Source organism: Mustela putorius, unplaced genomic scaffold, assembly GCF_011764305.1.
Source record: "Mustela putorius furo isolate JIRA1106 unplaced genomic scaffold, ASM1176430v1.1 tig00003898_pilon_pilon_pilon, whole genome shotgun sequence".
NCBI lineage: Eukaryota > Metazoa > Chordata > Mammalia > Carnivora > Mustelidae > Mustela > Mustela putorius.
In genome coordinates this window covers 2,293,554-2,437,732 of record NW_025422047.1, presented here as the reverse complement: position 1 = coordinate 2,437,732, position 144,179 = coordinate 2,293,554, and the positions used below count along the sequence as shown (strand labels likewise).

The 144,179-nt window shown below is 36.9% G+C and overlaps 2 protein-coding genes across 3 annotated transcripts; both read left to right on the top strand.

Moving 5' to 3' along the window:
• The first annotated feature begins 36,602 nt into the window (after positions 1-36,602).
• ZNF770 (zinc finger protein 770) lies at positions 36,603-46,313 on the top strand. 2 transcript variants are annotated; one of them, XM_004751051.3, is made up of 2 exons: positions 36,603-36,709; positions 41,753-46,313. In XM_004751051.3, the coding sequence occupies exon 2, from the start codon at positions 41,806-41,808 to the stop codon at positions 43,876-43,878; it is 2,073 nt and encodes a 690-aa protein (XP_004751108.1). In that variant the 5' UTR covers positions 36,603-36,709; positions 41,753-41,805; the 3' UTR covers positions 43,879-46,313. The 2 variants fall into 2 exon arrangements, with proteins under 2 accessions (XP_004751108.1, XP_044923713.1); XM_045067778.1 differs by lacking the exon at positions 36,603-36,709 and adding an exon at positions 38,840-39,052.
• Positions 46,314-48,306: 1,993 nt separating this feature from the next.
• AQR (aquarius intron-binding spliceosomal factor) lies at positions 48,307-141,538 on the top strand. The gene is made up of 35 exons (XM_004751049.3): positions 48,307-48,590; positions 53,641-53,697; positions 54,203-54,243; positions 59,437-59,472; positions 62,301-62,421; positions 65,025-65,165; positions 67,116-67,184; positions 68,262-68,362; positions 71,522-71,598; positions 75,408-75,472; positions 76,657-76,773; positions 78,232-78,345; positions 78,886-78,989; positions 89,727-89,829; positions 92,894-93,014; positions 95,989-96,130; positions 99,214-99,392; positions 102,398-102,565; positions 104,397-104,566; positions 108,006-108,247; positions 109,870-110,016; positions 110,837-110,906; positions 113,274-113,384; positions 116,173-116,282; positions 119,192-119,327; positions 121,441-121,650; positions 123,250-123,387; positions 127,305-127,376; positions 128,427-128,614; positions 129,264-129,435; positions 131,611-131,781; positions 135,527-135,612; positions 136,932-137,106; positions 139,512-139,625; positions 140,810-141,538. Exons 1-35 carry the CDS (start codon positions 48,516-48,518, stop codon positions 141,140-141,142), a joined length of 4,476 nt encoding a protein of 1,491 aa, XP_004751106.2. The 5' UTR covers positions 48,307-48,515; the 3' UTR covers positions 141,143-141,538.
• The last annotated feature ends 2,641 nt before the right edge of the window (positions 141,539-144,179 follow it).

Genomic DNA, 144,179 nt, shown 5'->3' with positions numbered 1-144,179 from the left:
TCAATGCGAAATCAATTTAGGTTAGACTGATGTAAAAATTAAACTTCTGTAGTGTATCAGAATATGGTAAAGTGCCTTTAAATCTTAGCTACGGTAATTTATTGAAAAGAAGGAAGTGACTTATTGGAAAGGAGGAAGTAAAGACGAAGACAGTAGCAAGAGGAGTTAATGATAACGAAAGATGGAAGAAATGATCTCAAAACCAGTCAGTTCCTTCCATTTTTGCACCTGTGTTTTATTGCACTTAAAGGGAGACCACAAAAGCTGGGTTGATTTTGTCTTTTCTCTTTTTTAGGCATAGGGGAGAAAAATAAGGAAAAGAGTGATAGTAAAGTAAGATAGAAATCAGGGAGAGCTGTGAGTAAAAATAAAAGAATTAGTGAAGACGAGCAAAGGAAAGACACAGAAACCTGAGAACTTAGAAAAAAAAGGAGAATAGTGAGGAAACTGACCAGAAACCAGGCAGAACTGGTACCTTTGTGTAAAGTATTTTTGCCCCAAATCGAAGGACAAATATCTTGATAATGGTTTAATATTTTTGCTTTCCTTCTACTGAGTTATGCTCATCATTGAAAATGTTAAACACTAACCACCATCCTTTTCTCCTTCCTACTCTACCCTTTTCTGTTCTCACAGTTTTCTTTAGGCAAGAATTTCAAGATCCATACATCTTGAAGTGTGGAGCAACTGGGTTGGGATTATTTTTTTCCAGAACAAGAACAAGCAATTCTATGTGGGAAAAAAGAGGCATCAAAATTAAGAGTGGTCTACACTGATTTTAGAAATCAGTGACTTGTAGGCATCACCTCTAAAATTGGAATAAATGCATCTGCAGGTTATAGAGTCTTTGTAAAATGTAATGAGTTAAGGTTTATAAAGCCCCTAGGGCTCAGGCACACAACAAGACTTGTATTTTGAATGAAGATTTGTACTTGAACTGTTTTAATAACTGAAGCATTAAAAACTTAAATTTTCTGGGGCATCTGGCTGGCTCAGTCAGTAGAGCATACAAATCTTGATCTCAGGGTCATGAGTTTGAGCCCCATGTTTGGTGTACAGATTACAAATAAGCAAATTTTGGTTATAAATAAACAATCTTTTTAAAAAACTTAAATTTTGTTTAGTTTGGGGAAATGCTTACTCTTTCTTTTTTTACCTTCGTATTCTTCAAAGCCTTTGAGATGTAAAACTCACAAAATAAAAATAGAGATGTTCAAAAAAGGGCTGAGGACTCCCCACCTGATGAAAACCTGATCCAAGATTTCCTCCTTTTTCAAAGGAAAATCTGTCCCTGTACTCTTTTCCAGCATCATGATCTTTCATGTCAAGAAACGTAACATTCATTTAAATAGGACAAGGCTTGAAGGCATCTCTCCAACTTTCTCCCATCCCTCTGCCTTTCTCTTTCAGGTTTCCTATAAGCAGATAAAAAGGAGAGAGAGTAGGTACACGCTACTACATCTAGCTGTCTTGCTGGTGAAGTATTGTAGAAATAAATTCACAATGGCAATTTCCTCAAAGGAAAGGGTCAAAAATGAGCCACGTAATTTAATTTTAAAAGGGACTTTAAGACAGGAAATCAGGAGTTGGTTTGTGGGGAACTCAGGGAAGACTGAGGATTTCAGCGAAGGCACAGATCCTGCACCACCCCAAACTTAGTGAGGTCAAGCCTTGTAAAGGAAAGCTCGTAAGACCTTTGTAGAACAATATCTTACTTTCAGGCCCCTGCCTGTCAGTCCTCTGCTCTGGTTAATATCATCAAGGGAATCCTTGCCTGACAGAATGTAATTTAGGATCTATTAAATATGATTACTTGGCCTTGAAAATGATGGATATTGGACAGAATTATAGAATCACTTTACAAAAGAAAGGTCTCTTTTACATCCTTTCTTGTGGAGCCTAAAATGAAGCCTGGGGAAATCCCTCAGAGGGGCTGTGGCATTTATAGGTTGGGTTTATGAAAAAAGGGAATTGATATTCATATTAAAAGCTGTGAAAATTGAGCAAGGTGAAGATAGTGAACATGCAGACAGCTGTGACGTGTGTCTGAAGGGTGAGTGGCATGTTGCCCAACTGATTTACTTGCATTAATTATATTAGTAATGTGAAAGTCGACATGATTCGAAACAAGCTCTTTGGGTTTTTCATTCAAATACTAGCCCCCAGTGACCAATTTTTATGGTCCTCCCAATTTCCAATTACTTAAAACGTTCATAGCTGAAATACTTCAGAGTTCATCGCTAGGTTTGCTTTAGAGGTGGCCTAGGCCTGAGTTTTTATTTAATTACATTTTGTTCCTGGTTATAAAAGTAATATATAGTCATTGAAAACATCACAAAACATAAAAAATTGCAAAGAAGAAATTAAAATCACTAATAATTCTGTCACCCAGAGATTACCACTAACATTTTCTGTATACCTACTAGGACTTTCATACATATGTTTTTTATATATACATATATATATATATATATATATATATATAATTGATGTACTGTCATAATACTGTTTTCTAAATTTTTTTAACTTTATGCTATAGTATAACAATACCCCCATATTTTAAGCGTTATTTGATAATGAGATATTTAGGGGTTATATGGTATTCATTGCATGTATATGCCATCGATTTTTAAACTGATCTGCAACTGATGAGAATTTAGAAGATCTAGTTACATTTTTTACCCATTATCAGATAACTCTGTATATCTCCCCTGCTCTTTCCTTAGGATACATTTCCTGAAGAGTCATTATGCCCAGAAATTTGCAAAATACTAAAACTTTTTACATGTGGTAAATTTCTCCTATTATTCAAAGTCTACATTACAGTATTTCTTCACCACTTCTGACTATCTTACCAAGACCAAAACAATGAAGGTAATAGCTAAAGTTGAGATTATCATTATATTTTGGTTGACAATGAATTCTGTGTTAGGTGGGAGCAGCCTTAGAATTTTAAACCTCAAACAAACAAGGAAGTAGGAAGTGAGGAATGGGAAGTTATTGTTTAACTGGGTATAGAGTTTCAATTTTGCGAAATAAAAGAGTTCTAGTGATGGATGGTGGTGATGGTTGCATAATGTACTTAATACATTGTACTAATAATGTACTAATAATGTACTTAATACATTGAACTATACACTTAAAAAATGGTTAGGACAGTAAATTTTACATTATTTGTATTTTATCACCAAAAAAAGTGGAAGAAAAATGACTAAGCAAACAAAAAAGATCACCACTACTTGTGTTGCAGAGGAGCACATGTGAAACAAGGAAATAGGTTCTCCATATTCCAAGTGCTTCTGCACACATAATTTCATTGACACAAGAGCCTTGTGAAATAGTTGATTATCATCATTTTGTATATGGAACTTTGAGATGAAGTTCCAATAACTGCCCAAGGCGATATTAGAAGCAAGAAATCATCCCAGGGCCCCAACTCCTTGCCTAACCTGTCTTCTCTCTCCTGTAGAATATACCACCAAGATGGCAGCAAGGCCATTGCGCTAGCAAAACCATCAAGTCTTTTCATTTGGCAAGTCAGATGTTTCATCTATAAACTGAAAAGGGCAGATATTTAAATAGCACTTATAAGATTAAGCTTAGAAAAACTTTTTGTAATGCTTTAGATAAATAATTCAATAAAACAGTAATTGTACTAGTATCACTCACAAATAATACCCTCAATGTTTGAACTCTTATTTTGTGTTTCTGGCACTTTCACATGTCGAGTTATTTTTGAAATTTGCCCTCCATAACGTATTTTTCATCCTCAAGGGGAAAACATGTGACATGACCAGTGATCAGTGTGGCCAGGCAAGGATACAGGGAGAGGAACTGAGCACACTTAGAATAATTTAGAGTCAGTAGTCTCTCTTCAGTGTCTTGTCCTATTAAAATACAAAGAGAAAAGTTACATATTTCCAAATTAAATATTAACATAAATGTAGATTTTTTAATGCAGATTTTCCCTTGTTCCCTAAGTTTTCTTTGCCTATTTTTGGGTGTGGGATCTGATCAAAGATTAAAAAGTTGTTATTGGCTCTTTTATTCATTACCATCTTGAGTTTTGATAGATGAGTTCTCCAACTCTTCAAGATCACTTAGAGTTTTGTCTTTGATGATCCCTGAATAATTTAATCTGACAAGCAGGTATTTTTGGTAAATAGAAATCTGATTTGTGAAATTTGTTTTGCCTGTGAGCCTACTTATCTTAGGAATTTTAAAGTATCGATAGACACCATGAACATTACTTGTTATCATATAGTGACTAACCACATGCATTTAATACACATTATTATGAACCTGTTATGTGCCCAGTACTGCAAATCTAAATAAGACAAGGTCCTGTGGAACTCCCATTATATTAATAACTAGAAAAACTAAGAAGACAAAATGTATTTAAACAAAATAGAAGAAGTATAATACTAGAAGTACATGTACATACTCTGGGGTCACAGAAGTAGTATTTTTGCTCCTGTAAGTAAGAGAAAGCTTCAAAAAGGAAGAATCATCTGAGTTGGGACTAAAAGGATGAACAGTTTTTTATAAGGAAAAAGGTTGGGAAAGTTTCTATTACTTTATCCCTTGTTTTATGATTAGATATTTTTCTTCAATTAATAGCATGAAGCCACACAATATCATCAGCTCTGGCTATAACATGAAAAACATCTTTAGATTTCATAGCCGTTTCATCATCCTTTTGTAAAGTCTGTATTCTCTTAAAATTCACCAAACTATCATCTTCTGATACACCTGCCATTGAGTTGACTGATAACAATTCATTGTTGATCAATAAACATTAAGTTTAACTATGAACTCCTTGACTAATTTACCACTCTACTAGTAGTGTCAGGATACCCAGCTGCAGGGCCCACCATTTATATAAACACTTTCTACTCTGTACATAATCTATTTTAACACTGCATTTTCCTTTCCAGTGGAACCATACTTACAGTAGAATTTTAAGAAAAAAATTGCTTCCTAATATTTATGGTGGCCACTACTCCAGTTAATTTGGATAAATAGAATTTCTAGAACAGTAATAATGATTTTCTAAGATATTGCATCATTACCTGTCTTACTTTCTAACCGGTATTGATATAATATGGATCACTGAACAATGTAAATCCCCATTGTATGGTTGATATTAATGGTTTCTGGTCAATTGATGTATGCCACATTTTTTCAGAAATCATACTAGCTTTGAGATTCCTGATCAACTATGCTGTATATTCTTAACCATTAATTGAATTTTGAAAAGAAATTTAATATATTTCTAATTTCTTTTTTTTTTAAGATTTTATTTATTCATTTGACAGACAGAGATCACAGGTAGGCAGAGAGGCAGGCAGAGGGAGAGGAAGGGAAGCAGGCTCCCTGCTGAGCAGAGAGTCCAATGAGGGGCTCGATTCCAGGACCCTGGGGTCATGACCTGAGCCAAAGGCAGAGGCTTTAACCCACTGAGCCACCCAGGTGCCCCTCTAATTTCTTTCTTTTTTTTTTTTGATGATAAATCAGGGCATAAATGGTCTATTGTCTGGCATCTTGAAAGGCATCTACTGTGCTCATTCTTTGTTAATAAATAGTGCAGGTTATCTTGAATTGTGCATGGATATTTTTACATATCTGAAACAAATGGGGAATGGTTATTCTCTACAATATTCATATTTTCAAATTTTATGTTGGATCTCCTCTATACCAGTGGATTCCTTTGAGTTTGATGTGTCTGCCTGGCCAGCACTCTCAACAATAGCATTTTCCCTGATTTCGACTTTTGCCTATCAGAGGCTTTTGAAGAAAAGGAAATTCATTTACACAGAGTGGTTTGAACATTCAATATGCACTCAAGAGAATTAGTTCTGCAGGACTTTCCAGCTCTAGAATTCAGTGTGTATAATAGAGTGAAAACAACAGATTGTAATTGTATGAATGTCATCTGTGTTATGTCAAAGAGAAAAACAACTTCATCCTGAATCAGATCAAATAGAACAGTCCAAAAAATGTTAATAGAGGTGAAAATTTAGTCAATTAATTGAATTGGGAATTATAATTTTTGGTGTTTGGACATGACATATTGAAATGAAAATTCCTAAAAAATATTAATTAGATGCAACATGGGGGCTTAAGTGGGTAGGAGAAGAGGGAGACAAACCATAAGTGACTCTTAATCTCACAAAACAAACTGAGGGTTGCTGGGGGGAGGGGGTTTAGGAGAAGGGGGTGGGATTATGGACATTGGGGAGGGTATGTGCTTTGGTGAGTGCTGTGAAGTGTGTAAACCTGGTGATTCACAGACCTGTACCCCTGGGGATAAAAATATATGTTTATAAAAAATAAAATAATAATAATAATAAAAAATATTAATTAGATTCTTCCCAAGGGCTTTTGAATCCCATCAGATTTATTTAATTTTTTGGAATCTTTTGCAATATGGCACATCGGTACTGAGGTGTCTGCACAGAGTCATGTGTAATCACCCCACTCTAATGCCTCTGTGTGTGGTTTCTCACACAGTGACTTGTCCCCTGACAAAACAGGAGGTCATGACAACTAAGAAACCAGAGATTCTGCCCTAAATACAGACAGAGGAAAACAGATATTTCCATCAATGCATCAGCTTCTCTTCCATTTTTAGAAGAGAACTTCTCTGCAGGCTATTCAGGAACAAACTGAGCACTCGGTCAATGCAAATTCAAAAATATCAATGAATTATTTTTAAGACAGTAAAGGAGTGGATTTTTTTCCTGGATTCAGGAAAATATGTCTACCTTCTCATAACTGACATGCAACTGCAGGGAATTACCTAGAGTATTTCATTAGCAACACGTACAGCAATGTTTTAACACAGCAGGGCCAATAACCCACCAATACAATCTTGTTCTCTTCCTAAGCAATCTGGGATGAATTATAGAAAATAACTATTTTTATTTTCATCTTCAAGCTTTAGAAATCTTCTTTTCTTCCTACTTTGCTCCACTTCTCTGATGCCTATTCACAGCCAAGCACATGTAAAGTGTTCATTCTGACAGTAATTCTCAAAGAGTGGTCCTCAGGCTAGTAGGGGCAGCCTCCCCGGGAATTTGTTAGAAATGCAAATTTCCAGGCACTATGCTACACCTGCTGAGTGAGAAACTCGAGGTGCTTCTGGGTTTTACAAGTCCTCTAACTGATTTTGATAATCGTTTGATTCAGAACCATAATACATGCTCTAGAGTATTTTAATACTCCTTTATTTCCTATTCACTTTCTCCCCTGCCCCAATAGATCTTTCTAGCTTCATCTCTTCCTCAGAGCTGTTTCCTCAGTCCTGTTTCCTCTCATCCGCCCCACCTGCATTCTTCCCCAAGGAGATCTTACTCATTCCTTAGTGAGATCTCGCCCATGTCTAAAAGAAAAAAAAAAAAAAAAAAACACTTTATGGATAATAACGGGTAATAATTAGCTGATAGCAATAGCCTCTTCCAGACTTCTTACTAAATGTTAACTCTCAAGCCAATGGCCTGTTCTCTTCAGATGTTTCTCTAATGTTAAATGAACTCATATTAGATCTCCTATCTGATAGTAATAAAAGCTAACCCTTATTGAGCAATTAATATGTACTGTCCTAAACACGTGTGTATATTATCTCATTTAATTCTCACTATAACTCTATGAGGTAGGTAACATCAGTAATCCATTTTACAGATATGCAAATTGAGGCACAGAGTCGCTAAGTGATAGGACAAGGTCATACAAGCAAGAAGTAGTGGGGAGCATATTAAAAGCCAAAGTGTCTAAGATGATTGTTACTCAGCAAGGAAAAAAAACCTAGTCTTATATAAAGCAAACAGGAAATTAAGGACTTTCCCTTCTGCCACATGAAGACCATAATGGAATTTTTCCTAAAAGATTATTTTAGAAAGCAGGAGATGCACCATAAAATTATATATATACTAAGTTTGGGGGAAAAATTCTCCCAGGCAGTGACCTTTATTACTAAGATTTGATTTGGAAGCCAATTTTTATAGCTCAGTTAAAAACTGCTAAACCCAGTCACTTATATAATAGAAATGCTGACATGACCTTAATTCTAGAGGTGCAAAGGGTATAATTGAATTTAAGAACAATGTATCTCATCCATTAAGTCATTAAATAGATCGTAATAATCTGACACATTTGGTAAGTACTACATGAAAGTGGTTAACAATGGTATGCAAATAAAATGAGCTTACCCTATTAGCTACTGTATTTTAGGGTGTGTTTGCCAAATATAACATTAAATTACAATACAGTCATTTAGGAAATGTTATGGAAATATATTTTAAATGTTCCTGAACATGATGCCAACATTAAGAAAAGGAATGTTAGAATCTACAGGATATTGCCAAGTGCCTGTGTGTAATTCAGATAGTTTATATTTACAGTTTATGGAGTTAAACTTAATCAGAAATACATCCTTTTGACCCAAACTTCTGGAGTTGCTCTGGCGATATAGTGCATCTGATTGGAAAGCATATATAAAGATGCCAACTAAATGCCAAAGTCAGAACATTCCTCCCCACAGATGCATATTTGGCACTGCTGAAAGGAAAACATCCAGATGTTTGGCATCCTAAAACCAAATGCCCAAATCCAAGTGAAATCATGAGTTAAACACATATTTAGGGAATGTAACCAAAGTAGACATCCAGTCAGGCTCATTCTGGCTCAAACAAAACGAAGCAAAGCCAAAACAAAATTTCTTGAGGGCAGGGCTAGCGATCTAAATTCTCAACTTATATTGTCTCAATTCTTTCTTCATTTAATCGATTTACAGGCCCAGTAATGAAGCATACTAACCATTTCAGTGTAATAGAGAAGTCAGTAGTGCAAAACGTTATGGGCTTCAGAATTACAACAATTATTTTAATCAGATCTTCTGTTTGTTTTATTTCCTTATGCAAATGCTAACATGACAAATAAGATTAATAAAGGAGAATATATCTAATAAATTATCCAGGTTCTTACCTGTTGGTCACAATAATCACAAATGTATTCAAATGTCTTATGTTAAATGTATCTATGGGCAACAAACCATGGATATGGATATATGTGTTTATAGAAAAAATATGTAATATGGTGATATGAAAATTCAAAAGGTTAAAAAAAATGCTGTCCTAATAAGATAAATAAAAATAATTAAGAGTTTAAATTAAATAGAAGTGACTCAATTAGCGTGATAGAGCAATTATAAAAATGGCTCCAATTTTCTCCCTTCTTACAATATATCTATACAGCTCCTCCCATCATGTTATGGTATTTATTTGTCCCACCTCTTGAACTGAACTGTCCTGCAACTTGCTTTGGCCTCTAGAATGGTTGACATGATGGGGTGCCATGTAGCAGAGGCCTCAGAGGCATTATGCATTCTTACTCACTCTTTAGCTCCTGTTCCTTTGTCCTGAAAACAGTTCTGAGCTAGCCTACTAAAGAATAAGAGATCACGTGAAAGAGAGCCATAGCATGCCCGCTGGGGTCATCCTAATCCCCCAGTTTATCATAGATGCATAAGCAAGCCCAAGAAGAGCTGAGCCTGGCACAGGCCAGCACAATCCACACAGCTGATCTGTAGGTTTACGGCAAATACTAAATGGTTGTTTTAAGCCAATAGGTTTGAGGTAGTTTTTCTTATGCAGCAATAGACAACTGATACAATTGGTGTCAGACAATATTTCTATAGCAGAATAATGCAAATATTATGATTATCTCTAAATATTAGTGATCCTTCAATTTACGTATAGTTGATATTTTAAAAAACATTTATTTCTTTATTTGGGAGAGAGAGAGTGGGGGGTGCAGAGGGAGAGGGAAAGAGAATATTAAGCAGACTCCCTGCTGAGCATAGAGCTGGCTGTGGGCCTCAATCCCAGGACCCTGAGATCATGACCTGAGCCAAAACCAAGAGTCAGACAGCTCAACCAACTGAACCACCAAGGCGCCCCAACATACATTTGATCTTTTTTTTTTCAAAGATTTTATTAATTTATTTAACAGAGAGAGATCACAAGTAGACAGAGAGGCAGGCAGAGAGAGAGAGGGAAGCAGGCTCCCTGCTGAGCAGAGAGCCTGATGCAGGACTCGATCCCAGGACCCTGAGATCATGACCTGAGCCGAAGGCAGCGGCTTAACCCACTGAGCCACCCAGGCGCCCACATTTGATCATTTTTAATGTACTGTCACAGACGTGGCTTGCATGATAAAGAAGACAAATGTGATTATCCTAATTTTAAAGATAAGAAAATTGAGACAGGAAAGTTAAATCACACAGACAGGTATAATAACTAAGGTGAGGTAGGGGGATAAGGATAGATTAAAGTGTAGAATCCAGTTCTCCTCTTTCTAAGTCCACATCAATTTCCAATAATCCTTATGATCTTAACTGGCTTCACTCTGAATTTGACTTAAGGATTAAAAATATCAGCATCGTGGTACCCCAGCTAACATGACAAGCTCTATCTTCACCATTACAAAAACAAGGGTATCCCTGCCTCCAATAAATCCACTAAAACAGAAAATGAGAAGATCCCCAAAACCTACAAGAAATTTAATATTAATTGCTGTTTTTGTTATTGTTGCTGTTTTTGTTGAATGTCTCGGGCTTCCGTTTACCCTTCATGGAAATGAAAGGGGAGCAGGAGGAAAATCTACCTCTCCTACTTTGGTGTCAACCTTTGGACTACTTAATAAACCAATTAGATGAAAAAATCAGAAAGTACCAATCTTTACACTGAGATAACCACTGAGCAATCAATGATAATTAAAAAAATCAATTGGTCTTCTGTAGTAATTAAATTTGTCCACTTAGATATAATTGATATTGTTCACAACTAATTATCCAAGTAAAGGCTCTGAGGGACTTTTAGAGACTAAAGGATTGAGCCAAAGATTCTTCCTAATTTGAAATTGGACTGAATGCCATGTTTTCTCAAAAACTGATTAAGTCTTCCCTAGAAACATAATATTGAACAAACCCAAATACAGTCAGGAAATCAGTATTTCATTAGAGGCAGTTTAGCATACTATCTAGTACTCTCTGTGTGACAGTGAGCTAATCACTTAACCCCTGTGTTTCAGCTCCTTCATCCATAAAATGGAAATAATGCCAGTGTCTACCTCATGGCGTTGTTTTAAGCATAAATTATTATTAGTAAAGTGTTTAGAACAGTGTTGATACCATCATTAGTTGTCCCTTGAAACTCTTTAGGAAGAATGGTAAGATAGTCATCAATCGTTAAGTTTATTCTACTATTTTATTCTCAATGTATTCCTTTACATTCAAGAACTGCTACTGTCCTTTCCCATATTTGAGACTCAGTTGTTCCTGGGATAAAAGATGGCTAAAATAGGGCAAAAAGGAAGTTCACATTTGCTGTGTGCCATATCTGATTACAAGTTATTAAGCCAATCCTCCCTTCTCTCTCATAAGCAATTCATTTCTCAGCACCAGAGGGGAGGAATAATAATAAAACACAGAATGATCTTATCACTGATGCTTAGCATTTGTATATTCACTTAAAAAGGTGGCAGAGCAATTTACTACAGCCCTCAAGCGGCCTAAATGACATGTTAGCAAGTTATATAGATATGCTATTACCTATTTATTCTGATATTCAATGCAAAAGTGTCAAAGAGATCCCTACTTAAGTACACTAAATTACTGACTCCTGGGGCTAGAAAGTACTTGGAGAAGCTATTAGCTATTGAACCTATCCCCCGGATAAGAATCTATGGCCCGTATAGATGCGAACCTTCCCAAATTCTAGAGAAAGCTATTAAACTATCTTCTACATTAAGATCCTCACTCTTCCAGGAAATTCTTTTCAAGGTGTTCTGGCTTCAGCTGAAGTATATGTGCATTTGTCCTATCACTGGATAGAATGAAAACAGCTGGTCAGCCTTGTGACCCATGCAGCATTTCCGTGAATTCTCGCCTTCATCCCAGACCTCTATTTCTCAGTACCAGTACAACGGCTTCATCTGAATGACATCCACTTATCCCATAAGGATTACTGTCTTATATCCTATAAGGTTACCATCTTCTAATATGAGATTAAATTAAGAATATTTTATGCACTCTGATTCTGAAAATGCAGGAATCATCACTTGACATTTGCAGTCTGGCTTTGCCTTCTTCAACTTTCCGAAATACCCTTCAGTCAAATAATCATTAAGGGGGAAAAAAATGGCACTGAGGTCAGACACTTCTCTATTGTTACTTCTAATGGTGAGATAAGAAGCCTCCTCAGGAATCAGAAATTGAGCCAGAGGGCAGGAGGCACATCCTAAGAGCACAGTTTACAAAACACTGTAGTTCCTAAGTAAATACAGAATTAAATACAAGTAGATGCATGAATGGAATATCATAAAAAACAAATAGATTTCCTTTTTTTATTTATTTTTATTTTTTATTTTTAAGTGATCTCTACACCCAACATGGGGCTCAAACTCATAACCCTGAGGTCAAGAGTAGCACTTTCCAACAACTGAGCCAGCCCAGGGGGCCCAAACTGTCAGGTTTCTACATATATTTCCTTTTCCTTTTTTTTTTTTTTTTTTAGATTTTATTTATTTATTTGTCAGAGAGCGAGCACATAAGCAGGGAGAGCAGCAGGCAGAAAGAGAAGCAGGCTCCCCACTGCACAAAGAGCCCAATGTGGGACTCGATCCCAGGACTCTATGATCATGACCTGAATGAGAAGAAGGCAGATGCTTAACTGACTGAGACACCCAGGAGTCCCCAAATATTTCTTAATTAGGAATTCTGGCACTAAACAATTGGAAACAACCTGATGTATTATGCAAGCGAAACCAGACTTTGATATTTGGTGGTATTAAGAAGATGGTTTCAGAAATGCAAAATGAGCACATACTGTGGGGCATATCTGACTACAAGTTCCCAGTGTCATTAAAATTTATATTTATTAATATACATTAGCTAGAAAACAAGAAAAGGAGCCAGTATCAGACCAGAAAGTTGCAAGAACTATTAAAAGTAAGATAAAGACTAAGAGAAAAAAAGAACAGGGAAACCTATAGCCCACATCATCAAAAGGTAAGAAAAGTCCTTCCCTAGGAAGCCCTGAAGCACGCCTGATCTGGGAACCCAGGTTAAGTACTGAGTCACTAATCAAGGCCATTAATTTTAAAACTTTATTTGCAACAATAGCACAGGTTGCATTTCTCTTCCTCTTTCTCCATTTCTATGAAAGCAGAATATATGAAGCTGGTGTCCGGTTTTGTTCAAAAAGAAAACACCAAAACTTTTAAGAGCACTCTAGCATTCAAAAAGCAGAAAGGGTGAAGGGCAAGAGGCTCCCATTAGGCATTTTGGTTCAATTGTGCCTGCCTAGCAAGTCAGCATGGTAATGTATACATTGTATATTCAAAAAACTGCAGAAAATTGCCTGTAGAAAGAGATCTTAGTATTATAAAGAGCCAAAGGTAATTTCAGGACAACTCCAGGGGGCCGCTGAGAAGGTCCTCAGCTCCCAGCTGGCTCAAACTGACTCATGTAAGGAGATACCAGGCAAGACACCTAGTTGGCATCTCCTTGGCTGGAACCGTTCGTTCTGCAAAATGAAACACATTCCTTCCCTTCCTTCCTTCTGCTGTTAGGTGTTATAATGCCTTCTTATTCAAGTAACTTCCCATTGCTTCCTAGCTAACACAGGATTTTCCAGAGGAGAAAAGATACACTAACAAAAATCAAAGAAGTTTAGTAAACGCCTGTAATCCTAAATTCAAGCTAGAAATACCAGTGAAAAGTTGAGGACGCATTTCTCTTTTTAAAAAATTGTGTATTTCCTAGCTCTCTCTGTGTAAAGGCCAAGCAACAGCCAACCCAGGAATAGGGAGCGCCGCTGCTAAACTGGGTTGTGGCTGCTAAATACGACTTCTGCCTCGTAATTTACAGGTCCGGGACAGGAACTGTAGCACTTGAGCCTGAACATTCTGTCATCAAGAAAGTAAGGAAGCTATCAAAAACTACTGGGCGGAGGGGTTCATATCAAAGGTGCATAGGCCAACTTGAGGAAGTTTCTCTTGGCAAAAGACAGAAATCAATAGAAATAACTACTGCTGAGGATTGCAAACACATCAAATATGGTAACATCCATGAGTTTATGATACTTAAAAAAAATCTCATTGGTTACCTTTGGAATATGTTAAGGAATCAGCTCGTAATTCTTAAATCTGGTAAATACAGAGAAAGAATCAAGCATTTAACGTGCCTGTTTGTATGAAATACTTCAGTGCACTGCTCTGATCCCCCGCTCCAAGACTGAGACATTCATCCAACTGTCGGGAGCCTTTATGGCTAAAGGTTCCCGCCTGAGCCTTCCCCAGGAACTGCCTTTCGATAAAGGCTGTTGTCTTACACAAGAAAACATTCTCAATCCCGAGGCAGCCCACAAACTAGGATTTGTCATTGCAAAGGTAGAATGGGAATACAAAGGCACAGCCATGGTTCCGAAGAGTTTTCCCAGCTTCAAAGTTCCCTGTGGGATGGGCTGAGTCCTCCTTTGCAAGTCCTTCACCATTCAATCTCTCCCTCATCCAGTCCCTGCCTCCATCGCTCTCTTACAGGTGTTGGTGCCCAGAACTCTCCCCTGTAAGCCTCTGATAGGCAATCTCCACCTCAAAATCTGTTTCCCAGGGCACTGACCTATGACACTTACCCTTATAAAATACACCTTACGGTGACAAAATAATCGGTGGGGGAAAGTTTTCTCAATAATACATAGAAAAAGAATGATGCAGCCAAACAACATTTTGCTGATTTCTAGTTAAATAATGGATCTAGGCAATGATCGTCAGTGGTTTTTGATATCACAAAAAGAGAGATAATTGGATATTATATACCTCGTAATACACACCACCATTTACCAGGTACTCTTGCAGAAAAAAAAAAAAAAATTAACCTGAATTCAACCACATCTCCACAACCAACTACCAGTTTATAAGACATACAGAGACTGAGGGTCATAATCTGGAATGTAGGAGACTCGGGTGGATAACCAAGCTTCCTCGATAAATAGGGAGAAACATATCTACAAATTAAAAGAAAAGGACTTTGGTTTCTGGTCTCTGATTTAAAAAAATACACACATATTGAAAAATTGTGGAACAACCAGAGAAATTTGAACCCTAATTTAATATTTGATAATATAAAAAATATACATTGTTTTAGGTATGATTATTTTTATAGGTATATTTTTAAAATATCTTTCTCTTTTTACAGATATATACTGAAGTAATTATCACGGAAATGTTCTGATGTCTGAGATTTGTTCTAAAATAACTGAAGTGGTGGGAGGGAGGCAGAATGGGTAAAGTTATAGATAAAACAATGCTGGCCATGAGGTAGTAACTGTTGAAGCTGGCTGATGATACAGGAAGTTCATAAAAATACTCCTCCTTTTGTATACATTTGAAATTTTCAATAAAAACAAAAATAATATAGGAGTGCCTGGGTGGCTCAGTTGGTTAGATGTCTAACTCTTGATCTCAGCGTGCATCTTGCTCTCAGGGTTATGAGTTCAAGCTCCACGCTGGGCTCCACAATGGGCATGGCTCCACCCTGAGGTCATGACCTGAGCCAAAATCAAGGGTCCAATGCTTAACTGACTGAGCCACTCAGGTGCCTCAGGGTTATTTTGAAGTGAAATGTAATTGTAAAACACTAAATGATAACATTCAACTCATATAAGCAATGATACTACAGAATGAATATTTTTAAAAACATTTTATTGGGGTGCCTCGGTGGCTCAGTTGGGTAAGTATCTGCCTTCAGCTCAAGCCATGATCTCAGGGTCCTGGGATCGAGCCCCACATCGAGCTCCAAGCTCAGTGGGAGTCTGCTTCTCCCTCTCTTTCTGCTACTCCCCCATTTGTGCGCGCTCTCTCTCTCTCTCTGTAAAATAAACAAATAAAATCTTTAAAAAAAATAAAAACATTTTATTTTTCACTATGGAATAATTAGAACAGAACTAAGGGAAAAGGAGATGCTTTCCAATAAAATTTGCCTGGTAAAATATAGAACACCAAGTTAAATTTGGATTTCAGATAGAAATAACAAATAATTTCTTAATGTATGTCCCAAATATTTTTATTTGTTATACCAACTCTACTCCGAATTCTCTTTTTCAAGTTTTATTGAGGTATAATTGACATATAACTTTGAGTAAGTTTAAGGTGTACAATGTGATGACTTTGTATATGTATATATTGTGAAATGCTTTCACACTTGTTTTTTTAGTTGAATTTTTTTTTCTTCCACCATTTGATTACCTGTCCTAGAATATTATCCATATGGTGCTTCATTAAGGAAACTATTATTTAAAGCCTCTCATGTTAAGAAGCCAAGAGAGATTTCTAGCACTGTCACCTTGGAGATGGCAGTTCTGGTACAGGTATTTAATTTTGAGATCTCAAAATACCAGCAGAAAAATTATCCCCTAGAGAATGAGGAATCTGGAAAGTGTTTGTGACAGATCCACCACACTCTTACACCAGCAAGCGCAGCTACTTTGTTCTCTCTGCTCCTCCCCTTTCCCTTGCAATAACACACAAGCCGTATTAATCAACCAGATAATGGCAGTGGTGAGTGGGGGTTGATGAGGGCTCCACTGGACTGACTGTGCTGACTTGACCAGACGTATGGCTTGAGGTGGGAAAAATAGGAACCAGAATGTGGCCTCTTAGTCCCAACCACAGCCCTTAAGGGATGACTCCATTTCTTCTACGTCTCCACAACTGTGCACTCATATTTACGTTGTGTTTCGAGTACTTTCCTATACTTCCCTCTGCTACTCAGAAATCTGCTACTCAGATAAAGATGTTAAGCAACCGGTCAGAAGTCACACACCTTGTGCTCCTGATTCTCCTCTCGGGATTCTTGTCATAATCTGGATAACGTTGAGCTCTGGTAAAGTTAGGGATTCTGTTCGCTGGATTTCCGGCAACTGATCAGTTCCTGTCCCAGCCTTTGATCCTTCTAGGTGAGGGGCTCACTCTGCACACAGTCTCACATTCTCAGCTCATTCAGTCCTCAACACTGATTGGACAAACATTGGATTCACTGTGAGGAAACTGTGAGGGACAAGACAGAAAAGGTCCCTGCCTTCCTTGAGCTCACAGTGTAGGGGGAAATAGACAATTAGGTATGCGGTAACAATAAAACGTGATGAGTGCTATCGCAGAGTTGTCAGAACACAATTAAGTCGTTAACCTCTATGTTGGGGAGGCCTCCCAAGGAAGGAATGCTCAAGCTGAGACCTGAGAGACTAATAATAATAAAGGTGAAGGGAAAGAGGGTCAGAGAGAGCAGAGTAGTTTCCCTAGCATGGGATTAGATGTGCAAAGATTTGGAGGAGAGAAAAGGTGATATGGGCACGCTATCATAGGGAAGGCAAACCAAAACATGGGGATGCATGAGGAGGTCAATGATTTGTGCTTTTTCAAGTCAGTATATTTAATATATTTACTAAATATTTCCTTAGAAGAGAAGTTGATTAGCCTGGGAAAAAAATTAGCGGGGGGGGGGGGGACACTGGTGTCCCCTCAACTACTCCTCTATGGTCCTAAGCAGGGACACCCTTTGGCCCCCAAACTGCAATGTCTCAGCCTAATAAAAGATCTGCACCTAGCAGGACCTGCCCTTCTTAGAACGAGTTTAATGACTGTCTTTGTTACTGAACTAAACTCCTGGGGGAGCTCATGCATTCTTCCATTCACTACCTACCCCAAGAAGCTTCTTTTCAACCATAAACCCGGTTCAGTTCTTGCTGAAGATTCTTTTTTTTTTTTAATTTTTTATTTTTTATAAACATATATTTTTATCCCCAGGGGTACAGGTCTGTGAATCACCAGGTTTACACACTTCACAGCTGAAGATTCTACTAAAAACAATTTCCACTATCTTGGTACATTCAAATGTTTTGCTTTAGCACCCTTCTTAACTGGCCAGTTTTCTGACCATGTGAGAGAGACAGATGAGTATGAAGAATCAACAAGGACCAAGAGTGGGTAGTTTTGTGCAGAATTGGATGTCATAGGGGCACTTGGGTTGCTCAGTGGGTTAAGCCTCTGCCTTCGGCTCAGGTCATGATCTCAGAGTCCTAGGATCATGCCCCGTGTTGGGCTCTCTGCTCAGCGGGGAGCCTGCTTCCTCCTTCTCACTCTGCCTGTCTCTCTGCCTACTCACGATCTCTGTCTGTAAAATAAATAAAATCTTTAAAAAAACAACAACAAAAAAAAACTGGTCGTCATAGGTAGTTCCTCTGGCATCTCTCAGTCACGGGGCAGGGTGTTGAGGCCTGTGCACAAGAACACATCCTGCCTCCTGGCTGACTTAGGAGCAGCACTGAGGAATAAAGCTGGGGTCCTTGTCCTGACAGCAAATCAACAAGGCTTTGGGGTGCCTGGGTGGCTCAGTCAGTTAAGTATCTGCCTTTGGCTCAGGTCATGATCTCAGGGTCATGATATCAAGTCCTGCATCAGGCTCTCTGCTCAGCAGGGAGCCTGCTTCCTCCTCTCTCTGACTGCCTCTCTGCCTACTTGTAATCTCTGTCTGTCGGGTAAATAAATAAAATCTTAAAAAAAATGTCTTTTCCTGGTGGTAAAATTAATATACTATACAAACCAAGATACAGACTTTTAACTATAGAAAACAAACTGATGGTCACCAGGGGAGAGGGGAGATGGGTGAAATAGGTGAAGGGGATTAAGGAAGGCACTTGTCGCACTGAGTACTGGGTTATGTATGGCAGAGTTGAATCACTATATCGTACACCTGAAAATATTACGCAGTGTGTTAACTAACTGGAATTAAAATAAAAACTCTAAAAATTAGTATACCGCATGTTCATTAGACACAATTTGGGAAATAGTAAAAATACTATATAAAAAAGAAAATTAAAACCATCCCTATCGCCTAGAAATAATGAAATTAACATGTTGATGTGTTTGTTCCAAATATTTTATTTTTTTAAAGAGTAGAGTCAGAGAGTGAGCAGGAGGAGGGGCAGAGGGAGGGAATCTCAAGCAGACTTCCTGCTGAGTGTGGGGCTCAATCTCATAATCCTGAGATCATGACCTGAGCCAAAATCAAGAGACAGGTACTTAACCTACTGAGCCAACCAGGTGCCCCCTCAAGTCTGTTATGATCATGTATTTTAGAAAGTTGGCATAAGATATATATATATATATATATATATATATATATATATATATAGTTTCTGAATCATACTTTTCCCCTTAACCTTATATTGTAACTTTTTAATACATTGCTAAAAATTCTCAAAACTATAATTTTTAATGTTGGTAATATTATACTTTATAAATATATTCCATAATCTATTTCCTTGTTATTGGACACTTGGGCTTCCTCCCTCTATTTTTTACCATCATAAATAGTAAGAGCTAGCTTTGCTATTTTCAGTTTACCTTTGGGAAAATAGCACTACAGAGGTTAAATGGCTTGCTGCAGGACTAGGACTGGAACACAAATTCTGTACTCCAGCCTAATTCTCTTTTTCTAGACCAAACTTTAATTTGTTTTAAAACTATTAATCAGTGCTTAGACCATACTTGCCACTTCAATACATTTTTATTTCCTGGCCTTCATATTTAAAAATAAATATTACTGACAGGCGAGGAGGGTATGAATCAAGTTATATATAGTCCCAAAGTGGGGGTGAATAGGGTGAGGGGTAATTCAGAGTCCCTACAGCTCCGTTCTTTGTTTCTACCTTTTCTCATTGTACAGCTTCCCCAAATGAATCACCTGATAGTGATAACATCACTCTCTTTTGATTCATAAGAAGAGATAAAGTTTCTCTGGTGCTCAGCATCGACCCCTACATGATAGTGCTTCCCCTCTTTCTTCACCTGATGTCCCAGCTCCCTTGTTCACTCACTTACACTCTTTCTTTCTCTCTCTCTCTCAAAGTCTGACTGGTGTCTGCTTTTCTGTAAAAACCACTGGTATTTGCTCTTCTGCTATCACATCATTAAAAACATACTTAAGGTATAAGATACAACTGCCCTGTGTCTATTCTTCCATGCTGCTTAGAGTTATATTTCAAGGCGGTTCCACACCAGGCCATGGAAAAAACCCAGTCCTGAGAACCTGGAAGCCCACCCTACCAGTGTTCGGCTGAGCTCTATCACTGCTCAGAACGGCGGAGTCTGACGTTGGGCAAATTACTTGTTTGTATCTGTGGTCTCTATTCCATCTTCATTAGCCGACCCTGAAGATTCCTTCCAGTTTGACCTCATAGCTTTGAACAGTGTTGTTCTTTCAGATGCTCTTTTAGAACATCTCTTGAAACTTCCCTGTTTAAAAAATAACTTGTTTGAAATGCTTCTTTCTGGCCGTCAAACACCTTTGCTTCCATTTCTGTACAGGTCCTACACAAGAGACAATGCCTGTAGGAGGGTTCCACACCAGAGTTTTCTTGTCAGCAGTACTGCTCTTGATCCAATCAGCCTGGACTTCTTTCCTGGGTCTAATGCTTTAGGTCCTATTCTGGCCCTCCTTTCCCTCCACCTCCTCCTCCCCATAAGGTGACAGATCTGTCAGGATTTGCCCTCCTGGAACCTGCTCTCCTTCTTCTAAAGCAAGCTCTCTTTACCTAGGAAACCTAGAATTCCCTGCTTATGAAGCCCTGAGCCTCCTTGGGGTGGCTTGAGCTTCTGCTCCTCTCTGTTCTCTTAAGGGCAGAATATATTGCGCACAGTCAGGTCAAGGGGTGACTACTTGAGCAATTTGTGTGTGGACTTGTGGAGAGAGCTTGGATGTGTAGGATATGTAGGGTGAAGTCTATACATTTATACACAAGCTTCTCTGAAGTCAGTGTGGACAGAAGTATATATGGCCCATTGAGATGGGGGAAGGTTGGAGACAACCATTTGCACATTCATCTCAGGCTCACAAATATTAGGGATGGGCCCACTTGTGAGATAAACTGCTTTGCACAGAGTGTCATACAGCAGCAAAGAAGAGTGGCTCTTCAAAGACTCTATGAGTTATTTGTGGCCACATTGGAGAACCCGCTAATTGGAATGAGTGGTCAATGGAAAGAGCATGGGGAAGCCAGAGACTTTTCATCTTTGGCTCTAGCTAGATGCAAGTTCTGGACACAAAGATAACTTATAATTTCTTACAAACTCAAGTTGTGATCTTGTAGACACAAAGTGTGATATTTATTAACAGTAATGACAATTGATAATTGAGGCTAACCTAACACCCATTTCTCTCTATGTGTGTTGTTCCATTTTCCCTCAACTCCCTCCTCCACCAAAATAAGATCTTAGGTAAACCAAAGCAATCTTCTTGGACCTAGTCAACCCTCAGTTAACCACCACCTCTGAGACCATTGTTATGATAAATGTTCTATTAAAAAGCATGGTAGGGATGCCTGGGTGGCTCAGTCATTAAGCCTCTGCCTTCGGCTCAGGTCCTGATCCCAGGGACCTTGGATGGAGTCCTGCATTGGGCTCCTTGTTCAGCGGGGAGACTGCTTATCCCTCTGCCTGCTGCTCTGTCTACTTGTGCTCACTCTCTGTCTGTCAAATAAATAAATCTTAAAAAAAAAAAAAAAAAAAAAAGCATGGTAATTCCAAACCTCATTTAACTATTTCTCACATCACAGTGTTTTTTTAAGATTAGGAGTCATGATTTCATAAATTTGGTTCTTTAAGTTATATTCATATGACAGCTCAAAAGGATCAAGATGGAAAAGTTTGTGCCCTTTAAAATGGCTTTAGTTGTAGTTCTACCCAATTCAAAAAATTAGCTTCGGAAAAATTCTCAACAGCTTACAAATTAGCTGGATGACACTGAACAAGTTATTTACCCTCTTGGGACCTTGATTTCTTTAACTGTAAAATGAGGGGGCTGGATTAAATGATCTCTAAATTTCCTTAAAAAATCTAAGGTTTTATGATTGCCTATGATTTTCTAAGCAGTTATGCCTAGAGCCATTTAGCAGAGAAAATTGCGGAATGTGAAAGCCTTCAGGACTCAGTGAAAAAATGAAAAGCCCATTCATCAGGAAATGGGGTCAAGTTAGAGAGCAAAGAGTGTAGTTGCCTGAGCAACTAGACTTTGAAAAGAAATTATTACAGAGTTAAGCACAGGCCTGTGCAGGCCAAGGAGAAAGACAAGAAATGAGAGCTCCATCTTTTCCTGATGCTGTCCTGGAAGAGGAGTTGTATAACTGCTTGACTTTGCGGAACAAGGTGAGGTATAAAAAACCAAACACACAGAATACCCAATTATAGGTTGATTATAGCTGTATCTGCTACAGCTTCCTTCCAAGTGTTTTAATCAAAGTCTAAAAGCTCGAATGCCAACTCCCCATGGGTACTTCAGCAGCTATCCACAGCATGCAAATTTTCCCTCCCTCTTCCAGTATTAGAAATCCCACCCAAAGTTCTACAAGTATTATGCTATCCTGAAACTGGGGTTTAAAGCTGGTGTCAAGCCCCCAAATCCTGTTAGTGATAATATGATGAAGTAAGACATTCAACTTTGTTGGGAAACTAAGTCATATTACAGCAGACAACAAAATGAAATTACTCTGTCAGTGTGTTCAACCCAAAGCTACAAACTCCCCCAGAGAATATGGAGCCTCTCCAGAAGGGGAGGCTTTTTAGTCCTATAATTTCTTGCTAAAGAGAAAGTGAGGAGCTATATGGTCAGTGTTGGAAATCTAACCATATTACGAGAAACCAATTTCACACCTGACTTCACATGCTCTGTAATTGATCAAAATGCAGAAAATTGCAGGTTTAAGATAGGAAGGAAACAGGAACAAAAAACTTGTAAAATACCAGATCTGGCTAATCAGCCCTTGTTTAAATAAAAATTGGATGCATTTCTAATAGCTATAATATTAAAATTTGAAAATGTGAGGTATAAATATATATTGTCAATGAATTTTGTATCATTTTCTTGCATTCGGAAAGTCACAGATTTCCTATGAATCCAGACAATTTTTATTGTATTTATGTTTCTGAAATCTAACTCAATTTCTTCCGTGATGTGTTTTTGCAAAGCTCCTCTGCTTATGAGAATATTTTGTTGAACAAAAAGAATGTGTTAACAACTATCTAGAAAGCAGACACTCGATATCAGTCCATCTTCTATTTAACCTAAATAAGGTATCATTTCTCATTAGAAGCTTAGACATCCAGAGCCGGCCACTGGACATATATAGGACTTCTGGGAGCACTGAATAGAGACACCTCTACAGTGAAGCCACTGACAAACAGGAAAAGGAAGAGTTTTCACACCACGTTTTGGGCAACTTCAGCTGCATTTGAACTTTGGGAAGGTCTCATGAACAGCTGCTTCTTCAGGAAACTCAGAAAAACAGCCACAGTGCCCATACCATTGTGCCATTCTTATTTTTTTTTTAAGATCTTATTTCTTTATTTGATAGAGAGAGAGAGATCACAAGTAGACAGAGAGGCAGGCAGAGAGAGGGGGGAGGCAGGCTCCCTGCAGAGCATCGAGCCCGATGCGGGGCTCGATCCCAGGATGCTGAGATCACGACCTGAGCCAAAGGCAGAGGCTAAACCCATTGAGCCACCCAGGCACCCCTGTGCCATTCTTATTTAACAAACGCTTATATAGAGTTTATTATGTACCAGCCCCTGTAAATGCTTTACAAATACTACTCTTTGATTTTTTTCATAGCAATCCTATAGAGTAGACGATATCATCATCACCATCCCTGTCCCTGTCCCCATTTTAATAGATGAAGAAACTGAGTCACAAGGAGGTAAGTCATTTGTTCAAGCCCCAGAGCTAACAAGAGGCAGAACCTGGGGTGTCTGACTGCAGAGCCCATGCTCCTAACCAACACACTCCCCTCCTCTCAGAGTAGGTCACTATTTGACGCAGAGGTGGAGGGAAAGAATTAGAAAGCGGCTTCGTGCCAGAGCCCTTTAGTATGTCACTTCTCCAGTGTGGAAACACTGCTTTTAAATTCTAGCAAATTCCACCTCTTTAACCTGGAGATTCTTTCTCAGGTGTGTGCTTCTTAGATGTTTCTACAATGAAAGATATGATAACGCGAATGCTAAAGAATTTTAAGAGCAACCTCCAGAATGACCTTGCTTAAGAAGATGAGACTGGTGAGCTAAAGGAGTCAACAGCAAGACATTAATAATTTCTACCACATCAGAGCCCTCTCAGTTACCTTTATAGTTCTCATAAAAAAAATCAACAAATGCTTTTTGTTGCTGTATTTACAGGTTAACATGAATGACTTCTCTTCGACTTAAGAGAAAAGAAGGTACCAGTTCCTAGAAAATATACATTTTGGCTAAGGACCTTAGAGAGTGAGGTCTTTTAAGTATGACTAAGAGGTGGTACAGGGGTATAAATCTGAAGGAATAGTTGCCATCATAAAAACATAGAAAAACCCTATTTATCTGTCAGTAGGACAATGGGTAAATTAAAGACATCCATGCAATAGAACATGAAGCAATCATTAAAAAGAATCAGGTTGATCTATACATATTTCTTTGAAAAGATACATAGAACATACTAAGCGAAGTGGACAAGCTGCAGAACACCTTCATAGCATTACGCCACTTCCGTGAGAGAATGACACATTCTTGTGTCATTTGGTGTTTTTTTCTTTACATTCAATTACCCAACATATAGTACATCATTAATTGTGGATGCAGTGTTCAATAATTTATCAGTTGCATATCACACCCAGGGCTCATCGCATCCTGTGCCCTCCTTAATGCCCATCACCCAACATTTGTTTTTGTTTATCTATGACATAAGGCACGCTCACATACAAATTTTTTAAAAAGTCTGAAGGAATATATACACACCTCTTAAGAGTGGTTACCTCTGGACAATGTGCTGCAGGGGGAGGAGGATGTGGTGAAAAAGAGACAATTTTTTACTTTATAGACTTCCACTTGCTTGTGGTAGGTAGGAGTCACCAAATGCACACGAGTTAAAGCACAAGCAAGCATATAGAAACCATTAAACAACTGGAGAAAGATTAAGAAATCATCAATCATAAATGTGCAGGGTATAAATTTGACAAACTGATTCCTGAGATACATCATATAACCCCTTTATGCACGAGTTCTTCCATAATTATGTATACATTACTGTGCTGAATTCACTAGATTTCTATTTTGCTAATGCTATAGATTTTGAGGTTTCAATATTTTTTTTTTTTTTTGAGAGAGAGAGAAAGTGAAAGCACAAGTGGGAGGAGAGGCAGAGGGGGAGAGAGAGAATCTCAAGCAGGCCCTACACTCAGTGTAGAGGGGCTCTATGTAATATGGGGCTCTATCTCACAACCCTATCATTATGACCCGACCAAAATCAAGAGCTGGACGCTTAACTGACAGAGCCACCCAGGCACCCTGAAGTTTTATTTTCATTAAAACTTAAAGAGGAGGGGCACCTGGTGGCTCAGTCAGTTAAGGATCTGCCTTAGGCTCAGGTCATGACCCTGACTCCCAGGACAGAACCACAAGTTGATCTCTCTGCTCAGCGGGGAGTCTGCTTCTCCCTCTGACCCTCCACCACTCATGCTCCCTTCTCTCTCTCAAATACATAAATAAAATCTTTAAAAAAAACATAAAGAGGAAAAATAATACCTTCTATAAAACTGATAAGTAAATAGTTAATGTGCCAGTCTTTTATAATCATATACTCCTTTAGAACTCATATATACATTCTGTGGACCATAACCATACTTTAGACTGACTGGATATCAGTGTAGTATGATAGATATAATGTGAACTCATGTGATAAATGCAGCTCACCAATGAGTTCAGATGGAATCGGTTTTCTTGCCTCATGCTTTCAGCTTTCAGAACTTTTTTGGAATTCAGAATTACATCAAAGATATTGTGAAACCATATAGTCTACTGCTTCTCTCTTCCGTTTAACACATACTGCTCCTAGCTGGAATGCCCTTCTTTCCTTGCCCAACTGGCTAACTTAAATTTAGTCTTTAAACACCATCTGTCCAGTGAACTTCAAGGTTGAACTGTCCACAGACCAATCCCCTGTAGACAACCCCCATCCCACAGGCCTAAACAATTACAAAGTCCCTGGAACAGCCCTGGAAAACTTGTGTGAGAATTGGGCTTAAGGGAAACCCTATCCAGGGAAGCGATGAATGGGCAAGTACTGTTAATGTTACATATGTCAAATATCTGTTGAATGAAAGGTTTAAAATTTCATAACATTATAGCATGGTACAAGAGACAGTGGATGAGTGTATTCCTAAATTACTAAAATTTAGTGAGTTTTAAACTTCTTTTGATCACCCTCTTGCACCAAAGACTCACAAAAAATACATAAATAGAAATTTTTGAAAAATACTCATCTTCAGTATGTGAAATGCATACTGGCATTTTCTAGCCTATTATAATCAAAACCACTTTTTAAAAATACTGATCAAGGGTGCTTGGGTGGCTCAGTGGGTTAAGCTGCTGCCTTCAGCTCAGGTCATGATCTCAGGGTACTGGGATCGAGTCCCGCATCAGGCTCTCTGCTCAGCAGGGAGCCTGTTTCCTTCTCTCTCTCTCTCTGCCTGCCTCTCTGTCTACTTGTGATCTATGTCAAATAAATAAATAAAATCTTTTAAAAAAAAATACTGATCGAACCCTAGAAATGGATCATCCCCATCACAGTTTGAAAGATCCCAAACTAAACAATATGTGTTGACAAATGATTACAAACATTGTCAAACAAAGAACCAAAATGTAACTAAAATTGCAACCAGAGTTTAGTTCCTTTTTTGCCCTTTCCACTTTCATGTTGTTTCTCCCCATTTTTAGCAACATGTTCGCCCAAGTTGGGGGCAGGAATTCCTGTCCTAATGTTGGATGACATCTGGCCCAAACCATAGGACGTGTGCTGAGACAGAAACCAGAGCAGCCAGCAATCTCAGAGTTGGGAATGTCTTAGCCTATTTCGGATATTTGGTCACCTTATCTGAGATCACATGTAAACTCACCTGTTTCAGTTTCTCAGAAAGCAGTTTTTATAGTGTCATTTAAAAAGAATTTTTTTCTGTGTTGTTTAATGGTTTGGGTTAATTTTAAACAAGGGTTTATGAAATGTGAGCTGGTGCCAGAAAAATGTGGATCTATTGTTGCATCCCTAGAGAAAGTAGTGGTGCTTTTAATAATACAGATTCTAGTAAAGTGTCTATATTTCTTTTGAGGACCTAAAAGGCAAAGCAAAATATGGGTTGGGTAGGGGTGTTTTTAGTGTGTATGTAGAACAAATTTCACATGGCCTGAGTAAGAAAAACTGTCCTTATTAGAAACTTGTTTGTAACAAACAGATCATTATTTAGGTACCATGAGAAGAAAAGGAGTTAATTATATGAATATTGTATCATTTAGGATTAACACTGCATGTGACAGAACTCCAAAATAGTGGTGGATAACAGTCTTATCTTAAATAAGATAGTATTTAGCTCTCTTAGAAAAGCTAAGAGGTAGACAGTCCGAAACTGGCATTGCTCCATGGTGTCAAAGGACCAGGGTTCTTGCCTGTTGCTTACTACTGGTGTTTCTGTCAATGCATTCAAATTCTAGAATGCTGAAAGTAGAAGGGAGGAGAAATGGTATGCCCCCTCTCTTTAAGGCTATGACCAACAAATTGCACACACCATGTCCCCCTGTAGCCCATTAAATAGAATATAATCACATGCCTGTACTTAGCTCCAGGGAAGGTTGGGAAATGTAGTCTTTATACCAGTAGACCATATACCCAGCTAAACACTGGAAGATCTCTTACATAGAAAGACGGCAAGGATGGATACCAGGAAAATAAGCAGATTCTCCCACACATATCCATGGCTTGGGATTTTTTTTAAAAAGGGGGGGGCGCCTGGGTGGCTCAGTGGGTTAGGCCTCTGCCTTTGGCTCAGGTCATGATCTCCGGGCCCTTGGATCAAGCCCCGCATCGGGCTCTCTGCTCAGTGGGGAGCCTGCTTCCTCCTCTCTCTCTCTGCCTGCCTCTCTGCCTACTTGTGATCTCTCTCTGTCAAATAAATAAAATCTTAAAAAAAAAAAAACTTTAGGCTCCATTTCTGCAATCTTTGTCTCTCCTTCTCAAACAGTTTCTCTTTCTCCTTTTTTTCCCCAGTTGAAGGGCATTACAAAGAGCACTAGTCTGCTCGGCTTGGTTGATTATTTGTTATATGGCAGAACCTGCAATGACAGGACAGCATGTGAATGGCTAGAACTAGAGCCAATCAAACCCTAACCACAAAGCTGGGAAACGGTCTAGCCAGGCACCAGGAAGAGGGAAATGAATGTTGGGGAAGCAAGCAACAAATACCTTAACACAATGTCTAAAAGGCAGCTCTGAGTTAACACGTTCCAATCAAAATTCTTAATTTCTCCCCCAAATTCCGCCTCCAAATGCACTACTGTCCACACAGTTGTTTATGCCAACAACCTAAGCGTAATCCTTGAGCTTCTTTTCCTCTCACTCCTCATATCTAATCAGGACCTGCTACATATTATGTGGAGCCCAGTAAAAAATTAACATACAGGGCCCCTTGTTGAAAAATTACCAAGAATTTTAAGACTCCAACATCAGAGAATTAAACCAACTGTGGAGTCCTTCCAAGTGTGGGGTCTAGTGCAAGCACATATGAAGGCAGACATGCATCCAATATACATCTCATGAAATAATAGAAAATATATATTGGTCTCTGTCCCCAGTTCCTGGCACACAGCTCCTAAAATCCCTATCAATTCCTAAGTGATAAGAGCAGTACAAGCATCCTCTGTTCTAATGAGGTGACTTTGGGTGGGTTCCTGGATGGCTCCTGGATAAGGGCTGGTCACTGGAAAGAGGGAGTCATGATTAGTAGCTTGGGGTTTTTAGCCACAACCCCATTCTCCTGAGAGGGGCAAAGGCTGAAAATGGAATTAATGATGATCAATCATGGCAACATAATAAAACCTCCATAAAATCCCAAAAGTATGGAGTTCAAAGAGCTTCCAAGTGGGTGTACACATCTATACCAAGAGGGTGATGCACTCCAGATCCATGGGGACAGAACCTCCCAGACCTTGCTCTAGGTATCTCTTCATCTGGCTGTACCCCTGTCTCATCTATCATGAGATACATAGAGATCATGAGATTCATATCCCTGAATGAACCGGTAAAGGTATGTAGGCATTTCCCTGAGTTCTGAGAGTCCCTCTAGCAAATTAATTGTGCTTGTAAAAGGATTTGCTCTAAATCCAGTTGGTCAGAGCCATGGACAATAAGAAGCTTGCAACTGGGGTCTGAAGTGGGGAGAGGCAGACTTATGGGAGTGAGCCCTTAACCCATGAGATCTGAGGCTACCTCAAGGTAGACAGTGTCAGAATTGAGTTGAATGGTAGGACACCCAGCTGACATCAGAGGCTGGCTTGTTGTTGTGAAGAAAACCCCCCACATATCTGGTGACTAGAAATGTCAGAAGTGGTTTGTGTTAATAGGAAATTCACAGGGAAGAAACTCAAAGTAGAGGAGAACTGGGTTTTTCTCTATCCAGGAAGGGGAAAAACCTGAGTTTTTCCTTTATATCTATGTGAAAGTTACTTTTATGTGTCAACTCAACTGGGCAACAGAGTGCACAGACATTTGGTTAAGCATTTTTCTGGGTTTGTCTCTGAGAATGTTTCTGGATGAGATTAACACAGGAATCAGTAGACGGAAAAAAGCAGATTGCTCTCTCTAATGTGGGTGGGCTTTATACAACAAGTTGAGGGCCTGACTAGAGCAAAAACAACAAAAAATATGAGGGACCACCTTCTGCCTAGACATAAGTCTTTTCCTGCCCTTAAACTCGAACTGAAACTTCAACTATTCTTGGGTCTCGAGCCTGCCAGCTTCCACCATCAGCCCCCCCGAGTCTGGAGCTTACCAACCGCCAATCTTGGGACTTCACAGCCTCCATACTTATATGAGCCAATTCCTTATGAGAAATCACTTTCTTTTCTTCCTCTCTTTCTATCCTACTGGTTTCTCTGGAGAACCATAATACGACCTCCAAAACATTTCTTAAATTGGTAAACATGTCTCCATCTCCATGATGACATTTTGGATCTTTGGTCCTAGACTAAATGGTGTTGGCCTCTTAACAAAAATGTACCAGCTTTCACTTTTGCCCCTGCTTCAGTGGTGTTCAATCAGAGAAGCAGAACCGCAAGAAAGGACACACTCACACATAATACATATATAACAAATGTATAAATATAAAATATACATATTATATATGGTGAGTGTTTACATAAAATATCACATATTTCAAATACAAAATGTATTTATTTATTTATTAAGATTTTATTAATCTACTTGACAGAGGGAGAGACAGTGAGAGAGGGAACACAAGCAGGAGGAGTGGGAGAGGGAGAAGCAGGCTTCCTGCTGAGCAAGGAGCCCTATGTGAGGCTCGATCCCAGGACCCTAGGATCATGACCTGAACTGAAGGCAGACACTTAACAAGCCACCCAGGCACCCCATAAATAATATTTAAATATGTATTATTTTTATATATGTATTTTAAATAATATTTAAAATGTACAAAATACATATCACGTGTTTGTATATGAAATATATTTAGATAAATATATTAAAATATAAAACATTTGACTCTGAGTGAAAAAAATAAGAATAAAAAGTACAATATATTGAGCACTAAATATGCTGTAAGCATTGTACTACATATTTTATATTATGGTGCAGTAGAAAGAATATAGGTTTTGGAGTCAAGACAAAACTGGGTTTGAAACTAACTACTCAGGATACCTGGGTAGCTCATACAGTTAAGCATCTGCTTTCAGCTAAGGTAATGATCCCAGGGTCCTGGGATTGAGTCCAGCATCAGGCTCCTTGCTCATGGAGGAGCAAGGAGCCTGCTTGCTCCCCCTGCTTGTGGTCTCTCTCTCTCTCTCTCTCTGATATATAAATAAGTAAAATCTTAAAAAAAAAAAAAAAAAAGAAAGAAACATACTCTTGTACTCACTAGCTGCATGACTTTGACAAGTCAACTAAACTCTAGGTCTTTATGTTTCCTAATTCATAAATAGAGACAAAAATATTTCCTTTTGAAGTTCTTGAGAAGATGAAGAAATTAGAAAGCAATCATAAGGATACTTACTGACCCTGAGAAAAGAATAGAAGCCATAAGGCGGCAAACCCTTACTACAGAGATAAAACAGTTAAAAAAAAAAATCAGAGATTAAGAGTGCAATAAAGGAGATTGGAAACAGGCTTGATGCAATGAACAGCGGGCTGGAAGAACAGGAGGAAGGAATTTGTGACCTAGAAGACAAAACAATGGAAAATAATGAAGCTGAACAACAGAAATAAAGAATTATGCGATGGGAGAATGGACTTAGGGAACTGAGTGAATCCATCAAACAGTAACGTCCATATTATAGGAGTCCCAAAAGAAGAGAGAAAACAGGGGGCAGAAAATCTATTTGAAGAAATAATAGCTGAAAACTTCTCTAAACTGGGAAAGGAAACAGATGTAAGAGGCACAGAGAACTCTCATCAAAATCAACATACAGGGAAAATGGCAAGACATCGCAATTAAATTTGCAAAATACACTGATAAAGAAAAGATATTAAAAGCAGCAAGACAAAAGAAGTCCTTAACCTACAACTCTGTACAGAGCTGATGAAAGATTCTTTTGATGATTGCTTCTTCTTCTTCTTCTCCTGATTGAGTCAGGGTCCCTCAAAGATCTGAACTGGGGACTCTCTGTTAGGACCCCTAGAGAATGTTACATGACGGAAAAAATAAAGACATTTTTTGGTAATGCAGGAAAAGGATTTTCACATTCCCTGAAATATTAGAGGAGTAACAGTTGGAATGTAGACAATGATTCATTAAAAGTTTTCAGGATCCAGATTAGGAATCGATGTGATTCCAAAGTTGCCAGTGCATCCCTAGGGTACACTGAATCCCTAGGGTAGCTGAATGCTTATCAAGGGCATTGTTAATGGCAATCATGCTTGGCAATGTGGTAAATGTCTGGATTTATAAATCAGAATTTAGGCAGCATAACAACTGGAAGGAGAAGTGACCTTTGCATTTGTGTTAACACTTAAGAGGTTTTTGCCATAAAGCATCACCATGTCACCTTTGGAAAGTAGTGTGGAAAAATCAGGCTTGTTGGGGTTAAGTTGTTGTAGGAGGAATTTAAAGCAAAACATTACAGGGGAAGCTTAGAACCTCTTGTGAAAATCTTGATTATCCTCCTACTCCTTGCTTTTAAAGAAGTCATTTAAAGGGAGAAAGAGAGAAGACTGAGTATTGGGGTCAGAAATTAAGGTACCCGTGTAACTGAGTGGAGTGTGCAGAACTCAGCCACCCAAGTTCAGAGAATTAGTTCACATGGGTCGTTCACCCAACTACCAAAGCCCCCAGGCTATGGGGTAAGTGAGTTACTGACTCTGGGTCAGAGAACACACTGGAAAAAGCCCTAGGCCTAAACACAAACCATGACTGTTGAGCTTTTATCTAGTTGGGAAGCGGGGTCCTAAACAAAAGATCAGTAATACCTCAAACATTTGCCCCCACCATCGAGCAGCCACCAGAGACAGTTTTAATACCATAGCACTACATGGGTTTGGGGGATGAGAAAGAAAATGCTTCCATCTGTTCTGGCTCTTGTGAGGATAGGTATTTTTTAGAGGGATCAAAAGAACTCAAGAAACTAAGATCCAGAAACAAAAGAGAGGTCACAGAGTCAATCTCTCCTGACCCCATAAACAAAAACGCTTGGTAGATACCATAGCTCTCCCCCCTTTCCTTGATTGGCCTACAGCCCAGTATTAAAGTAGTATGTGGGGTTTCTGTAATCAATGTGGTTCCAAAGGTCAGTCCCAACTCTAAGTGTGAACAAATGTGGTCAAAACCCTATGTTGAGAATGCCCCCCGCTTTCAGGGTAACTATGGAACTCCAGGGCTTTTGAATTTGAACCAACACAAATTGGGTAGGATAGGATGGACTGGACTGGGTAGAGTAGGATGCTACTGCCTAATGAGTCCCAGAAATCCTATAGGCATTAGCAGCAGCTTTAGAGAAAATTTCTAGCAACCCTTCAAGAGACTGGACTAGCCTGGAAGTTGGATGTGGTCCAACTGCCTTAATGAAATATAGCGGTACCACTTTTTATCTTCTGATTCCAACTCACCACCCCTTACCTCCAGCCCCTGCCACCCACTCAGAAGTCCTGTACTAAAACACACAAGAGTCTGGAAATATTTTTCTTGAGAAAATGTATGATGGGAAAGAGAGAGTTTTATTCACCAAAAATCCTCTTAGAAAGGTAGTACTGTCTTTGTTGGAAAAATCCTTTGATAATTGCTTGGGGGTAGAAACTGACATTTGAAGGCACCTGGGAGGCTCAGTGGGTTAAAGCCTCTGCCTTTGGCTCAGGTCATGATCTCAGGGTCCTGGGATCGAGCCCCACATCCGGCTCTCTGCTCAGCAGGGAGCCTGCTTCCCTCTCTCTCTCTCTCTGCCTGCCTCTCTGCCTACTTGTGATCTCTGTCAAATAAATAAATAAAATCTTTTTTTTTTTTAAAGAAACTGACATTTGAGGGATATTGATTTGGTGGCTTATCTGCAGAAGGCAAGGGGATGGTTTTATTGATTGATCCCTGAGAGAAGGGGGAAAAGTGAGAGGAAAATAAGAAGGAGCTGAAAATAGGAGATGTGAACTCCCTGCGAGATCAATCATTTGGGGGCAGGAAGAGCTTTAGCAAGCATTAAAACTCAATTTCATAGTTTCTTTCCTAAAAATATTCCAAAGACATATGAAAGATGCTAAAAGTGTGGACTCCTTTCAAGTGCAATTATCTTGGATGCACTTGGTACTAGCTGAGTTGCTAGAAACTGACAAGGAAGCTAAGTTCTACATTCAACGTGTTGTTGCTAACAAGGAGATAGATAGCTCTAAAGGTTAAGAACTACCAAGGAGGACACACACACACACACACTAGGAGCAAACTGTGGGAACAGGTATCATGAAGACGGTCACAGGCCACAGAACTGGGTTTTCATTCAAGTTAACCAGATATTCAAGGAGTAGGAAACCCCTAGCTGACAACGTGGCTATTCTAATTTTGCCGCCGCTGTGCTGTCATCCATCTTACTTCTGAGTGAGTTTTCTATGACACAAACGGAAGCGTGCCACACCTGTAATCAAAATTCTTCAATAATCCCCCATTGCCTACAGGATTAAAATAAAGAAGAAAAAAGAAAACCTCTGCAAGGTATTTAAGGTTCTTCTCAGCTTCTTGCAAACTGCCTGGTGAGCCGTAGGCACTCTAAACACTGATGTATAAATAAGTAGGACTGGCTGTCTCATTTTTATCAGGCTTCACACAAAAATCACAGGACTAATCAGTAAAGTCATCCCTGGCCATCTGTTGAAATCCCAACAAGCCCTCACACCCAAATCTCCATAGCCTCCTTCTCTGCTTATTTCTCCCCTCAATTCTCATCAATACTTTACATATTAGATATGATATATTTTCCTTATTTAGTTTATTGTGTATCCCTCTGTAGGCATATAAATATATAAAAAATAAACTACACACGAAAAATCTATGGAGACAGGAATTGTTAACTTTTTAATTTCTTCACTACTCTACCTTCAGTAACTTAGAACAGGACTTGGCACATAGCAAGGGCTTAAAATATATGTAGGTCGGATGGATGGGTCGATGGATAATGAAAGCCTCAGCTCAAAAACAATCTCCACCTGAAGTCGCCAGCAGATTTAGACATTTCTCCTCCCACTGCTGTCCCGTACATATCTTATCTTACCATATTGTACTTCTTTGCATGTTGCTCTGAGTTGAAAACTACAGCGAAGTTAGGGCCCTCACCATTTCATCTTCATATGCTTACAAGTGAATTTTTTGTATTTTGTACATGACAGGTCACTGAGTGAATGATTAATTATATCCCCATTTTAAAGATGCAGAAGCTGAGATTCAGAAAGGTTAAATAACTTTTAAGGACACACACTAGTAAGTAGCAGAGGTTGAGATTTATCATAAACATATGCCACACCATTCCTTTACTTTTCCTTGTCACTACTACCATCTCTCCCTACAATGTTCTAGCCTGCCTCCCACATTTTCTGTTTATCCATATTGAACCCACTGCTAAGTCCCTGCTCAAATCTCACCTATTTAGTGAAATCTTCCTGATGACTTATTCATGGTAATTTCTCCCTTTTTTTCTCCAGAAAACTCCTGAGATGACATTCAGGGTGAATGGGGCATGGGCCTTGGAGAATAGTTTATCCATGTCTCATCTGTGTTCCACACTCCAAATTCAGACTCTTGGTGCAAGGGCCTACTTATTTTGCAGGTAATGCACTCTCCATTGGTTCCAACTTCAGGAAATGTTCTCTTATGGTCTACCTATCTTTCCTGATGATTTATGTGGTCGATGATGGAAGCGATTATTTGCATGATTTGGTTGAGCAGAGCTCCCAGAAGAAGCTGCAAAATGCAGCAAAGTACCTAAGGTTATCTGAACACACAGCGTCCTTACCCTGAGGTTAGTGTTTAGGACACCAAAAATTTTCCCCTCCTTTCTCTGTCTCTGCTTCTCTTGGAAGTAAGGGCTTCAACCTTCCCCAGATGTGACTCCTCCAAGCTTCCTACATAAAAAGCCAAAGCTTACGTCCTATTAGCCATTTCCTCATGTTGCCATATGGGAAGTAGAGACTGACTTTTCATTGGCCCAACTTTTTCCTTTTTAAATAGAGGAATATATACCAACATTAGAAATAACAATTTTTGTTGTCAGGGGTCCTTAACAAGTAATGCAAAAAGTTACTTACAGTCGAAAGAAAATGTGCTTGTTTCCTGCCCTCATGTCCTCAGCGCTCAAGCTGAGACACTTAAAGTCGGAACCTGCAAAAATTCGCAGTAATTTCCCACTGTCTTTTGTACTTAAAATCTTCGGTAGATATCGAAACATCCTATCCCTACTAATGTGCCTTCCAAGTCTGTAAAAGGACTGCAACGTTGAACCCTTCATTGTGTCCACATCAAATACTGAGGTTAATTTGGGAAGAAGTGAATTAAAAGTGCAGGTTTGGGCTACACAGCGGTGTTCGAATCCCATCTCCATCGTCTACCAGCCACGCAACCCCGAATAAGTTTCTTAACGCCTCGATCTCATTTCCCTCATTTTAAATGAGATCCCGGACCTTCATAAAGTTGTATGTAATATAAAAAGAGTAATAAGTGATAAAGCTATTTGGGGGCTTACTATGCTCTAGGCACTATGTTGAGCACTGTACGCCCATCTCATCTCATCGTCGCCAATCAGACGAACCGGCCTTCTTGACGCCGCTATTCTCTTTCCCGCGAAACTGCAGCGCCGGGCGAGCGGCCGCAGGGGCGGGGATCAACCTCTGGAACCCCGTTTCACGCCCGACTCGCAGACCGCGCCGAAACGACGGCGGCCCTGGGGTGGGGGGGAGCCTGTTTCCAGCCGGACCGCGTCCCTGGGCGCTCCGGAGCGCTGCGCCTGCGCGCTCAGCCCGTCGCCGCGCCAGCCCTACGGACGTGCGCTCGCTGCCTTCGCGGCGCCTGGGCCCTGGGATGCGCGTCTGCCCGGTCCGTGCCAGCTCCAGGTGCGTGAGGAGGACTCGAGGAGTCCGTGTGTGAGGTGGAGCGATCCCCGGGAAGGGTCGGCCCTGCCTCGATCCCTCCAAGGTGCCCGGGGACCCGTCGCGGGGACGCCACGACCTCCGCTCCCATTCCTTTTCCAGTCCCCCGCCTCCCGACTGCGTCTCTGGGGGAGCCGCAGTCCTTTAGAGGAAGGCGCAGAAAGGATGCTTCTCCCCCACCCCTGCTGGGGGTCGAGTCGCAGGAGGCATTTCCCCCGGACTGCGGCCAAAGCCGTTTTCACGCTTGCCCTTCCTTTCCTGGTGTGGGATTTTGCAGTCTCTGGGCTCGACTCGACTCCTTAGATGCTTCTGGGTTGTGGGTGATTTGGGCGACGGCCGGACGTCAGGGTCCTCTGTCCTTTGCAGCCCGTCTGGGACGAGAGGTGAGGGTTTAAGAGCGTGGGCCAGGGGAAGTGGGGCAGAAGCAGCCACCACGAAGGAAAGGCTGTGATAAATGTCGCCAGAGATGATTCCCCAGCTGGAAGTGGCCCACGTTTCTCTCAGGGCTTTCGTCTCTTGTTCATTGGCTTTTGTGATGTCCCCACTATGCTTTATTATGTTAGTTTAAAAGAAAGAAAGAAAACACAACAAACAAACAAAAAAACACCAAAAAGCTTTCAGCCTTGAAGCGTCATTGAAATTCTTTTAAATCGGTATTTACAGTCTTCCAACAGAGCCTGTCGTGCCGTTGTCGAATAGTCTTCAGGTTGAACCCCTGAGATTTACTATTTTACTTTTTATTTTCAGTTTAACAGGAAAAAGTACACAGAGTTAGTTGGCTTTGGTTTGGTTTGGTTTGGTTTTAATAATTACCACCAACGATAAAATCGATTGAGAGCACAGAGAATCAGTTGAAATGGGATTTGCAGCTCTATCAGATTAATGTGCACCCTGTAGAAGTACTTATGGGACTGCCCTGGGAGCCCTGGACATCCCTGAGCTATCACTTATAAATAGCAGATGAGATCACTTGTTGCCACCCATGGTTCAAGCAAAGTAAAGTGCTTTCCCACGTGGTATAAAGGCAAATGACAATAGTATCCAGTCTTAACTGTTAGTGGTTAGTTGATCAGCCATAGACACCTTGGCACAGGAACTGTAGGTAGTCAGTTCCTGTTATAATCAGAGATGGTTGTGTGGTGTGGTTCTAGTCTGGGACTTCTTTCAAGAGTATTCCATAGACACTATTAAAGAAAAAAAGTTGTACGGTAGGAATAGAGGAGATTGGCTCATCCTGGACAAAAGCCTTTGTGTGATCTTTCAGGCCTGAAGGTAGACAATTGCATGTCTTTGGCTGGCCAGTCTTAGTAGGGGGGGAAACTGCCCTCTCCACACCAGACTTGTGCATGGCCAGTGCATTGCAGTTTTCTGGAGAGAGTTGCAATCAAGGACTCACCCCGTGTTTATTCTAGCTTGGGTTGTTGGCTCAGTTACCTGCATTCAGAAGGTCTTGGCGGGTGCTTCCCAGGCCCCTCCATCTCTGCCAAGACCCCTTGGATGGGTGAGGGGAGGGGCTTGCTTGAGGTACTTTGCTCTGTTTTAACTCAGGACTGTTCTACTCCTAGCCCTTCCTTCCTCTTCCTCTGGCCCACAGGCCCATGATGAGGTTGAGCCTTTTGTTCTGGCCCCCTCTGCAGGGAGATGCGGTGTCTGCTGCATCCATCTGATCCTCACCTAGTGTAGTTCTGTCTAATGGACCCTGGGAACCAGTACTTGTTTTGCCTCATCCTTGCACTGTGGCAGTAAGTGAATAAAGGCTTGATTATTATTTTCATCTTGGCTCTTTGTCCTGATTGACCAACCTGACACCTGATAGCTTGACAGGAATTCATAACTTAATTCTCGTAACTGTTGGTGTGTTAGCATGTTTAGGGATTTAGAGAGTGTTCACAAGTATTTTCTCTAACCCAGTGTAGTGAAAATGAATATGAATAGCACCCACAGTTGATTGTTGCTAACATGGATATCTGGGTCATATGGTATATTTGTGAATTAACATAATAGCTTGCAGTCAGAGTCTTTTATTTGCATAGACTTGTATGGCATATCCATTAGGCCTCTAATTACATTTTTTTGGTAAATATTTCAGGGTTATATGGCCCAAGTGAAAAAAATTAGATACTGCTGCTTTCCTTAGTAATCCTGCCTCATCCTGTGGGCCCCAGTCTTACCTAATGGATTACTTGGTTACTTTGAACAAAGTGACTGATTTGTTGTGGTTTCCTCTGACTAGGGTTGTGTGAAGAGATATACGAGGAACAGCTTTCACAACATTCTTACCTCTTTCAACAGAAGTTTCACAAAACAGTATTCATCTTTATGTTATGCAGTCTCATATTATCTACTCTTTATTAAACAAGACTTCCGATCGTGACCCACTGAATTGATTTCACGGTGCATTAATGGTAGCAACATGCAGTTGTGTTTTTCAAACACGAAAACACTATAATAAAGCCCCTAGTAGAAGAAACTTGTTCAATAAACGAATGTTTTTGTTTCTAATTCACATTGCTGAAAAGAACCACAGTGGATATGTTTGTGATTTTGTGTTTAGGGTATCTTGTAGGAGAAAACAGTACACATATATACAAATAGCATATATGTTGGATGTTTGCTAAGTTAACTGACAAAAGAACACTGCGTTTCTTGATTTAATAACTTTGTGATTTCAACTAGAAGATACAACATTAGAGAGGTAGAGCAGCTTCTTTTTTTTTTTAAATCTCTGACTCCTTTATTTAAAGTAAATGCAATAGTAGAAGAATGAGAAGATTGTTTTCTCTGATAAAAGAAGATAGGGTATACAGTTTTTGTGAAAATACCTAGTAATCTTTTGCATGTATCCTACAGAGTTATATTAATGAAAGCATATTTGTCCTTATACTAACTCCAAAACCAAAATGATCCTTTTATTATATTGTCTGAAAAGTGAACCACACTTAACTTTCAGTTACTTAGCCATTGATAAGAATATAAGTAGCCAATTTGCCTCATCGACTCTTTTAGGAATTCCACAACAAATGCAAAGAAGAAATACAAAGAACTATAAATTTAGTTAGTTTGTTTATTTCTTTTTTCTTTTGGTATGTTTATTTCTTAGTTAGAAACCCTAAAAATACATAATATGTAGACAAGGATAAAGTTTTAAAATTTGATTAGTGTTGAGCTAAGTAATACCTCCCTTTTGTATATCACTTCATAGTTTTCCAATATATTTAGATGGATTATTTCCATTGATTCTCACAACTTGATGTGGTATGCAGCCAGGAGACATTTTCCCTGTTTTAGTGATGAATTTATTTCCTTTTTTTGCTACTGAGATTATACAGTAACAAATCAGGACTAGAACCCAAGTTATCTGGGGCATTTTCTCCCAGTTGTCCATGTTGTCTTTGTTGGTCCAAAGAGGTAATTAAAAGTAAATACTGTTAGTGATGTGGCTAAGTAATCCAACCTTGGTAACTGAAACATACTCTCAGATCTTACCCATGGTATGCTATAATTATATGCAAATAATCTTATTTTTAGTTTTATATTTTAATTCTTAAATATGTTTTAATTATCTTATATTTTAATTCTTATACTTTAATTCTTTATATATTTAATTCTTACTTTAATTTTATTTTATATTTTAATTCTTTACCTTCTAGCTTAATTTTTAAAAAATGACAAAACGGGACACCTGGGTGGCTTAGTCATTTGAGCATCCAACTTGATTTGGGCTCAGGTCATGATTTCATGGTCGTGAGGTGGAGCCCCACATTGGGCTCTGTGCTGAGGGTGGAGCCTGCTAAGATTCTTTTCTCTCACTGCCCCTCCTCACCCTGATTCATACACAGGTTCTCTCTCTCTTTCTCTTAAAAATGAATAAATAATAAATAATGACAAAGCAACTAAATAATGATGATGCTACTTAATAGAGAACTAGGAAACTTGGAATTAAAGAGTCTATTTATAATGTTAAGAAATTTGACTCCTCCCCTTTTTAATGTATTGTCTCAATTAGTTAGAAATATAGCTTAAAATTATGTTTATTTAAAGGTTTTTTACAATTTTATTTACTTATTTATTGATTTATTTTTTAAGATTTTATTTATTTATTTGACAGAGAAAGATCACAGGCAGGCAGAGAGGCAAGCAGAGAGAAAGGGGGAAGCAGGCTCCCTGCTGAGCAGAGAACCCATTTCAGGGCTCGATCCCAGAACCCTGGGATCATGACCTGAGCTGAAGGCAGAGGCTTTAACCCACTGAGCCACCCAGGTGCCCCAATTTATTTATTTATTTTTAAGTATGTTCTACACCCAGGGGCTTGAACTCATGATCCTGAGATCAAGAGTCCTATACTGTACTGACTGAGCCAGCCAGGTACTCCTAGAAATTTATTTTAAAGACTCATCATTTCTTTTCTTTTTTTTTTTAAGATTTTATTTATTTGTCAGAGAGAGTGAACAGGCAGGCAGAGTGGCAGGCAGGGGCAGAGAGAGAAGCAGGCTCCCTGCCAAGCAAGGAGCCTGATGTGGGACTCGATCCCAGGACACTGGGATCATGACCTGAGCTGAAAGCAGATGCTTTTTTTTTTTTTTTTAAGATTTTATTTATTTATTTGACAGAGATCACAAGTAGGCAGAGAGGAGGCAGAGAGAGAAGGGAAAGCAGGCTCCCTGCTGAGCAGAGAGCCCAATGTGGGACTTGATCCCAGGACCCTGGGATCATGACCTGAGCTGATGGCAGAGGCTTTAACCCACTGAGCCACCCAGGCACCCCTGAAAGCAGATGCTTAACGAACTGAGCCACCTAGGCATCCCAAGACCAATCATTTCTGTATGTGAATTTAGTTCTATAAATCTAAACTATTCATCTAAAATGGTTATTAACTTACTTTTTAAACAAAGAAAAAGGCCAGGTTCTCCTGTACCCTTAATATCTTTAACCAAAGGACAACTTAAATTATTTTTTTATTTGAATAAATAATTTTTAAATTAATACATTTTTATTTTTGATTTTTAGACATCTGTGGAGTTTAAGAACATGGAGTTCATCAGAGTATATCACTGAAGAATATGATGGCTGAAAACAATTTAAAAATGCTAAAGATTCAACAGTGTGTAGTAGCCAACAAACTACCTAGAAACAGGCCATATATTTGCAATATTTGCTTCAAGCACTTTGAAACACCATCAAAATTAGCTAGGCATTATCTCATTCATACTGGTCAAAAGCCATTTGAATGTGATGTGTGTCATAAAACCTTTAGGCAACTGGTTCATCTGGAGAGACATCAACTAACTCATAATCTGCCTTTTAAATGTAGCATTTGTCAACGCCACTTTAAAAATCTGAAGACATTTGTGAAGCACCAACAACTTCACAATGAAACGTACCAGAATGATGTTAAACAGGTCAGAAGACTGTTGGAGGCCAAGCAAGAAAAGCCAGTATATGGGATGTATCATACTTTTACCACAGAGGAAAGATGGGCATTACACTCACGCTCTAAGTCCGATCCTACATACAGCCCTACAAAGAAAAGAAAGAATATTCACGCGTGTACAATCTGTGGCAAGATGTTTCCATCACAGTCAAAACTTGATAGGCATGCACTTATTCATACTGGCCAGAGGCCTTTTAAGTGTGTCTTGTGCAGTAAATCTTTCCGACAGTCAACTCATTTAAAAATTCATCAACTCACACATTCAGAAGAAAGACCTTTTCAATGTTGTTTTTGTCAAAAAGGATTTAAGATTCAGAGCAAACTTATGAAGCATAAACAAATCCATACCAGGAATAAGACTTTTCAGACACTTTCACTAAAGGTAAAGAGTCCAGAATCCTGCCCCCTGCCTAATAAATTAAATGCAAAGCAGGATGGTTTTGAAAATGGTGATATAGGTGAATCTGAGGAGAATAATCAACTTGACGTCCACTCTATTTATATCGTCCCTTTTCAGTGTCCAGAGTGTGAAGAGTGTTTTGAATCAGAGCAGATTCTCAATGGACATAAGTGTTTTCCTGCCAGAGGTGGCAAAATTCCAAGCCGGCTCAAAAGAAACTACAACTATAAAACCATTGTGAAAAAAATCTTGGCTAAACTTAAACGTGCTGGGGGTAAGAAATTAGATAATTTTCGATCTGAGAAAAAAGTATACAAAAACAGTTTCTTGAAAAATTACGATCTTATTTCTGGTGAGCAGAGCCCTGAACAAACCCCGAAAACATTTATGGGTTCTCTTGGCAAACATGGAACATATAAGCCAGTTGGCAATAAAAAGAAGAAAACATTGACTTTGCCATTTTCTTGGCAAAAGCACTTTCAGAGCCAAAATATGGGTAAAAACTTGAAAGGTATCCTTACAACAGAAAACATGTTAGATAACTCCGTGAATAATAAAGATGTATCTATCTATGGTTCATCAGGAGAGGAATTCTTTGATAACTGTGAAGTGCTTCAGTGTGGTTTTTCAGTTCCTAGTGAAAACATCCATACTGGACATAAGATGTGTCCTTGTGACAAATGTGAGAAAGTGTTTCCTTCTATATCCAAACTACAAAGACACTATTTAATTCATACTGGACAGAGACCTTTTGGCTGTAATGTTTGTGGGAAATCTTTTAGGCAGTCAGCTCACTTAAAAAGACACAAGTTAACTCATATTGATAAGATTCCTTATAGAAGATCTCTTTGCCAAGAATTTGAAAATTTGAACCAACTTCTTATTCATCCAGGCGATAATGTTAACTATAATGCTTCCCAACAATGTCAGACTCTTGGTTTCCAAAAATACGAGGTCTCAGAGTCAGATCAGATACCAGAAATAAAAGTTAAGGCTGAATCAGAGGATTTCATTCTTAGTACCCCCTATAGGAACAGGCAGCCTTATCTCTCTAGTGCACTACTGCAATCAGAGCAGAGCCAACACGGTCATTGTTGTAGTTATTCAGGGCGTGCAGAGAGGAATGATGGCCTTCTTTACCAATGTAGCGTTTGTTCCAAAAGTTTTAGATCTCCATCTAAACTTGAAAGACACTATCTAATTCATGCAGGGCAGAAGCCATTTGAATGCTCGGTTTGTGGCAAAACATTCAGACAGGCTCCTCACTGGAAAAGACATCAACTTACTCACTTTAAGGAATGACCAACCACAAGATAAAGTTCTCAGATTCAGTTATGTAACTGACAGAACCAGGAACACATCTGTGGTCTCTCTGGTGATCTCATTCTTAAAGCCTATATCATTTAAAATGTGTTTTCATTAGAAGACCTTTGTTAGGTTGAGTGATGTCATAGGCAGTTGCTTGTCCTGAAAGTAAGAGCCAAGATACATAGAAAATTAATACGATGTTTTAGGAACAGCCAACTTAATTTTTAGGGGGAAGAGCATGGTTTGATGCCATATAGAAGACATTTATTTATTTTAATATATACTTTGTATTGAAAATGTAAATCCATGATGCGGTACAATAACTCAGTTCATCATTTTTTAAAGGAATTATTTCTTACTGTATGCCATCTCCTTTTAGATATACTCAAAAGACAGAGGTAAAAGTTGGGTTTTGGCTGCAGCAAATAGCCCCACTACATTTTATTTATTTTGTTTCATATGAAAGCATAATTTTGTCCACCTATGGCTCAAATTCCATTGCAGATTTTTTTTCTTCTAAGTTTAAAAACTGAAGGCAGTAAAAGTGAAGATGGATGAAAAAATCATGGCATTATTTTCATTGGTCTTTTGCAAACCATTTATTCTTAGGACCCCTGGTAGCTTTACCTCCTTTTCCAGAGGGGATTCGAAGTTGGCCTTTTGTGCAGCTTGTTGTCTTTCCCAAAAGATCTGAAAGTCGGAGAGAGACTAGAATGCACCTGTATACATTTATCATGTTTACTAATCGGGAATATTTTCCAAGTGCCATAATCTTTTTGAGGATATGTATGCAGTATTATCTTTTCAGAGGAATAAATGAAATTCATCTGTTTACTAAATAATTGACAACAGTAGTTGTATAGACTTAAGACTCACCCATAGATCTACATCTCCACATGATTTCTGTTTTACTTCAGTAAAACTTTGTTTTAATGCCTCTTGAATTGAGTGGTCCTGTACTTAACTAAATCTGTTAAGTTGGATCAAATGGCAAAGAGTAGGTCTAATTCTAGTTTTTAATTCTGTTGTTTCTCGCAAGACGCTAATGCTAAAGAATGTTATTTTGATCCTTAGCAAATTGTTTTGATTAGTAAGGTAATTATTCCCAATAGTAATAAAGTGCTTATGGAATTGAGGGTATCATTCTTCGAAACAGCACTGTCATGATTGGGAAATACTGAATCTTAAGCTATAAAAGACATAATCACAAATTGTCCTTTGTATTTGCCATTTTTTAATAAAATCTTTAAGAATGACATTTCTTAGTAATAAAGTAACCATTATCTTTGAAGAGAAGAACTGGTGGGTGTTTTTCCTGGTATACTTAAATATAGTGACAAGCCCTCTGTTAAGAATGGATAATAAACATTCTTTGCATTGTAAGCTCTTTGTCATACTCTAAGAATTGTCTTTGTATAGGAGGAAGGGGGAAGAGAGGTTGGTATCTTCTTTTTCCAGTGCATTTTGAGAAACTTGGGTTTAATATACAGAGATAAAATGTAACAGTATAGTAACAGATAACAGTAACAGTAACCGATAAAATGCCCAATGTGTATTAATATGCAGGAGAATCATGTTTTAAAGAAGAATTTCTCTTAGGTTTCCTCCAGATATGTTCCTCCAATGCAAGCAGAATTTGCTTTACACAAAACTTTTCAAGAACATACCTATTACATAAAAACAAGGAAAAATTAGTTCATATTTTCCAAGAATATAGGTAGGTTCAAGGATTTTTTGTTTGTAATTATGTATTGGGGGATTTTCCAAAGCTATTTATTTAATTTTATTTGAAGCAAATGTCTCATTTAGCCATTTCCCAGCTCAAACAGGGAGAGTTCTAACAGTGTTGTGCTTGTATGATTATTAGACTTTATTTGCTTAAGTGATACTACTATACTTTTTTTTTTTGGCCCATGACTTTTTAAGCTGTTTCATATTGAAAGTTGGAATATTGTAAAAAATTTTGTCAAAGATGTACTGTAGTGCTATTGGAAGTACCTGTAACAATCCTTATTTACCTTTATCACTGCAAGCTTCTTGTGGAAACTTTTTATAGGAATGAAAATAAACTGTATACCTCCATGATACAAAAATTAAACATTAGATGTTAAATGATGATTTGCTGCATGCTAGAACTGTTAGTATTGTTGAATCAATTACTTTGGTTTTCTGAAAAAATAAACTTTATAAATACCTTTAAAGAGATTTATTAAAAATTTTTGTTTGGTTGATTCCAGGTTGTAGCATGATTACTTACTGAAGTAGTTCCATTGGCTGAGTTAGTGGAATTATTGTTTCTTGTTTTGTACTGCAGTAGGGCCAACAATTTTAAGACAAAATATGTGTGTGTTGAAAGAAAGTGGGTGGTGGTTAAGAGTCCTGAAGAATTTAAATTTCAGAGTATTTTAAAAATAAACTTTCAAATTATAGAGTTTGGACTTTTTTTTTTTTTTTTAAATAGAAGGCAAAAGCTCATAATACTAGAATAAGGTACTGATGGCCAAACACTTTTCCTGGGCCCACTCCTTCTACACTGAATTTCCTAACATGGATATTTAATCATCTCCCTTTTACTTATTTATTTATTTTTTTACTTTTCCTTCTTAGTACATTTCTTTGATATTTTATTACCACCTACAAAAGGATGTTAACTGCATTACATGTCACATGATCTACCCGTTTACCCATTTATCTTCCTCTTTGGCTTGCTCCAGATTTGTGCTAAAGAAAGTTCCTCCCATGCATATTCTTGCTATTCTTGTCTCCATTTTGTCTACCCACTATTATTCCCACTATTATTTTAAATTAGATACAGACTTCACACTGTTCAAAGAAGAAATTCAGTTCAGCCAGATTTTATTTGACTTTACATGATTATGGGAAAAAAACTAAAGTGTTTAAAACTGGCTTGCAGAAAACATTTTTTAAATGATGAATTGACTTCTACTTATTTTTTAACATAATCTCTATCCCAACATGGGGCTTCAACTCACAACCCTGGGATCAAGAGTCGCATATTCTTTTTTTTTTTTTTAAGAGTCACATATTCTATTGACTGAGCCAGCCAGGAGCCCCCAAAACATTTCTATTTACATATTATGTTAAATAACCTTTATTTGGGTTTTCTGTTGTTTTTTAGTAATCTCTACACTATACGTGGGGGGCTTGAACTCATGGCTCTGGGATCAAGAGTCCAGGCCACCTACTGAGCCAGCCAGATGCCTCAAGGACTTTTTGATGAAACAGACTATCTGCTTTTTAGAAGCAGGAAAGAACATTTAATTCCTATCTTGAACTTTCTATTGCTGATTAGAAGGACTTAAATTTCAGGGCTAACTGCTGGGGTTCAGTTAGCACCAAGAGGGGAAAAAAAAAAAAAAAAACGAAAAGTGACACAATGGTATTATTAAAGGGATATGGAACTTGTAATATTTTACATCTACACTGGCAAATTTCTATTCATTCTTTGAGTTTGAACTTAAATACTACTTCCTCTGGAAGCCTTTCTGATTTACCCAAACAATCTATCCCCTGTGCTCCTCTGCTTTTTGTTCATAACTCCATTAATTGCAACTGTTGATCAGTGGTTTTCAAACTTTAGTGTGCATTGGAATCATATAGAGAGTTTGTTAAAAGCATGGATAGCTAAGCCACATCTTCAGAGTTTCTCTCATGTCACGTGTTAGGCCCAATAATTTGCATTTATTTGCATTTATGCAGGTTAGCTATTAGGTCAAATTTGAAGTTGTGTTTGGAAAGCAGGGAGGATAGGCCAAAAAATAAAAAAATAAAAATCCACTGCACCTTGCGTAAAAACAGATAACAGTTGGAACAAAAAACTTGAGTTTTACCTGTCATTTTGGTTACTGTTGTATCTTTCTGTTTTTTATATTGAAAATCCATTTTACACCTCCTTTCTCCATTGCCTCTTCACTCACTAAACTGTCAGCCCCTTTTAACCTAGTGCCCTTTTCCCCTAGTTTGGCAATAGGGATGGATTGCAAAAAGCATGAGGAAACTTTTCGGGGTGTTGAATATGCTTAACATCCTGATTTGGGTGATGGTTTCACCGATGTAGGACTGAAAACAGATCAAATTTTACACTCCAAATATGTGCATGCAGTTCATTGTATGTCAACCTATACCTTCATGAATCTTTTAAAAACATTTAAAACCAAGCCCTTCATACCCAGCCTATATTTTTTTCACTACCGCTTTTTTTAGGTTTGAGAGAACTGCCAAGTCTCCCCGACGCCGGCAACTCTACCAGGAGAACCGTCGCCCGACACCACCTACCTACCTGCCCAGACATTGAGACTCTATCCGCACTACCGGGTGCGTTCTCCCATCTTCCCGCTAGGGGGCGCACGAGGAGGAGGCCGAAGCCCTTGCATTCTCTAGCTGAGACCCAACACCTGCACGAACTTCCGGCCCTATTCCGTTCCGCTTCCGGGGAAGTGCAGGGGCTGCGGTACGCGCTCCTCTGAGACTGTGAACAGTGAGGATATTTTGGCCCGCGGGCTCCTGGTTCGCGGAGTTGGGCCGCCACAGCTACCTGTTAAGGGAAGTACATCGGGTTCCCCACTGCTCCGAGGGGACCTTTCCTTTCCACTGGAGCGGAGAGTGCTGCCATGGCGGCCCCTGCTCAGCCCAAGAAAATCGTGGCTCCTACGGTGTCCCAGATCAACGCGGAGTTCGTAACCCAGGTGCGCTTGGCCGAGTCTGGTGGGTGTGAAAGGGGGAGATGTCAAGGCTCCCGAGGCCTGGGTCTGGGATTTTCCGTGGGACTGGGAGCACCCAGGAAGCATTCGTTCGTCAATTCATTCACTCAAGTGTTCGAACTGAGTATCTGCTCTGAGTCGGCCACTGTGTTGGGCGCTGGGGATAGCACAGGGGAAGAGCCGCCTTGCCCTGCGGAGAACAGGTTCCAGGGAAGATAGAGAAATAAAGAGAAACATACTGAGCGAGCTTTTCTGTCCCGGAGTCTGTCGCAGAAGCGGTGGATTCACGGTAGAAAGCACCCCAGTCTATCTGACACTGGCAGGGCTTCGTAGCCGAGATGGTGCCTAACAGAGAGGAAGGAGTAGAGTTTTCCTTAGCCTTAGAGTAACTAGGCTTTTGAGTGGAGCGACGAGAGTCTTCCAAGACACCCCAAGAGGGCAGAGGCGTCATCCGAAAGCATTCATGTAGAACCCGTTTACTGTGCTGCATTGCGAACCGCGGTGGGCTGTGAAAAAGGAAACAGCCCTAGCCCTCAACAACATTCCTAATCCTTATTTCGCTGCTTTGGGTGTTGGTTAAGAGTGCAAGTAGTTCCCTGCCCAAGTTAGCCCATCTTCGTCTTTCTTCTCTGGTCTGTCTCAGATGTGCCAACGCAGAAGCCTCAGGGTCATTTTGAACCGCCCTTCCCCTTAACCACCATGTGTTTACATTCTCAATAGCTTTCAAGTTTGTCTGCGTCTCTGTACCCTTGTTTATTCTGTGGGCCTACGCACCCTAACCTGTGGTTCGTGGCTTTCCCCCAGCCCATTCTTCATATTGCTGCCAGTGATTTTATACAAATGCAAATCCAGTCATATCACTTGCCTTCTTAAAATCTGTAGAGTTCTAATTTCTCTTAGGGTAATGACCAGGATCTTTCAAAATACTATGTAATCTGGCTTGTGTTTATATCCACTTTCCTCTCTCTTTCTTACTCTGCTTTAGCCATACTGACCCGCATTTACTTAAATTCGACATGCTTTCTTTAATCTCCTGTTCTTTCAACATTGTTCCTTCTGCTCAGAATCCTTATTTTCTCCCACTTTATGCGGTTAATTCATTGTCATCCATCTACATTACTTGGGAGAAGCTTTCTTTACAACTTAAACTATATTAGATCTCCCTTTTCCCATGTACCTTTTTTTTTTTTTTTAAGATTTTATTTATTTATTTGACAGACGGAGATCACAAGTAGGCAGAGAGAGAGAGGAGGAAGCAGGCTCCCTGCTGAGCAGAGAGCCCGATGCGGGACTTGATCCCAGGATCCTGAGATCATGACCTGAGCCGAAGGCAGAGGCTTAACCCACTGAGCCACCCAGGTGCTCCTGTACCTGTATTTTTATGGTTAAAGCCATTTATTAATTTCCTTCGCTCAAGGAGCTTAGATTTTAGAGATGAGTCAGACAAATTAACAGTACAGTTTCAAATAGGGATAAGTGGTATCAGAAAAATGAAGCAGGGTGTTTTGACACTGACTAGGGTGGGGTGTATGAAAGGCAGTCAGCAAAGTTCTCTCTGAGGTGACATTTGAACTAAGACCTGAATGCGAAGAAATGCCAGTTTGGGGGAGAGCGGGGAAACAGTGCAGGGAATAGCAAGTGCAAATGCTTTATGGTATGAATATAGAAAACGCCGGGATAGAAACATAAGAGGAGAGATAGTATGTAGACATCATATCGTATATAGTTTTGGAGGGTGAGATAAGAAGTTTGGATTTCATTCTCAGTACAGTAGATTTTAATTGCAATCCAGGGAATATTTTAGAAAGGATCTTCTGGCTAATGGGTGGAAACTGGGTGGGAGTGAAAGAGCAAAAGTAGCAGTAGGGTCACCAGTGACTCCAGGTAAGAGATGATGGTGGTCTCTACTGTTAAAGATTAGGATAGGGCACCTCGGTGGCTCAGTTGGTTAAACAACTGCCTTCAGCTCAGGTCGTGATCCTGGAGTCCTGGGATCGAGTCCCACATTGGGCTCCCTGCTCGGCAGGGAGTCTGCTTCTCTCTCCCACCCTTCCCCTTCTCATGTTCTCTCTCTCTCTCTCTGAAATAAATAAAGACTTAAACATATATTAAAAAATAATAAAAAAATAAAGATTAGGGTAACTGATACATACTGAGGCTAGAGGCAGCAGGACCTGATGATGATTGTGGAAGGATGGAGGAAAAGACGAATTGGTCATAGCTTGAACAACTAGGTGAATGGTATGGACATTTACTGAGATAGGAAAGGAGAGGGTTTAGTGGGGGAATATCAAGAGCTCTCTTTGGGACTTGTTAAATGTGAGATGCCTAGTAAACATTCAGTTGAAAATACTGAGAAGGCAGTTGAATATGTGCGTTGAGAGTACCTGAGCAAGCTGTGGGCTTGAATATAAATTTTGTATTTTTTCACCCAAGATGGTATTTAAAACTGATATGTCCCAGGGAATGTTATTTGTGAACACGTAACTTTTACTGTATCCTACATTAGATTGAGAGAGCTGAGGCTAGGAACCGTGTCTGATTTATTCCCCATGTACCCCCAGTGCCTAGCGTTGTACTAGGTGCACATTGTGTGATGAGTATGTGTTAAAAGAGTGAGTGAATTAATGGGTAATCATAACAGAGCATTAATAATATAGAAGTAGGGATGAACATTCTCAGCAATATTGGGCCATGGAGAGCAAACATGAATGCCTAATTTCTGCTAGATACCGTTTTGGGCTCTTACAGGCTGCAAAGATAAATAAAATGTGATCCTTGTATTTAGGGAGTTCAGTTTCTGGGAGACTTTAAGAGACTCATCATAGTTCAGTCAATAAATGCCAGAATAGAGATGTGAGGGAAATGCTTTGAGAACACAGTTTTAAATGGAAAGTTTTGTCTAAGAAGACTGTCAAGAAAGAATCTTCTCCCCATTGAGAAAGTGCCATTTTAGATGGACTTAAAACATAAATAGTGACATGAGGAAATGGGTTTTCTAGCTGGAGGGGGTATCTTGGATTTAGGTGGTGGTTTATTCTTTTTCTTCTTCTCTTTCTCCTCCCATTTCTCCTTCCTCCTTCTTCATTTCTGAGTACCTGACCAGAGAAGGTATTTTTAAATTATTATTAAATGAGTAAGTTGCAGAGCTTAAAATTTAGTTTTAAAGAGATCAGAAATCTGAACTTTGTGAATTTAGTTTTTTATGCTACTGTATTTTATGTCCTTTTTGTCTTACAGTAAAATTTATTTTGAACAATCTATGCTGTCATAGCTATGTTAAGTGGGAAATGGAAAGAGTTTCTGTTTTGCATGAGACTGGAGAGTATGGGGGAAGGCTGTGTCTGAGAGGTCACAGGTTCGACCCCAAGGAAAAGCTGGCTGAGATATTTACAGTAAGCAGTTTTGATCAGAAGATAGGATTTACATATGTGTTTGGAAGACCCTAAATCCATGAAAACTGATCGGATTCAGTTCTCTTAATGGTATGAGGTGACTAAAAGTAGTTTGTGTGATGCCCATAGACAGTGGAATGAGGAATCAGAATACCATAAGATAATTGGGGGTAGAAGTGTTTTCTGTTGGGTTGGAGGCTAATTGATAGTTCGGGAAGGTGTCACGTAAGTGGGCCGTTGATATATGGGTTGGAGAGACTTCCTCAGGGTCAGTGTCCTCACTGCTCGTGAGGCCCTTTGGGTGTGCTTACTGGGATAGGTACTTAGCTATAGAAGCAAAGAAGAAATGAGTCCCATCTCTTTAGTGTTCCACTTAGGCAGACAGGAAGATAGACAAGCAATCAAATGATTGATAATACAGAAAGATAAGACTATAGTAGAGTGCTTTATGAAATGAAGAGAAGGAAGAAACAATTATCACCCTCAGGTAGGGTTGAGGAAAACCTCATAGAAGAGGTAACATTTCAGATTTTACTTTATTTGTTCATTCAGCCTTGCACCTGTGCGTATATACCTACATACGTCAATCCATTGGCTATTATTTGAGTTCCTCCAGTATACCAGACACTGTGCAGATAACACTTTCTTATAAATGTGTTGAATCTTTGTGCTTACCAGAGTTTTCTGTTTTTCAAGAGATTGCAGTTTAGTTTCTTTTTTAAAAAATGCATATTGGGGCGCCTGGGTGGCTCAGTGGGTTAAGCCGCTGCCTTCGGCTCAGGTCATGATCTCAGGGTCCTGGGATCGAGTCCCGCATCGGGCTCTCTGCTCAGCAGGGAGCCTGCTTCCCTCTCTCTCTCTGCCTGCCTCTCCACCTACTTGTGATTTCTCTCTGTCAAATAAATAAATAAAATCTTAAAAAAAAATGCATATTAATAAGACAAGTTTTTTCTTGATATTATATAATAATATACAACCCATCTAAAGATCTGGAAATATTGTGTGTGTGTGTGTGTGTGTGTGTGTGTGTGTGTATATATATGTATATATATATATATATATTCTGCTGAAGTATATCAGTTCTTTTGTTCTCTGTAATAACCTGCTTATAGATTAGAAACTTTTTAGATTTCGTTATGTGTGTCTGGGTGTCCACTAATCACTTAAAGTTATTGTTTTACAAGTAAACATTCCTGAAGATTTTGAATCTGATTTTCAATACTTGCTCAATTCTTAACTAATTGTAATTTTTGGAGAGCTCACTTAACTCTAGGTTCTAGGGTGTTCTTTCTAGGCAGTTTCTGGGTTTCATTGTCTCTATGCTGAAGATGTTTGACTGTGGTTATTAAGTTCCTCTGTTCCTACTGTTCCTCTTGGTGTGGTTAGAAAAGTTTGTTTTGTTTTTGTAAATCACAAGAGCAGGGTGCAGTGCAGGGCATTACTGGCATTTAGTGGATTGGGGCCAAGGATGCTGACTGGCCTGCATGCCTGTATAGTCCTCCTAGGAGGTGGGATTACTCTGTCCTCCCAATGCCTGTAGTGCCCTATTAAGAAATAGCTTGTTACTGTATGAATCCAATCTTCTAGCTCAACAATGGTATGAACCTGTGACTTATTATTTATACTATTTATTTTTGCAGTTAGCATGTAAATACTGGGCTCCTCATATCAAGAAAAAATCACCTTTTGATATAAAGGTAAGTATTTTGGGGTTACAACATTCTTTTTGTATAGGTATGTTCTTTTCATCTCATTTTTAAGGACTAATTCAACAAAAGCATTTCCTGCTCTGAGGGGAGCCTGCTTCCCCTTCTCTCTGACTGCCTCTCTGCCTGCTTATGATCTCTGTCAAATAAATAAATAAAATCTTAAAAAAAAAAAAAAAAGTCCAGTGCTCTATCCTCTACATGACAGAGCCACCTTGAATACATGATTTTAGTGGTTGTTTCTAGGACTCTTTTCATATATATATATATATATATATTTTATTATTTATCTTCTACTACTTTGCTTTCTATTATTTTACATTTTGAGGACTATGATGAGGTTATAAAAAAATCTTTTAAGTAATTATTTCAGTAATATTTTATAAGTATCCTAAGCCAGCTTATTTTATATAAACTGAGTAACTGGAAACTACCAACTTGGGATCTGAAAAAATGCTGTTTGAGATATTAAATATTTTTATATTTTTGATAACAGGTCATTGAAGATATATATGAAAAAGAGATTGTCAAATCGAGGTAAGAATGAGTTTAATTTTCATATATAGAGGTTAGGTGGGACCAAGTTGGATCTCTTTTGCACTTCTAAACTAAATGTGATCGTAACTAGGAACTTTTTTCTTTCTTTTTGATTTGGTCATTGGGGAGATGGTGGCCAGAAAAACTTTTATATCTAGCTGCTGCAATGTATAGAATATATGTAAAATAATAAAAATAAATAATAGAAAAGAAGGGGGTAAGTTTCGAGAAATCTTCGGTGTCCCTTAACCCTTGATTTATTTATCTACATATTTTTTTTAATACAGAAAGCTTATACTGTACACATCATTCCATCTCATCTTTTTTTTTTTTTTTAATGTATTTTGGGTATGTTTCTGTATCTGCAGCTGTAGACATACATGCCTACATGTGAGTGCTTTAGAAGAATAATTGATTAAGTGTTTTCATATAAAATGGAAACATTTAGGTTATGACTAAAAAAACTTAAAAATCTCAGATTTGTTATTTTTCATGTGTTTGAGTCCTAGAAGGTTAATTTTACTAAATATTATGAAGGCAAATCCATGGTAGCATCAAAATGAGAAGCTAGTTGTTTTTGCTTTAATGATTGATTTGTGAGCATATAAAAGGAAGCAGGACCAAAGGTCATGTTAAGGATTTTGTTTCTTATCTGAAGAATAATGAGAAGTTAAGCATGTAAGCTTAACTTGGTTAAGATGGTGATATTTTAAAAAAATAATTTGAGGGTATAAGAAGCAAGAAATTAGGTGAGTATTGTAGTAATTACATTCCAGATAATGGTGGCTTGAATTAGCTTGGAAGATTGAGATACAGAGGTGTGCCAACTTGAGATAGAAGTGGCAAGATGGTTGGTGGTTGAATGTGGTAGATGAGGGAAAGGGGAGAATCAAAGGTGACTTCTCTAAGTTTTTGGCTTAGGTTAATTAGTGGATTCCATTACTGATTTCTCCGTTGTTGTTAGAGATGGAGTTGGACATAGATCATTAGTCCACTTTTAGAAAGGTTGAATTCTAAGTAGTAAAGAGCCATGCAGATGGAGATGTAGAGTAAACAGTTGGGTATCTCAGTACAGAGCTCACAAAAGATGACAGAGTTGAGCTGCTTTGTATCAACCACTATGTCAGTGCTAAAGGAACAACAGTGAACATGGCAGATAAAATCTCTACTCACTGAGCTTGTGTTCTAGTTCTAGTCCAGACAGGAAATATATAGCTATATAATGTTTCAGGTAGTATTATAAATTTAAGTGTGTTTAGGGTAGTTACAAGGACCATTTTAGATTGAATGATCAGGGAAATCCTCTAAAGATACAACATTTGAGCAGATACATAACTTATGACTTGGTCTGGGAATGGGTATGGATGAGATTACCTAATAAAACTTAAATAAATGGGTAGATAAATTCTAGGATTCTTTTTTCTTACATATTAAGGATATACCAATCTGAAAATCATCTTGAACCTTCTCAATTAGTTTTCTGTCTCTTCAGAGTGGCTTTACTTCAGTGGAAAGTAATTGCTTGTGATTTTGTTTGCTTGTTTGTTTCATTCAAAACCTTAGTGATTAATATTTCTTCTTAAAGATAATTTTTATGTGACTAATAATCAAAAGCTGCCAGTGTTTTTAAATTATATACTTGGCTACATTATTTTTAGTTGTAAAAGAAGTAACTGTTGTTGGCCAGGCTCACGAAGATTTATCATGGCTCTCTTACCAGTCATTTTCTCACCTTGTATACATTTGAATACTTAAAGTAAACATTACATTTTGCCCTCGATCTCAAAGTTCAGAAAGTGAAGTGTACTTCTATAATACATAGACTGTCATGTGTATATATGTTTTCATCATAAGTGCACTCTTGAATTCCCATTCCCTGAGGTAAATAATATATATTTACATTTTTAAATGACCGTGTTTTAGCCTAGTGTCTGAGGAAGCTGTTTTGCTGAGTTATGTGCTGGTAATATCTTCATTATTGGAGAATGACAATATAAGATTTATTAACTTGTTTGTAGGCTATCAAAATAGACAGTTTAAAGCTGTAAGGTACTCTTCATATTACACATTAATGTTCTTATAATACGCATTTTTTGCATATCAACCCTATTTCTGTAGGAGGAATCTGGGAAATAAATCAATCAGTTCTTAATATTCTTATGGTAAGAATAACTTCTAGGATCTCAAAAGTGGTGAAATACCATCTCGCTCAGTCACCCATGAATGTGTGGTCTATTACACAATTGATTTGAAATACGAAATATGAAATACGAAAAGGATATTTCGTATCCTTACATTTTCAGATTTGGCAAACATATCTTAATATTTTTTTCTGTTTAATTTTAATGTATTAAAAATAATCATAATTGTTATTTGTTAAGTGCTTACTGTGTACCAGATTCTGTTCTAAGCACCTTGCATGTATAGTAGCTCATTTTTCCTCACAACAACATGTGATAGTCACAGAATTATTCTTGTTTTATTGATGAGGAAACTGCAGTACAGAGGGGTTAAATAGTAGTTAACCCAAAATGTTTCCCAGTAGTTAGAGGAAGAGCTAGGTATTAAATCCTCATTCTTTGACTCTTATCCAATACTCCATTCTTTTTTTTTTTTTTAAGGATTTTATTTATCCATTTGACAGAGACAGAGAGAGAGAAGACAAGCCGGGGGTAGTGAGAGAAAGAGAAGCAGGCCTCCCACCGAGCAGGGAGCCTGATGTGGGGCTCGATCTCAGGACCCTGGGATCATGACCCGAGCCGAAGGCAGAGGCTTTAACCCACTGGGCCACCCAGGCACACCCTCCAATACTCCATTCTTAAGTAGTGCAGGGAACATTGCCTTTTAGAATCCCTTAAACAGCACACTTTGGTATGAAAATTCTGTTATGAATCCATCTAAGTGGCTTTTATGCAGAAAAAAAAGTGAGTTGTACTATAGTTTACTTTTGTAAATGTTCATATTTGTTTTGATTTAAAATGTTTAAACCCCAGGGTGCCTGGCCGGCTTACCCAGAAGAGCATGTAACTCTTGACCTCATGGTCATAAGTTTGAGACCCACATGGCATGTAGAAGTTACTTAAATAAATTTTAAAAACTTAAAAAGTGTTTGAACCCCTTTGCTATGAAACATAATACAGAAAAGGGCATAAAACAGAAATGTTTAGCCTTCTAGATTATTACCATTCATAACCACCACCAAGATAATAAAAGCCGGTATTTGTTAGCATCCCAGAAGCCCTTGCATGGCCTTTTGCTTTAACTAATTTTGAGTTGTAAGTATGGAAACATGAACACTATAGTTTTGCTTGTTTTTAAACTTTAAATAGAATCATGTGATATACTCTTTTGTGGCTGGCTTCTTTTGTTCACTATTCTTATTTGTTTTTTTAATCATCTACTTTACAACAAATCTGGATATGGGTAGTTCAGAAGTTAATGTGAGAGCCTTTGTCAACCTTTTCACAATTTGGGGGGGAGGTGCTTTCCGTATGTGGTTGCAAGAGCGCTGCCACAGCTCCAGACCTCACGTGTTCACACAGTTATTTCCCAAGAGAACCAGCAGTGGCAATTAGAGCAGCAAGGCTTATTGGCAGAATAAAACTCCAAATTTAATGAATACCACCAAGAATGCTAGAGTTAAAATTAAAATTGAGTGTTTTTGCTTTATTTTGACCTATCATGACTTGTTTTTCTCTTGTCCAGTCATTCGGAAGTAAATTGTCTACTTTGCCACTTTTGAATATGAGGAAACTGGGTCCCAGAATGTTTAAAAGATGTTGTGAAGGTAGTTTTGAGTCATGACCAAAATATGATCTTCTTCTCTTCTTTTTTAAAAATTAATTAATTAATAATAATAATACTTTTTTTTTTAGGGAGAGAGAAGGCAAGGGGGCAGGGGTAGGGCAGAGGGAGATGGAGAAAGATCTTAAGCAGGCTCCACATATAAAGTGCAGAGGCTTGATCCCACGACCCCAAGATCATGACCTGAGCCTAAACCAAGAGTCAGAGGCTCAACCAACTGACAACCCAAGGCACCCTTAGAATATGGTCTTCTATATTATGAGCTGGTATTTTTTCTTTCTTTCACCAAGAGGTCCTTTCTGTGACTGAAGAAATTAAGCATGCAGTTGTGCATAGTGGACACTGAGTGAATTCTGTTCACCGTCATGTCTGCAGCTGGAGACCTAGTGTGTCTGACACACAAGATGTTATATCCACTCCATGGTCTGGCTGGCTGTAGAAGCCAGTACTTTCTCAGTGTTCTATCTTTGTGCTTTTGCACAGTAAAAACTTTCATTTTATTCTCAGTAAAGTTCTGTGACATTGTTTGCTTAGTGAAACTATGTAAGAGATTGGAAATCAGGGGAGTAGTATTTTAACAGGATAATCGTCTCTTGGGGTATTATAGATTCATAATGTCTACACATTTAATTTTCAAAGCTGGAGGCTGTTATCTAGTGGCAGTGTTCTACTCTGACTACTGTATTTCCAATATGCAAAATGGTAAAACCGAATTAGTGGACATTTGAACCTGCCTTTGGAGAGATACCTGGTAACTACAGCATTATTTATTCTTATGAAACAAAGTATTTTTATTTTAAAAAGACAGTCCAGTAAATAAAGATATCTAATACTCCTTTCACAATTTTGTCATATTGTAGACTTAAGGTCAAGACTTATAAAAGCTGTGAAAAGTCTGATTCCTGTGATGGAGATACATGTGTCCCATGTACTTTCAGGAGGGCATGACTTCAGAATGTTTCCTTTTGAATATTGATAAAAGGATGTTTGTCATTGCTTAAGAAGTTAATATAGGCTACCTATTGGCAATTGTGATCCAATAATATGGATAGTGATGAACATTTGTGTTTTCATTAAAATTATTTGCCTTATTAACCTATGTGTTATATCTCAGTATGTCATGGTTCTAATTATGTTTGTTAATACAGGTAAGGTAAGGTTTCATCTCTCCTATTAAGTAACTTTTCTTAGTTTTTAAAAAATAAACTACCCTGACAAAATACAAAGAAAAAGTATAAAAGCAAAATTAACTTTCTTCATTGCATATTAAAATATGATTCTGATATGTGGGTCAGTATTAAAACAAGATTCTGAAATGCATCTGTATTAATGACTGAAATATTTATATTTTCTGTTTAAACATTTTTATTATTTATTTTTGTACTTTAGGTTTGCCATCAGAAAGATAATGCTCTTGGAATTTAGGTGAGTTAAAAGACTTCACTTTGATGAAGTTAAAGATGGTGTCAGATCTATATTGTCTGTATACCATAGGGATACCTGTATCATGTTTTTTTAATTCTAGTGTAGTTAACATACAGCATTATGTTAGGTTCAGATGCAATATAGTGATTTAACAATTCCATACATCAGTAGGTGCTCATCTTGACAAGGGCACTTCTAAATCCCTGCCACCTATTTCACCCATCTCCCCACCCATCTACCCATATCATCTTGAGCAGATCATCTACTTTCATAGCCTCAGTTCCTTATCTGAAAATGTTAAGAATGGATTTGGAGTTTACTGTGTAGTCAGATAACCCCCAAGATAAAACATCAGTATTAGTATTACTATCAAAATGTGACAGACACAAGCCAGTGATAAACCTCTGAGGCATCCAGCAGAAACAAATGTAAGGGTACTCTGGAAGGATATGTATCCCAATTGCATTGCAGAAAAATTCCTATAGAACCCTAGTAAAATTGAGTTCTTAGTCACTGATTATAAAGCATGTTAGGATAATATTCAACTGTAAGCTGAAATAACAGTTGAAATAACAGGAGAATTATATCCCCATCCTACCCACGCAGGACCTTAGATAATAATTGATATACACTGTCAAATCATTATGTTAAAACTGAATATAAAAGAAGAAATTGTGCATACATGCAATAGGATACTAAAAATGGATAGATTTGGGGAAAACAGAAATAAAAACTATTGAAATTTTAAAACTCAGTGGACAAATTAGATACAGGCACATTGGAGATATTGCAAGTTCAGTTTGAGACCACCGCAATAAAGCAAGTCAAATGTATTTTCTGGTTTCCTAGTGCATATAAAAGTGTTATGTTTATACTATATTATAGTCTATTAAGTGTGCAACAGAATTATGTCTAAAAAACATTCTATATACCTTAATTTAAAAATACCTACTTGCTAAAAAGTGCTAACCGTCATTTGAGCTTTCAATAAGCATAATCACAAATCATGGATTACCATAACAAATATAATAATCAGAAAGTTTGAAATATTCTTATTGCCAAATTCTTTGATAATTCTTACTATCAAAATGTGACAGACACACAGTTAGCAAATACTGTTAGGAAAAAATGGTGCTGTTAGACTTGGTCAATGCAACATTGCCACAAACCCTTCAATTTGTGAAAAATGCAACGTCTGCAAAACTGAATAAAGCAAAGCACAATAAAAGAGCATAGGCCTGTGGTGGATTAGACACAGCCAAAGAGGGGATTAGAGGATTGGAATATAGAAAATTAATTAATAATAGCAAAGAGAAATAGAGATGAATAATATAAAAGGAAATTCAGAGATACAGAGGTGAAAATCCGAAAGTCCAATAAGAATTTCAGAAGAGATTTAGGGAGAATGGAGAAGTAGCCATTTAGAAGAGATGGTGGTTAAGAATTTTCTACAGTTGAAACATGAGTTTTAGATTCAGGAAGTACAGTAATACTCAATAGAACAACTGAAGACTGACAGAGACGGAATGAAGACCTCATCTGCTAGAGGAAAAAAAGACATTACTCAAACAAGGATGCAGAGGTTAATTGTAGATTTCTCTGCTGTAGTAATAGAGAATGTAATAGAATACAACAAAAAAATTACTCAAACAAGGATGCAGAGGTTAATTGTAGATTTCTCTGCTGTAGTAATAGAGAATGTAATAGAATACAACAAAAAAATTACAACCCAGAAAGAATTATATAACCAGCTAAATTGTCATGAAATAAATTTCAAATAGATTAATACTAACAGATTTGCTGAGAGAAGTTCTAAAGGATATAATTTGGGAAAAAGGAATTTAAACTTTTAAGAAAGGAATGAAAAAAGCTTTGTGCATTTTATTTATTAAAGAGCATTCAAGTGCTTTACTTGGAGCCTTTTGACCATCATTTTAAGTAAAATTCCACTTGTCCGGTTTCTTGGGTTCTTATAAATAAAGTAAGTATTGCTAAAGATTGAAGTACTGATGTGAGCATAAGAGGAAGTAGAAAAATCACAGTGTTACAGCAGAATCTAAAGCACCTAACTGTGTGGGTTTGTTCATAGGCCTGCACACATGTGTGTGAATGCAACATACATGTGGCGTGATTTAAAAGTGGGAACAAAACACCTTGCTTTTTTAAAATTGGCGCTCAAGAGTATTTTAACCCCAGTGTGGTAAATGATGTTTATAAGTACCCTGAATGGTAGCTAAGTTCTCTTGTAGAAATCAGAAATACTAAAATTTATATATAATAATTGTAGCTTTGGAGAATAAGAGTTTATGCTTTCAAGGCAGGAAGACAGCAAAGATTACTAACATGTAATTATTACCATCAGAACACTGGATATTCTTATCTAAAACTCTTCATGAAATAAAAAACCAGAATGATATTATGGGCAATTTCAGCAGATAAATGTATCTGAGACATTAATATTACCTCATATGAGGGCCAAATAACTTCCAGAAACTAAGAAAGAAACTTAATAAAAAGAAGCATTTTAATACCTGATTTACTAGGTATTCAACATAAGTCAGTTTTCAAGTTAACTGGCATTTTCCCTCCAAGATACCAAAATTCTTATTTTGAGACTGTGGTGAACAATACTCCTTAATAAATTTTAAAAATTGGTAGCAGATAGCAATGACCTAGATTATAGGTAAGTTTGTAAAGGATTTCCAAGTCATGTAGTTTTTAAAAAGTTTTCAGAAAGTTGTAGATAATCATGATTTTCCAGGTGAGTGACATATTATGGTGAGTGGTGTTAACTAATGAAGTATTCTGTGCTTTTTCACTCTTCACAGCCAGTATCTTGAAAATTACCTCTGGATGAATTATTCTCCAGAGGTGTCCAGCAAGGCCTATTTAATGTCAATCTGCTGTATGGTGAATGAGAAATTCAGAGAAAATGTCCCTGCATGGGAGGTAACAGATTTAAATTACTTCAGAGCTTTCATACTCTGTTTAAGCCATTAAAAAGTAGAACTTTTGACTGATAATAAATAATGCTTTTAGAATGGAACTTTCCCCCAAAATTAAGTGTTGAGAAAAAAGTGGATATATGAAGAATACTATTCTTTTTTGGTTTCAATACTTTGTTCAAACTAATTTACTATGAACCAAAACATTATGAAAGTGAAATTATTTTTCTATTTTGGGCTTGAATGAAGAATGGCATGGATTATAAAGACTTTTCTTTAGATCAAAATGAAGTTTATATTAATTAGCACAAATCGTGCTCAAATGAGATATTTTTCAGTGTCCTTTTTCACAACAGGGAGTATATATTTGTTTTCTATACATTTCCAAAGTTAAGACATATGTTCATATTATAATTTCACTTTTCTCTTTATCCCCAATTTAGAATCTGCTTCCCCCCCCCCTTTTTTAAAAGATTTTATTTATTTATTTGTCAGAGAGAGAGCGAGTGAGAGCGAGCACAGGCAGGCAGAGTGGAAGGCAGAGTCAGAGGGAGAAGCAGGCTCCCTGTGGAGCAAGGAGCCCGATGTTGGACTCCATCCCAGGACGCTGGGATCATGACCTGAGCCGAAGGCAGCTGCTTAACCAACTGAGCCACCCAGGCGTCCTTGCTTTCCCTTTTTGAAATTTCTAGTAGACTGACATTTTCTCTTTGTGCTAGTGTTAATAGAGGCTTGGTCAGTAGAGGTCCAAAATCTAGGTTCTGTTTGGCTGCCATAGAATGATCAGGTCATCAACTTTTTTAAATGAAGAAAAGGCATGGGTGCGTGTCATCTTTTTGTGGCAATGGTCTCTAAATTAAGGAAGTATTAAACTCCTTAATACTTCTCTTGGATAGGATATTCCTTAAGAAGAGCCATCTTTGGGGAGATTAGAGCCCAGAATAAACTATGGGCCTGCTGTATTATTGAAAGATCCTGCAGATTTCTTGAAGTTTCTTCAAGCTATTACAGGAAGGGAGAGGCAAGATTTTTTTGAGCTAAAAAATGACCTGATCAGTTTGCATGTTGGTGATTAGGACTTGAAGTAGAGGAATACAGATGAAGAGAGGAGGATATACTAAGATTTAGAAAGTAGAATTGAGGGCACCTGGGTGGCTCATTTGGTTAAGCGACTGCCTTTGGCCCAGGTCATGATCCCAGAGTTCCAGGATGGAGTCCCGTATCAGGCTCCCAGCTCCATGGGGAGTCTGCTTCTCCCTCTGACCTTCTCCCCTCTCATCTTCTCTCTCACTCTCTCTCTCTCAAATAAATAAAATCTTTTTTTTTTTTTAAGTAGAATTGACAGGATTTCATAACTGAATAATTAATATTCGGGAAGGGTGTTATTTCCAGTAAGTTTCCAGTCTTGGGCAACTGAGTGTAATAGATGATACTGCCATTTACTGTGATAGGTAATAATAATAGAGGGTTGAGAAGTACCAAGGAGGGTACAAAAACTGTTGAATTGATTTTTGGACTTACTGAGTTTAAATTGCCTTTTGAATATCTAGATGAAATTGTCTAGTAGACAGAGGAATCCTGGAATGTAGAGTTAATAATGAGAGTAATCTACTGAGGATATGTATTTGGAATCATTAGCATATGTTTTTGAATTCAAGGGATGGGAAAAGAAGAATGAGGTTAGAACCGTAAAATATCAACATCTATACAACAGAAGAAGAGGAGCCCTCAGCATTTGAAAAGGAGTGTGGGGTTGAGTCCCCTGGACTTGATAACCCTAATAGCCTCAGGGACATCCTTGAGGTGGGAGCCTATTTTAGAGAAGTAAATGAAAACAACTAATGTAGACCACACATTTGGAGCACTTACCTGAAAGAAGAGATGTGGAAGTAACTTGATGGGGAGGTAGATCAGTGGGAAGCTTGAATATATTTACATTGTCTACTTTTTGTATATTGCATGTTAAGACAAAAGAGCTAATACGACGCAGACATGGGAGAGGCTGTCTTTGAGATTAGAGATTAGTTAGTGGGAAACTAATTTTTGCTAAACATTTTTTTTTTGCTTATGTTAGAAGAATTAAAATGTTTATTAAGATCCTTAGAAAACAAACACTAGGCTAAGTGTGAGCATAATCCACAAAAGAAAAAAATAAAGGAAGTAAGCCATTATTTTAGGGACACCTGACTGGCTAAGTCAGTAGAGCATGAAGCTAGATCTTGGGGTCATGAGCTCAAGACCCATGTTTGGCGTAGGGATTACTTAAAATATCTCTCTATATGTATATACATATATAAACATATACATTGTATATATAATGCATATACATGTATGTACATACATACATACATACATGTATATATATATATTTTTTAAACACGCATAAAACATTATTTTATTAGGTAAAGGTTGCTGCAACTCTTTCATGATCTTGCCAGAAACCTATATTTGATTTGTTACCATTAATTATAATTAAGCAAATAATCTTTTTGTAATTTTTTGGTGTTGTTACTAGACTCCTAAAAAGAGTCTACTGATGTTTGTTTAAGGGAGAAAAAGTGGAGAGCAAGCCATATCAAAATAAATTTTTATTCTTTCTCTTTTCAGACTTTTAAGAAGAAGCCAGACTACTTCCCATTTTTTTTTAAGTGTATCTTGAAAGCAGCATTAGCTGAAACTGATGGTGAATTTTCACTCCATGAACAGACGGTCTTACTGCTTTTTCTTGACCATTGCTTCAATAGTTTGGTAATTCTACTTTATCTTTTGGGAGAACTTTCACATTCTCTTGTATTTTAAGTGGAACATAAATGAAATTACTTGTATAGCCAACTCTTCATCCGTGGTAGCAGGGATGGAGGATAATGCCAAAGCTTCATTTTGGCCACTTCTCAGTAAAAACAGTTTAGAAGAGCCATTCACTTTTAAAATAGATTTGGGCTGGATCTCCTTTTTTCTGTCTTGACTCTTAAGGAAAGTGGTAATTAGAACTGAAATTCTCCAAAGGTAGAACAGCAAAGAATCTAGCCAGTATGAACTTTGAGTAATGAGATCTGTACCACAGTTGCCCACAGAAACTAGCTTTATTACTTTTCAGACATCCTTCATGCACAAGCTCCCAGGTCAGCAGGAGAGTTTTGTTTTGAGTTGACTAGTTAGGGGCAGTTGTGGATGATCTCTGAAAATCTCTTGGGTGTGTATGACATATTTTCATCCCTCATAAGAGTATCTTCAAAAGAATTAAATATTTACAGTAATTAATATTTCTTTTGCACTTCTCTACTGTGGTTAAGTGAAGGTCTGTACCTATTTATTTAAAAATATGTGCTTCTGAAATGATTGTGCTTTCAACCCATGCAGGACCCCAAAGCTGGGGGTTCTTTCTTAAGACTGGATGTTGATAGATGGATGGTTATTACTTGTTGCAGGTACTACCTCACATGAATCTTGTAAAGGCATTTTTTAAAAAATGCCTTTACAAAAAATAATCTTAAAAAAAAAAAAAATGATTTGTGAAGCCCCCAGTAGATGCCACTATTACCACCTTAACATTTACTGAACTACACGATGCAAATGTAAATATAGACAGGACACTTTATCAGAAATTGAATTAAAAAAAAAGATTTTTATTTTTAGAAAAACTTTTAAAAAAAGATTTTTATTTAGAATTAGTAGTTTGGTGCTAGGTTTGGTTAACTTAGAAGCTAGTTTATTATTAAAATACTTCATTTTGGGGCATTCGGGTGGCTCAGTGGGTTAAGCCTCTGCCTTTGGCTCAGGTCATGGTCTCAGAGTCCTGGGATCGAGCCCCACATTGGGCTCTCCGCTCAGCCGGGAGTCTGCTTCCCTCTCTCTCTCTCTGCCTTGCCTCTCTGCTTACTTGTGATCTCTCTCTCTCTTTGTGTCAAATAAACAAAATCTTTAAAAAAAAAAAAAAAAACTTCACTTTTTTTCAGTATGCCATCAGTTTATTCCTTGAGGTAGTTAGGTCTGTGAAGTAGCTAAAAACACTGAATTGGCTGAAACTGAATCATTGTTCCTAGGGAAAATACAGGGTTAGGTCCCTATGAGCCTATGATCACAGCATTTTCATCAGTTGATCAATACATAAACTTGTTTTATGTGTTTCTGTTTAAAGACATTTTATGTAATAATATATTTTTGATTTATTAACCTTGAAGTCATGGCCAACAGCACTATAACTGAAGTCTAAACAAACCTTATTTACCACAGGTATTTTCTCCACAAGATACAACACAGCCTTCTTGGAACTGTGGAACACTAACCAGCACTTTGAGCCCTTAATATGAAATATTAAAATATCATTAATTTGAAAGTATTGGTGGTATATTTTCACCCCAGGACTTAAAAAGGTGTAGTTATTCCTTATGTAAATATTTATTTATTTTATTAATTAATCGATTTTTTTTTTTCAAAGATTTTATTTATTTGACAGACAGAGATCACAAGTAGGCAGACAGGCAGGCAGAGAGAGAGAGAGAGAGAGAGAGAGAGACAGAGAAGCAGGCTTCCTGCTGAGCAGAGAGCCCGATGCGGGGCTCGATCCCAGGACCCCGAGTCATGACCCTAGCCGAAGGCAGCGGCCCAACCCCCTGAGCCACCCAGGCTCCCTCCTTATGTAAATATTTAAATTAAAATACTGGTGTGCTTATAAATTTTTCTTTGTGCCTTAAACAGGAAGTAGACTTGATAAGGAGTCAAGTACAGCAGCTTATCTCCCTCCCAATGTGGATGGGCTTACAGCCTGTAAGTACCTAATTTCATTCAGAAACTTATGGGTATATGTATTATGTAAGTGGAAAATGCAGTTTAAGACAATGTAGCTTTAATATGGATATAAAATGGTAACTAAAAATCCCCTTTCCTGCTTAGAAAATATGTTTAATTTACTATGCATTAACTTATCATACATGTAGTTTTTTTAAATTTTAGTTTTTATGTATAAGCTAGGAGATCTTTCACCTAATGTCATTATTATGAGGTAAAATAAGGTAGTATCTGTTGAGCTCCTAAAAAAGGGTTAATTTAGCAAAATGTGGTTGTTATTCATGTGTGTCTTTGGGTGAGACTAAATACAGACTTGAATTTTTTATTTCCTTAGATTAGAATGTACACACAATTAAAGGAGGTCTAGATCATATTTGATATTAATGACTTCCTTTTTTCTTACCTCAAATCCTTATTGGATCGTCTGTGTCACTATGGAAACCAAATTAATTGTGATCTTGGGGAATAAAGTTATAACTATCAAATTTCAGGATAAATAATAAATTTACTGAAAATTCCACTTCTTGCATATGGGGTTTTTGCGCATACCCAGATATGCAGGCTTATTCACAAGTACCAGTTGATGTTGATAAAAACAGACATAAATAATGCTAAGTTAAAACTGATAAGTGCCATTAGAAAGAATATAGTTGTGTGGACATTTCTTTGTTTACATGTGACTGCTGTTTCAATGTTCAGTGTTTCAGACTCATTTTTCAGATTTCAGTGATTATACTAATTAGTGTTAATGCTTTAATTTTTCAAACTTAAATCCTTAATTTTAGAAATAGGAAAGAAATTTAATTGATTATTGAGCTTAAGACCTTGACAAGAAAAGGCAGTTTTTATTATTTTTTTGTGTTATTAGCAATTATTAAAATTGAATGGTTTTTAAAAATAGAGTTATTAGTTTCATAGTTTTCAGATTTTATCATGTTGCTTTCAGGTTTAATCCCGTAGTATCCACATCTTAGAAAATTAGCTAATAGTGGATCTAATTTTTATCCTTGTAAACTTTAAAGTTACTGGTGATTTAATATCACATTATTCTTTCAGGCACGATTGGAATTAGAATTAAAAAAGACACCTAAGCTAAGAAAATTCTGGAACTTGATTAAAAAGAACGATGAAAAGATGGATCCAGAAGCAAGAGAACAGTATGTTCCCAAAGCTTATTCCTTGTTGGTTTGTTACGCTGTTTTGAGTCTTAGATGATATTGACTGATTTGTTGTTTCCTTTATATAAGGCTGAACCAAATAATTAAGAAGTGCTTTTACTGTCATATTTTTCATAAAGATGTGAAGGGAAAACCAGAACATCAGCATGTTATTCTTCTTTCTCCTCTGTCTGCCCCAGTGATAAGTATATCACTGATCTTCTGTCTGTCTGTTGACCATAGTTTGTCTCTCATGGATGGCTCTCGATTTTCTCCACAATCTTCAGGCTGTCAATCCAACCTTTCTTTGTTTTTCTTACTCTCACACACTTAACAATGACTTTTATACACTCTAACCATCATGCTTTCATTCAACAAATAGTGAATATTTATATTTTTCCAGGTACTATTCTAGATATAGGGCATATAGCAGAGAACAAAGTGGAAGTAATTCTTGCTCTATGGAACTTACATTCTATTTGGGAAGGACAGCAGCAAACAGATCAATTATGTAGTGTTTTAGATGGTGATACATGCTGCGGAGAAAAATAAATCAGGTATAAGGATTAAAGAAGCAAGTGAGTGTTATGGGTTCTTTTAATAGTAATATTTATAATCATTTGGGTAAATCTGGCAGCAAGTATTTATTTCAACAAAGTGCTGTTAGTAGGACACGGGGAACTGCATGCTTTAAGAGCTCTCTCTCTCTCCTCTCTTTCTCTCTCTCAGGCTAACTGGCTAACTGTGACCTTGCCTTTCTACGTGATGGCTGCAGCTGCACTCCGTATTCTGTTTCCATCTTTCATTCTTTTCCACTCACTCCACTCCTTTTTCTCTGCTTATGTAAATATGCCAGATTCCCTTCCCTTGGACCTAGGATAACTTTCTAGCCCTAGCTTATTTTTTCTTCCACTTAGGAGAGTGCTCTGTACATGTGTAGCTAACTAATAATGAAAGCCGTGAGTATGGGTGAGATGATTTAGTCAGATACATAAACCCTGAAAAGAGGGTTGAGGACAAAAAGAAGTGAAACCTGGAGTTACGCTGGTGGCTACTGAAAATGGGAAGAACTGTAAAAAGCTGCGTGCCAGAGAAATGAGTTTGGGTGAAAGGGAGTGAGAGCTATACGGACAGGATATTGTTAGGGTCAGAGTAGGAAAATTCCTTCTTTAATTTCCAACTCTAGCCTCATCTCTCACAGTGCCTTTCCACCTAACAGCCTCTTGATTGAACTGATCACATGGCATCTGTATTGACTACTCTATTTTTTTTTTTAACCCGCTCTTACCATTACCTCAATATGATTTAACCATAAATCTCTGTGGCCCTGTCTTCTCTGCTTCCAGTCTTCATGTAACTCTTTGCTGTGTACACTTGGCCCTTGAACAGCACGGAGGTTGGGGTACCAATATCCCCCACCATACAGTCAGAAGTCCACATATAGTTTGTGACTTCCCAAAAACCTAACTGCTAATTCCCCGCTGTTGACCAGAAGGTTTACTAATAACTGTCAGTGAACACATATTTTGTATACTTTATTTATTACATACTGTACTCTTAAAGGAAGATAGAGAATAGAAAATGTTAAGAAAATCCTAAGGAAGAGAAAATGTATTCACAGTCCTATAGTGTATTAATTGAAAAAAAAATCTGCATGTAAGTAGACCTATACAGTTCAAACCCCTGCTATTGAAGGATCTGTTCTGTTTGCCATGAACTCCATTTCGGCTTAAGTAATCATTGTTCTTCCGCCTAACCTTGCCCTTCTAGCCAATTTCTCTTAATTCCTCCAGACAGTAGGGCTTGGAATATTCCAGTCCTTTGACTAGCAATTTATATCCCATCCATCAGTCCTATTGGATCATCTTTTGTCCTCTTTCTTCTTTCTTGCTTTTCACACTGCTGTTGTCTTAATTCAGGCCTTCATAGCTTCTGATTAAAGCACTACAATAAATTCCTATTTGGTGTTTCTTCCAGCTTTCCCACAACAATGAGCCTAACAAGCCATCTCCATAGAAAATTTTGTTTTGCTTGCCATATTCCTATTCACAAGTTTTCAATGGTTTCCTGGTTCCCTAGGATAAACTCTGAAGTCCTTGCAGTGACATTCAGAAACCCCCAACTATTTTTTGCGACTCCCCCAAATCCTTGTCCCTGTCTGTTCTTTGTTTGTTAAACTTTGCTTCCCTAAGTACCTTTTCCCCTCCATTCCACTTAATTGTAGGCTAACCTAAGCACTTCTAGATGGACTACTTTAGGCCGCAGTGCTTTCTTCTTCTGAATTCCAAAAACATGCTGTGTGTTCTTTGATTGCAATGCTAGCTATTCGTTTAATGGTTAGAATATGTGTAGTTATTTAGAAAAAAGATTCTGCAGTCACACTTTAGGCTCCACACTCACTTGCTGTGTAACTTTGGGCAAGGTAACCTCACCTCTTTCAGCACCAGTGTGAAATTGGGACAGTTAGTAGTACCTATCTCAAGGACCATTGTCAGCATTACATGAGATCATTCATATGAAGTACTAAATGCAGCTCAGATCCTGACACACTAAGTGCTCAATTAATGTCTGCCAGTCTTATTAATTACGTGCTGGTCTGTGTTACTGATTATCTTTAAATTATAATACTTGTCATTTCAAATACATTTTAGTCATTCCTCCTTTATATTTCCAGTAGGACTGGCATAATCATTTGCAGCTGCCCAGTACGTGATGAATATTTGCTGATTGATTGGTATATAGTGCATCTTAAATTAGTAATGAGTAGAATATTGTTTTTTAAACCAACATTTAATTTTTAGACATTGTAATATTCTATGTGATACTTCAAACATATTAAAGTATAAAACTGCTTATTTTATTTTAACTATATACTTAAACATTAAATTTTGAACCTTAAGGGCAGACTATAAATGAAATTTTGGAAACTCCTTTCTTGTTCTGACCTTTAAATCACAAGTGAGAACTTTGACAGAAAGAGAAAGGGGTGTTTCTTAGCTGGCTTATTACACCAGTAATAAAGAAGCAGCTGTGTGTTCAAATTATGGTCCCAATTTTAGAGAAAAATGGAACATTTGAACAGTGTTAGAAAGGCTCCTTTGACATTTGAAATAATTATTTTTCAAAAATAATTTGGTCAATGTTACTCTCTGATTTTAGAGCCTATCAAGAAAGAAGATTTCTTTCACAACTCATACAGAAGTTTATCTCTGTGCTGAAATCAGTGCCTCTTTCTGGTAACTATCTTTTCTTACTTCATTTGTAAAGTTGTCATTTAGGTATCCCGACAGTATTTCCTGGTCTGCAGTCTAAAACCTGCTCTTAGAATAGTTTTAAATCATAATGACAACATATCTGTCCTCCCCTTTTCGTGAATATTACCAGTCTGAGTATTGTGACTGCCTTAGGAGTTCACATATTTTTAAAGGTACCTGCATGATTATTGAAATAATTATTTAGCAAATATTTTTTGAGTTTGCTTGCTAGACCTAGGTCCTGAGCAAGGTGCTAGAATACAGTGGTGAACAAGACAGTAACAGAGCCACGTGGCATTTACAATATGGTCCTAAATAGTGTTTTTAAACAACATCAAATACTGTTTCAAGGGGAAAGAATTATTTTTGAGGTATGAGGTACAAGACAAAATGGGAAAGATTTCCTTCCAGCATGGCCTCCATTTATGGATGAAACAAATATATGTTGTATAGACTGTATACTTAAAAATATACCATGGTTATACTATATTTGTGTGTGTGTGTGTGTGTGTGTGAGAGAGATAATGCCTGTATACTCGGGGTGGGGGGTGGGATATTACATTATCCTGAGTTTGCAAGATCTTTATAAGCATTAAGTGAATGTACATAGAATATTTTTTCTTAATAAAGGTGTATATATGCTATGTAAGATATGTCATTGGTTAATAAAGTTTTATTTTCTAAGTGGGATATAATCTAAGAGCAGCTCTGTAGGTGTATCATATGTATATTTTTGCATCAGAGATTGTAGGTTTTTTAAAACTAAAATACAACAGGATTACTTACAAATATTGACCTTCCAAGTAGTATTTTACAACTGAAAATCATATCTATAATTCAGCGAGTAGTAGATACTAATGCTGTTCATCAGCTATACCTGATTTGAGACATAAGATTACTCCCACCATCGGTGTAAAGAAAAAATTATCATATGCTAATAATCTAAGTCACTTAATATTAGTTTTTTTTTTTTAAAGATTTTATTTATTTATTAGAGAGAGAGAGAGCACAAGTAAGCAGAGCAGCAGGCAGAAGGGGAGAGAGAAGCAGGCTCTCTGCTGAGCAGGGAGCCTGATACAGGCCTTGATCCCAGGACCCTGGAATCATGACCAGGGCCGAAAGCAACCACTTAACCAACTGAGCCACCCAGGCACCCCAATATTAGTATTTTTAAGTGTTTCAGTTAAGTGGCTTAAATCTAGAAGGAAAACTTAGATATATTTTTTGGAGCACAAAAGGTATTAATGAGTACTTGGAGCTACTAATGCCTGTAATAATTAAAGTCATAAAAATTGACATCTCTATAGAATATTAATTTTGGGGCATCAGCAAGGTTTGAAAATCAAGTAACAACAGCAACATGGGACCTGCAGTAATTTTAACAATCTGCAAACCAGCTATTACCATTGCTTATTGGCAGAAAAGAAAATTTCTTAGATTGACCTTGAGTTTTAATCAAAATTTGTTAACTCTTTGGCAGCTGAACCAACAAGATAATTAAAGAAGTGTGCCCGTTCAGAGAGTAAAGGTGGATAGATTATATAGTTAAAAAACAGAAAACTGGCTTTTAAAAAATAAGGATTATAGCTTCATTTCACAGGCTCATGAAAAACAGCATATCCATATTAGTTATTATTAAGGAAGTCTTTGTAGTTGAGCTGTCAGGACTGCTGTCAGAAGAAAGGGGGAAAAACCCCCACAGTGTACGTAAGAAGCAAATGATAAGGATATCTCGGTGTCTGAAATTGGAATGACAAGGTTTCTGCTGTAAACAGCATGCCTAGTAGGGCCTGCATACATAAAAATATGCAGCTTTATTCATCAGAGCTCAGAAGTTGAGTGGCAAGTATCATGTTCTAATTTTAATTTTAAATAGGACGTTGCCGGTAATTTTCTCAAAACTGAAAATAAAAATACAGAGTACAGAGTTTGCTCACTTTTTCAATTTTGGACAAAAATATTTTTCTTTGACAGTAACAAGAAAAAGGAGCAGAGGACTAAATTGAATGAATTTAATTTTTAAGTTGCTTCTTTAAATTCTTTAGTTTCAACAGCTATATGACTAGACTGTGTCTCAGAAAACCTGAGTTTCAGTTCTAACGAGTCATTATTTTGTTCTACACTTTTACGAGGTCATTTTCTCTGGTTTTCACTTTCTTACCTGAAAAATGAAGAGCTAGAATAGGCATTCTCTATGGTCTTTTCCAGGTGTGAAACTTTATGGTTATGTTATTTCATAGTCTGGATTTGGAGCATATGTTAGCGAGAAAAGTGCTACTTAATATTTCCATATATTAGTCACAAAAATATTCGCATTTCTTTCCTTAGATGAAGCCTTCCAATTTTCTGTATAGTACAAATAAATTAAATACATGGATTTATTTAAGCATTCATAAGTTAAATCTAGGCACTGGGGTTAGTCGCTGCTGGGAGTCCGTCCTTAGACTAAGCAATAGTGGGGACTCTGGAATTTTTTCCTTTTTAACTGACAGAATCTTGGGATGCCTGGGTGGCTCAGTTGGTTAAGCGGCTGCCTTCAGCTCAGGTCATGATCCCTAGGGTCCTGAGATCAAGTCCCACATCAGGCTCCTTTCTCAGTGGGGAGCCTGCTTCTCTCTCTGCCTCTGCCTGCCTCTTTACTTGTGATCCTCTCTCTCTTTCTCTCTCTATCTCTCTCTCTCACAAATAAATAAATAAATAAATCTTTAATTGACAGACTCTTGGTAGGATGATTATCTGGTAAAATGATAGACTATTACCTGGCATTATTAAAAAAAAAAACAAAAAACTTTAAAGGTTTGTCATGTTATGAGGTTGTAATTATTTAAAAATAGAAGTAAATATTTTATAAAAATAGTACATTAATAGTCATAAATAGCATAAAATAAGGTAATGGTTTAAAAATATTTCATTGCTCTGTCATTGATGTTTTATTGTTAAATACTAACATATATATATATATATATACATACACACACACACACAGGGGAAAAAAAGTCATTTAACAGTTGTCCCTTTAATTAGTTTGGTGTGTACCTTTCCTGCCCATTTTCTTTGCATTCTAAAGGTATCTATGTTTGCATGTACACATATATATATGTGTGTGTTTATGTATATGAGAGAACTAGAAGTTTAGTGTGTGAAAACAAGAAGGAAAGTGGGTCAAAAACTGATTTAAACTGCCTTTTTTTTTTTTTTTTTTTAAAGATTTTATTTATTTACTTGACAGGGAGACATAGCAAGAGAGGTAACACAAGCGGGGGGAGTGGGAGAGGGAGAAGCAGGCTTCCCGCTGAGCAGGGAGCCTGATGTGGGGCTCCATCTCAGGACCCTGAGATCATGACCCAAGCTGAAGGCAGACGCTTAACAACTGAGCCACCCAGGTGCCCCTTAAATTGCCTTTTTAGTTCTGTTTTTTTTTAGACTGCCTTTTTAGTTTTTGTATCACTTGGTTTTTTCAAATCTAGTCATTTAGTACAGGTCTTTTTTTATGACTAATTATTACAGACATTAGTAGGTCTAAACACTTCAAAAATATTTTTGCAAACCTGACTTTTTAAATGTGTTTCTGACCCAAGATAGGTTTTTCGTTGTCTTATATTTGTAGAGCTAAACATAAGGGTAAGGCCCACCTTTTTTGAAATATAGGTGGGGTCCTTACACAGGATCATGATCCTGTCCTGTAAGAGACACATGACAGTTTCAGTAACTAAATAATTGCCAGTTAAGGATTTAGTACATTGAATGGCCTAAATAAGAAGATTCTAACCTGTTTTCTGTGTTATGTCTAGAGCCAGTCACTATGGACAAAGTTCATTACTGTGAAAGATTCATTGAACTTATGATTGACCTAGAGGTAAGAAATGGGCAGTGGCTTTTCTGTTACATCATCTTTAAGGGGGCAAGATTAATCATATAACTATATGAAATATATGAAATATTTCTTCATTACTGGCCTTAGTTTTTTTTACCCATTTCTATGTGTAACAGAGAGAGGAAAGTCAAACGCAGTTGGCCCTTGAGGTTTTCAGATAGCTGTCAGATGGCTATTGTTTGTAGAAAAAACTACTATATAGTGTAGTTATTAAACATGAGTCTAGCAATAGCATTTTATTTTTTATCATATTTTAATACCCTATCATAGAGGGTCTTGGTTTTGGCTTTAGTTTTTTTTCCCCCCATCACAGAGTTTTAATAGTGGCTGAAGTTGGGGGTTTTTGTCCATCTCTTTAATAATCTCACTTTTCTAAATGTGCCTAAATATTGTTGATGAAAAAAGGTATAGCTGCTATTGTCAATTTTTTAAATTAAGATTCTTAAAGAAGATTTCATGTTATTAGGTGCAAGATTTTGACAGAAAGTTCAGATGCAGAGTTGGTGTAATTCAGATTGAATTCATTTTCTTTCCTTTCCCTCTTTACTGCAGGAAATTGAAAGAAAATCCTTTGTGTTCATTTCTTATCTGGAGAGAGAGGGTGGTTTCTTGACATAAGGATTAGAGTATTGGACTGGCAGCCATTCATGAGATCTTTATTCAGATTCTAGTTCTGCCAGCAACTAATTTATAACCTCTAAGGATCTTGATAACCTCATCTATAAAATGAGGATATTTCGTTAGATTAGTGGCTTTCACACTGATATCAGTATCGGCATTTTCTTGCTGACTGTCATAAGAGGGATATGGGAAGAAGATACAGGGAAAGAAGTCTCCACATAACCCCTTATCTCCAGTCTCTTTTCTTTCAGAGTAGTACCATTTTAAAATTTATACACAATACATATTGGGATTTCATATAGGATTTTGTTTGAAAACTACTGGCCTGTATATCGGTGAAATTTCTTCCAGTATTGGATTTTATTTTTAAACATTGCCACTGAGTTTACTTACAGCACTGACCAGACCCCTTGCTTTGTGACCGTGACTTTTCAAGACTAGAGGGAACCCTATATGTGATTGACGCTTATGAACCAAATAGTAGATCTTTATCTCTAGCTGCAGAGAACATGCAGACTTACTGCTATAGTATTTATTTTTTCTAGGCCCTACTTCCCACAAGGCGCTGGTTTAATACCATCCTGGATGACTCCCACCTTTTGGTTCACTGTTACCTTTCCAATCTTGTTCATAGGGAAGAGGATGGCCATCTTTTTTCCCAGGTGAGCATTGCTATATCCGAACTGTCACATAGTTTTCATTTCTAAATTGACCTTTTTTTTGCCATGCAACTAAGAATACCAGTGGATGATATAAAGGAAAGTTTGCTAAATATTGAATTGAATAATGTAACTTCCTAATTAGTCATTTTAAAGTAAAATCAAGTCTTAATATAGAAAATGAATGAATGAGAGCTTTTGTTAATCATATGTGATTTTATTATTGAATTGAATTATGATCTTGACAATGATAGTAATCACTGTGGAATTGAATAGATAATGAGCATTAATTTCAAGAGAACTATGCCCTAATCTCATGGCTGTCTTTCCATAACATGATGGTGACAGAGACAGTTGATAGCATGGAAGTGCTCATTTGCTACCTTGGGTAGAAAGAAGTATTAGTGTTTCACCTTGTTTCACATCTCTTTTTCAGAAGGAAAGTCTTCTAACAAACTTCTAACCTTATGTTTCAATGAGATCATACTTGGAGATACAATTTTTGTGTGTTTACATTTTCTTTCAGGAATTCTTTTATTTTTTCATTTTTTTTCCAATTTATTTTAGAGAGAGTGTACAAGCTAGGGGAGAGGAAAAGAAAGAATCTCAAAAAGACTCCCCACTGAGTGCAGAGTCCCACTTGGGGCTCAATCGCACGATCCTGAGAACATGACCTGAAGCGAAAACCAGGAGTCGGATGCTTAACCGACTGCAGTACGGAGGCGCCCCCAAAATTCTTTTATCTTGTATCTATATTTTTTCTCATTCTCTTATTGAATTTCTATCTAGTGATTTGCCACATACATTACAACATACTAAAATTCTCGTATCTGATCTTCCATAGATTAAAATTAAGAATAATAAAGATCTGGGGTGAATGCAGCCAGTAGATTCTTGATGCCATTGCTATGAAGGGAGAGCAGGCCTTCATTAGCAGCAGTAACTAGGCCAAAGAAAGGGTTTGGTGGCCATGGAGACTGATGAGAGGAAGTAGTATCTTAACTTTCCTCACCTTGCTATTTTTCCCTAATAGAAGCAGCACACAGAGGCGATTATCGCTAATATGAATTACAAAGCCTTCATTCAGAAAATTCTGTATTAAGTGTCATAAGTAAAAGACCTCCGCAGTGATAATTTGTTTTTTTTCCCTTTAGTATGCCTTTCTTTGATTAGATCCTTAATGTCTGTTCATTATTAGGATTGCAGTTTAAGTTCATCTCTGTAGAAGTAGACCATGTATATGACATAGATTTTAACAATTTATTGTTAGAACCATACTTTATTCTTATACAAATAACACATTTGGATATGTTCTGAAGTGTTTGTTGCAGTGTTTATATTCCATAGTTTTTCAGCACCTCTGAGAAGTTATATGGACTTGTTATTCTTTATAATAGCTTTTGTTTGTGGTTTCTTGTTCTTATGTTCACACAGTTTAGTAATGTAAATGTATCCTTTCAGCTTTTGGACATGCTTAAGTTCTATACTGGTTTTGAGATTAACGACCAGACTGGAAATGCTCTGACAGAGAATGAGATGACCACAATTCACTATGACAGAATTACTTCTCTACAGGTAACTTGCAATTCAGCGTAACCTATGCTCTGCTGTTTCTGTTTTCTTGCAGCTTACCACATGGTTGGTTGAGGGTTGTTACCCTGAGAGGTCCTTTCTTTCCAGAGTTCCAGAGTAAAAGCACAAACCACTGTGCTTTTGAATTCTCCCTCAAGCTGTCTCTACAGTGGGGATTTCCCTTGGAACTTTATTTTAGTTTTGTTGGACTAGTTATTCATAATAAAGTATTGTTTTATTTTTCTCCTTTCTGTCAGTGAAGCTAGCTCTCATGACTGTTTTCATGTTTGTTCAAAATACAGCATTAGCAATAAACTGAATGTTGACTCTTGGTTTTTGCAATCCTGCTGGAATAATTCTAGCTTTTTGCCATTGTATTGAATGCTTCTGGCTAAATATGGCAGAGGTCACATAATGAGAAGCATATAAGAAAGAGAAGTGCATTAATATTTTTAAAATATTATATTTATTTAGTTTATAAATTATAGTTGATTGTATTAATATGTAGGCATTAGTTACTGATTTCTTTTTTCTCTTTTCTAGAGAGCTGCTTTTGCACATTTCCCTGAACTCTATGATTTTGCCCTCTCGAATGTGGCAGAAGTAGATACCCGGGAATCATTGGTCAAGTTTTTTGGACCTCTTAGGTAAGTTGACATGAAAGGAAAACTGAATTTTAGTTTTCTTTTTGCCTTTAATCATTTTGCACTATTAGGTAATGGAACTTATTGTACCACTTTATTGACAACTAAAACTAGTGCTTCTCTGTAGCAGTTGGTATCTTTAAGGAACTTAGATACAATTATTGATCTTCTGTTTTGGGGGGCAAAATTTATATTTTTCATAACAAACTTTTTTTCTAAATCATAAATTTTTCTTAGAGTAGAACATAACACTGGTATTCTGTCAATTATAACATAAAACAGAAACTAGTGCATGTTCATATGTGGTATTAGAAGATGAGAAAATGTGTGTTTAAAATTTATGCAATAGTAATATTCTTTGACGCTTAGCTAATACACTTTTTTTAAAATGGTAATAATGCATTTATAGTACATAGGCACTCTACTACACGTGTAAATAATTCTCAAGACATTCATTTGTGTAAGGAGTAGGTACCATTTTAGAAATAAGGTCCTCGAGACACAATTAGTAAGTCATTTGCCTAGATCAAATAGCAAATAAGTGGCAGAGCTAGGATTCCAACATAGGTAAGTCCAATTTCAAATGTAGGCAGTATAACTTTTAACTGTGCTCTCATATCTCCCAGTGTCCTTAATTCTTGGGAGAAATTATGTTTATTTCATTGGCTATTTAAAATGAAACAAATTTGGTTTCAACCTGAAAGTTGGTTTGGTTGTTGATTTTCTTAAGAAGATTTAATAATGACTTACAATAACACAAAATCTGTTTCATTCTCCTAATGAACTGCATGAAGTTCCATTGGATAGGTGTACCATACTATTTTTTAACCACTCTCCTATCGACAGATCTTTACTTTGTAAATTTTTGGCCATCACTAACAATTCAGTGATGAACAACGTTGTTTCTATATCTATAAAAAAATCTTGATGCTGATTCCAGAAGGAGTATAGTGACTGGAAGGAGTTATGTATTTAAAATTTGTTATATATTGCTAAATTTCCTTCAAAAATATGTATCGATGATACCAACAGCATATGAGTATTTATTTTTTTCCCTACCAAGTAGGTACACTACTAGTCTTTCATTCTTGCCAATCCAAGAGTAAAAGAGCCCTCATTGTTTTACTTTGCATTCTGTGATTATATTGGGGAAATTGAGCATCTTTCTATTTTTCTTGGCTATTTGCATTTCCTCTCTAACTTTCGTGTTATCTTTTGCTATTTTGTATTCATTCTTCAATACATTCAATTCATTGCTTGTATTGATCTTTTTTTGAAGAAAGCTTTATGTATTTTGCATGCTAATATTTGGTCTAGTTTGTGTTGTAATTATTTTCTATCATTTTCTCACTTTTAAGCTTTATTTTGGTGTATTTTATTACCACAAATGTTTTAAATTTTTAATCCTCTCTGTCAATCTTTTTTTTTTTTTTAAAGATTTTATTTATTTATTTGACAGACAGAGACAGAAAGAGACAAGTAGGCAAGAGAGGCAAGCAGGGAGAGAGAGGAGGAAGCAAACTCTCCATGGAGCAGAGAGCCTGATGTGGGGCTTGATGCCAGGACCCTGGGATCATGACCTGAGCCGAAAGCAGAGGCTTTAGCCCACTGAGCCACCCAGATGCCCTTGTCAGTCATTTTTTAATAACAGTAACAAATGGTTTGTGTAGAAGGCTTTTATCACCATAAGATTATAAAATATTATATTTTAAAACACTTCCATAGATTTTTTTTTTTAATGTTCAATTTAGCTGCATAATCCACTTGGGAATTTATTTTCATCCGTGATGCTCCTTTATACTCTTGTAAATTACTGAGGATGCTAAAAAAACTTTTTTAAATGTGGATTATAGCCATTATGTTTACTGTATTAGAAATTAAAACTGGAAAATGTTAAATACTTTATTAAAATAAGTTAAAAACCTATTACATGTTAGCACACATAGTGTTAATGAAAAAGATATTCTCCAAAATTAAAAAAGTATATAGTGAGGAGTGGCGTTGTTTTGCATTTTTGCAAATCTTTTTATTTTTTTTTTAATTTAAATTTTAGTTAACATACAGTGTAATATTGGTCTATAGAGTAGAAATCAGTGATTCATCACCTCCATACAATAATAACCAGTGTTCATCAGAGCAAGTGCCCTCTTTAATGCCCATCACCCATTTAGCTCATCCCCCGCCCATCTCCTTCCATCGACCTGCAGTTTGTTCTCTGTTGTTAAGTCGTTTATGGTTTACTTCCCTCTCCGTTATTTTCCCGCATTCCCATATGTTCATCTATTTTCTTTCTTAAATTCCACATATAAGTGAAATCATATGTTATTTGTCTTTCTCTGACTATTTTATTTAGCATAATATACTCTAGCTCCATCCATGTTATTGCAAATGGCAAGATTTCGTTCTTTCTCATGGCTGAGTAATATTCCATTGTATTTATATACCACCTCTTTATTCATCAGTCAGTGGTCATTTGGGCTCTCTCCATAGTTTGGCTGTTGTTGATAATGCTGCAGTAAACACTGGGGTGCATGTACCCCTTCCAGCCTCTCTCTTTGTATCCTTTGGGTAAATACCTAGTAGTGCAATTGCTGGATCATAGGGTAGCTGTATTTTTGTTTTTGAGGAACCTGCAAACTGTTCTCCAGAGTGGCTGCACCAGTTTGCATCCCCACCAACAGTGCCAGAGGATTCCCTTTCTCAGCATCCTCATTAACACCTGTTGTTTCTTGTATTGTTAATTTTAGCCATTCTGACAGGTGTGGGGTGGTATCTCATCATGGTTTTGATTTTTATTTTCCTGGTGATGAGTGATCCTGAGCATTTTTTTCATATACCTGTTAGCCAGTGTCTTCTTCCCATTTCTTAACTGCACTTTTTGTTTTTGGGTGTTGAGTTTAATAGATTCTTTATAGATTTTAAATACTAACCCTTTATCAGGTATGTCAATTGCAAATATCTTCTCTCATTCCATAGGCTGCCTTTTACTTTTGTTGATTGTTTCCTTTGTTGTGCTACAGAAGCTTTTTATCTTGATAAAGCCCCAGTAATTCATTATTGCTTTGGTTTCCCTTCCTCCAGCAATGTGACTAGTGAGCTATAACCAAGGTCAATAGGTTTCTGCCTATGCTGTCCTCTAGGACTTTGATGGTTTCCTAACTCACAGTTTTGGACTGTTCTATTTTCATTTAGACATTTAGGTCTTTCGCCATTTTCAATTTATTTTTGTGTGTGGTATAAGAAAGTGGTCTGGTTTCATTCTTCTGCATGTTGCTGTCTAGTTTTCCCAACACCATTTGTTGAAAAGACTGTCTTTTCCATTGGCTATTCTTCCCTACTTTGTTGAAGATGAGTTCACCATACAGGTTTGGGTCCATTTCTAGATTTCCTGTTCTATTCCATTGATCTGTGTGTCTGTTTTTTGCCAGTAGCATACTGTCTTGAACTACGGTTTTATAATACAGCTTGAAATCTGGAATCGTGATGTTTTGTTTTTCTTTTTCGGGGTTGCTTTTGCTATTCCGGATCTTTTCTAGTTCCATACACATTTTAGGATTGTTTGTTCTAGGTCTGTGAAAAATGCTGATGGTATTTTGATAGGGGTTTTATTAGATGTGTTCATTGCTTTGGATAGTGTAGAGATTTTAACAATGTTTTTTCTTCCAATCCACGAGCTTGGAATTCTTTTCCATTTCCTATGTCCTCTTCAATTTCTTTCATAAGTGTTCTGGAGTTTTCAGAGTACAGATCTTTCACCTCTTTCTTTAGTTAGATTTATCTCTAGATATCTTACTGTTTCCAGTACAATTTTAAATGGGATCAATTCCTTGATTTCTTTTTCTGCTGCTTTGTTTTTGGTGAATAGAAATGCAGCAGGTTTCTGCACACTGATTTTATGTCCTGCGACTTTGCTGATCAGATTCATGTATTAGTTCTAGCAAATTTTTGGTAGAGTCTCTTAGGTTTTCTACATAGAATATGTCATCTGCAAATAGTAAAAGTTTGATTTCTTCTTTGCCAATTTGGATGCCTTTTAGTTCTTCTTCTTGTCTGATTCCTGAGGCTGAGACTTCCAGTACTATGTTAAATAGTAATGGTAAGAGTGGATATCTTTTTCTTGTTCCTGACATAGGGGAAAGGCTCTCAGTTTTTCCCCATTGAAGATGATATTAGCTCTGGGTCTTTTGTATGTGGCCTAATGATGTTGAGATATGTTACAACTATCCCTACTTTGTTGAGGGTTTTTATCAAGAATGAATACTTTGTCAAATGCATCTCTTGACAGGATCATATGGTTCTTATCCTTTCTTTTGTTAGTATGGTGTATCACACTTATTTGTAAATACTGAACCACCCTTGCAGCCCAGGAATAAATCCCACTTGATTGTGGTGAATTATTCTTTGAATGGACTATTGAATTTGATTTGCCAATATTTTATTGAGAATTTTTATATCCATGTTCATCAGGGATACTGGCCTGTAATTCTCCTTTTTAGAGGGGTCTTTGTTTGGTTTTGGAATCAAAGTAATGCTGGCTTTGTAGAATGAGTTTGGAAGTTTTCCTTCCATTTCTGTTTTTTGGGACAGTTTGAGAAGAATAGGTATTAACTCTTTAAATGTCTGGTAGAATTCCCTTGGGAAGCTATCTGGCCCGTGACTTGTTTGTTGGGAGATTTTTGATTACTGATTCAATTTCTTGGCTGGTTATGGGTCTGTTCAAATTTTCTGTTTCTTCCTGTTTCAGTTGTGGTAGTTTTTAAGTTTCTAGGAGTGTGTCCATCTCTTCTAGATTGCCCAGTTTGTTGGCATATAATTTTTCATAGTATTCTCTTATACTTGTTTGTTTTTCTATGGTATTGGTTGTGATTTCTCATTTGTGATTTTATCTATTTGGGTCATTTCCCTTTTTTTTTTTTTTTTTTGATAAGTCTGGCTAGGGATTTATCAGTTTTATTCTTTCAAAGAACCCTCTCTTAGTTTTGTTAATCTGATCTACTTTGTTTGTTTCTATATCATTTATTTCTGCTCTAAACTCTATTATTTCCCTTCTTCTGCTGACTTAGACTTTACTTGCTGTTCCTTTACTTTTTCTTTTAGGTGTAAGGTCAGGTTGTGTATTTGAGACTTTTCTTGCTTCTTGAGGAAGGCCTGTATTGCTATATACTTCCTTCTCAGGACTGCCTTTGCTGCATCCCAAAGGTTTTGGACTGTTCTGTTTTCCTTTGCTTCCATTTGTTTTTTTTTTTATTCTTTAATTTCTTGGTTAACCCACTCATTTTTAGTAGGATGTTCTTTAACTGCCATGTATTTGAGGTCTTTGCAAATTTTTTCTTGTGGTTGACTACAAGTTTCATAGCAATGTGATCTGAAAATATGCATGATATAATCTCAATTTTTTTCATATTTGTTGAGTTACCCAGTATGTGATCTATTCTAGAGAATGTTCCGTGTATACTCAAAAAGAATGTGTATGCTGCTGCTTTAGGATGAAATGTTCTGAATATATCCTTTAAGTCCATCCAGTCTAGTGTGTCATTTAAAGCCATTGTTTCCTTGTTGATTTTCTGTAGATGATCTGTCTGTTGCAATAAGTGGGGTATTAAAGTCCCCTACTATTATTGTATCATTATCAGTGATTTTCTTTATGTTTATTATTTTTTGAATTTCATTTATTAAAATTTAAATTCAGTTAATTAACATATAATGTATTACTGGTTTCAGAGGTAGAGGTCAGTGATATCAGTCTTATATCATACTCTGTGCTCATTATATTACATGACCTCCTTAATGTCTTTCACCCAGTTACCACATTCCCCACCCCACCCCACTTCCCTCTAGCAACCCTCAGTTTGTTTCCTATGATTAAGAGTCACTTATGGTTTGTCTCCCTTTCTGATTTCATCTTGTTTTATTTTTCCTTCTCTTCCCCTATGATCTTTTTAGTTTCTTAAATTCCATATGAATAAGATCATAAGATAATTGTTTTTCTCTGATTGACTTATTTCGCTAAGCATAATATCTTCTAGTTCCATCCAGTTCCATCCACGTCGTTGCAAATGGCAAGATTTCATTTTGTGATGGCTGAGTAGTATTTCATATATATATATATATATATGAACATCTAGGCTCTTTCCATAGTTTGGCTATTGTAAACATTGCTGCTATGAACATTGGGGTACAGATGTCCCTTTCACTCACTACACTTATATCTTTGGGGAAATTCCCTAGTAGTGCAATTACTGGTTGTAGGGTAGTTCTATTTTCAACTTTTTGAGGAACCTCTTTATGTTTATTAATTGATTTGTGTATTTGGGTGTTCCCGAGTTGGAGGCATAAATATTTACAATTGTTTGATCTTGATGGATTCACCTCTTAATTATGATATAATGCCCTTCTTCTCTTGTTACAGATTTTGTTTTAAAATCTAGTTTGTCTGATATAAGTATAGTTACTCCAGCTTTCTTTTGATGTCCATTAGCAAAATAGATGGTTCTCCGTCCCCTTATTTTCAATCTTCAGGTGTCTATATCTAAAATGAGTCTCTTGGGGTGCCTGGGTGGCTCAGTGGGTTAAAGCCTCTGCCTTCGGCTCAGGTCATGATCCCAGGGTTCTGGAATCGAGCCCCACATCGGGCTCTCTGCTCAGCAGGGAGCCTGCTTCCTCATCTCTCTCTGCCTGCCTCTCTGCCTACTTGTGATCTCCGTCTGTCAAATAAATTAATTAAATCTTTAAAAAAAATAAATAAAATGAGTCTCTTGTAGGCAGCATATAGATAAATTTTTTAAAAATCTTTTTTTACTTATTTATTTGACAGAAAGAGAGAGATCACAGGTAGGCAGAGAGGCAGGCAGAGAGACAGGGGGAAGCAGGCTCCCTGCCAAGCAGAGAGCCAGATGTGGGTCTCGATTCCAGGACCCTGAGATCATGACCTGAGCCGAAGGCAGAGGCTTAACCTATGGAGCCACCCAGGTGCCCCAGATGAATTTATTTAATCCATTCTGATACCTTATGTCTTATGATTGGAGCATTTAATCCATTTACATTCAGAGTGATTATTGACAGATATAAATCTAGTGCCATTGTGTTATCTGCAGAGTTGGTGTTCTCTGGTCCTTTCTAGTGTTTGTTGCTTTTGGTCTTTTTTTCTCCACTCAAAGAGGCCCCTTAAAATTTCTTACAGGGCTGGTTTAGTGGTCACGAATTCCTTTAGTTTTTGTTCATCTGAGAAACTCTTTTTATCTCTCCTATTCTGAATGACAGCCTTGCTAGATAAAGAATTCTTGGCTGTGTTATTTTCCCATTCAGCACATTGAATACATCCTGCCACTCTTTTCTGGCTCACCAAGTTTCTGTAGATAGATCTGCTGTGAATCTGATCTGGCTAACCTTGTAGTTGAAGGATTTTTTCTTCCCCGTGCTGCTTTCAGGTTTCTTTCCTTGTCTATGTATGTTGTGAATTTGATTATGATATGCCTTGGTGACAGTTGACTTTTGTTGAATTTAATAGGAGTTCACTGTGCTTCTTGGATTTTGATGTCTGTCTCCTTTATCAGATTGGGGAAGTTTTTAGCTATAATTTGTTCAAATAAACCTTCTGTCCCTTTTTCCTTTCTCTTTATTTTCTGGGATTCCTTCCAAAAGGTGGTTGCCTTTCTACTTTTAGACTGCAGTTTTTGTTCTCTCAGACCTCCAATTGATTTCTTGGGCATTCAGAATGATTTGATAACTAGCCCTGTTCAAGGGATGAGAGAAGCTTAGGGTCCCCCTACTCCTCTACCACCTCAACTCCTCCCCCACAAATCTCTTTAATGTCTGGCTTCATCAAAGACTGTTGGACTGTAGATCTGCTCTGTATTTCATTTATTGTGAGATACTGTTTTGGTTGAAGTAAATGAAGACATTCCCTTATGCAAAAGGGAAATATATTTTAATAGCCTTTTCAAATAATTGTGAATATTTTTCTTTGATACTGTATCACATTTGACAAGTGGTTATTTCTTAAATGTTAGTTTCAATGTGGTATCTGAAACCACATTAAGGAAATCTATACAATTAAAGTGAATTAATTTAAGAAATGGAGATATTTGCCTTGCGTATGGATGAGAAGAGTCAAGGTATGAATTCTGCCCAGATTGATTCATAGGTATAACTCAGTTCTAGTCAAAATCCCAGCAGGATATTTTTCTAGAAATTGTCAAGCTTATTCAAAAATTAGTATAGAAAGGCAAAGAGACTAGACTAGCCAAAACCATTTTGAAAAAGAACAAAATTGGAGGATTCCCACTACCTAATTTCAAGACTGTCTATATAGCTATAGTAATCAAGACCTTGTGATATTGAATAAAGGACAGATAGACATATAGGTCACTGGAACAGAGTAAAGTTCAGAAATAGACCACACATATATGTTAGTTGATTTCTAAAATACCAAAGCAACTACCTGGAGAAAGGATAGTCTTTTCAACAACGGTGGTGAAACAGTGGGACATCATCTATGTACAAAGTATGGAACTTGACACATACTTCACATCATATACACAAACTGACTCACAATGAATCATAGACATATTTCTCAGAACCAGAACTAATAGAACATATGGAGAATATTTTTGTGACTATGGTTTGTGCAAAGATTTCCATAGACACCAAAGCACAATTCATAAAGAGAAAAAGAATTGATAAATAGGACTTTATCAAAATCTAAAACTTTGGGCGCCTGGGTGGCTCAGTGGGTTAAAGCCTCTGCCTTCGGCTCAGGTCATGATCCCAGGGTCCTGGGATCGAGCCCATATCGGGCTCTCTGCTCAGTGGGGGGCCTGCTTCCTCCTCTCTCTCTGCCTGCCTCTCTGCCTACTTGTGATCTCTGTCTGTCAAATAAATAAATAAAATCTTTAAAAAAAAAAAAATCTAAAACTTTTACTCTTTGAGACTTTTTTTTTCTTTTTTTGGAAAGACATTGTTAACAGAATGTAAATATAACCCCAGAGTGGGAGAAAATATTGACTAAATACCTGTCTGATAATGGACTGGTACCTGGAAGTCTTAGAATTCCATAATAAGAAAATAATTTAAAAATAGCTAACGATTTGAACAGATACTCCACCAAAGATGATACATTTCAATAAGGCTACAAAAAGATGCTTAGCATCATTAGTTATTAGAGAAATGCAAATTTAAATCATAATGAGGTAACCACTACATGCCTATTAGAATTGTCAAAAAACATGCAATGTATTGACTTTTGACAAGGATGTGGAACAGCTAGAATTCTCACATATTGCTGGTGGGAATTCAGAATGGTAGTGCCTCTTTGGAAAAATGTGACAGTTTCTTGTAGTTAAACATGCTTTTACTATACAATCTAGCATTCTTACAGATATACTTAAATGAAAATTTATGTTCACACAAAAATCTTTGGGGAAATGTATATAGTGGCTTTATAGTTGTCAAAAACAGATACCCTTTAACTGGTGAGTGAAAAAACAACACTGTGCTACATCTGTATAATGGAATACTACTCAGCAGTAAAAAGGAACCAACTACAAATGCACACAATATGGGTGAATTTAATTGCATTATGCTAAATGAAAGTAACCAGTATCAGATCATAATGTATGATTCCATTTATATGACCTTCTGGGACAAGCAAAATTGTAGAGATCAAAACCCGGTTAGTGGTTACGAGGGACTGGGATAGTGTGTGAGGTCATTTGCTGAAGGTGATGAAACTATATTTAAGTCATAGAAAGCTGTTCAGCTCATGGTGGTGAATATACATTTTCCAGAATTCCAGTTTTTGATTTGGAAGTTCAAATTTTATCTTCGGTGACAAATAACCATCAGTTGTTTTCCTTAAAGTTACTGCTTAATTTGTTCAGATTTGTAAAATTTTTGCCATTTATTTAAATCTGAATAACCATAGTTTGTTACCAGTTCTTTCAAGTAAAAATTGTTTGCAAAATGTGTACTTCCCATCTTGTCACACAGAATTTTTTAAAAACAGATACTCAAGAGTCCAAATTTAATTATATTAATAATTAATGTTAAGTAACAATTTAATTTTAATTAATTAATTTTGCTACTTCATTAAGGTCATCTTAAACGAAAGTGGCTTTTTTATATTTTTAAAGATTTTATTTACTTATTTATTTATTTATTTGACAGACAGAGATCACAAGTAGGCAGACAGGCAGGCAGAGAGAGAGAGGAAGAAGCAGGCTCCCTGCTGAGCAGAGAGCCCGACTCGGGGCTCGATCCCAGGACCCTGGGATCATGACATGAGCAGAGGCTTTAACCCACTGAGCTACCCAGGTGCCGTGAAAGTGACTTTTTTTTCTCCCCCTGCATGTGCCAGTAAGGAATATTATGTCTCTTTATAGTCCTAGTTGGTACCATACTTGGTTGATACGGCCTTCACCCATGCCAGCAGTTTTATCCGCCATTGATTTTCACTGTGTACATAAAGATAGTGAAAAAAACAAACAAGTAAAGTATTAACAGAAGAAATACTGTTCTTGCACACATAGTAGAAAGGTCTCAGGGACCACAGGGGGTTTGCAGAAGACTTTTCCAGAACCTGCATTAAGGGGATTAACTTTCATTCTCAATTTATTTATTTGCTGCAGTATCATAGGGTTATGTTTGCTAGGGAAGACTTTTTAAGCAGTCTGTAAAATTATGTGTTTCAGAAGTAAAGTAAGTTAATAAGATACTCTGGTCTGAATATTCCTTATTCTGCAGTTCAAATACACTCCACCAGGTGGCATCATACCTCTGCTTGTTACCAACTCTTCCTAAAAATGAAGACACAACTTTTGATAAAGAATTTCTTCTAGAATTGCTGGTAAATATTAATGTTCTTTAAATTTTCCTTTTCTTAAATATGTGTGTTAATTAAAATTTTTTCCTGGGCTAAAGGTTAAGTAGGTCATTTCTACCTGTTTTACAATTACATATCTGATTTTGCCAGATTTTTTATCTAATAGGTTTCTTTTCTTAAGTCTTTTACCTTTTAAAACTGCTTTATGGCATGAATTCATTCCGTGCAAACATTTTTGAGCAGCTTCTGTGTCAGGCACTGGCTTCAGGCATTGGGATACATAGGTAATTGACACCATTCCTGCTTTTTAGAGGTCATAGTTATGCACACACAGTTAATACGTATGCATTCATATTTATTTAACCTTTTATTTTGTTTTATTTTTAAAGATTTTATTTGTTTATTTGACAAAAAGAAAGCACAGGTAGTCAGAGAGGCAGGCAGAGAGGGTGTGGGGGTTAGGGGGAGCAAGCTCCCCGCTTGGCAGAGAGCCCTATTGGGGCTTGATCCTAGGACCCTGGGATCATGACCTGAGCTGAAGGCCCAGGCTTTAACCCGCTGAGCCACCCAGGCACCCCTAACCATTTATTTTAAAAGTTACTTAAATATGATACCTTGGATAGTAAGGCATACCTTTATCATTAGAAAGCTCAGGAATATTTATAAAAACTAAGTTATCACTGACTTGGTGGATTTAAGAATTCTAACGGAGTTTTCACTCATTTGGGGAAATAATGGACTTTAACTCAAACTAATACTTTTTGGGTAAGGATTTATTTATTTTTAATTTATTATTTATTTTTAAAGACTGCATTTATTTGAGAGAGAATACAAGCAGGGGGAATGGCACAGGGAGAGGAAGAGGCAGGCTCCTCTCTGAGCAGGGAGCCCAGCTCAGGGCTTAGTCCCTGGTTCCCGAGATCTTGACCCAAGCCGAAGGCAGATGTTCAACCAACTGAGCCACCCAGGTGCTATTTTTTTTTTTTAGTGCAGTTTTAGGTTCACAGAAAAATTGAGGAATAGTAATATATTTTTAGCTTTAGTAAAATAATTCATAAAATGCACGAGTAATTATATCCCACTGTGAATATTTAAGCTTTTTGCCGTGTTCACTTTTATAAGTAATGATTTGGTCCCAGCTCATGTCTCTTTGTGCACATGTGTGGACATTTAGGGAGAGGCACCTAGAAGTGAAATTCTTTGATTGGAGCATGTGCTTATTTAAAAGGTGTAAGATTCAGCCAAATTATCCTCTGAAAGATGTATGTTCCTACTAACAATGTATTAGAGTGTGTCTCCTTAAGCTCTTACCAGCATTGGATGTTACAGGTCATCCTAATTTCTGCCAGTTGCATGGTTTGTACAAAAAAGAATAGCATGTTTTAATTTTTTGTTTTCTGTCTGCTGTAGGTTGAGTAGGTTTTTTTAGTTTGTTTTTTGTAACTCTGTGTATGCATTTTTTTTACATGTATGGAACGGTCCTGGGCACACAGTTTTGTGGTTATATTCCAAACTAATACTTCTAATATGGGGGGTAAAATATAGTCTCTTATTGTAGAGAAGATGATAATGCTCATTTTGGGGATAGTAACCAGAAGCTATTGGTAGCAGCTGTTTTAAGCTTGGTAACAGGTGTTTTAGTGCCAATTGGAGAAAAATTCTTGGAGTTTTAACTTAATTCAAGTATGGAAAATACTTTTTTATTGGTATGTTTATTTGTTTGAAGTGTATGTCTTAGGTACCATCTTTGCCGCCTTTTCATTATTTCTGACTACGAGTGCTTTCTAAAAATTCTTTGTCCTATTTTCTGACAATGTGAAATCTTTTCTCATTAAGTCGGTTTTGGGGATTAATAATAAATCCTTACTATAAGAAATGAGTATTCTTTTAAAGAATCTTTCTAATGGACAATAGGTTTACGTATAAGGCTGAGCCTTTGCCTTTTACAGTCTTACAGCTAAGATTTGATCAATGAAATTTAAATATTTATGCCAACAAGAAAACAATTTTAAAAATTTATAGTGCTTACAGCATTATCTTTCATTTCCTCTCTCTCCTGAAGGATTTCCTTAGGCTTTGGATTCTTCTAATACCTGAATTATAATAAAGAAGTTGAAATATGTGAATTTTTTAGATGATGTCACACTCTTTTCTTTCCTAAAATAATACTCTCTTTACTGAGGAGAACATGACAAATTTTTCACATATATCATTATTTTAACTTGTTAATTAGATAACAAGCTTATTTCTGTGTTTGAGATAGAGGACTATAATATTAACAATGGAAATCTACATAGAGGTCATAAAGGCAAACTGATTTTACAAGGAAAATTGAGGCCGTGTGTGTGTGTGTGTGTGTGTGTGTGTGTGTTGTGTTTTGTTTTTAAGATTGATTTATTTCAGAGAGAGAGAGAGAGACAGCCTGAGCAAGGCTAGGGGGGTCGGATGGCTGAGGGAGAGGGGAAGGCAGACTCCCCACTGAGCATGGAGCCCAACACTGAGTTCTGTCTCCTGACTTGGAGATCATGACCTGAGCTGAAACCAAGTCATACACCTAAGCGACTGAACCACCCAGGTGCCCCCAGGTTTTTAATCACAAAATTTTCCAGATTGTTTAATTAGTAAAAGAATGAAAACTATAATCTACTTAGAGCTTAAAAGTGTTGAATATTAAGGGCTGTGGATTTTAAGGTCTTGGCATGTACCAGGCACTTCGATGCTGTTTTATAGTATCCGTTTCATTTTCATAAGAAACTTGAGAGGTGAATGGTATATTACCTGTTTTACCGAAAAGGAAGCTGAGATCAGGGAAGTTGAAAGAATGTGCCCAGTTTTTACATAGCTCATAAATTACAGGGACTTGGTATTGAACTCTGCTCTGATTTTCCAAAGCCCATCATAATTGGTACCTCTCTCATCTTTGATTTATGGAGAAAATGGAAAAATGAAAAAAACCCTCTTATAAAGTGCTACCATAACTGAAAGACATGAAACTTCTCATTCTGTACTTTATGGTGAATTTCTCCATAAATTATTTTGATTAAAAAAAAGATTGCTCTTACTTTCTGCATGATCCTGTTTCTTTTAGGTATCTCGTCATGAACGTCGAATTTCTCAGATTCAGCAGTTGAACCAGATGCCTTTGTATCCAACTGAGAAAATCATATGGGATGAAAATATTGTCCCAACTGAGTACTATTCTGGGGAAGGTACGGCAGAGAAGTATGGAATACAACTGTATTAGGAAATTTAGTTTAGAATTTATCGTATGTAACTAAAAATACCTCTATCGATTACATGCATTAGGGTAGTTTTCTGGTACTCTCAAGTTCAGTTTTAAAGCTGGAAACTATTCAGTATTTTGAATACTGAATAGTATTAAGGATTTTTGAATACTTGAATAGTATTAAGGATTTTTGTTAAATTTAACCATGCCCTAATGTGTATGTGTGCACGTGAGAGCACACTACGCACACATGCTCAGACATTCACATGTGTACATGTATTGGCATGCTATGTATGTGTGTGAATACATATATCATCCTTTATAAAATATGACCATATCATAAAACTATGTTTTAAGGAGACCTAATAGTGGAGGAAGTATGGCTCTCAATATGTCACTGTAAAAGGCTTTGTTTTGTTTGGTAGTGTTTTATTTTTCAAAGCCTTTTTTAGAAGTTCTTTTGAATTTCTCATTAAACCAGCTAATGACCACCAAAAATTGTCAGTACTTAATGATAAACCCTTAGTTTTGATTAAAAATAGTTATTCCCCGGTTTATTTATCTATTTCAACAGATTTGTTCCTAAATGCTTTTGTTTATCCTCTGAGGTTGAGAATTTGCCACAATTGAGTATAGACTGAAGTACATTCTGACATATTTTGAAGGCATATTTCAAAAAAAAAAAAAAAAAAACAAGGAAATTTTTGAACAATGGCTTCATTATGAGAAGTTTGGCTATTTTAAAGATATTACCAGTGGTAATTTATTTAAAAGAAAAATAGATACTTCAGAATCATATGCTGAAGCCATAACTTCAGTAAACCCATAACTTCAGTAAACTTCAGTGCACCAAAGTTGTGCTAGATTTCAGAATAGGCAGGCTTCATATTTTTTTTGTTCTTACAAAGGTCATGCCTTGTTTTTTCACTTTCCTAAGTTGCTCATGCTAATAGTATTTATGGCCATGCATGTATGAATCTAACTCTTCATCTAATCAGTTCCTAAAAGGCAAATACCACTTAATATTTGTCTTATCAGTACAGAACTTATGTGTCCTTAAACATGTATAGTCTTACATCTAGCTTTTGGTGCTATTCAGTGATGTTGCTCTGAGTTTAAAAATACATTTTGCTTAATATGTAAGGTATTGTTCTTTACCTTCTATAATAGTGAAGGTTAAGGAAAGTGTTTCGGAACAATATTTGTTGCCAGGTGGTTTAACTGTAATAAATCTGTCTTCAGATGTTTGGCAATGTCTTGCCATTGTTCTTCAGTGACCATGATGGCATCGTGTTTTAGGGGCTCAGTAGTTGATGCTAATGAATAGGCAAGGATCAAAGCTAATACTGAATGTTTATACAGACTGTTTTTCTAGCTCCCAAAAAGACAAAATAAGTGAAACTGGTACAGATATTTAAAGAAATATAGTTAAGAATTATAAAGAAAATCCTTGTAAAATTTTTTGCCCTAATTTTAATTGAACCTTTTAAAGAAGATAAACACAAATATAGAAAGCCACACAACATAAACATAAGGCTTAACAAATTATTATAAGGGGAATTACCACCTTATTGGCTATCCCAGAATCCTCCCATAAGCTCCTTCCTAGTTACTGCTTCTCCCTCCACATGAAAGTAACGATTTCCTGACTTCCAAAGCAATCACTGTTTATTTCTTCATAGCTTTATCACTGACTTGTGCATCCATGTATGATAGTCAATCCTTCACATTTTTTAAATTCTTTTACTTCACAAATGCCCTCTGTATCCCCTTTCTTTTCTTTTGAAGAACCTGAGTTATTTGATCTGTATAGTTTTCCACAGTCTGGTTTTTTCTAATTGACTGCTCAGTGTACAGTTGAGTATGTCTTTCTACTCTTTATTTTCTTGCAGATTGGCAGCTGAATGCAGAGGCTTGGTCAGGCTGACATTTTCTCTCTGGCAAGATTCTTGGTGGTGCTGTATTCTTTCATCAGAGGCACTGACTGGTTGTTTTTGTATGTGTGTGATATAAGTAGCCATTGCAGCTTAATGGCTAGATTTGTTAATTCAATGACAGTTGCAAAATGGTCACATTTTAATTCTTTTTTTTTTTTTAAATAAAATTATGCTGTCCAAAGAGACATTTTCCCTCAGCCTCTGGCCTGAACGACACTGAGTTAGATTATAAATCAGAATTTGCTAACATATATGATGTGAAAACTTTTTTCACATAGATGTTTTTGCCCTTAGGTTTATTATTGCTTTGGTAAGAACAGATTCAGATGATGAAAATAATGATTTTCCAGTAAAATGTGTTTATTTTGAGGTTCTTTTTTTTTTTTTTAATCTTTTTGATATTGCAGCTGAGGCTTACTCACTTATTATCCAAGGGAAATAGCAGTTACTGAAGATACTAGAAAGAATATTGTTCATTAATATAGTCAGAGAAGGGAAATAACTCCAGGAAGAGCATACAGCCAATACCTTATCCTTAAAGTCTGGCGAAAAGGTAGAGATTCAGAACACAATAGCACCCTTTGGAGATAGATTAATATGTTGTAATATACTAACTAATTAACTTTCATGGTAAATTTGTCATGGGCTTAGTTTATGGTCATTATTTACTTCGAGCTTTGCCAAATATATATTAGGGGTAAAGGAAGAATTTTTAAATTACTCGAGACTATATTAATTTTAAGTATCTTCAGCTACTTTTGAGAAGCCTGTTTGTATATGAATCAGCAATGTACGGTTATATGTATTAATGAGTTTTATCCCAACTCTTAATAGATAGCATTTGTTAACATGGTTTTTCAATTTCTGTGTGAAAATAAAAATAGAACCTTATCAAATATGCTATATTTAGAGACATCATTAAATTAAACTCTTAACCAAATTTGTAGTACATTTCTTTATACATAGTGCAGTTGTCTAATTAAAAGAATAATTCAGATGTGGATTTTTTTTCTTTTTCAGGTTGTCTTGCTCTTCCCAAGTTGAATTTGCAGTTTTTGACTCTTCATGATTACCTCTTAAGGAATTTTAATCTCTTCCGCTTAGAATCAACTTACGAAATTAGGCAAGACATCGAGGATAGTGTCAGCAGAATGAAGCCTTGGTAAGCAAATCGGTTCCATTTGTAATGAAGAGGTGTAAACAGTGACTGATACAACCTCTGTCAGAAACCTCATAAGTGTATTTAGAAATAGTATGCCTGGCATGAAGATGCCCTCTTAAAATATGAAATATTCACTCTTTGAGAAATTCTCTAATGTGGATTAGAGTATATCAAAAGTGCTAAAATATATATATCTGGGTACTTGGGTGTGGTGCTGGGGGACTGGGGATAAGGGAGGAGCGGTCTTCATTTTTGGAGGATGGTAGGGGGAGAAATATAGGGGGGTGAGTATGTTGGACATTAGCAAAAGGGTAAAGAGGGAGCGTATGGGCTGACCAGCAGGCCTTTACTAGGACAGGACAGTTTAAGTCCTGGGAGCTTATGATAAAGGGGTCTTCTACCCCAGCTGCTCTTGTGGCTATCACCAGTATCTCAGTTAGCCTCTCTAAGGAACCTGGCAAGAGATGAGGAGTACTGCTGAGCTTCACATGGCATTGAATGTTGCAAAGTCTTGCCAGGTCCTCCATCCATAGATTACCTTGACTAAACCATCAGGATTTACTTTGGGAGCCAGTTGAGTAGTTCTCTTTATTTGAGGAAGTCTTCTGCTTAAACTCAACTCCCCACTTGCTAGCTCATTTCTGGAATTCTGTTAGCTAAGAAAAAATTTTCATTCTGGTTATTATAGGCAGCTCTGTATTATGAGATTTGTGAAGGTCCGTTTTGCTTTTTAGACATGAAATAAATGCCCTTCATTCACTATTTCATTGTACGTATGAAATTGATGAGAGTAAGTTATATGTCATAAGTGACTGTGAATGTATAAAATAGATTTTTATTATATTCTGGTCATTATATGACCAGAATTTTTTTTAAAAAAAGCTTAACAAGTTTGTGAATGTGAATGGCTTCAGGTATCTTCCAGGCTTCTCTCCTTACTAATTATAGAGAGCTACATGGACACTATGATTATGATCTATTTTTTTCACTTCCACATTTTATTTCATACACAGTTCTATTTTTTAATTAGTTATTATGTGAAAAGTTATTCTGGGTGAGACTATACAACACAACATAAAGTATTTTTGACTTAATAATCAGTTGAGTCAGTAGGCAGGGTAGCACTGTGAGGTTTGTATACTCGCTGGCTGATCATCCCTGCCCACAGCTTTGCTGGAATTATTGCCCATTGTTTGGACCCCGGGGGTGTGCTTGATCAGAAGGCTTCCTTTCAGTTTATGGTTACCTTGGGTTATACATGCTCAGATTCTAAACCTAATTTTGGCCATTTTGCAAACTAGGGATTTATGAAATAGCCGTTTATCAAATAGAATTCACTTACATTTTACTTAAATGCCAAATAAAGCAAAAATACTTAAGAGTTCTTATGGTCTATTAATAAAGGAAATTTTTTAAACTTATATTATTTTCTGCTAAGGGAAAGAAAATGTCATTTTTCAGAATTAACTTGTGATAATAAATTTTTCTAGATTTTCATTCCTAATTGCCCTTCATTGAAGGCCTTTAAGAATGATGAGATCCAAAAAGAGGCCAAGCTTCTTTCTGTTTCTTGTGTGCTGAAGGTGGAAAGTAGGGGCATAAATTTTACTCAGTGCTTGGTACTAACGATCACGTACGTATTCGGTCTGCTGAAACCACTGAGCAACATAAGAGAGAATGTACTTATGATGGGCAGAAATCTATCCTTTTTAATTACTCGTGTCATAGGTAGATTTTATAAGAGGAAAAAAGTGTTGGGGAGAATAGATTAGTGGTTGTCTGGGGGTAGTAACAGAATTGACTGTAGTCAAATGAGAGGGATCTTTTATACATAGGATGGAAATGTTCTCAGATTAGATTGGATCATGGGTATACAACTCTGCAAATTTACTAAACAGCATTGAATTGTGCATTTACAGTGGATGCATTTTATTGTATGTAAGCTATACTGTAGTAAAATTGTGAAATATGGAGGAGATAATAGTTATTACAAAAGGGCTTAGACACAAGGTAATACCTTTAAGAAATTCCCTATATTAAGCAAGTCACTGGATGCAGAACTTTTATTTTTAATTAGTTTCACTCTTTGATGTAGAGTTCTACATTTTTCTTATAACACAAAGCCTTTACCTGGGATGTAGCTTTTCTTTATCTGTGTAAGCATGTCACTTTTGGCAGTACTTTCCAGTTTTGGAGTGCTGCTGGAGTATTTATACTACACATTTCCCAGATATACTACTTAATGTAAAATCTAAAACACCAGTTACACTAACCTAAGAAGGAAGAGTGGGTATTTGAATGTTAGTGATTCTGGTTATTATAACTAGCTTGATTATTTTTACCCCCAATCCATGGCAGTATCTCTTAAATGATTCAAATATTACCCTAAAGCAAGCATTTGCATAGATATTATTGTTTGTTGGTTTGTTTTTAATTTTTAAAATTCTGCTTGTTCCAAAACAGCTTATAGAAATACCTAAATGCATAAAGTGTGAACAGTTGAGACTGTCTTGATGAAGAGAGGAAAAGGATTAAAATTATTACTCTCTTATAATAATATAGATTATAATATAATAATAGATTATTATTATTACAGATTTTTCTTGACAAAATGCCTCTGCTATTATGTATATAGAGTTATCTTTTTTCTGTGTGTGTGGGATAAATACTCCTCTTTACTTCACTTTTTTTTTTTTTAAGACTTATTTATTTATTTATTTATTTATTTGACAGGCAGAGATCACAGGCAGAGAGGCAGGCAGAGAGAGAGGAGGGAGCCCGAGGTGGGGCTCGATCCCAGGACCCTGGGATCATGACCTGAGCTGCACGCAGAGGCTTTAACCCACTGAGCTACGCAGGCACCCCTTTACTTCCCTTTCTTTATTGGACCATATCTGCCTGTTCATAACTACTGAAGGTATTCCCTATATATTGGGACTTAATCTTTTTTTGAGTTTAGAAATAAGTTACTGATGTCAGGGCTTAGTGGTTAAATATGTGTTCCTCCTTACTAATTTTCCTTGACAGAAGTTGGGAAAAAGTCATTTTTTCTTGGAGTAATCATGTGCTTCTTTGCTTTTCAGGCAGTCTGAGTATGGTGGTGTAGTATTTGGTGGTTGGGCACGAATGGCCCAGCCTATCGTGGCTTTCACTGTAGTTGAGGTTGCCAAGCCAAACATAGGTGAAAACTGGCCAACCCGAGTTCGTGCAGATGTTACCATCAATCTGAATGTCAGAGATCACATCAAAGATGAATGGGAAGGTAATTTCCTATTTCAAAAAATAAAGTTACATTTTGCCTTTTTAGTTGATAGACTTCCACTTAGAAAATTGGCAGAGTACTTTTATTAAACATTATTCTTCTAAACATTTATGAAATTTTATCTTTAAAAATTGTCTTTGTAATTATTAGTAGTAAAAATATCAAGGATCATACAAGAATAATTGTCTTAATACTTTAATAAAAAGCATAAAATAGCATGCATATCACAGGATTTTGAAAATTGCAGTTTGCAGAGCTGAGAGGAGAGCTCTATTTAAATCCAAATTTAGTAAGATAGTATTTATGAATATGTAGGATCAATATAAAAAGAACCAAAATATTACTGTTCACTGAAGAAAGGGGGGAAGCCACATATAACTTGTACACATGCAGAGCTAGTAAAGCAAATTTGTATTTTTAAGAGATAAAAGCCACCAAAGTGAAGAGAATAGAGATAAAGTTGCCGGAAAATAAAGATACAAAATCAAAATCAGACAAACTCAAAAGAAATTTTAAGGGGATCTGGTAAAGCAACTCAAAAATAGATATAAATAATAGTTTAACTATTTGCATCAAAGGGAGAAAGTCAGAATTAGTGATATTAAGTGTATTCAAGGATAAATAATAGATGTAGAGAATTTAGCTGAGTTATTTCCCCTATTCTTTTCTAGGCAAGATTTTAGGTACAGGAGTTCTGTGTCACAAGGAATTTTATTTAGAGGCAGATATGTTCAGAGTTACTAAGCCAAGTAGACTGAAAACACTGGTAACACCTGTGCCAGAAATGACACATGACCTAATTTTTAAGTGTCACTTTTATATTTTTCCCCCAGCTGTCTGTGAGAGCTCTTGCTTGCTGTCCTGTTGTGAGAAACAGTAGCTGGTAGATTTTATCTCTTTCCACCTTCTTAGCATGCCAGAAGGAAAAGGATAGTCCCTTAATAGATCAGTTTTCAGAAATTATTGCTCCCAGTATAGCTGTTTATAACCATAGGGACTATATGATATGTTTATCCAGTAATTCTAAAGGAATCCAGCACCAAAGCTGACCACATGTTTGACATGTGATCACTCTAGTGGGTATAGTTTGTGACAAATTGTTTTTGTATTCCTGTATCCTTCAAGAGTTCTAATCTAATCTAGTGCATTACACATCTAGAATGCTGTATATCTTCATTATTGCTAAACCTTAAGAAAGACATTATTTTTCTGAAGAAGGTTTTTTACTTACTACCTTTGGCGTTTAAGAAGGTACTAAAATAAATACTATTTTACACAGTTACCTAAGCTTTCCTTCATTACTTTGGAGACTTCTCTCAGAAGAACATTAAACAGTCTTTTTTTTTCCCTTTCATTCTTTTAAACATAGACCTCTGATAGAATGAGAAATGTAATAGGTAAATTTTGATGAGCAAGCGATGGAACAGTAGGGTATTGTGGGACAAGTGATTCATAGTATGAGGCATGGTGGGAAGAAAAGTGTTTTCTGGGAGGCCAGAGCCAAAATTCAGGTCCTCTGTTAATCATAGATGGAGTAACTAAATAGAAAATGGAGGCAAAAAATGAGAGGAAGTTTCTTTAGTAGTAATGAATATTGTCCTGTAGGAACAGTTTTGAAGAGTTTAAGCTAAATATATGAAACATTGTTCTTGTGTCTTCAAAAAGGTATGAAGTTCAGGGCCTTATCCTCTCCATTACCCCATTTTAAAATTAAGAAAACATAATTACGGACACCAAAATGCAGGATTCTGCTCCAGAGGCACAGCCAGGATGGAGTGGATACATATGGTTGAAAGGAGAAAGGTAGTTGAACTCACCGTTACATAAGGACTTTTTAAATGTAGATCTGAGATGTCCCACAGTGAAATGATCTGTTTTAGTAGGGAATATGCAGTCATCCCTCAGTGATACCAAAAAGTGACACTGGTAGGAACTAAATTACTTCTCAGGGCCACCTCTTTGACTTGAACACATAGATGTTGTAATGAGCTGTGCACATCAGAAGTCCTAAAGGCAGTACAACTCAGATAGTAGAACAGTTCACCTTAGTTCTCATTGCTTCTCCTGCTTCTGATTTGTTGGGAAATAATAAAGTAGTTATTGTTAGTCAGAGCAATTATTACTAGCACACTTAAACCTCACTCCATATTAAGCCAGAATGGTCCCAGTATTAGCCACACACTGACATTGCTGATTTGATTTAGTTGTATATTTTATTATAAGATTATAATTTTGCATTTATGTCATACAGTGGCTAACAAAACAAATCAGGAAAGAAATGAAGGTTAAGTGGTATGCCATTACATGGATATATGATGTAAATTTATGTCCCTTGTCTTCCCATGTCTCTACTTTTAATAGAGCTGGGGATCTAGTTGAGTCCAGCATTTGGTCTAATGACTGAGAAGCTATGGACTTTGGCACAAGTTTCCTATTTCTTGTCATTTACTTATAAAAATTTTTATTTGCCAAATGAAACTATATATATCCAACCATGTTCTGAATTTGGTATCTATAAACAGTGCTTTTGTGCCTTGATGAATTATTCTTGCATTGACCTCTTTCAGAGAATGCAATTAGACTGTTGTTGGAATGACAGTGATGAATAGTTTAAACTGATGTTAGAAACCTGCTAAGTATAATATAGCTGGATTATATGCCAACCATATTTTCAGTTATTTATTAAGAATGCTAAAACTAAGAGTGATGATGAACATCCAATTTTGGAGCTCTAACATGACTTGAGGACTTATTCAGTAGTGTATTCGTGGCATAAAAGTTTCTAATGTTAACATAAAGAGAAATTTTCTTTTAACTACTCCTTTCAAACATTGAATTTAAAGATTATAGGAAAACCCATAATTATATTACAATGCAAATGTAATCATTGATCACCTTTGGTACTTCACATGTTTCTTAAATCTCCTAAGAGGATGACAATTTGCCAACAAAAGACTAAAAACAATAACATTCTGATAAATAAAAATGTCTTTATGTTCTACCAGGTCTTCGTAAGCATGATGTATGCTTTTTAATCACTGTACGGCCCACAAAACCTTATGGTACTAAGTTTGACCGGAGGAGACCTTTTATTGAGCAGATTGGCCTGGTTTACGTCAGAGGCTGTGAAATCCAGGGCATGCTGGATGATAAAGGGCGCGTCATTGAAGACGGTATGGCAATCTGTAATTTTGAAAGAGTATGTGTACATAATGATAAATTTTTGTGCTGTTTTTATTTTTGCATCTTAAGTAATATTTTTTAGTTATTTTTATATACTGAATCAACACAAAGGATTATATATAAAATATATATAAGGTACCTACCACCCACTTCTAGAAATAAATAATACAGTTTCTAAACTTTTTTTTTTTTTTTTTTTTTCAGATTTTATTTATTTGACAGAGAGAGATCACAAGTAGGCAGGGAAGCAAGCAGAGAGAGAGAAAGAGAGAGAGGGAGGAGGAAGCAGGCTCCCTGCCTAGCAGAGAGCCCGATGCGGGACTCGATCCCCGGATCCTGAGATCATGACCTGAGCTGAAGGCAGAGGCTTAACCCACTGAACCAGCCAGGCAGCCCCAATTTCTAAACTTTGTATTAGATATTGGAAAGGACAGGATCTTTTGAAATTACCTTTATTTAAAATTTTCCTTTTATAATACTTTACAATATTGCCTTTTTAAAACCTCCAAACACCTCTTATGACATATTTGCCTAATTTTTCCTTCTTAAGTTTTATTGATTTGATGTGTTGTAGCAGTGGCTCTCAGTTGGAAATAGCACTACCCTGTATTTTGAAATGAATTTTGGTATTTATCTTGTCATGTACTGGGGGTAGGAGTAGGGGACGGTGAATTTTATAGAGGGTGAAATTTGATGGATGGGGTCTAGGGATGCTAAACATCTAAACAGAGCTACCTTGGGGCACCTGGGTGGCTCAGTCGGTTGAGTGTCCGATTCTTGATTACAGCTCAAGTCACAAACTCAGGGTGGTAAGATTGAGCCCCACCTTGGGCTTTGTGCTGACCCTGGAGCCTACTTAAGATTCTCTCTGTCCCTTTCTGTCTGCCCTTCTTCTATCACCCACTCACACATGGCACATGCCCCTACTCTCTCTCTCAAAAAAAAAAAAAAAAAATTAAACAGAGCTGCCTTGTAGAAAGAATTGTCATACCTTACATGCAAACATTACCCCATTTAGAAATACTGCCTTACTGGATTTGTCAGCTCTTTTATTTCTCAGTCTTATCATTGGCTTTTCCTTGAAATTCTTTCTTATCTTGTTATACTTACTGTTAAATTATAACTGCATCTATTTCCAGGGCTTATTCCAATTTGTTTATTAAACTTCTCTCAGAACTTGAATTGCTTTCTACCTGTGATTTTAAGATTGCTCCATTATTGAAAGTGCTGGTAATTAAGCTGATCTTATCACTAGAATAAAAGAAAATAGGAAAGGTGGAATAACCATAAGGTCACATATTGGGACTAGAGTTAAAGGACTAAGACAAAAGTAAGGAGATGAGGCAAAGGGACAAGAAAAAGCCTCTGAGCTTTCAGCTATTAGTATATGAGATTTTCTTTCACACTGGTGATACTAGGAATGGAATGTGAAAGGACAAAAAGAGCGATCAGTCGAGTGCTTACTATAAGTAAGGCAGTAATGGAAGCTATGAGTAACTGACAAAAAAGTAAAGTTGTTTGACTTTTAGGGCTCTTATTTTGGTTGAGTACATATACAGAAAATTGCAGTCTGTGGCCTTGCATCATAAACATTACATCACAAACATTTTTCTGGGAAAGAAATAGTAAGAATTTAGGAAAAAGAGAATATTTTCAGCCTCTAGGCATTTGAAAAGGATGAGTGGAAAACATTCTAGTCAGGAGAAGGACTGGCGTTCAGTGAACAGTTTACTCCTCATTTCTGGAAAAGGAATAATGCTAACTTACTTTGATACTTGAAAAGTCTGTATTTCACTTACCAAACTTTTTCAAAATGTCTAGGACCTGAGCCAAGACCCAATCTTAGAGGAGAGTCGAGGACATTTAGAGTGTTCTTGGATCCAAACCAGTATCAACAAGATATGACTAATACTATACAAAATGGAGCAGAAGATGTGTATGAAACTTTTAATATCATAATGAGGAGAAAACCAAAAGAAAATAACTTTAAGGTAATTTTTAGGCTATGTAACTAAAAGTACTCTGTCCAGTTTGAGTTAACTTCTAAAACATAAATACATAAATACTAGATAAAAGAATGTTTTGTTAAGGAAATGATCACTGCTTTTATTCTCATTCTAAACAATTCTCTTATATTCTTAACATGAAGACTAAATATAAAAACTTAAGAAAATTTATTTACTAAATCTATTTTGTCTTTTGATAAGTTTAGAAACTCAGCAATATAAATTAATCCACGTCAGCCTCCTGCCTTGCATTTTGTGTATTAGATGCTCAGAATAGCCAGTATAAGGCAAAGAAAACTGCTTGTTTATTTGTTTAGTGGGAGTTCTTTTTTAAATCAAAAGTAAATGTACTTCCAAATCACTTTATGAACACAGACGTGAGAGCCTGTGGTTTTGAATCACTTTATTATATAATACGTTTTACTCCTTAGCAGAAAAAGGGAGGTTTAGGGGCTAGAGAATTTTACTTTTATAACTTAATGGAGATAAGGAGTTTTGATAAAATATGTTTTTTAATATTTGAAACTACTACATTATAAAATGTAAACATTGAATTGTTTTAGCATTTGGTAACACTACCTTCTGTATAAGTACCTTTCTTTTTTCTCTTCCCCCAAAACATAGTGCTTCTTATGCATTGTCAGTTTATTGCCTTTTTCCCCCCTGTTCTTGTTCTTGAAGATGACTTCAGATACAAAGGAATTTATTCCCCATTTTGCCCTGTTATTGAAGACAGGACAGCAGAAGTACTCTTATTTCTTTTTGTCTCACAGTCCACATCCAGTCCATCAGTCAGTCTGGTTAGCTCACTACCCCCACTGACAGCACGTCCAGGCCACCCTCATCTCACATCCCTGCTTCCATTCTCCACGGCTCCTCTCTTTCTGCTATTCTCCACATAACTACTGAATATAAATTATGCCTTGGTACCCTGTTCAACACTCTAATGGTTTCCTATCATAGTAGAAAATTATTACCATAATCCAAGAGGCTCCTTCATTATCTGTCCTCTGGCCACCTCTTCAACCTCATTTTCTAACACCTTTCCCTGATACGTTCGATGGCAGATGTGCTGACCTTTGTGCTGTTCTTTAAGAATCCAAGCCTTGGTCCATGGCGTTCCCTCTACCAACACAGTCTTCCTCCCAGGTATTTACCTGGATCGCTCCCTCCCTGCACGTAGGCAATTCTGCTTAGATGTTAACTCCTAAAAGAAGCTTTTTTTTCTCGAAATCTTAACCAAAGTAGTATTTCCTCTTCTTTTCATTCTTAATCTAATTGTCTTTATTTCTCCTTACAGTCTTTATTTTACTTGATGACTTGATTTGTTTTTTATCTGATTTCACCATTAGAATGCAGGTCTGTGAGGGCAGGGTCTCATTCGTTTGCCTCTGTTTTGCTTCTCAGTAATGACTGAATTTCAGTCACACTTTACTAAAAATGAAAAAAAGTTTCTTCCTTATGTTCATTTGTTTGACAATTTTATTTAATGCCTACTGTGTGTCTGGCATTGTACTAAGTTGTATGGAGCCAATAAAGTTGAGTAAGACACAGCTTATGTTTTTAGGGAGTTTAGACTACCAAAAAAGGAAGTTAAAAATATAAACAAGTAACTACCATGAAATGTTAAAAAGTGCCAGAAGTCATAAGAAGGATGGAGATAAAAGTGTCACAGAAGGAGTGCCTGGCTGGCTCAGTCAGAAGAGCATGTGAGTCTTGATCCTCAGGGTCATGAGTTCAAGCCCCACACTAGGTATAGAGATTACTAAAAAAAAAATAAACTTTTAAAAACAACAACAACAAAGTGTCAGGGGAGGTCAAAGAGGCATTCAGATTCCAGTCCAAGAAACTGGGGCAGTGATTAACTCTCCTGTGTTTGGGAAAGGACAGATGCTCTTTTGGTGTCTTTGGTTTTTGTTATCTACCTGGGCAGCATTCCTTACTTCCTTCTCTCTTTCTCAATTGGTATAGCCTGTTCTGAACTGGATGTTTTATTTCTTGCCTAAATAGTTGCACTAAATCACTTCTTCTGCCCTAGCCCTGTTCTCCTGGTCAGTCACCTGTTTTTCATATGCCTCCACTGATCATTTCAGTCAGCTTCTCAAAACATTTCTGTGACTTTCCATTAATGATGAAATAATCCAAGGTTCCTTCACAGGAACCTTGTTTGAGCAAAATTGAAATGCCACTTTCCTCCATGAAACCTTTCCTAAGGTCAAAAGTCTTCCCTGCATGTGTCTGTCTTGGAACTGTTTTCCCATTGTATTTTATAATATTCTGTATTATTGACCACACTCTGCCACTTTGTGTCATTGCTTAAGGACATATTTCCTCTCCCTACTAAAATTTTGATTTTCTTAGAGAGTAGAGCTCTTCTCTTATCTATCATTATGAGAACATACTCATTGATGTGTCCATCCAGTGATTTACCCATCTCATAGTAAAACTTCCTAGATCCCTGCTCTCATGGAAATGATATTCTAGTGGGGATTAGACAAATGATAAGCAGGTAACTTAGTACATGAATAAGAGAATTTCAGGTAGTGATTAGTGCAAAAAAAACAAAAACAAAAACAAGGTGATGTGACAGGAGTGTGAATAACACACACTGTCCTGTTACTTTGTTGTCCTGTTTAATATATAGCATTTGTGACATAAAAATGGCTGGTTTTGTTATTTTAGTCTTTGTAGTTAATAGCCTAGCCTTCTCATTTCCATATAGGAGATAGAGCACTTTGTCTAGAAGTAATTATTAGAAAGTCTGAAAGTTTGCCTTGACTTTTAGTAATTTTGATAATGTATAGGTTAACAATTACAATGACTTTTTATTGTAGAATGTTTCATTCTGAAATTTATTTGACATTTCACTTTTTTTGTCTACTTTATTTTTTATTTCTAACTTTATTTCTTCTAACAGTGTTAATTTTAATATTTTTAAGTTATGAGATGTTTCACAACTGAGGCATATATTAATATGTTTCTGGTTGTGTGTCATCTTAGCATGGAGGAACTATGCAATAAAAGAGTTCTTCTCTTTTATTGTCTGCCCAGGAATTTCTAAGAAATTCTACTCTTTAAGCGTTTGTTCTATAATATTTTCTTATTGTTATGTAGTCCTGATCAGGTTTTCTTTTTGCCCAACGGGAGTCAAGTGATGAACTTATTTATGACATTCTGTCTAAATGAACTCCTAACGGATAAACTGTCCTTGCTAAGTTTGGTCTTTTGTTTAACTCAGTGTATGGTATCAACTGAAAATATAGCTGTTGATTCAGTCTAGCCAAGCACCTGTCAGCAGAAAATAGCTTCTTACCCTGAAACACTCGGGAATTCTGGATTAGTGCAGCCAGCTCTGCATTCCACTGAAGTGCAAATGTTTGAGATGGCTTCTTGACACAACCCTTTTCTGTCCTCTCCCTGACAGGCTGTGCTGGAGACCATTCGGAACCTGATGAATACTGATTGTGTGGTACCTGACTGGCTGCATGACATCATTTTGGGTTATGGGGATCCAAGTAGTGCACATTATTCAAAAATGCCCAATCAGATTGCCACTCTTGATTTCAATGATACATTTCTCTCCATCGAACATTTAAAAACCAGCTTTCCTGGTCATAATGTTAAAGTAACTGTGGATGACCCAGCTCTACAGATACCCCCTTTCAGGTAAAGTCAGAAGTGGATACACTCCTTTCAAACTTTCTATAGCCAGTGTGAGATAGGCCATGGGACTCTAGCTAAAGTTTTGAATATCTTGATTGTGTTTGGGCAGTCTTTACCTTCACCATATAATGATTGGGATAAATTTACTTTATTTGATTATATTTCTTAGTATAGAAAACAATTTTAAGACCATAAGAAAAGTAGCCTCACGTCTGATAAGGGATCAGTAAATGCTTGTTGTCTGAAGAGCATTATATAAACATATTTATAGCATTTGACTAAAGAAATGTGTCTGCCTATTATGTATAATCTGGTATATTTCCTAATTAATAGACATAGTCGTGGGATGTTGAACTTTCTTTTGTTTTGATTTCAGAAAAATTCTATTTTTCTCATAAGTTTGCTTGCTTTCACAAAACTTAAATATTCGCAATATAGTTATATTTCATGTTAAAGAAGCTTTGGTTTTAATTTTGAGTAGAAGTGGAACAAAGCACCTGAAGCAGCAACTCATCACTCTTCCCTGAATACTATTACATGGAAGAAGTGTACATAGAGAATTCTTTTTTTTTCTTTTTTTTTTTTTTAATTTTAAATGTATTCATTGAACCCCCCCCAGGTAGGGGGGGGCATTACTTCCTGAGGTGTCCCTGACACCAGGTTAAGAACTTCTGCCTTAAGGTGCCTGAGTAACTCAGTCAGCTAAGCAACTGCCTTCGGTTCAGCTCATGATCTCCAGGTCCCAGGATCAGCCTGTGTTGGGCTCCCTGCTCAGTGGGAAGTCTGCTTCCTGCTCTCCCTCTGCCCTTCCTCCTGTCTCCTGCTTGTGCTCTCTCAAATAAATAAAATCTTTAAAAAAAAAAAAAAAAAAACAAACTTCTGCCTTAAAGACTTGACATTCTAAGGGTTGGTCATAACGGGGATTCAGCCTGTCTCTCCAGCCTCGTTTTCTCTACTGTATCCATTCTAGCAGAACTGGCCACTTGTACTTGAACCTGTAATCTTACGTATTCCCGGAATATCTTCCCTTCCATGTTTGTATGTCTAAGTTCTTGGAAACTCATCTTTTTTTTCTTTTTCTTTTTCTTTCTTTTTTTTTTTTTTAGATTTTATTTATTTATTTGACAGACAGAGATCACAAGTAGGCAGAGAGGCAGGCAGAGAGAGAGGAAGGGAAGCAGGCTCCCTGCTGAGCAGAGAGCCCAATGCAGGGCTCAATCCCAGGACCCTGGGATCATGACCTGAACCCAGGGCAGAGGCTTTAACCCACTGAGCCACCCAGGTGCCCTGGAAACTCATCTTTGATGCCATCTCTCCCAAGAAGCCTTTTCTGATTTAAGGAGGGACAATGGGAAAAGCACTTTACAGTGCATGGATATAAGCGTAAAAATTCTCCTTTCTGATTCTCCCTTCATCAGTTGACTTTTTCTAATCTGAACACCATTAACACATATTTTAATGCTTTTAAGTCTGCTCTTTTCGGAATATATGTACAGATAGTGAGTTCCTTTAAGCCATAAGTGTTTCTTTCTGATCTGATTATATTCCATACAATGTCATGCACAAGGTAGGTGGTTGGTAAATGTTGTTAATAGTAAAAATGAACAAAGATCTTGATTTTGTAGGATAACTTTTCCAGTAAGGAGTGGAAAAGGGAAGAAAAGGAAAGATGCAGATGGTGAAGATGAAGATACTGAAGAGGCAAAAACCTTAATTGTTGAACCTCATGTCATTCCTAATAGGGGTCCTTATCCTTACAACCAACCCAAACGGTAATTTTACTGTCTATTAATTGTAATAATGAATAGTAGTTTGTTATTTTGGATTAATAAAAGTTTAAATTTTACTATGCCTTTAGAAACCCCAGGAAACTTCTGTTTCTGGACACTCTTTCCTTGTATTCTGTTAGACAACTGAATAGCTCAGGCATTTTTGGCCATTCTGTAGTTACATTTCCTAAAGGGAACACTTTTGGATACTATGAGAAATAAATATTGAAGGGCTATCTTAATTTGAGTGCAGCATTCTTACTTCATGACGATCTTTTACATGTAGCAGCTACCCTCATGCATCAGTGCCGTGGCTAAAAAAACGGCATTATATTTGGTATTAGATTGGGAACTGGAACTTAGACATTCCAAGTGAAATATAGGATGAGCTCAGTGTATTGAAAAATAACTTTTCTTTTAGTCTTTTCTTTCCATAACATTTATTTGGTTTTAGTTGGTCAGTAGAGGATGTAGGTGAAGGAAATCATTCAGAAGAGATTGGTTCAGCCATGTAAGATGTAAAAGTACTGGAGATTTGCTATCCAACATTGTTCTTATAGTTAGCAATACTGTACTTTGCAGTTAAAATTTGTTAAGAGGGTCAGTCTTGTCGTTTTTGGTTTTTTGTTTTACCACATACACTCAAATGCACACCCACACACACCCACCCACCCAAAGGGCTGGGGTTGAGGCAAGAAAAGAGTGGGAGAACAGGGGCATATACAGAGGAGGCATTTAGACATCCGATCATTGTTGTCTAAGGTTTTACCAAATGTTGTTCATCTGTGTTTTTAACCAACTTTTTATTTACTCTTGTTTCCAGTAATACAATTCAGTTTACTCACACACAAATAGAGGCTATCCGTGCTGGGATGCAGCCTGGGCTGACTATGGTAAGAGGGTTATTTTTACACGTTTTTACATGGATTCAGACAGGAGGTAGGACTCGATATTTAGAGTATATTTGAAACACAAAAACTCAACTGAATGTAATCATTTGTAAGTCATTGTGGCCTTGTTTGCATATGGAGATTTTGCTTACTACTTATTTCAGTATTCATAAATAAAGTTTTATTGGAACATAACTATGCCTATTTGGTTATGAATTGCCCCTGCCCAGTTTTATGCTGTAATAGCAGAGTTAAAGTACTTGTAGCAGAAATTATTTGGCCTGCAAAGCCTGAAATGTTTACTTGCTGGCCTTTTACAGATAAAGCCTGCTGACTACTGATTTAAAAGTGTGTTTCATTTCCAAGTATTTAGAAACTTTACTGTTATTCTTCCATTTAGTAATTTCTGGTCTAAGTCCCTTACGGCCAGAAAAAATACTTTGTGTGATTTCAATTTTTAATTTTTTTAAATTGCTCAAGTTTGTTTTGTGATCCAGGATATGCTCTGTCTTGGTGAATATTTCAGTACACGTAAAAAGAGTGTTTATTCTATTGTTTGGGGGTGGAGTATCCTCTGTATGTCAGATTTATTTGGTTCAATATTTCTTTGTCCTTGCTGATATCCCACTGCTATTTCTGTTGATTACTGAAAAGGAGTATTAAAGTCTCCAACTACAGTTATGTATTTATCTGTTTCTCCTTTGATTTCAATCAGTGTTTGCTTCATGTTTTTTAAAGATTTATGGATAGATACACACATTCAGGGTTGTTACGTCTTCTTGGTGAATTAATGCATTTATTATTATGTAATGTCTTTCTTGGTAATTTTTTTTGTTCTGAAACATACTTTAATATTAATATAGCCGCTACAGTTTGCTTTTGAGTAGTGTTTGCATGGTGTATCTTTTCCCATTATTTTATTTTTAACCTACCTATTAATGTTTGAAGTGAACTTCTTGTAAATAGCATATAGTTGGGGTATGTTACCTCCTTCGTTCTGACAAGCTCTGTCTTTTAATTGATGTGTTTAGACCATTTACATTAAATGCAATTAATATGTTTAGATTTATTAATTTTTCAGTCTACTTATAAATTTATTTATTTGAGAGGGAGAGCATGCATGTGCATGCAAACAGGGGGAGTGGCAGAGGGAGAGGGAGAAAGAGTCTCAAGCAGAATCTGTGCTGTGTGCAGAGCCTGACATAGGGCTCCATCTCAGAATCCTGTGATCGTATCCTGAGCCAAAAATCAAGAGTTGGACACTCAACACTGAGCCACCCAGACTCCCCAGAAAGTCAAACATTTAAGGAACTCTAGAGAAGAAAAATCTATTATAAATTGGCCATTCATCTTTCATTCCTGGAGTTTTAAGTTTGCTCTGCTATCACTTCCTTTCTGTCTGAAGAACGCTTACCACTTTTAAGAGTAGGTCTGTTAGCAGTGAATTATCTTTGTTTTTTTTCTTGTGAGAATGTCTCTAAATCATCTTCATTCTGTAAAGACACTTTCACTGGACATAGAATTCTGTGGAGTACTTTCCTTTCAGAACTTCTAAAATGTTACTCCACTTCCTTCTGGCTTCAATGGTTTCTGAATGAAACCCACAGTCATTAGAAACATCCTTTTCCTATATGTAATGTTTCATTTTTTTCTGGTTGCTATTAAGAATTTTTCTTTAGTTTTCACCTATTTAATTAAAATGTGTCTGGGCTTGGATTTCGTTTCTTTTTTTTTTTTTTTTAAGATTTTATTTATTTATTTGACAGAGATCACAAGTAGGCAGAGAGGCAGGCAGAGAGAGGGAAGCAGGCTCCCAGCTGAGCAGAGAGCATGCCCGTGCGTTCTTGATACCAGGAACCTGAGATAATGACCTGAGCTGAAGGCAAAGGCTTAACCCATTGCCCCTGATGCTACCCAGGTGCCCCTGGGCTTGGATTTCTTTGGGATTATTCTGTTTGGAGTTTGCTGAGCTTCCTGAATCTATTTAAGTCTAATTTAAATTAAATTAAGTCTAATTTAAATCTAATTAAGATTTAAGTCTTCTGCCAGATTTTAGAAGTTTTCAGCCATCATTTCTTCATATATATTTTTCTATACCATAAAATTTTCCTCTTGTTCTAAGACTTCAGTAGCATAAATGTTGGACCTTTTAGTATTGTCCCATAGATTCCAAGGTTCTGTTTATTCATTTGTTTTCAGTCTTTTCTCTCTGCTTATTTTTCTGTTGCTCTATCTTCAGCTTCACTCTCTTGTCAATTCTGTCATTGAACTTATCCAGCAATTTTTAAAATTTATCTCTCAGTTTTAGAATGTCCATTTTCTAACAATGTGATAAATTAGGAGTTTGATATGTATTCATCTCCTGTTTAGGTTGTGGGTCCACCAGGTACTGGAAAAACAGATGTTGCAGTCCAGATCATATCCAACATCTACCATAATTTCCCAGAGCAGAGGACGCTGATTGTTACTCATTCTAATCAGGTAAGAGTGTGTATGTGTGTGAATGCGTGCATGTGCACACACATATATAGGGTGGATGGTAGGCAAGATAAAGGAGGGAGATGAATGAAAGCACAAGGGAGATTTCTGCTTGTGTGATAACCTGGTCATAGGTACAACAGAATACTGAAAGACTGATGAGTATAGTGTTTGCTGTTAAGTTACTCTTGGATTGTTACTGGTCATAACCAGACTATATTAAGAAAAAAAAAAAAACAATCTTTTATTTCTAATGGAGAGGGTCAAAATGTGGGAAAGCTAAGAAGAATTCTTGGATGTATGGTCAGGTATTTAGATTAAATTAAATTGCTCCCCACCATCTTGCATGCTATGCTGAAGCTTTGAGATTGAAAGCATTAACCATTACTGGTAACATTTTTTTTTTTTTTAAGATTTTATTTATTTGACAGAGATCACAAGTAGGCAGAGAGGCAGGCAGAGAGAGAGGGGGAAGCAGGCCCCACTGAGCAGAGAGCCCAATGCAGGGCTTGATCCCAGGACCCCGAGACCATGACCTGAGCCAAAGGCAGAGGCTTTAACCCACTGAGCCACCCAGGTGGCCCTGCTGGTAACATTTTTTATCCTTTAGTAGGATGAATATTACCAAAAGACTAAGGCTCAAATGTATTAACATTGGATTAAGTTATATATCCTTATGAGGTCTACATATGAATATGTGTCACATGGAAGGACTACTTTATGCTGTTGATTCAATACGTAAGTCATTTATAAACCACTAAAGCAATAAAGACAAACTTTTCTCAAATAATGTCTGAAAAATAATCTTTATATCTATGTGTGTGCTATGGTAGTTCTTCTAAAGCTGTTACTATCATAGAAATGAGTAGGACAACTAACATTCACTAGCTCTTTTGTAAATGTGACAGGCAGCTCTCAGAACATCATGAAACTTGCAGCATAGTCTAACCTCCAAAGGTACTTATGTTCTCTAAGTGGTGATTTCAGTTGGCCACTTCCTTAAGATTTGATCTGGGTTGGGTTTTTTTTTTTTAATTTGACAGATCTGTGTTTTTAGAATGCAAAATGTCACTTACTCTATTATTTATCAACTTTTAGTATACCGGTTTTTAAGATTAATGCTATCCAGCTCATTCATATCCAGTTCATTCACTTGTTTTTATATCTTCAAAGTTTTTAAGTAATGGTGGTGTGTTATTCTACAATAATAACAATATTGTACTAAATTGTATATAATTATATAATATACGATTGTTCAATAATATTGTATACAGTAATACAATATTATAATAAAATTGTGCAGGGGGAAAAGGTTGACCTAGGCTTTATCTTAATTAAGGAAACAAATTATGTAAAGGCCTTTTTTTCTTCTTCTTAGTAAAATTTAATCTGTAGAAATCTTACCTATATCCAGATTCTTAAAATGAATAAAGAGTAATTCATCTGTTACTGTTTTTACATAGTATTTTTAGTTAGTTTTGTCGTAACTTGATAACAACTTTCTGTAGAATCTTCTACTTATGATTGATTTGTGTAGTATAATTACAGAGAAGGTTGTTTTACCAATATAACAGAAGACTTCATTGTTTGCTAATGAATGACCCTTGATAATCATATCATCCTCAGTGACATCTATTAAATTGATGATTTGTGGCTGTAAAGTTGTTTCCTTTGTCAGATCTTCATTTGCATACTTAACTGCAAAAAGTTCTTCAGTATTTAATTCATAATGAAGTCTTGCAGTTTTTTCTGGGAATGCAGTGTCGGAGTATTTTTTGTTCTCTAAATCTCTGTGGTTCCTGACTTTGGATAATGAATAATGCCATTTGGTCTGATCCATTGGATCCCAGGTTTTAAATGGAGAACATCAAGAGTTTCGATACTGGGGAATTTTTTTCTGAAAATTTATATTGATTTCTTCAGTATCTGAGCTCTGACTGCTAGAATTTTGACAGCAAAGAATATCTGTTTTTATATTTTATACCTGGATATTTATAAGACTGGATGTTGACTTCATGGGCAGGTTTAGATTGAGAGTAGTTAAGACAGATGTTTGGCTGACTTTTAAATGATATCTTTAAAATTAACATTATCTTTCCATACTATGGAACTTTTGCCTTTCTGCAACACATGGTCAGGTAATTAATACTAGGATTTAAGGGAACCCTAAATAAGAGCATTTCATAGGTGGAAAGGAGTGACCTCTAGATGGCTTCCATCAGAATATTGTGCAATAAATGAGTGCTCTACTCATTGTTGTATAGAAAACTTTAGACCTTTGGCCTAAGATTTGAATGAAGCTCTTTATCTTTCTACTCTGTGGTCCTCTTGATGTATTGCACCCACACACTCACTACCTGAGAGTCCTCCAACCACAAAAATGTTTCAGTTTTTTGCAAACCATGGGTATTCTATTGAGTGAAATCTTGGTGTGGTCATTAATGATTTTAGTAACTCTTACTATTTGGGGAAGACAGAAACTGATCCGAAGTCTTTCTTTTTTTCATAAATTAGAAGCAAAGATTTAATGATTAGATGGTTTTTATGGTTTTCAGTTAATTAGTTGACCAAAATATATGTGGGCAGCAATATCAGGAATCAAGAAAAATACTGTTTCATTTAGATTATAAATGCCCTAACATAAGACTTGTTTCTATGTTTTGAAGTTGATTCTTTTTTGACTGGGCAATGTTCATTCTTTTCTATCCTCCTAAATTTTGGTTTTTCTTACTTTTGAAGCAGCTGCTGGTTCATTAAAATTCACCATCATCCTCTTTGTTTTATTCTCCAGGCCCTGAACCAGTTGTTTGAGAAGATCATGGCTTTAGACATTGATGAGCGCCACCTCCTGCGTCTCGGTCATGGGGAAGAAGAGCTGGAGACAGAGAAGGATTTCAGCAGGTAAGCAAATGAGGATGAGTTTTGAAATGATATACAAAACAATTTTTAACCTTCTCTTTTTCTTTATTAAAGAAACATCAAGAGACAAGAGTCATGAATAATGCAACTTGATTCTGAAAGGTTCTAGCATAACCTGCTTGTAGTTGACCTAAAAGTCTGGCCATGGTCTCCCTCAATCCCAGTTCTTTGTGTTTATGCCATTTTTTACTAAAGAATAGTTACTTCAGTAAAGAGTTCTCTTTTTCATCTTTTAAAATTTGCATATTGCCGATTGTTCTCTATTTATTGAGATAGTTTTTAATGTTGCCCACTCAGACTGTATGAGTTTACCTGATCCTTTCCATATTTCATCCAGACATTTAATTTGTGTGTATTTTAGGTATCAATTAATAAATTTAATGAAACACAGTTGAAGATTAATGACAGTATAAGCTTTGGGGTTGTAAGTCTTATTACAGATACTTAATTGCCATTTAGCTGGACTTTAACATTACAACATTACATGAAATAAAATGACTAAAATTTTACAAATCCGATTTTTTCTGCTGTTAGTATTTTAGGTGTTCTCTTCAAACTTTCTTTATAATAGTTCACTTGTTTATATTTAAATCCATTTTGAAAGCATGATTTCAGTTAATAATCATAACAAACAGCTGCACATATTTAATACAGCCTTTGGCTATTAAACTTGACCTTTGATGAAATTGATCATAGACATCAAAAGAGCTAAAGGAGTGTTAAATTATTATGTTGCATCTATTTTGAGTTCCTGTATCACAGAGCTCACCAAACATTTGTTAGCTTCTAAAAAATCATAGGGCAAGAGCAACACACATTATTTGGGGCTCTAGATTCTTAATTTGGGGTTAGCCAGAGATAGTTCTCTGAATTCTTGCTGTGTATATTTCTTCATATTCAACTTACAAAAGTGAGCTATACTCTAAAATTTAATAATCCAGCATTTAGTGAACATAAAGTTGCTGGTGAAATGCTAAATACTGTAATTATAATTATACTGCAGTAGAATTTATAGTTTTTTTCAAAGATATTATAATAGTACAGAAGTAGAGCTGTAAAAAGAATTCAGGTAATACCAAGATTCTGAAGAAAAAAATACTTTTTGCTTTCTGATATATAAGCTAAGCCCCAGGTCGTATTAGTAGGTATGAGCTTGTTCAGTTGGGTATATTCTTTAATTTCTCTCCTTTTATGGTAATTAAAAAATTACAATTAAAAAAATGAAATTATCATTTCATAATAAAAGTAATATCATTTTCCCTAAAGAAAATTTTTTAAACTTTGTGAGATACTAGAAAGTGAATCCATAATTCTACTACTGCAAGACAACTTTTGATAGTCTTCTTCTTAATAATCATCTGTAAACATGCTATTATTTATAATTGTATACATCGCTTCTTTAAATTAAGAATTTTTTTAGTATAACTAGATTTATGGAATAATGGAATTAATAGTACACAGAGTTCCATTGCATATTGCTTTTAAAATTTAACACTTATCACAAGAATTTTGGTATTTTATTACGGTCTCCTTATAAGCATCTTCAGTTTTTTTCTCATTACCAAAATGTTGATTATAGAAAAATCATTCAACTCTAGATAAGCAAACAGAAAGAGGTTACCTGGTATAACATTTATATCCTTCTAAGTTGGAAAATTCTTTAAACATAGACTCTCTCTTATATCCCTTTATTCTCAGTCATTCTTGCTGGCTCAGAGGTGAATATCTGATATGTAGAGCATTCAAGAAGATGATTTCTCTCTGTCAAGTCTTTGAACATGATAGCAGCAGTGTTTGTGTTTACACTATTTTAATTTTTGTTTAATGTTAAAAGGTTGTTATAGAAGGTACTTTTTTATTATGGAAAGAGTTCTGGTTCACTGTTTTTCTCTTAATTACATGCCTCTGAGTCAGGTACTCTTCAAATTTCAGTTTTATTACTTATTCAGCAAGTATTTATGAATCTACTAGGTTCAGGTGCCAGGCTACGTGCTGAGACAACAAAGAATGATCAGATACATTTTAAAATTACATTGTGAAGCCTTTAGAACTAATCTACTTATATTGTAATGTAAAACAGGGTTATTCAAAGCAGCCAGTCTGTAAACTATGTATTCTTGGTCTGTGATAAGATGAACTAGCACCAGAATGCACAGTACTGTTTCCCTCTTTGTGAAGGTCTTGTTATTTAAACAAAACAAACAAACAGAAATTATTTAAATGCTGCATTTAGTGATACAGTTGATTTTCCTTCCTCACAGATCATTAAGATGTTTGCAGATCAACACTGATCCAAGAACTACCATTTACATTAAATATAAACAGTGTTTTCTACTTTATTTTCCTATTTTCCCATTTATAGTTTCTATTATGGTTGTTTGTTGGTTTTTTTTTTTTTTAAGATTTTATTTATTTATTTGACAGAGAGAGATCATAATAGGCAGAGCAGCAGGCAGAGACAGAGGAAAAGCAGGCTCCCTGCTGAGCAGAGAGCCTGATGCGGGGCTCAATCCCAGGACCCTGAGATCATGACCTGAGCAGAAGGCAGAGGCTTTAACCCACTGAGCCACCCAGGTGGCCCTATTGTGGTTTTTTAAAAAATATATTTATTTATCTGAGAGAGAGAGAGAGAGAGAGATGGGGCATGGGAGTGGCTGGAGGCAGAGGGAGAGAGGATGTCAAGGAGACTCTGCACTGAGCATGGAGCCCAACAAGGGGCTCAGTCCCACAATCCCAAGATCATGACCTGAGCTGAAACCAAGAGTTGGATGCTTAACTGACTGTGCCACCTAAGGCACCCCATTATGATTTCCTCAAATGTTTTGCTGACAGTATCCTTATAAGTTTCATCATTACATAACTTTGCTTTTTTGCTTAATTGAAATGTCTAGATATGGAAGAGTTAATTATGTCCTGGCTCGAAGAATAGAACTTTTAGAAGAAGTTAAACGATTACAAAAGAGTCTAGGGGTTCCTGGAGATGCTTCATATACTTGTGAAACTGCAGGCTATTTCTTCTTATATCAGGTAAGAGATTTCAGAGTTTTTAAATCATATGGTCTTCAGTTGGACACTGAGATGGGTTCTTGAAATTCTCTTGAAAGCCTGTTTTTTTTTTTTGTTGTTGAGTAGTTTAAAATGTATGCTGTTGCCAGAGCTATATCTGTGATTATTAAATGTTTGTATTTCCTATTATCTTTTATTTTCTTAGCTAAATAGCTTCTCTTGATGACTCATTCACTGAAAGGCCAGTGTTGCTACTTTTTAAATTCTTTTCCTTTTTCTTTCTTGCTACTGACAAATTTTCTAGTCTTGCTCTTTATTTTCATTACTATAGAAATATAACTAATTTTACTAGCTACCCAGTGGTAACAAAGTACCATTCTGTAACATACTTCTATTCATATTAATCAACTAACAAAGAGAAACATAACTCTCCTTTCAAATTTCTAAAAATAAGTTACATTTTAGAACTGATTTCAGAGTAGTTAAAAATTCTTTTGACTTCAATTTAAAGGTGTGCTTTTGCTTTGGTTAGGGTTAATTTTTTAGGTGTGAAAATCATTGAGAAGTGGAAAACTAAATATTTGAACAAAAATAAACCTTAATAGTCATTTGGTTTACTAATAATTTTAAGCAACTTAAGGCATAATTATATAATGGAGAATTTTATGTAACTTTGTTCTCTTTGTACTCATACTATTTGTGTATTTTAAATCCAAATTGTAACACTGAAACTTTAAAATGTATAAGAAAGAATACAAAAGGTTAAAATAAAAGAATAAAAATAAAGAATAGGTGTATGTTCATAAGTGGATACACAGACCAGGTCAGTCCATTCAAAATGATCAGATTTCATGGTTTCTTATGACATAGAGAAGATAAACATCATCTTACAAAGTAGCCTGCATTGGACTCAGGCAGTTTAGAACTTCGAATAATGGCTAATATCATGCCTAAATGTGTATTTGGCACAAAATCAAAATCACTAGGCTCTCAGTGAAAACTCCCTTTAAAAGTAGGAGAAATAATCTAAAAATTTGTGGAGGCTTAAGTAATCGATTTGAGAAAACCGAACTTGGAGCCTCACGGTACCAATCAACAATTTTCAACATGGGAAAGTTATTTTAAAAGTAAATTGTCAAGGTCTGTCCCCAGAGATTCTCTTTCAGGAGGAGGTGGCATCCAGGAATCATCTACATCTTTATTTAGCCTCTTAGATGTTCTGCCTAAGAACCACTCTTGAATAAACCCTGACTGGGAGAATTACCAAAATTGAGATTAAGCAGGAACCGCATGGTAGAGGCATAGTAAAATGTACCAGGATAACTACATCACAAAAGTCATAAAATGAGCTTTCAAATATATACTCAGTTTAACAGAAGTGCTTTGTAAATATACCAAAGAGAATTGGAAAAATCATAAAGGTCTAGGAGAAGGGTTGGCATTTACTAAAATGCTGCTAAAGTAGGATTTAATGTATATGGAGAAAAACTGAGATAATGAAAAAAATATCAGAATTTCTTTGTCCAGAGAATTGGGGTTTTTTTGTTTGTTTGTTGTTTAAACATCAGTAATACTGTTTTGAGTATACATGGAGAATCTGAAATGTCTGAGATAAAGTCCCATAGGTGACCCTGAGGTTCTTTCTGGTTTATGTATATTCATAAATTATTTATATTTTTATTTATCCTTATATATACACATATATTTTTTCTTTTGAGAGAGAGCATGGTGGGCAGTGTGGGGAAGCGAGGCAGAGGAAGAGAGAAAATCTTAAGTGGGGTTCATACCCAGTGCAGAGCCCAGCTGGATCTCACAACACTAAGATCATGACCTGAGCTGAAACCAAGAGTTGGGCATCTAACCGACTGAGCCACCCAGGCACCCTTAGTTTCTCTGGTTTTGATTAAAGAGCCTTTGTTCAATAATCTTAAAAGGCAGTCTGTCAGTGACTCGGATAAGAAATAGTCCTCTTTAAAAAAAAAAAAAGAAATAGTCCCGTTAGGTCAGGGATTGCTTTTCTTTTTCTTTCCCTTTACTTAGTAGGTCTTATTTTTACTGGATTTCTTTTTTATTTTATCATTTAAGACATAATAATTAACTAAGAAATATAATCTCAAATCCCTTTGTTTCACAGGTCATGTCTCGTTGGGAAGAATATATCAGCAAAGTGAAAAATAAAGGTAGTACGCTGCCGGATGTTACGGAAGTCTCCACTTTCTTCCCTTTTCATGAATACTTTGCAAATGCCCCTCAACCCATTTTTAAAGGCCGATCTTACGAAGAAGACATGGAAATTGCTGAAGGATGTTTCAGGCATATTAAGAAAATCTTCACTCAGCTCGAGGTAAGGATTCTCAGAGTTTTTTTTAACTTGACTTTAAAGGCTTTAAGTTTAGTTGTTTGGGGTTTTTTTTTGTTTTGTTTTTAATGAGGTAAAATGGAATATTCACATTACAAACCAGATTGTTACTTTTAAGTGAGATTATTGAAAACATTTATAGTTTTAGTTCAAGACTGAGTAAAAATTAAGGTTTAAATTCAATCCCCATTGCTCTGACTTTTCTGGTGTAAAAGGCTTAGCATTTAAGAAAGGAATGCTTCCCTCAAGAGATTCAACAGTGTTTCTTTGAATTGGAATCTGAGAATGCCACTTCCCAATGATGGAAAACATCATTGGAGGACTATAGCAGCCTCATAAAGGGATCACATTCAGGCTCAGATTCCTAAGTAAGATGATTTAGGATTATTCCAGGTAAGAGGGGCAATGACTGTATCTGTTTTGTCTTTATACCTTTTAGATAAGATGATATCTCTACTTCACATAGTATATGTTCAGTAAATATTGATGTATGGTTTAGGTAGGGGGTAGGTGGATAGATGTAGGTACAGAATAATAAATATATAGTATAATAATAAATAAAATTTAGAACCTATAAAACAATAATATTAGAGTATGTTCATGATTATAGAAACAAAGTAAAAGAATAAAAACATTTAGTTCATAATAGTAGTTGTCTTGGGAGGGGTAGGGAGAGATTTAAACAGACTACTTCTCCTGTATCTGTCATGTTTTAATTATTTAGAAAACAAAAATGTTAAAAATATCTAAAGTATGGCATAATGTTCAGAATTTATAACACTTGATATTAGGCACTCTGCTTAGGCTTGTTTGATCCTCACTTAATCTCTGTTGTCCATCATTTTACCCTGCTCTCTGGGGATCCTCTGCCATGGTCAGAGGTGGAGCTGATCCTTGGAGGTTTAATTTCCTGGCCTCCCATATTAGCTGACTTCTGGCTGGGTTTAGCCAATAAAAATGTGACAGGAATAGAGAAGCTAGGATATTTCTCCATCAGTTGTCTTGGGTTTCATCTCTTTCATGGCCCCAATTTTTGTTGGCCTGGCTTGCTATGATTGTTGTTGTAGCTTGTTCTGGTACCCCAGTCTCTGGGCTCTGAAAACACTGCCTCTTTCTCTTCTCTGTTCTAGCCTAGGAATGGTCAAACTTCCTGCTATTGCTAATCTCTGGGTTGCCTCAACCATTCATTCCCTGGCTCGTTTTTGTGCTCCTTTGTCACCTGTGAAACCAGACCCCCTGCATTAAATTTCCTTTGTTATGAATACTTGAAAAAGTTTCTGTTTTTGTGGAGGGACCTTGAGTAGATACTGTGGTGATAGATATTTTATTCTGTATTCTTAATAACTGTCAATATTTTACCTTCTACAAAAAACGGTCCAAATTATAGCTTCAGTGTCAGTTATTATATGAATTCAATTAGTACCTAATTAATAATGAACAGAATTGTAATTCATTAGGCTTAGTTTATGATATATTTATATTAATTAATTAGGAATTAAATCTGATAAACTGGATTATGTGAATGTATGCATGAAACGTGTTTATTTTCCTAAAATACTCTCTCCCTGACCCCCAATCCCATAGGAATTCAGAGCTTCTGAACTGCTTCGAAGTGGACTGGACAGATCTAAATACCTTCTGGTGAAAGAAGCCAAAATCATTGCTATGACATGTACTCATGCTGCCTTAAAGCGACATGATTTAGTCAAGCTAGGTTTCAAGGTGGGGACTTAGAGTTTCATTCCTCAGTTGATCAGCTGTCAGCTATTAGATTTCTCTTTCCTCTCCTTTTCTTTTCTTGACTTTTTCTTTTTTTTTTTTTTAATTTTTTTTTTTTTTATTTAAATTTTCCTTTTCTTTTCCTTTCCTTCCTTTACCAAGGCCATTTCCCTTGAAGACTGGCTTACCTCTTACTGAAGTTCACATTTCTAATTACTTAAAAATGTCTTTTCTGAAAGTGGTGGTAATCTCTGATGTTTATATGATTAGTGAAATCTAAATCTGATTTTTCTGAGTCTGTTTATCAGTTGTATGTCCATTAAATAACATAACCATATGATTGTCTAAAAGAATTCTAATATTTGTTAAGGTAAATTGATTTTTCACTGTGTTAAAAAGATCTCCAAATATAACTAAAAACTATTTAAAAAATTTGACAGTGTTTTTCACCTATTAGACATTTATATGCTTACATTGTTCATATTTTAAATGCACAGCCACTCCCACTAATTTGTTCATTCAGTAGATGGAAAGCCTTCCATATGAGGATATGGAGTACTCTTATAAGACTGTAGATCAGATAGTAAAATGATTACATCATATGAAAAAGACACAAGAGCTAATGGGCACCATAGCCTTGATAACCTATGACTTGTTTAAAATGGAATGTAATAAATAAGCAGTAAATTTGAATTTGTAGGCTCTTTATAACTTTGCTAGTGATACTGGCCTAAACTCTGACTTTAATGCAAAATCATTTAACTTTGCTGCAGTTGGTTTATCTGTGTTTAAAATAGGGTTTGTGTACTGGTTTGAATTCAGAGTTAACATTAAGCATTTGTTGTTAATGAAAGTGACTGACAATTTTTAAATGTGAGCTCACTGGAGGATAAGTGCTAAATAAATTCAAGGTGATAGAATAGTTGCTATCTTAGACTGAAGGTTCCTCAGCTGCAAGGTTAGCACAAGCACGATAATTTTATTAAAAGGTACTGTGAACTTGTGCTAGTGGTGTGAATTACCCTTTTGCAAATTATTAGTGAGAATTTTCATCTAAATACTTTGTTCTTGGGACTGACATAAAATATGCTTTGTATTTGATATTAAGTCATATCAGTTTAATAAGGGAAATGATACAATCATAATTAATATTTTATGATGTGCAGCTTTTTCACATGCACATTTTTTTTTTAAGACTTTATTTATTTGAGAGAGAGACCATGAGAGGGGAGAGGTCAGAGGGAGAACAGACTCCCTGCCAAGCAGGGAACCCTATGTGGGAGGGTTCCTGAGACTCCAGGATCATGACCTGAGCCAAAAGCAGTTGCCCAACCAGCTGAGCCACCCAGGCACTCCTCACATGTGTATTCTAAAAAAAAACAGTACTTGGACCCTATCAAACTTTGATTAATCATTTGCTTACATGGTGCTATACATATATAGTTAGTATAAGCGCTGATAGTAGTCCTTAGATCTTTTATATTTTTAATTTTGAGGTTTTATTTTCGTCAAACTTCCCCTGTATCTGGTTTAAGTATTTAAAAAACTTGTAGAGCTACTTCACCTGGAGAAGTTCAGTCCCCTACTCCCCTGATCAGCCATTCTTTCAACTTTCAGTATTTTCTGTGTTCTTTTTATCTGTATCAATAAAGAATGTTAAATTTGCATTCAGGGGTGCCTGGGTGGCATAGTCGGTTAAGCGTCAGTCTTAAGCTCCGGTCGTGATCCCAGGGTCCTAGGATTGAGCCATGCTCCCTGCACAACAGGAAGCCTGCTTCTCCCTCTCCCTGCCGCTCCCTCTGCTTATGCATGCTCTCTCTCTCTCTCTCTGTTTGTCAAAAAAATAAATAAAGTCTTTATAAAATCAATCAAATCAATCAATCTGCTTTTTCGACATTGTCTTTTGACCCTGTGCCATCCCAGGGAGACATGCATGCACAGTCATGTGCTCTTTTCTTTCCTTAATGTGCCCAATATGGTTATTTCATAATTTTGCTTTGTGATTAAAATTGCCTTTTAAAAAGCAGAATCTATACATATACATTTTTTGTAAGTTAATTTGCATTAGATTTTCAGAGTTGTTTTTCAGAAAGCAGGCTCTTGAAACCATCTTGAGCTGCTCCCACTCTGTTTTGCGTATCATGTCTATTATCCTCTGAGTCCACACAGGGACTTGTGAGAAAATGTGGATCTTAGAACTCCTCCTCCTAATCTTCCACTGAGATGACCTAATTATACTTGTAATAGGGAAATTCAGCATCAGATAGAGCTAGAAAAGACACCTATCCACATACCTCTAGGTATGTTCAGTAAGAAACAGTACAGAATTGAACCTTAACTTTCATCATTGGATGTCCAGTTGAAATTCATGTCAGCTACTTGTCTTAGACAAACAAATACAAGCATAGTTTGGTAAAAATGAGTAGCACAGAAATTACAGTGTATGTAAACAATCCATTTAAAAAACAGAGTGAATAGGGCACCCTGGCAGGATGGCTGAAATTGAAAAAAAAAAATCGTAATGAAATAAATAAAAGACAGAGTTAATTAAGCATAAAGAGTAAATATGCTCCTACCTTCTACCTTCCAAGGAGACAAAATAAGAGTAGAAAACTTCAAAAACACAAAACAGAGGAACTGTAATTTGTATTTAGTGATTCTCAAAGAAGGTATTTTACCAATAAGACAAGGAAGAGGATGTCACACTAAGTAACAAACAGAATTAGAAGTGGAGGGGAAGGAAAACATGTTGAGAATAGATCTAAAAGAGAATTGAGCAGATGGGAGAGCAGTAATCATCAAAAAAGAATGAAATTTCTTAATGTTGGAGAAAGACTTGATTTTTTATTATTTTATAAATGTGCAGTGCCTGATGTTACTGGAAGCTGGGATAGTGGAAGGATGCAGGCATCAAACAAGTAAATATACAGATAGAATTACAAATTGTAATGTCCTGTGAGACAAAGGAAGAGAGTTCTGTGAAATCATGTTTAACCTGGGAGGTCAGAGAAGACATGGATAAAATGGGTTTTAAGCAGGTACTTTAAGAATGAGGAAGAGCCAAGCAGACAAAAAATGAAGAGTGAATGGTATTATAGAGCGCCTAAGGCCAGAATGGTGTTGCCAGTTCTAAGAAAATGAAATATGTCAACGTGGTTGAAGCTTAATTAGTAAGGCGTAAGGTGGCATTTAAGGGAGGAGAGGAAGATGGGTCAAATTGAATATAGGCCTGATTAATACAGCTATTGCAGGCCTTGTTCAAGGCTCTTTTTCCTAAGATAATTGGAAGCCAGTGAAAGGTTTGAAACCAGTTGAGCTGATGCCTGTTGTATCAGTGGTTTAGGAGAGGCAAGCCAGGGAGGGGCTAGTAAAAGAGATTTCTGGTAGTAGAGCGGTGGCTTGGAATTTAGTGGTGGTGGTAGTAGAAATGGTGAGAGAGTTCTGAAATAAAATTGCATGCTTTGATGACACATTGAATGCCAGGGGTAAAACAGTGGTAGATTGTCAAGTGCTGGGTAGGAGTCATAAGGGGGAAAAAAGTACCCCAAACTACTACCTGGGGTAAGAATACCAATGGAAATGACCTCATATATAATCATAAATTCATTCTTGCTTATGTAGAACTTAATGAACTGAACTGAAAATAACCAAATTGATATGCAACGCAAGAAATGTTATGTAGGAGATCACTTCAAGGTAAAATTACATATTCGGGGGTTTCCCTGAGGTAACAGACTTAAACTAGAAAAGCAGGGGCATCACGATAAAAAAGTCATGAACTTTCTGTTTGAATAATTTGTATGATATTTTTATCTGAAATTATTTGGGGTTTCTTTGGATAGTTGTTATAGTTATGGTGGTAGTTTTTTTGTCTTTCAAGCTGTCTTTTTGACAAGGTTTCCTTTTTCTCCATCTCTCAGTATGACAACATTTTAATGGAAGAGGCTGCTCAGATTCTGGAGATAGAAACTTTTATACCTCTTCTTCTACAGGTAAGAAATGGATATCTGAGACAAGGAAAGTAGAGTTTGAAGAATTCTGGGGGACAGTGTCAAAAAGCTACACAGTTTTGGGGTGCTAATTGTCGTAATTACATATTCTCTTTAACTTCATTATGTTTGCTATTCTATTTTAAGCCTATAAACGTCCTTTAATCTATTCACTGGTTATTTAGTAGTTTGTTTTGTTTCCGGGAGTACTATTTAAAAATTCATAGTTTATCTTTTAAGTTTTGAAAAGACTTAGTAATTTTAATCAAGAAAATTACATTGTTATGCCGTCTAGAGGGTAGATGAGCTATTTTTTTCTCTTCCTTTGTTAGAGTTGTTTCTAGACTTGTTTTTGATATTCACTGAGTACATTGCTTTTCTTTATTTTATGCCTTAATTTTTCTGAGTGAAATGGCAATGTTTAAGAATGTTTTTTATTGTACAATAGTCTTTACTATGGAAGAATTAAAAACAAAATGTGGAATTCCCAGTTTAAGAATAGATCTAAAAGTTGTTTTATAAGCCAACTTATTTGGGACTTAGAATGTGTTTTATCAGGGTATGTTTCAAGGAATAAGATGTATAAAGTAGCAAATCGAAGTAGTAGTGTGGGAAATTAAAGACATAATTTTTACTGCTTTGTAGATTTTCAGTGTGGCTCTTGGCATGATTGTAATATAGAGTATCTACTTTGACATCTGTCCATTTCATTGCTTGGGTATCTTTTTCTTTCTGTGTACCATTTGCCCAATTCTGACCTGAGCCTCCTTTGGCTTGCCCTACCTGTTAAAGTAGGGTAATTCCATGCCCGCCTTCCTAATCCCTCCACCCTCCCTCACCCACTGTCAGTCACAAGGGTGACAGCACCTGTTTGTGGTTCACAAGTCATTCTATAAACTTTCCAGATTCCTCTCTGTGGAACTGGTGAATGAGAATTAGTAAGCCAATAAAGCTGTTTTTTAAATAGCAGGACTCTTGAGCAATTGGTTATAGACTAACAGGACAATATATTAATCAGAGTATTTTTGTCATCTCCTCACATTTCATTTCTAGAATCCTCAAGATGGTTTTAGCCGACTGAAACGCTGGATTATGATTGGTGATCATCACCAGTTACCTCCAGTCATTAAGAATATGGCCTTTCAGAAGTATTCAAACATGGAGCAATCTCTTTTCACTCGCTTTGTCCGGGTTGGAGTTCCTACTGTAGATCTTGACGCTCAAGGAAGAGCCAGGGCAAGGTAAAGGAGCCTAAGTACTCCCTATTTAAGGACCCCCAGCTCCATGATCCAACTGTTTGATAGTATGTTCAGTAGAGACTCGAGAATTCTCTGCATCTAGGAACCTGCCATCTACAAATCTGAAAGCACCTGTATTGCCTTGTGCATGGGGTGTGAATGATCGAGTTATTTCCTACACTTAATTCACTGATACTAATTTACGTGAGTTGTAAACCAAAGCTTCTTTTCCCTGTCCCTTGCCCTTTCTTCATGTCCCCAGAAGATATACAGTTAATATCATTTTGAAATCTAAAACAAAAGGTAAACAAGAAAAAAAGACACCAGTTCTTACTTATATTAAGTGTATAGGCTCTCTCTCATAATTACCTCAAAGTATTCCTCAGTTTACAGACTTCCCTGATTTTTTTTTATTTGAGGAGGAAATGAGCATTTATCTCATAAAACAAATAGTTTCATTTCTATAATATCATCAAGTCTGCGGACCTTTGGTTACTTAAAGCAGGAAGACAAGTTAAAAAAGGATTATTGCTAAAAAGATGAGTGCAAAATAGTTAAACATGAAAATTAAAAGGAAGTACACACCCTCTTAGGAATCCAAATTTTGCGTCACTAATATTTCCTGTTTGGGGGGCTTTTTATCTTTGGAAAGCTTATGTAACCTCTACAACTGGAGATACAAGAATCTGGGAAATCTTCCCCACGTACAGCTCTTGCCAGAGTTTAGTACAGCAAATGCCGGCTTGCTTTATGACTTCCAGCTCATCAATGTGGAAGATTTTCAAGGAGTAGGAGAGTCTGAACCTAATCCTTACTTTTATCAGGTAAGAAAAACGTAAAACTTATAAGTTTATTTTGCATTAACTTGCTGAATTACTACCTAAATCAGTGCTCTTGAACCATTTGACTAGCCACTGAAAAAACAGAATTAAGTTAACACCTCACACACAACACAAAATTCTGTTTCAGGTAGATTCAAGATATGTACACCAAAGAAGAGAAACTGTAAACACACTAGAAAGAAGAAGATAGTGATTTAATATATAATATATACATATATAGTATATATATATTTATAATAGATAACATTAGGGTGACAGAGGTCTTAAGCTCATTACCAAAAGCAGAAATCATAAAGAAGAATGTTGATTGAGACCAAAATTTATTTCCAAGATTTAACAGTGGGTTGAATTCTGAATATATATATACAGAACTCCAATAAATCACTTTTTAAAATAACACCCCAACAGAAAAATGCAATAAGGATAAGAATATGCAGTTCACAAAAAAAGATTTGTAGCAAGTAAAAGTCACTAGAGTGTATATTCACCTCTGATAATACTCAGTGTGGAGTAGTTTTAGGGAAATTTTATACTCATGCAATGCTAGAAGGAAAGCAATTTGGTGAACAGATTGTCTGTATGTATTAAAAGCAGTGTCCTAACTCTGAAGAATTTGTCCTAAAAAAATAAATGGGCAAGTTTGCAAGGACTTATATACTGAAATGTCTATCAGATCTTTTTCTTTTACCGCATATTATTTTTAAAATGAGAAAACAACCAAAGGATCTGTCAGTAGGGCTTAATTACATTAGTCCCTATTCCATATAATGAATAGGCATTAAGTACAATAACATTATAACTTCATTTACTGACAAGAAAAACGTTTATGCTATATTAAATGAAAAAAAAAAAAAACTAGGTTGTAAAATATATAGGGTCCTTTTTTTTTTTTAAGATTTACTTATTTATTTATTTGAGAGAGAGAGTAAAGGTGGGGGAGTATGGGCTGAAGAGGGAGAGGGAGAGAGAGAACCTCAAGCAAACTCCCCCCTGAGCATGGAGCCCAACACAGGGCTTGATCCTACAACCCTGAGATCATGACCCAAGATGACATCAAGAGTCAGATGCTTAACAGACTGAGGCACCCAAGCGCCCTGTCCAATTTTATTTTTTAAGAGGTACAGCAAAACATGGAAGTTTATACAGATAATCTACATAAAAAGATCCAGCAGCATATACACCAAAAGGTTGGTTGGTTGATTGTTTCTTTATCTATACTAGTAGAACTAACACTTAAAGTTAGTTTGCTATCAGTAGACAGTGGAAAAATTCATACACATGTAGCTGCTTTTCTCTCCTGTCTTCCAAAGAACTAGAAAAGTTAAATGGAAGAGGTAACTCAGGCTGTGAGAGTATCACCAAGAACTAGAATATAAATGATTTTTCTAAAGGTGTTCCTGAATGGTACCTTTGCCTTTAAATGAAAACCAGCTTCTTGTCTTTCTTTTTTGATTCATGTTATGTTTTATATTCTTGTTTTACTTTCTTCTCTCATCTAATGCTTCTAATTTAGTCTCTACTGTACTGGACAGAGCAGCCTTGTGTGCACTTCCACACTTTCAGATTCAGCTAAGCATAAACATAAGCCAAACCCACCAATTTGAGACCCCATCCTCTTCCCACTTAAAGTGGTCTCTCTATTAGGAGAGAACAAACAGAAAAAATACTAAGAAGTGTGAGGAAAAAGAAAAAAACATTGCCCCAACATTGAGAGTGCACTGCAGTACGGCTAGATACATACGCTATTAGACTGGATTTTCTACTGGCTTCTTAGTCGGTGACCTTGCTTCTTTGTAGTAGTGTTTCTTTTATACCTACAGTTGCAGTACACTGCAGCAGAATATTATTGATCTGTATTAAGACTGTTGTGGACCTAGAAATATTAAGCCTTTAAGTGGGTAACTTTTATTTTATGATGAGTCCATATGTTGCTAATACATTATAAGTGTCAAAGAGAAGTAATTACCAGATACTCTTTTTATTTATCAGTGTTAACCTAGGATAGGATTATTCCTTAGTTTTATGAAAGGTGTTCACTTGTCCAAGTTGACTTCACTTCTTGAGGTGTGATAAGTGAACAGTTGTGCCACTTACTCATTCTTTCTACAAAATTGAAAAAGGAAATAAATGCATAATCTTGTCATTTTTACACTACAGAATCTTGGAGAAGCAGAATATGTGGTGGCACTTTTTATGTATATGTGTTTACTTGGTTATCCTGCTGATAAGATCAGTATTCTAACAACATATAATGGGCAAAAGCATCTTATTCGTGACATCATCAATAGACGATGTGGAAGCAATCCATTGATTGGAAGACCAAATAAGGTAATTTTGTGAATATGATATGTTCTGTTATTCATCATGTTGGCAAGATGGGAAAATTTTATTTATTACGAGTTATTTATATTGTTCTACTTTGTCTCTTTGCTATCTCCTTTTAAGACATAAGAGAATAAAATAATAGGAGCTATAAATAATTCTCTAGCAGTCCTGTCTGACAGCGTTATTGGTTTACTATGAACTTCTGTCTCAACTACCACATTGGAGATTTTGTTGATGGTAATCAGAAGTAAATGATCCTGAAACTTTTTGTTGGTAAAAGGAAGGATAATAAAATTACATTATTTATGTACTGTTACAGTAGGATTGTAGCTTTTTAAAATTATTTTTCAAAGGTATAATTTGTACTGTTTTATTGGTATGTGTGGGAGAGTGTTTTTTCTTGAGAATAAGGGAAGATTGTAGAGCACCTTTGGACCTGAGGATTATTTTTTTATACTTTTATTTTTTGTGTAGTATCAAGTACGATGCTTGATTATTTCAATAAAAGGCTGAAAGTTTAGAATAACAACTGTATTACTAATGATGAAATTAAGACTGGTTGTAAACATGGCTGTATAGAAGCTCTTTCACTTTTTCTTGGAAATCATCCAAGAATAGCAGGAAAATGGGAGGAGGGAAGGACAAATGATATTTTTAGTGAGATGACACAAATCAGAGGACTAAGATCAAGGAGAAAATTAGGAAGAAGAGAATTTAGAGGACCAGGCTTGAAAGTACCAGTGGAAACACTTTCTGAAGGTGAGTGGCATACTCTGACACACAAGAGCCATGTTCCTGTTACAGAACAGTGGGTATGAAATTGCGGTGAGCAGGAGCCTTCCTGGTCCCAAACTGGTTCAAAGAAGCAGAGCCATGCTCCCCCAAAAGCAGACTTGTCTCTACAGTAGCAGAGGCATGTAGCTGGCATGTAGCTAATCTAAGAAACCACTTATTCAGTGATGAAGTAGAAAAAGGAACCTAGCACGAGCTCAATTTATATAGGAAAAAAAGGAGGACATCAGAACATACCGACAAGACATTTGCTTCAAAAACATGTTGGTCTGGAACAGATGAAAACTTTGAATACACATTTGGCTGTGAATTTTAAAATGCTTAATGAAGTAACCATTTCTGTTGGGGAAGGCTACAAAGCAGAGAAATTTAATAACTCAGGAAGAGATGAAACGTGAGCTGGAAGAAAATAAAAACACAGAAATGGAGACAAAGTTGAAAGGAGAACAAGGACATACTGAATACTCCACATAGAAAGTGCAAATGAGAAACTAGTAACTTTCAAATGGAGACAGCTTAAAAGTAGAAGAACCTCAGTATCTGAGTCCTTTTATTTATAACAGAAAAACTTAAATAATGAAGGAAAGTCTCCCCACCCCCCATCTCCTAACAAGAAGACAAAAGTGAAATGGTTCCAGGACTGGGTTACAGAGTGACTCCATGGTGTATCAAAGACCAGGGTGTTCATTTCATCCTCCTCCTTTGCCATTCTGAGTGTGTGAGCCCAGTTCCCAGACAAGCTCTCCACATGGTCGGGTTGGCAACAGAAATTTCCAGGGAATATATCCCCACATAAGAGCAAAAGACTAAAATCCAAAATATACAAACTTCTGTAACAGTCATTGTTAAATAAAGACAGCCCAATACAGAATTGGCAAACGAATAGTCACTTCACACGAGAAGATATAGGAATGGCCAATAAGCACATGCAAAGTGCTTACCATCATTCTTTGTGTCAGGGGAATACAGATTAAAACTATAATGAGGTATACTGCACACCAAATAGGTTGGCTAAAATTGACAAGATTCACAGTGCCAACACCGGTTGTTGGCAAGGATGTGGAGCAACTGGAATCTGAATCTAGAACAATGCTAGTGAATGTGCAGAGTGGTACAGCACCTTTGGAAAACAGCTTGACAGTTTCTCATGAAGTTAAACTCACTTACTGTACAGTTCAGCAGTTTCACTCCTAGATATTTATTCAAGAGCAGTGAAAACATAGTGTCCACAAAAATACTTATACTATGAATTGTAGCTTTATTCAAGATAGCCCCAAACCAAATGCAAACTGCTATAGCCACTGTGGAAAACAGTATGGTGGTTCCTCAAAAAGTTAAAAATGGATCTACTCTTTGACCCAGCAAAGAATACAAAAGCACTAATTCAAAGCAGTACACACACTCCTATGTTTATAGCAGCATCATCTACAGTAGCCAACTTATGGAAGCAGCTCAAGTGTCCGATTGATAAATGAGTAACGTAGATGTGAGATGTGTGTGTGTGTGTGTGCGCGTGCGTGCATGTATATGTGTATGTATATATGCATGCACACACAATGGAATATCATTCAGCCATTTAAAATTAAATCCTGCCATTTGCAACAACATGGATGGAGCTAGAGAGTATAATGCTAAGCAAAATAAGTCAGAGAAAGACAAATGCCGTATGATTTCACTGATGTGGAATTTAAAAAATGAAACACGATCAAAGGGGCAAAAAGACAAATTAAAAAACACTCAGTTACAGAGAACAAACTGATGGGGAGGAGTATGGCGGGTTGGGTGAACTAGGTGCTGCGGATTAGGGAGTACACCTGCCATGACAAGTATCAGGTGAAGTGTAGAATTGCTGAAACACTGTACTGTACACCTGAAACTAAAATAACACTGTATGTTGACTACACTGAAATCAATTTTTAAAACAAAAAAGCCCCAACCAAAAACAGTCCAAATGACATGAATGGGTAAATGGATAATCAAATATGGAATATTGTTCATTGGAATACTATTCAACAGGCAAAAGGTATGAATTTCTAATGGACACAACACATGGATGAATTTCAAAAACATGCCCAGTGAAAGAAGCCAAACAAAAAAAGTATATGATTCAATTTTTAAGGAATTTTAGCCCGGCAGAAAGTAATCTATAGTGACAGAAAGCAGATCAGTGTTTGCCCAGGGCTTAGGGATACAGTTTTGACTACAAAGGGGCCTGAGGTAATGGAAATCTTCATTGTGGTGCTTATCTAGGAGCATTTATTGTCAGAATTTATCAAAGTAGATACTTCCAAGTGAATGCATTTTATTACATGTAAATTATACTTCTGTGAAGTTGATTGAAAAGAAATGCTTTGTAAAATTCCTAAAGGTATGGACCGTGAATTATAGCTTATGCAGATAAAGCACTTTTTTTTGTTGGATTAGTGAAAAAGAAATAAATGCCTGAGTGCCAGTATTAGACTAAAACCTGCATGAACTTTCCTAATTGTATATATAGTTTCAAAGTGAATAAAAAGTGCTATGAAAATTACTTATTTTTTGTGTGTCAGAAGGTGCTATCCGTGAGAACTAAGAATATATCAAATAATAAGTGAGCATACGGAGTTATACTGCTGGGCATCAAACTGGGATACCAGGTCCCTGCGTCCAATGTGTTGAGCAGTCTAGTAGGAGAAGACTGTTTATTCTATAGATAGTAATTTGGTTGTCATTAGAGGTAAAGATCAGTGCTATAAGTGTAATAACAGGAACATAGCCTAATCTGGTTACTAAGGTTTATTTCTTTGTGTTCGTTAACTGATTTTCTCAGTTCCAAGTATATGATCATGTTTCCTTTTCAGGTTGACTATCTTAATTATAAGATTTTTATTTTTGAAATATTATTTAAATTCTCTCTCTAGAGTTTTATTTATTGTGCTTTTGAAAATATACCTTATTTCCCATTTTTTCTTCCTAGGTGACAACTGTGGACAGATTTCAAGGTCAACAGAATGATTATATTCTCCTTTCTCTCGTAAGAACCAGGGCAGTGGGCCATCTGAGGTACATAAAGAAAACTTTCAGTATTATTGAAATTTATTATCTGCTTCAATTTTGAACTTCTTATTAATTGTTATGGCAGCATTTGGCTTGGCAAGCTTTTTGTTGGAGTATAACAATATCAGATTCTTGCAGAGTGTACTATTGTCATTGCTTCTGAATTTTTTCAATCTTAAATATTTTAGTACATTTACTTTTTAGTCTTCAATAACACTCAGAGATAGGATTTTATTAGAAAATCTTAGTATCTTATATTTGTTGGAAGCAGTGTCAGAAATTTAAAAAGGTAAGGTGGTAAAAGGAGTCTTCAGAGTACATTTTTCATTGCACAGGATTTCTGACTTTTTTTTCCCATGCAGTCTTTCAGCTTCACCGTTAGAGAATAAAGAAACCATTTGTTCTTCCCGGATTAGGAACTGTCAAAACAAACAATAATCTATTTTTATCATTTATTGTGATGTATTTATGTGCTAGAGATTTATGGGAATAATATATTCTTATTACAAAGCAGCCATTCAGTTTTATATAAACCTTCATCTCATACGACTTACTAACAAAACTAATGAGAGTTTGTTTTATTATTTTATTTGGTAGATATAAAGAGAAAAGTCTCTAAGCTCTCTCCAAGCTCTCATAATGTTGTCATTAAGTCAAAATCTATTTGGAGCTTAGCCCAGTGATCAAGTTGCATCAAACTGATAACTTTTATGTAAGAGTAAACAAAGATGTAATGTTTTGAGAAATTGTTTCAAAACTATTGCATTCTAAAATAGTTTATTTTTGCTTACTTACCAAACATGTATTTGGAGACAAACTTTTCTAAAAAGCATTTCCTTTTCCGCATTAAGATTTATAGCTGCTGCTTGAATGGGGCATCATTATGATTTACATAATTAAAATCTCCCAAAACTCACAGTATGAATATACGAATAATGCCTCGTCCCCTCCCCATCCTTTTTCCTACTGTGTCATGCTTTTGCCTTTTTCACATTTAATGACTTGACTTCTTGTTCCATAATTCTAATGTAGCTACTTTAAATCAGTGCATTAGTCATGATTCCCCTCCTCCCCACAAAAACAAAAACATGAACATAGAGTTTAGTGATAAAGCAGTAACTTTACTTGGTTTAACTAATCACTTGATATTAACTTAATGTTTATTCTGAATTTCAGTTTTTAAGATGCTTAACTTTTTATTGCCATAGCTTAACAGGGATATTTAGTAGAGTAAGTAAAAACAAAAACAAAAACAAAACAAAGAAGAAGAAAAGCTGCATACAAATGTTATTAATCTTGAACTGTGCTAATTTTGTTTCCCAAAGGGATGTCCGTCGCTTAGTGGTGGCCATGTCTAGAGCCAGACTTGGACTATATATCTTCGCAAGAGTATCCCTCTTCCAGAACTGTTTTGAACTAACTCCAGCTTTCAGCCAGCTTACTGCCCGTCCACTTCATTTGCATATTATTCCAACAGAACCTTTCCCAACCAGTAGAAAGGTAGGCCTGCTTCTTCATTGTATAGAGCAGCACTCTCCAGTAGGTGAGCCCAGTAGCTAGGAACAGCATTGCGTAGATCAATCCCCAGTGGTTTAGAGCGCTCCCTACACTGTGGAACTGAATTAGATTTTCTGTGTAAAATAATAGTACATGCTAACGTTTATTGAAAACTCACTATGTATCAGGCAATTAGCTCTTCCGTATTAATCCCATTTTATGTATGAGGAAACAGGATTAGCACAGTTAAGTAGTTTGGTCAGGCATCTCATAGATGGAGAATCCAAGATTTTAAAAGCCAGGCAGTGTGACTCCAGAACGCTGAAGAAACCTACACTTCAGAGGACATAGGAGGGCACAGCAACAAAGGACCCACTCAGAAGTGCCTCTGCCCTCCCTCCTTATCCTTGTGCCCTTCCCTGTCTGTCCTCCTTGCTCCCCCTTCCCACCCCTTGCCCCAGGCCCTAGATTTCTTTTGCATAAAGAAGCAAATACTTATTTTCTTATATTGTTCTCTTTCTTTCATAAAGGTTAGCATGCTAATCTTTAGGTTGTGACTTTGGGGCTTTGCATTTTTAATGCAGTGTCTTAGAGGTCCATTTAGATTTTAAATAAAGCTTTTTTTTTTTTAATTTTTACTTATTTTTTAAATTTCTTTTTAGTATTCCAGAACTCATTGTTTGCGCACCATACCCAGTGCTCCATACAATACGTGCCCTCCTTAATACCCACCAGGCTCACCCAATCTCTCATCTCCCCCTCCAATTTCCCCCAATAAAGCTGTTTTAAATGTTCACAGTACACTTCATTCCCTCCCTCTGAAGAAAAAGAGGAAATTATGTGTGTTTGTTTTTTAAGGCTGAGTACATTTTTTTAAACTTTTTTTCCTTGGAAGTGCCTCTCTGCAGGAATAGAGGGATAAGGGTGGAATGATATGATGAGGTGGGGCCCTGTGAAGCCTTCAGTGTCATCCTCCGAGGTCTGGACATGATCCTGTAGCCCTGTGTTTCTCAATCTTTTGTGGGCTGATTATTACACAAGCAGGCTCCTAACACAAGGTCTGAGGCACAGCCTTCTTATGCAGAGGCCGCAGGGACGTATCTGGGGGCACATGAAGGTCAGGGAGTGCCAGTGAACAGAAGGCTTGAAAGCCAGTGCTTTATCCGACACCTGGGGTGCTAAGGGCTAGGAGCAGCTCCCTATCTTCTGCTCAAGAGACTGTGTTGGAGGCAGAGAGGGCCACACAGCTAGGGCTGTGTCTCAGAAGAGGCAGCTCCCAGCGGACCCCGGGAAAATACGCAAACACACACAGAACCTCCCATGTTGTGAAGGCCATGTTTTGTAGTTGTAACAGCAGTGCTGTCTTTGCACACAAGTGTGACCCTTGCAGAAAGTGACTGCTATCAAAAGAATACCTGCCTACATGTAATACTGCCATCCTGCTTAATTCTGAGAAGTTCTATTTAATACACTCACTGTTGCTAATGTTATGTGTGCTGATTTGTTACTTTATGGTAAAAGCCCTTTCCTTGATAGAAGTTTTTTTACCTTTATGGTCTTCTGAACTGCATCTATACTAAGAAGGGGTGAGACTTTATAAACATTTTATAATGACTATAAATAGGAGGTGTGTTCATCTTTATTCTAGGATAGTTTAGGGAGAAGTGCAGATTGTTTACGGTCTTCATTTGCTTTACCACTTTACCTGCACTGGTGGTTGTCGGAAACCACTGCAGCAGCAGCCCACCCGTTCTCTGGCAGACCTACTGAATCCCAGGCCCCGGCAGCCGGCCGCACACCTCCACAAGTTAGCAGTCTGCCCCAGACAGTTCTGAAACATACCACGAAGTTTGGACTTTACTATTTGACCATGCATTTTATTAGTTAAAAAAACCTTTTTAAATATCAACCCTCATGACTAACAGTCTGTGTTTTAAATAATAGTAATGTTAGCTTATTTTTAAAGAAACATAAATAGGAAAAATAGTTTTAGTATTTTCCTTCTGAGTAAGCTTGAAAATTGCCTTTGGAGCATACACAGTATTAGAGACCATGCTTTAGGCCACATTGACTTTTCTCTCTATTCAAATGATCCTATAGCTCTTGCTCTTCCACATGGGTTCCTAGACCCAAACTCCTTATCTTACTTGCCAGCCTGATATTAAAAGGTGGTAACTCTTAATTCTCTTTGAGTCTCTACCTTTTGCTAAATTTAAATTGAATCCCTTCTCTTTATGAAGTCGTTATTGGGCTCTCACTCACACTGACATCTTAATGTCCGGGTACTGTTCTGATGTCCTCCAAACCCTAGTAGTGCTTGTACGTAAGATGGAGACATGGGCATCTGGAATGTTTGCTTTTAGCATATCAACTTTCTCACTGTCCTTAACTTTTTCTTTGCTTTCTAGAATGGAGAGCGACCATCTCACGAAGTACAGGTAATAAAGAACATGCCCCAGATGGCGAACTTTGTATACAACATGTACATGCATTTGATACAGACCACACATCATTATCATCAGGTGAGTTTTGTCAAAATTCATTCTTATTTTTCTTGTACAAAGAATCTACTCCTTTGAAGACTACATCTTTAAAGTACTCAGTTCCTCATGGGAAACCAGCTAAACCATCCAAGGTTGTTGTTAATTCATGTAATATCCATTTTTTTAAAACACCTTTGTGTAGATATAATTTGGCCTACAATAAATTCCACATATTTAAAGCATATAATTTAATATGTTCTGACATATGTAAATACCTGTGAAACCATCACCACAATCAGGATGGTGAACATACCCATTATCTCCAAAAGTTTCCTCATGCCCCTTGGTAACCTTTCTCATCCTTCACCAGTCCCTTTCCTGACTTCTGCAGGTAACCAAGGATCTTACCCTCGATCTGTAGCCCCTCTTTACTGCCAAATAGTATTCCATTATAGGGACCTACCAGGTGTACCCATTGACCTGTTGATGGACATTGGGGTTCTTTCCACCTTTGGCTGTTACAAAGAAAGCCACTGTGAATATTCTTGTCCCAGTCTTTGTATGGGGAGCGGGGCGGTGGAGTGAAGAGGGGCGCGTGGCGCACGTAAAATCCCTAGCAGCAGAATGGCTGAAAAATAGAGAATACGTGTTCAATGTTTTAAGAAAGTGCCCACTCATTTTGCCAAGTAGTTGCACCACATTCCCAGCAGCAGTGTTTGAGAGCTGTGGTTGCTCCACATCCTCATCCACACGTGTTATGGGTGGCCTTTTTTATTTCGCCATTCTAAACGGGAGGCTAAACGTGTAGAGCTGCTCCAGTGTTCTGGTTGAGTGTGGACAGAAGCTTTGTGCCCGGCCATGGTTTTTTCTGAAGGCTTATTCCTCCCCAGCCCTCACACATCTCCTTGACTGAGGTTGGCCCTTCAGTTGTGTCAGTCAGTCCTAATCAGCCACTGTTTTTGCAGAAGCTTTTTTTTTTGCCAAAAAAGCTAATACATTTTCATATTATCTTCTTCTCTGAAGATCCAATACTTTGATCTTTGGAGTCAGCAAGACCTAGGCCATTGCCATCAGAGTTATGTTTGTAATATAAAGTGGCCAGCAGTGTTTTAGAGCACTCTGGATTGAACAGTATCTATTAGTAAGATAATGTGAGAGCTTAGCTTTGTAAGCCAGTGTTTTTTTCATCTAAGTTCATATTGATGTTTTCTTTTTTTCATTAGACGTTCTTACAGCTACCACCTGCTATGGTAGAAGAAGGTGAGGAAGTTCAAAGTCAGGAAACGGAGTTGGAAACAGAAGAGGAGGCCAATCCTGCTCAAACTGACCTATCCGGTCTGATAGATGCCACCTCCAGTCAAGAATCCTCAGCCTCTCCGAATGAGATCACCTGCAGTCAGACCGAGAGCACCCGCACTCAGACGGGAGCTAGGTGCAACCCAGAAGCCACCCCTGCTGCATCTGATGTCACTGCTGCTGCGGCAGGACCTATAGCCGTACCAGCAGAGGCACATGCCCCTCAGGATGTCACACCGGCCCCCCAGGAGACCAAGTAGCCCAACTGTGGCCTTTCTTGGGGGAACATGGCTTTCATAAAGTCCAACTAAAGCTACTTTCTGTATTTTATATTTGCTTCTGCTCTTTTAGGGTACTAATTTGTGTTCAGTCCTAATTTTTGGTCACCAATCTCAGTGTTTGTCTTCTTGGATATATTTAAAAGAAAATTGTATGTGTGTGAACAACTTCAGTTTAATTTGTTCAGTCAGAAGGACAAATAGCCATTCCTTTGATGTTTTTATAATTGAATGTATCTGTAATTATACCTACATTAAAAGAATTTTCTGTAGAATACATAAGACATACTTTCTATTTTCAGTGAACTTCTCTAAAGAAAAGGACAGAATATACCAAAATTAGCTCTGAACATCCTTAAGTAAATATTCAAATTGGGAGGAAGTTGTTTCTTCTCTCATAGTATCAGAGACTCAAGTTGTATTTCCTTTTTTCCTCCCTTCCAGATGTATTTTCTTCCTCAAAGTCTCATTATGTGTTAGAACCACCTAGGATGTCTGTTTATTCTTGGGGCCACTCTAGACTGAATGAAGAGTCAGAATTTCAGGGTTAGAGCCCAGGTATCTGTATTTTAGCAGGTGCTCCTGATGTTTGAGTTGCTGGCAGAATGGTATCAAATCAAGCTGTAAGGCTGAGCCAGGATGTGTCATGCAGCTAAGCAAGAAGAAGCTGGCAGAGAGCCCAATGTGGGGCTCCATCCCACGACCCTTAGATCATGACCTGAGCTGAAGGCAGAGGCTTTAACCCACTGAGCCACCCAGATGTCCCAGATATCTTATCTTATACCCCAGATATCTGCTTATCTTGATAGATAAGCAGCCACAAGGTGACCTTAAGGTAGAATGTGCTCGAGATTTGGGAGGGCAGAGGTACTAGGACCTTGCTACTCAAGTGGGGTTTGCAGACCAGAGGTACCAGCATCCGCTGAGGCTCGCTGAAACTGAAGCAGTTTGCACTGTCCCCCAGATCTCTTAAGTCTGAATCTCCTCCCCAGCAAAGTGCCCAGGTGATTTATATGCACTCTGTAGTTTGAGAAGCATTATTCTCAGATGTTTGTACTGTCCTCAACACGAATGAGCGAGTGATAGAGGATGATCAAGTACCGATAAATCACTGATAAAGTTAACAGCGAGTGTAACCGATGTTTTCTGACAGGGGAACCTCTAACTTGCCCGCTTCTTCTCTTCCCCATTTCAGCGTCTGCTAGCGTGGCTGGTGGGGAGCATTTCCCTCAAGTATCCCCACTGGTGCCTCCACCTAAAGGCTTGACCATGTTCAAGGAACCTTGAACAAAATAGGCAAGCACGGCACAGGGCAGCTGACACGCCTCTGCTCCTGACATTTTGAAAGAATGAGTTTGAAAGGAGATGAAACTGAGAAAGTCAAGTCGATGACACTTTTGACTGACTAGTGTTTGCTCAGCTCTACCAGGCAGTGGTCAAGACGAGTCAGGCTTTCATATTATAAGGTGTGCTACTGCATCAGAACACAGCAGAAGGAAAGTGCATGCCAAGGAAGCGGGACTGGGAATCCTTGGTCTCTTCGTTACCAGAATAAGGATTGAGCCAGATAGTCTGTTACATAATTTCTCTGATGATAAGAATTTGGAAGCAGGTGTTGCGGGCATCTGTATGAGGAAGAGCACTCAGAATTATTTTCCTCTGTGAGTATTCTAGTATCAGCCTAAGCGAGAGGAAAGAAGCCTTATTACTGTGTTTCCTGGAAAAGATGAATTTTTCTCTCTACCCTTTAGAGGATCTGAATCATGATACCTGCAACTAAAATAAGCAAACAGTTACTCTGCTTTCTCATTAAGTAAGCCCTTTTTCCAGACACTATGTATCATTCTGTCTAGGTAGTGACTTGGCTTTTTTCTTTGCTGTTTGATTTTCTGTCACACTAAAACGAAAATCTAACCAGAAGTCGTTCACCTTTCTCAAAGAAATTTTAAAAGACAATGATGGTGGGATTTGAATTACTTTAAATTATTTTTTCACAAGAATGGTGAGTGAAATTATGGAATTTTTAAAGGAGCTTAAGAAATCAGTTCTTACTTTAAACAATGAGGAAACTGAGTCAGTCTTAACCAGGGGGGCAACTGTGAAAGAGGGTAGAATTCAAGTCTGCTGTCCTAGGACAGTGTTTTGTTTACTGTTCTTTTCAATCAAGCGTACAAGTATGACTGCTTCATAAATTCAAGAGTTTTCTATTGGGATTAGAGACACAGGTACTTCAGCCATGTGACCATTTCAGATTAGTGTTCTCATTGCCCTCCATCCTGTTTTTCAGATCTGAATATGTCATGATTTTGGAATTTATTTTTAAAAGCAAACCAAAAAGATGTATGCAAGAGAATGAGCATGAAATGAAGCAATTCAAATATTTAGACTTTTTTCCACAAAATGCTGAGTTAAGGAAGTTCATTACCAGCCGTTGAGAATAAATAGCTCCATTGATTTGGGCAAATGAATGAGTTGATCTAAACATTATCAGGTCTCTTGAAGTTAGTGTGATGATAAAAATTGAGATGTTGCACTAGATACAGAGAAAAATGGCATAAATGGGTCATTTGTGCTCCTATATAAATGGAGTTTTTTTATGATCAGGAAAGAGCATGCTATTGTAAAACTTGACTTTGGACTCATGCAGACCTGGCTCAGATTTTATCTCATATGCTCATCAGCATTTAGTTTGACCTTAGATATGTTGTGTAACCTTTCTAAGCCCCAGTTTTCTTTCTTCTCAAAATTGGAAAAAGGTCTCTTTGTTAATGAGGTAATGTTTGTGAAAATATCTGGCACCTGGGTGCCCAGTAGATACTAGCCCTTCTCTCTCCATTTTTTTTTCCCCAAATCCTGGAGACAATATAGGATATTGCCAACCAATCTTCTGACTTGGGTAATCAAATATCTTTGCCCCTATTCCAAGAGCATGGAAGATGATGAAGAAGGGGACACGTGGCAGCAGTTGACAATGGAAGATCAAGAATCAAGTCTACTTGAGGATGATCTCTGCTGAAAT

Excerpts from the sequence above, each read along its gene's own strand:
- AQR (XM_004751049.3), top strand. The coding sequence starts at position 48,516 with ATGGCGGCCCCTGCTCAGCCCAAGAAAATCGTGGCTCCTACGGTGTCC. Across the intron at positions 54,244-59,436 it reads AAAGAGATTGTCAAATCGAG|GTTTGCCATCAGAAAGATAA; the intron begins GTAAGAATGAGT and ends TTTGTACTTTAG. Across the intron at positions 127,377-128,426 it reads TTATACCTCTTCTTCTACAG|AATCCTCAAGATGGTTTTAG; the intron begins GTAAGAAATGGA and ends TTTCATTTCTAG.
- ZNF770 (XM_004751051.3), top strand. The coding sequence starts at position 41,806 with ATGATGGCTGAAAACAATTTAAAAATGCTAAAGATTCAACAGTGTGTA.